This window comes from Homo sapiens, chromosome 17 (assembly GCF_000001405.40).
Source record: "Homo sapiens chromosome 17, GRCh38.p14 Primary Assembly".
NCBI classification, from domain to species: Eukaryota; Metazoa; Chordata; class Mammalia; order Primates; family Hominidae; genus Homo; species Homo sapiens.
This window is the reverse complement of record NC_000017.11, coordinates 40,727,079-40,836,573: the sequence shown is the minus strand read 5'-3', so window position 1 is coordinate 40,836,573 and position 109,495 is coordinate 40,727,079. Positions and strand designations below refer to the sequence as shown.

General features: G+C 39.3%; 5 protein-coding genes and 2 long non-coding RNA genes across 12 annotated transcripts, besides 5 other annotated features; 5 read left to right on the top strand and 2 right to left on the bottom strand.

Moving 5' to 3' along the window:
• Window positions 1-299: 299 nt before the first annotated feature.
• Window positions 300-17,429, bottom strand: KRT10-AS1 (KRT10 antisense RNA 1). 3 transcript variants are annotated; one of them, NR_160888.1, is made up of 3 exons: window positions 17,366-17,429; window positions 3,375-3,459; window positions 300-2,192 (listed from the first exon to the last, which is right to left on the bottom strand). It is a non-coding gene; the product is annotated as a KRT10 antisense RNA 1 (long non-coding RNA). The 3 variants fall into 3 exon arrangements; NR_160887.1 differs by having other exon boundaries at window positions 17,404-17,429; NR_160886.1 differs by having other exon boundaries at window positions 17,295-17,389.
• Window positions 8,209-9,408: an enhancer, noted in NCBI's record as "CDK7 strongly-dependent group 2 enhancer chr17:38983418-38984617 (GRCh37/hg19 assembly coordinates)". NCBI's record gives its function as "activates an origin of replication core promoter dependent on BRD2, BRD4, P300/CBP, MED14 and CDK7 cofactors, with strong dependence on CDK7, by STARR-seq in HCT116 cells {active_cell/tissue: HCT116}" and the evidence as "EXISTENCE:reporter gene assay evidence [ECO:0000049][PMID:35650434]".
• Window positions 8,236-8,465: a silencer, noted in NCBI's record as "fragment chr17:38984361-38984590 (GRCh37/hg19 assembly coordinates)". NCBI's record gives its function as "represses an EF-1alpha promoter that drives an FKBP-Casp9 reporter gene in an ReSE screen in K562 erythroleukemia cells {active_cell/tissue: K562}" and the evidence as "EXISTENCE:reporter gene assay evidence [ECO:0000049][PMID:32094911]".
• KRT10 (keratin 10) lies at window positions 13,960-18,457 on the top strand. 2 transcript variants are annotated; one of them, NM_000421.5, is made up of 8 exons: window positions 13,960-14,615; window positions 15,457-15,539; window positions 15,907-16,063; window positions 16,151-16,312; window positions 16,400-16,525; window positions 16,840-17,057; window positions 17,413-17,787; window positions 18,092-18,457. In NM_000421.5, exons 1-8 carry the CDS (start codon window positions 13,989-13,991, stop codon window positions 18,096-18,098), a joined length of 1,755 nt encoding a protein of 584 aa, NP_000412.4. In that variant the 5' UTR covers window positions 13,960-13,988; the 3' UTR covers window positions 18,099-18,457. The 2 variants fall into 2 exon arrangements, with proteins under 2 accessions (NP_000412.4, NP_001366295.1); NM_001379366.1 differs by having other exon boundaries at window positions 17,413-17,807.
• Window positions 15,720-16,919: an enhancer, noted in NCBI's record as "BRD4-independent group 4 enhancer chr17:38975907-38977106 (GRCh37/hg19 assembly coordinates)". NCBI's record gives its function as "activates an origin of replication core promoter dependent on BRD2, P300/CBP, MED14 and CDK7 cofactors, and independent of BRD4, by STARR-seq in HCT116 cells {active_cell/tissue: HCT116}" and the evidence as "EXISTENCE:reporter gene assay evidence [ECO:0000049][PMID:35650434]".
• LOC105371776 (uncharacterized) lies at window positions 22,446-35,240 on the bottom strand. 2 transcript variants are annotated; one of them, XR_934752.2, is made up of 6 exons: window positions 35,010-35,240; window positions 32,774-32,928; window positions 31,720-31,779; window positions 27,258-27,425; window positions 25,927-26,011; window positions 22,446-22,626 (listed from the first exon to the last, which is right to left on the bottom strand). It is a non-coding gene; the product is annotated as an uncharacterized LOC105371776 (long non-coding RNA). The 2 variants fall into 2 exon arrangements; XR_934753.2 differs by lacking the exons at window positions 31,720-31,779; window positions 32,774-32,928.
• Window positions 36,615-44,378, top strand: KRT28 (keratin 28). Its single transcript, NM_181535.3, has 8 exons — window positions 36,615-37,130; window positions 37,575-37,657; window positions 38,183-38,339; window positions 39,293-39,454; window positions 39,533-39,658; window positions 42,528-42,745; window positions 43,364-43,419; window positions 44,005-44,378. Exons 1-8 carry the CDS (start codon window positions 36,681-36,683, stop codon window positions 44,145-44,147), a joined length of 1,395 nt encoding a protein of 464 aa, NP_853513.2. The 5' UTR covers window positions 36,615-36,680; the 3' UTR covers window positions 44,148-44,378.
• Window positions 37,437-38,636: an enhancer, noted in NCBI's record as "BRD4-independent group 4 enhancer chr17:38954190-38955389 (GRCh37/hg19 assembly coordinates)". NCBI's record gives its function as "activates an origin of replication core promoter dependent on BRD2, P300/CBP, MED14 and CDK7 cofactors, and independent of BRD4, by STARR-seq in HCT116 cells {active_cell/tissue: HCT116}" and the evidence as "EXISTENCE:reporter gene assay evidence [ECO:0000049][PMID:35650434]".
• On the top strand, window positions 54,024-59,766 carry KRT27 (keratin 27). The gene is made up of 8 exons (NM_181537.4): window positions 54,024-54,524; window positions 55,304-55,386; window positions 56,118-56,274; window positions 56,713-56,874; window positions 56,947-57,072; window positions 58,842-59,059; window positions 59,272-59,321; window positions 59,436-59,766. The coding sequence occupies exons 1-8, from the start codon at window positions 54,081-54,083 to the stop codon at window positions 59,573-59,575; spliced, it is 1,380 nt and encodes a 459-aa protein (NP_853515.2). The 5' UTR covers window positions 54,024-54,080; the 3' UTR covers window positions 59,576-59,766.
• Window positions 56,763-57,057: a silencer, noted in NCBI's record as "tiled region #1152; K562 Repressive non-DNase unmatched - State 3:PromF". NCBI's record gives its function as "represses a minimal TATA promoter and a strong SV40 promoter by Sharpr-MPRA in K562 cells {active_cell/tissue: K562}" and the evidence as "EXISTENCE:reporter gene assay evidence [ECO:0000049][PMID:27701403]".
• On the top strand, window positions 64,373-70,336 carry KRT26 (keratin 26). The gene is made up of 8 exons (NM_181539.5): window positions 64,373-64,901; window positions 65,338-65,420; window positions 66,165-66,321; window positions 66,452-66,613; window positions 66,695-66,820; window positions 67,478-67,695; window positions 68,921-68,988; window positions 69,908-70,336. Exons 1-8 carry the CDS (start codon window positions 64,461-64,463, stop codon window positions 70,057-70,059), a joined length of 1,407 nt encoding a protein of 468 aa, NP_853517.2. The 5' UTR covers window positions 64,373-64,460; the 3' UTR covers window positions 70,060-70,336.
• KRT25 (keratin 25) lies at window positions 81,032-88,553 on the top strand. 2 transcript variants are annotated; one of them, XM_011524414.2, is made up of 9 exons: window positions 81,032-81,100; window positions 81,323-81,731; window positions 82,106-82,188; window positions 82,558-82,714; window positions 85,248-85,409; window positions 85,495-85,620; window positions 85,977-86,194; window positions 87,249-87,316; window positions 88,188-88,553. In XM_011524414.2, exons 1-9 carry the CDS (start codon window positions 81,087-81,089, stop codon window positions 88,295-88,297), a joined length of 1,347 nt encoding a protein of 448 aa, XP_011522716.1. In that variant the 5' UTR covers window positions 81,032-81,086; the 3' UTR covers window positions 88,298-88,553. The 2 variants fall into 2 exon arrangements, with proteins under 2 accessions (XP_011522716.1, NP_853512.1); NM_181534.4 differs by lacking the exon at window positions 81,032-81,100 and having other exon boundaries at window positions 81,243-81,731.

The window sequence follows — 109,495 nt, the reverse complement described above, 5'->3', positions numbered from 1 at the left end:
CAGTGGCTCACGCCTGTAATCCCAGCACTTTGGGAGGCTGAGGCAGGTGGATCACTTGAGGTCAGGAGTTTGACACCAGCCTGGCCAACATGAAACACTGTCTCTACTAAAAATACAAAAATTAGTCAGGCATGGTGATGCACACTTGTAATCCCAGCTACGTGGGAGGCTGAGGTGGGAGAATCGCTTGAACCTGGGAGGCGGAGATTACAGTGAACCAAGATCACGCCACTGTACTCCAGCCTGGGTGACAGAGCAAGACTAGGTCTCAAAAAAAAAAAAAAAACCACACACACACAAAAAACCAATATTCCCATTTTAATGATGAGAAAACTAAGGTTCAGAGAAGTAATTTGCCCAAGGTGACAGCTGAACATGGCAGAGGTGCAATTTGAACCCATGTCTTCACATCCCAGTGCTGTGCTCTCTAAGCTCCACTATGTGGGATGTTTTATTACCACTGGATGAGGAGACCTCCATCTAAGCTGTATTGATTCTTCCAATTGGGCTCTGTTCAGATGCCAGAGTAAAGTTGTCCTTTATCACTGTGTTGAGGCTGATAGCAAGGGCCTGCGAAGTGTCTTAGATGAGTTGACTTTGAACAAGACTAACCTAGAGTTGAAAATGGAAAGCCAGACGGAGAAGCTGAATTACCTCAGAAACAATCATGAAGAGGCGGGAACTACACAAAATGAATTTAAAGTTTCAGTATGTCAATACTTGTCAAGATATGGTGGTGGTGGCTATCATTATAAGAGACAGTCTTTTCATAAAACACAGGTAAAGTAACATAGACTGTAAGGCAAAACTTAACTCTCAGGATGACAATGAAAATCAAATAAATTACTTATATTAAAATAGTTTGTAAAAATTAAAAATATTATTCCTTTATATTGATCCTAAATATTTTCATAATAAGGTTGCCAGATAAAATACAGAACTCTCAGTTTAAATTATAATTTCAGGTAAACAATGAATAATATAACAGATATGTCCCAAATATTGCATGGAATATAGTTATACCAAAAAAAGTATTCAATGTTCATTTGAAATTCAAATTTAATTGGCATTCTGTATTTTATTTGCTAAATCTAGTAACACTATTTTGTTGTCTCCTAGAAATTTTTTTGAAACCTTAAAAAAGATTTCTAAACTCTACATTTTCAGTTTTAAATTTTTAATTTCTTTAAATAATCATATTCCAGATGCAAAATCAAGTAACCTGTGGCATTTTATTTTATTTTGGATCAGGAGATGAAGGCTGACAATGATAAGGTACCTTATGTTGAGGTAAACGTAGAAAACAAACAGCCCCAGGTGTGGACCTGACTGTCCTGCTGAACCAGACTAGAGAGTAATATGAGGCTTTGCCATAACAAAGCCACAGAAAGGCTAAGGCCTGGTTTAATGTAAGGTAAGCCTATCACCGCCAAAACAAAACAAAACAAAAAAATACCCAATATTAAGCAGAAGTCATGAAAACTAGTATAAGTATTTATATTTTTATTCCACTCTAACACCTCAGAGTAAAGAACTGATGGGCAGGCATCGGCTTCTGCTGACAATTGCCAACCGGCATGAGATTGCTGAGCTGAGGTGGACTCTCCAGACACTGGAACTGGAACTCCAGGCCCAATGGCCTCTGGTAAGAATGCTGCAACGTGAGACCCTTGAGAGAGACTGACTTGTTGAAGATGAAGAGAAAACCAAGAGCCTCCAGTCCAGTTGTTGAAGAGCAACCACGAGCCAACACCAAGGAGACAAGGAAGAAGAAGTCCTTCTCTCAACCGATGACCGCAAGCACAAAGAAGAGTCCCAAGATAGCGAAGAAAGGAAAATAACTCAAGGGAGAGCCAGGAAGAAAAATGCTCCACAAAAATCCATGGCTTTAAGAATACTTGAGGAAGGGAGCAGGCCAACACCCTCTGGCCACAGTGACCAGCTGAATGAGGAACTCTAACAGAATGAGCTGCAGTTGGAGCAACAGAGGGCACATAGCTGGAACAACAGAGCGAGGGGACACAGCCGGAGCAACAGAGTGGGAGGATGCCAACCATTTCAACTCTCTCCCTGAGCAGCGAGTAATTTCAGGGCAAGCCCAGAGACTAGGATCCATCTGAGAAGTCTTCAGAGGTCTGACCCAGAGAACTCAACAACAGGATACGTCCCATGGTGATGAAAATAAAATGAATCTGTTGTAAAAGGAAAAAAAAAAAAAATTATGTGTTGCTTTGAAATCCAATGGTATATTCACACGTGACATGTCTGGTCACAGATGTCTCAAAACATTTTGTGTCTCCACAGTATAATTAGTTTGCCCTGTAAAATTTAAAGGCAATTCTTTAATTTTAAACTATAGAGGAACAGTAAATTAGGATAAGAGAGAAAGACACAATACCAGGAGTAAATATACTTACATGGTTTCTTCACAATTACAAATTAAGTTCTATGTGGTACTAGTTTATGCCATTCTGCACTCTTCTTCTACAATGTAATTTTTGATGAATCATCTTTTTACTTTTATTTTCCATTCCTTTCCTCTTTTAAATTTTTTAAAAATTTTATGGATACACAGTAGTTATACATATATATGGGGTACATGTGATATTTTGATACAAGCATACAATGTGTAATGATCAAATCAGGATAATGGGGATATTCATCATCTCAAACACTTATTTCTTTGTGTTGGGAACATTCTAATTTCACTCTAGTTATTTAAAATATATAGTGAATTTCTGTCAACTATAGTCACTCTATTGTGCTACTGAACACTAGATCTTATTCCTTCTAATTGTAAGTTTGTACCCATCAACCAACCCTCTTTATCCCCTACTTTCTCTCCCTCACCTCCCTACTATCCTCCTAGCCTCTCTGGTAACCATTATACTCCTCTTTATCTCGATGAGATCAATTTTTTTAGCTCCCACATATGAGTGAGAACATGTAATACTTGTCTTCTTTTTAATCTAGTTTGACAGAAACTGAAAGTAACTACTGTTACAATATGTTACCCCAATATAGCTTGTGGGGTCTTCATCCTTGGAGAGTTTTGAGATGGAAGGAAGGAAGCAGGGGAGGGAGGGAAGCAGGAAATTCTAACTAGACCAAATTTAGCATTTATATTCCAGATGCCAAGAAAAAAAAATAATGCAACATCTTATAGCTCTGCAAATATGCACTCATTTATATCTAAGCATTAGACTAGAAAATTCTAACTAGCTCTACATTTCAACCAAAATTATCAATATGGAAAATATTTGGAGAGACACCAAAAAGTTTAATAGCTTTTGAATGTATATAAGTTGGAAACTTTCAAAGCAACAGAACCCCTCCATGTCATAGTTTACTACTAAATTAATTCACATACACACCTTGTGTTCACCGTTGTATTCCTCACGACTTAAGTTAAAAACCTGATGAAAAGTGGTTAATCTCCATAATGGGTGTTAGCTCCATCTGAAAAAGCCAGCATTATAAAAGGATTAATGCTTCAATTATGCATGGTGGCTAATTGCTGTGATTTGTTATTTTAATGACTGGTCTGCCAAAGAGTTAGGAACCTTCATTAACCCATGCCAGACGGACCCTCAGGAAGTTAGTGCAGAGTCTCTCCTGGGAACAGACAAGGCCTACAAGTCTGATCTCTTCCAGGGCAGGATATCTTGCCTCATTAGTTCTTTTTCTTTTCAAATTAGTCTATTTTTTTCATCACAGAAGTATGATAAGGAAGGCTTGTCTAGTCTGAAAAAGAAACTAAAATCCCTTATGTTCTTGTTAATTTTCCAAGTCACATAACTGAAAAATACAATTTTAGCTCATTTCAAAAGAGTTTTAGGAGTTACTCAGTTTAAGCCAGCAACAGTGTGTTTAAAAAAAGAAAAAAGTTAATCATTGTGTTTTTAAAAAGCTCTGAAGATAGGTCTGTGTTCAAATCCCACCAAAGTCCCTTTATTGAATCGTTTTGGGCATGCTAAATTTTAACTAATTTCTTTTCTTTTTTGAGGGGTTTGTGGGAAACAGGGTCTCACTCTGTCACCCAGGCTGGAGTGCAGTGGTGCAATCACAGCTCACTGCAGCCTTGACCTTTTGGGCTCAGGTGATCCTCTCACCTCACCCTCTTGAGTAGCTGGGCCCACAGGCATGTGCCATCACACCAGGCTCTGTGTGTGTGTGTGTGTGTGTGTGTGTGTGTGTGTGTGTGTGTGTGCGTGCATGTGTTTTGTAGAGACGGGGTTTTGCCATGTTGCCCAGGCTGGTCTCAAACTCCTAGGCTCATGCGATCCTCCTGCCTTGGCCTCCCAAAGTGATGGAACTACAGGCGTGAGCCACTGCGCCTGGCCAACTAATTTTAGTTAAAATAAAATTTCTGGCCAAGGGTGGTGGCTCACGTCTGTAATCCCAGCACTTTGGAAGGCTGAGGCAGGTGGATCACCTCAGGTCAGGAGTTCGAGACCAGCCTGACCAACATGAAGAAACCTCGTCTCTACTAAAAATACAAAATTATTAGGCATGGTGGCACATGCCTGTGATCCCAGCTACTCGGGAGGCTGAGGCAGAAGAATCGCTTGAACCTGGGAGGCTGAGGTTGTGGTGAGCCAAGATTGCATCTCTGCACTCCAGCCTGGGCAACAAGAACAAAACTCCATCTCAAAATAAATAAAATAAAATAAAATTTCCCTCATAAAGTTGCCAACAGGATTTGATGAGACAAAAATGCAAGTAAAATTTAGAACAGGTCTTGGAACATAAAAAAGTCTCATCAAGCTCTATAAACTCTATCTTAGGACTGACTTTGCAAATGTTATTTGCATATTTGTTTAATGGGTTTAATACAAGAAATCAAAAGTTCTTTGGAGATTATCAGTCGTCAGCCTTGTGAAAGAAGCCACAGAATGGTTGTGGTACATTTTCTCTGTTACTATTGTGTGTTACATTTAAATAATTATTTTCTCTGCTACTATTGTGTGTTACATTTAAATAATTATTTAAATCTATTCCTCTACCATTCTTACAACCCCCTTACCAAAAAAAAAAAGTGATTCAAAGACAGAGGGTCCATTTATTATGAAATTGACTAGTTGTCTGAGTCCATAAGGTCAAGTATTTTTTAAAAACCTTTAAAATTAGGAAATTAATTTGATTCCTTAAGACTTTTTCCTTTAAATTTAAGCATGTTACATATACTGACTTAAAATCACTAGAGTGGGGGATTAAATGCTTTCACTGTAAACCTTAACCTCTGTATGTATCATTTCTAATCCAAAACTTTCTCTACTCTATTTAGATCTGTCCAGACTCTCTAAGTAAAAATTATGAAGTTATACCCAATTATAATGTTATTTTCTCTCATATCCAGCCATCCTTGAAATGACCAATTGGACAAGCAACCACAGCTGGACCTAAAGGAATTTTCTTAGATTTATGAGGGGGAGAAAACAGCCACTGAATTTTGGACAATGTTCAGTTTCAATATTTTAAAATGGGTCTGTAGAGAATTGTTTGGTACTTTCGGCTTCACTATTTTTTATGAAAACTAAAAGGGATATTACATTTCTATTTTATGTTATATGTTAATTAATTATCCTACTAATGCGCTAACTCATAGTGAGCAATTGTCTTTTACAAAATGAAATTAATTTACCTGAAAAGAAATCCCATGACATACTAATGAAATTTAAAAGCTAAGTTATATTATATTTAATCCTTAAATTACAACATACTCATAGGCTACCTAGCCAGAAACCCAACTAGAATTGTCAATTCTCCTAATATAAAAAACATTCAAAATTTTTAACTTTTTATGGGTCCATGGTAACTGTATTATTCAGAAGGAACAAGAGATATTTCAATACAGGCAACAATGCATAATAATCACACCCAGGTAAACGTGGTACCCATTACCTCAAGCATTTATCATTTCTTTGTGTTACAAATATTCCAATAATATTTTTTTAATTTAAAATGTACAATAAATTATTGTGACTATAATCACCCTGTTGTGCTATCAAATACTAGATTATATTTGTTCTATCTAATTATATTTTTGTACCCATTAACCATCCCCACTTCCCAGCCCCCTCACCCCACACTACCCTTCCCAGCCTCTGGTAACCATTTTTCTACTCTCTATCTCTATGAGTTCAATTGTTCTCATTTTTAGCTCCCACAAATGAGAACATGAGAAGTTTATCTTTCTATGCCTGGTTTATCTCACTTAACATAATGTCCTCCAGGTCCAGTCAAGTTGTTGCAATAACAGGATCTCATTCTTTTTTATGGCTGAATAGTACTCCATTGAGCATATGTACCACGTTTTCTTTATCAACCTGTCTGTTGATGTACACTTAGGTTGTTTCCACATCTTGGCTATTGTGAACACAATTGCAAAAAAAAAATGAGGGTGCAGATATCTCACTGATATACTGATTTCCATGATTTTGGGTATATATCTAGCAGTGGGACTGCTGGATCATACAGTAGTTCTATTATTAGCTTTTTGAGGAACCTCCATACTGTTCTCCATAGTGGCTGTACTAATTTACATTCCCAAGGACAGTGAACGAGGGGGTTCCCTTTTCTCCACATCCTCACTAGCATTCATTATTGCCTCTCTTTTGGATAAAAGCCATTTTAAGCGGGGTGAGTTGTACAACAAATTACTGTGACTGTAATAATTTACATTATTCATTCAACTGCAGTGAGAATCACATTCTCATTGCACAGTTTTGAGTCATTTCTCTGATGATCAATGATGTTGAGCCCCTTTTTACATACCTGTTTGCCATTATATGTTTTCTTATTTTTTTTTTTTGAGGTCACTCTGTTGCCCAGGCTGGAGTGCAGTGGCAGGAACATGGCTCACCTCAGCCTCCCAAGTAGCTGGGACTACAGACACATGCCATCACACCCAGCTAATTTATTTTTATTTTTTGTAGAGATGGGGTCTCCCTACGTTACCCAGGCTGGTCTTGAATTCCTAGGCTCAAGTAGTCCTCCCATCCCAGTCTCCCTAAGTGCTGGGATTAGAGGTGTGAGCCACCATGCCTAGCCTGTATGTCTTTTGAGATTTGTATGTCTATTCAGATCTTTTGCCCATTTTTTTTATCAGATTATTAGATTTTCTTTCCTATTGAGTTGTTTGAGCTCCTTATATATTCTGGTTATTAACCCTCTGTCAGATGGATAGTTTGCAAATATTTTCTCTCATTCCGTGGGCTGTCTCTTTACTTTGTTGATTGTTTCCTTTGCTGTGCAGAAGCTTTTTAATTTGATGTGATGTATGAAAAAAATTCAAATTTTAGAATAAAACTACAGATATATTTTAGCAGGTTACTAGTATCAAGATAATCTCAACAGATCCAAGACAAAAAAAAAGTGACCTTTAATGAAGAGGAAAAAGTGAGGGCCAAAATGTTTTCTTAATATATATAGTGTATTTCCATTCTAAGGAATATATCTTTATATACTTTAAGGTATTTTAAAATTCCTATGCAGAATCTTGGTTTTCTTATCATTCTTACATATTCTTACATCAAAAAGTATCATAATTTCCTTTAAAGCAAAATTAAATTAGTTGTCTTCAACCAGCCTTCATTTAAATTTTTAACTTGCACTATTGCCAAAACATACAGGCCAAGAGTTTGGAGAAAAAAATAAAGGCAAAGAAAGTGGGGAAAGGCACTGAGGCAATACGAAAACATTCAGAGAACAATGAGTACTGGGTGCAGCAAGAACAGAGGCACCCTCCCTTCTCTAAAGGAACTTAAATGTCGTATTGCATTGGAAACACTAATAAAGAGGCCAGAATATTATAACAAATTATAAAACACCAAGTTGTTCAACATAGGAAATGAGAAGAAAGAGACAGCCGTGAACTACAGACTAACGGTGGGAAGTCTCATGAAGGAGATGGCATTTAAGTCAGAGTCTGGAGTTGAGGTAGAATAACTTGAATAAACAGCAAAGTAGAAGATGGGCATTCTAAGCCAAGAGCAACAAACACAAGCCTTAAAATGGAACAAAGCATAGTATCTTAGCCAAGAGTAGAAAGGCCTGCTTAAAGGATTAAGTAATTAAAGGATTCTTAAAGGAGATGCTAACACACATTTTTTCACTGAATCATGGATTATTATCCATATTTTAATATTTAACATTACTATCCATATTTTATAGGGTAGTAAACTGAGACACGGAAAGCTGAGTATCTTGCCCAGGGCCACATAATTACTTTATGAAGAGAATGTAGCACTCCTTCCACTCCCCACCCTGACTCACCGCAGGGAGCATGAGGTTGGACAGACAGAGTCGGGCAAGGTTATGGAGAAGACTTAATCCATCCACAAGAGGTCCGAGTATGTTGATGAAGTGATGACAGTACTGTTTCAAGAACATCAACCCTGCCGCAGTGAACAGATCTTAATTGACAGTGCTGAGTCAAGAAAACCACTTCAGAAGCTGGTGAAGTAATCTTCGAGAAAAGTGGTGAAAGCTCAGATTAGGGCAGTTACAGTGGGGCTACACAGAAAGAAACGAATACATTAGCTATGACAAAGAGAAGGTGACAAAATTAGTGCCTTGGTGGATGTAGGAGATAAAGAAATGAAGTTTAAAGTGAAAGGAAGTGTCACTCAAAGAAAAACAGATGGCATGGTTTATCACAAAAGTTATCAAGCTGAACACCTTTTCCCCACCCTACTTTCCTCTCCAGCCATTTTCTCCTCCCTCACAAGCCATTTTCTAACTTCTCACCCTATCCTTTCATTCATTCCTATTTTGAAGGCATCCTGTGGGTTGGACAGTGGGTTAACCTATGAGAAACAGAGATCACAAAACAGTAATAGCAACAAAAATATATTCATTAAGTGCTTATTCTATGCATGCAAATCATTGTTCTAAACGCTTTATATTTATTAACTCATTTGACTCCTGCTACAACTCCACAGAGTATGAAAAATTATAATCCCTACTTTAGAGAGGAGGACATTGAGATGAAACCTCACAGTAAATGGGGGAGCCTGGATTGTAACCCCGGCAGTCTGACCCCAGAGCCCACCCACTTACCCTGCTACACTACCCTCAAAACTCAAAAGCCTTCAAGCAGTTTCCATATTTTTGTGGCTTCCATCACAGTACAGTCCCAGAAGTTTCAGAAAAATTGATATAGGAGTGTTTGTAGATTTTAAATCCCTGAATTTTAGAAGTTTACCAATGACAAGACATGAACTTTATCAATTGATATCTTAGTTGTCCAACAATTAGCTATCTGAGAAGAGGGTACCAAATCTATCAAATAATGATACAATTTTCCACTTTGTTTTGACTCTGTGGGTAGTAATCACAAAAGTATATTAAGCAATTTGCACAGTCACAGAACAGTAAAAAGAAAATGCCTGACTCTTAAACTTTGTGATAAACAACAGAAAATTCTAAATATTTAGATCAACCTTGCCATCTTGAGATATAACCTGCATTACCAGATTTGTCCTTCTGCAACTACCTAAACTATGCATTATATCTCAATTATATGTATTATATCTCAATCAGAAAAAGAAACTTGCAAATAGAATTTTCAGCTAGAAACTTCAAAAGCGGATTTTACTTGAAGCAAAATAAGGAAGAAATAAAAAGGATCCAAATCCCAACAGTGAGACAAGTCAAACTGATAACAAACTTGAATCCACAACATGCTTCTAGAGCTCCGGCCAAATTAACCCCATGCGAATAGCAACTATATCCGTCTTAACCACGACTCAAAGTTCAGAAGCAATTAAAGAAGAAATTGATAAACTGGACAACATGAAAATAAAATACCATAAGCAAAGTCATCAATTCCAATATTGGGTATGCATCATGAATTGCCCCACCACTACTCAATTAAAATTGTCCTCTGGAAGGATGCCAATGGTTCCAAATTACTTTCCTCAATCCATCTTTTCATTGACCTCTCGGATGATCACCTCACCCACGTTCTCTTCTCCCTTGGCTTCACTGATCCTCTTTCCCCCTTTCCCTGGTCCTAGATGTCCTTCTTTTCAGGATTATTCTCTAGCTCTACTTCTTCTTCCCAGCCCCTAAAGTGACTCCAAAAGTTCAGAATTAGACCTTCTGTACATTTCTCTCTAAATTCCTTCCCTTAGGGATCCTAACTACCCCCAAAATCTGCTATTCTGAATCTCTCTCCTTAACAGCAGTCCCATAATTGCTTAAAGACATGTTTACATGAATATCCTGGTATTACCTCAAATTCACGTCTTAAACCAAAACTCATCCTCAATCCCGAACTTTACTTCAATATTCTTTCATTGTGCACTCACACCACACACACACACACACACACACACACACATTCACTAGACTGTTAGACAACCTCTCTGTAATTCCTCGGAACCCTGAACATTGCTCAAATATAGCCCAGATTACCCTATATTATAATCTCTGATTCGTGGGTATGTTTGTTTGCCTCTCCAAGTAGATTGTAAACTCCTTGAAGGGTAGGAGCTGTATCTTGGTCACCTATGCCTTCCCCAGGCCATATTGCAGGTGCTCAATAAAACCTGCTGAAGGTATGAATAAATTAACATATACGGATGATCTACTCCAGCCAAACTGGTCACTCAGTGTCTCCACTTGCTTGGCATTTTCACAGTCCTGACTTCCCAGAAGTCTTCTCTCTGCTGTTGCACACATGAAAAGTCCTACTCATCCTTACAGGACTCAGCTTAAATTTCAACTGCACCATGAAACTTTGTCAATTGGCCCCATTCCAACATGACCCCTTGCTCATTAGTCTTAAGAATGCCAGTCTGGTGTCATGAAAACTAGCACCTTTGTAACTGTATCTCTTGATTCAAAACCAGGCTGTGTGTCATCACACAGACACTGCTGATATATAAATAAACAAATACATACATAATCTGGCAAATTTCTAAAACTTTTTAAGGTTTAGGTTTTTTAGCTATTAAACGAGATAATAATACCTATCTTAGAGAACCTAGGGCAGGATTAAAGAAAAGTAAACCATCTAGATCATAGAGATATTCCGGAAATGTTAACTCCTTCCCCCTACACATCCAAGCCCCACCATCATTTTCCATTTATATAGCATACAGTGCTTAAACTGATGGTATATGTCATGTCTCCTCAATTAGACTGTAACTACTGGCAAGATCCATAAGGACGGGAGGTGTATCTCATTCATTTTTCTATATTTTAAATACCTACCAATGCACTTTACATAGAGACACAATAAAAATTGAGCACAATGAAAATACAGTTACAGTGGATTATAGCAATCAAGTGTAAATGGTGCCAAGACTAGAATCATAAATGTTCATCCAATTTAGCTGTAGAATTATTATGTGGCATCTCTTAATTTTACTCATGCCAAAGGCTGATTTCAACAAATGACAGTGTGAATAAAGACAAATCAATTTCTACAGTATACAAGTTAATAAGTAATCTTTGGTAATAACAGTAAAGGTAGCTTAAATTAAATGTTATAGTATTAGAAGGCCCTCCATACCTGTATTTGTTCTTATGTACTTTTATGCAAAGATTCCCTTTCATATATTCTTTGGTTTAATATGATTGTAACAGAGCTCTCTTCATACCACTTGTTAATTAACTGAAAGGAGACTGGGATTTTTATATTTTCCACTGGGGGGAGAAATTATAGGCTAATACTAAAACAAAATTGGTAATACTAAGATCCAAAACTTGTGCTAATTACAGGTAAAATCAATCAAAATATCTTTTTAATTAAAATGTTTCTTTCCAAAAAGATTTCATTAATATCAAGGTTTCAACATGTTCTCTGAAGTTATTGGAGTTTTTTCTTTTCCTATCCTGATTTATCATAGCCTTCTTTAACTGTAGGTTATCTTCATCAAGAATCAATTCCCATGGTTGGGTTTCAGTTTTTCTTTTAACTACTGCCCCATTTGCATGTGCTAACAAGTTGGAAGAGTTGCAATCTGCTGGGTAGTAACCTCCACTTTAACAATCAACATTTGATTAATGCTCCCAACCACACTCCCTTCCCTACAGAAACTATTTCTGTAGTTTTCATAAACCAAAATGTGCAGCAATAAACTTAATTTGAAAAAACAATTACTAAAGGTAGAGTGTGTGCCAAATCATTACCCTTTGAATATTTTCATGATTCTAAGTTCTTTTTGTTTTGCTCTTTTTCCCCATTTGGAGAAGTTTACGGTGAGAATTAGAGTCATTCATCTCCATTAGACCAAATCCACTGGAGCAGATAATATATATACACATTGGTAAAGTGGAAAAGAACCAAGGAGTTAAAAGACCAAGCTTCTAATTGCAGTTCAACCACCTGTTACATATCTTCAGGAAAAAATCACAACCTCTCAACTTCAACTTCCTCTTCTATAAATTAGAAATAACAATAACCACACCTGTAACCCCAGCACTTTGGGAGGCCAAGGCAGGCAGATCAAGAGGTCAGGAGATTGAGACCATCCTGGCTAACATGATGAAACCCTGTCTCTACCAAAAAGACAAAAAATTAGCCAGGTATGGTGGCACACACCTGTAGCCCCAGCTACTCGGGAGGCTGAGGCAGGAGAATGGCGTGAACCCGGGAGGTGGAGCTTGCAGTGAGCCGAGATGGCGCCACTGCACTCCAGCCTGGGCGACAGAGCAAGCCTCCGTCTAAAAAAAAAAAAAGAAAGAAAGAAAGAAAGAAAGAAAAGAAATAATAATAACCACCATTCCTATCTCAACAGCTTGTTCTAGAAATTTTTAAAGCACAGTATCACAAACAGCACTACATAATTGTAAAACATGTATGAATATATACATCCAAACAACAGCAATGTCATAGCCTATGGGTAGATATAATCTTATACAATGTACCAAAATCCCAATTTACTTCACTAGACAAACTGTTATACCAAATTCTGTACACAGTATATCCAAGAAAATGTGTTGTTTTTATTGAGAAACTGAACCTAGCTTGGGAACACATGTGCACAGTCTAGTTCATAATATTTGGTGCAAGTATCATTCTCTAATATAGATTTACATTTTTGCAAGCAAATTTTTACTTGCAATCATAACATATCCAAATTTTCCCTTTTTACTCAATCAGAACTTAGTGTAAAGTACTACAAGTTAGTTCTTCGGATTTCATGCTAAGAAAATAATGCAGATTTTCTGCATTATTATGGTCTTCACAGAAACCTTAACTATGATGAATTTAAAAGTGCAAAATAATCCAGGATAACTTTATGATTTCAGATTTTTTAATGTTAAAAATAATGCCATCATTAATTAGAAAATTCTAAAATCATTACTTCCACTTTCTTAGGCAAAATATCAATATACTCTCATTTGCCAAATAAATTAAAAGATCTCCTACAAACACAATCTCCTAAATTGTGGTTTTATGGCTTTAATGTTTTATGTGTGGCAACTATTGATGCTAGTTAAATTTTTAGAAACTTTTTCTTTTTGATTCCCTACAGTTGTCTACAAGAACCTTATTGTAGCATGATCCTGCCAGACTTTATGCTATTTGTTGCTCCAATTAAAACTGTTTAAAACATGAATTTGAAAAATCTTATTTTAACTATAATTTTGTAGCTGAAACTTTTTTTTCTAAACTTTGCAAACATTCTATGCAACCTGAATTAGTGCTGAGAAAAATGGATCTTAACGGTTGCTCAATGTTCTTCAACAGGTGAAAAGCATAATAAAACATGCTCATCTGAACTCCACCCATTTTCAATTTCAACATAGCAAACCTCCTGTTTATTCTTAGGGCAAATTCAAAATTGTACATATTAGGATTGGTTATTACTGAAGATAATTTATGCAATCATAAGCCAAAGATGCTAAGTTGGCAAAAAGAAAACAATGTAAGTAAGCAAACTCTAACACATGTGGACACACCCTCTCAGTATATAAAGGCTTGTCACTGTCCTTGGTAGCAGGCACTCCCTGGGCTAAACAGCATCACCATGTCTGTTCGATACAGCTCAAGCAAGCACTACTCTTCCTCCCGCAGTGGAGGAGGAGGAGGAGGAGGAGGATGTGGAGGAGGAGGAGGAGTGTCATCCCTAAGAATTTCTAGCAGCAAAGGCTCCCTTGGTGGAGGATTTAGCTCAGGGGGGTTCAGTGGTGGCTCTTTTAGCCGTGGGAGCTCTGGTGGGGGCTGCTTTGGGGGCTCATCAGGTGGCTATGGAGGATTAGGAGGTTTTGGTGGAGGTAGCTTTCGTGGAAGCTATGGAAGTAGCAGCTTTGGTGGGAGTTATGGAGGCATCTTTGGAGGGGGCAGTTTCGGAGGTGGCAGCTTTGGTGGGGGCAGCTTTGGTGGAGGCGGCTTTGGTGGAGGCGGCTTTGGAGGAGGCTTTGGTGGTGGATTTGGAGGAGATGGTGGCCTTCTCTCTGGAAATGAAAAAGTAACCATGCAGAATCTGAATGACCGCCTGGCTTCCTACTTGGACAAAGTTCGGGCTCTGGAAGAATCAAACTATGAGCTGGAAGGCAAAATCAAGGAGTGGTATGAAAAGCATGGCAACTCACATCAGGGGGAGCCTCGTGACTACAGCAAATACTACAAAACCATCGATGACCTTAAAAATCAGGTAAGAGGTATTTTTAAATCCAGCTTTAAGTATCTTGTCCATGTAATCCAGACAGATGAATCTTAAATTAAGCACAATGTGGCTGTTCACTATGCTTACCCATGTTACTTTCTTCCTTCAAAAATAACCCAGTCTCATCAAAGATAAACATCTGTGAAACTATGGTCATGGCAATCTTCATCCAGCAAGTGTGCTACTTGTCTTAAGAGGATGGGAGATTTACTAAGCACTTTTGAGGTTTTAATGAGCATACAATGAGTCCACAGTTAAAATATGCTAGGCTATTTACAAATGTAGAAACTGAAAAAAAAAATCATGATATGAATCAGAACAAAATGTTATTCAGACTGATAACAAGCCATATTCAGTACCAACATGGCAAGAAAAATAAATTTTCCAGTATGAAAATGGGACACTGCTTGCCTCTAAGGAATTTCTGAATTGTACCTATTGTGTACCAGTTCAGAGTGTATTTATTTATTAGTATTTATCATGAGTTAAACAAATGCAGGTGTGAGTCAGCCAAAGCATGGCTGAAATACATGGAAATCACATAGTCTAAAAGAGGAGGGCACACTTACAGGAATACATCTATATAATTCCAGTTAGTTTTCAGAAAGGAATAATTCGTGTACAGAAATACAAGACTGGAGAAATTCCAAGAGAACAAATAATTCAAAGTTAAGTATATGGGTAAGCCTGCAATATTTCATATTTAAAATAAAAAATTTTCCCAAGATTTTGTAAGAGAACAACATAAAAGTGCAGAGTGCATCTATGTCACTACAAAAGCCATATCTGCATCTGACCTCTTCTCAAATAACTGTGCCTCTCCCTCCAGATTCTCAACCTAACAACTGATAATGCCAACATCCTGCTTCAGATCGACAATGCCAGGCTGGCAGCTGATGACTTCAGGCTGAAGTAAGTTAAGTGATCGTTGTATAATACTATCACAACGAATACATCAGTGGTTTTTAACAATGACTTGGGATGCCCTCAATAACATTTACATTTTTCTGAATTCACCCAAAGTTAAATAGTATTGGAGTTATCTGAGAAATTTTCCATGTCAGTGTTACCTTTTTGGCAATATTAAAGGAAGAAAATGCATTTTAAAGTAACTGCTAAGGTTTTTTCCATTAAACCACTATTACTTCTAAGAGAACTGTACATGACAAATATTGCCATTACATGAGATCAACTATGTAGCTGCTTTTTAAATAGTCTCTGCCCAGATACATCTCCCCTATATAAGTTATAACCAGTATTGATATCATGCTTGTTTCAGGTATGAGAATGAGGTAGCTCTGCGCCAGAGCGTGGAGGCTGACATCAACGGCCTGCGTAGGGTGCTGGATGAGCTGACCCTGACCAAGGCTGACCTGGAGATGCAAATTGAGAGCCTGACTGAAGAGCTGGCCTATCTGAAGAAGAACCACGAGGAGGTGACACAAAAGTTATACTTTTCCCAGCCAAAAGAGAGTTCATTATGGTCCTCGTGTAGCCAATAAATCTTTCTGTTCCTCAAACAGGAAATGAAAGACCTTCGAAATGTGTCCACTGGTGATGTGAATGTGGAAATGAATGCTGCCCCGGGTGTTGATCTGACTCAACTTCTGAATAACATGAGAAGCCAATATGAACAACTTGCTGAACAAAACCGCAAAGATGCTGAAGCCTGGTTCAATGAAAAGGTAAAGTAATCTTCCTTATAGTGAAACTCATGGAGGTTTTATCATTTCAGAATTTCCTCACCCTTTTCCTTGTTTTTAATACTCTAGAGCAAGGAACTGACTACAGAAATTGATAATAACATTGAACAGATATCCAGCTATAAATCTGAGATTACTGAATTGAGACGTAATGTACAAGCTCTGGAGATAGAACTACAGTCCCAACTGGCCTTGGTATGTTAACTCTCATGAAATGACTTCAACTTTATCATACAAAGTTTCATGCTCACCTAAGAATATGCAATGCAACAAAAAAATGCAGAGTTGGAGGTAAGAAAGAGAAAACAAAGTGAAGCTCATGTTAATGGAGGAAAAGTACTACTAGTGTTGATCTAAAAGTGCTGAAACTGAAATGGTGCCATTAAACATACAACAAATTCTGTTCATTTTCTTATTCTTCTATATAATGCCTTACTAAATAATCAAATAAGCGTCACCATACTCAACTGAACAAGGAAGTCACTAAGCCACAAAAAAATCCGTTTCAGAAACAATCCCTGGAAGCCTCCTTGGCAGAAACAGAAGGTCGCTACTGTGTGCAGCTCTCACAGATTCAGGCCCAGATATCCGCTCTGGAAGAACAGTTGCAACAGATTCGAGCTGAAACCGAGTGCCAGAATACTGAATACCAACAACTCCTGGATATTAAGATCCGACTGGAGAATGAAATTCAAACCTACCGCAGCCTGCTAGAAGGAGAGGGAAGGTAAATTTTAAAATGAAAAGTTATCCCAGTTTCTTTTATTCAATATTCCAGATAGCAAGGCTTATCTAAACCCCAAGAAGATGCCAGAGAATGAGAGGAAGGGAGGAGAGAGGGTAGAGTACAGAAAAAGGAGTACGCAACCGCAATCTCACTTTCTCATGAATTTGGCCCAAAATGATTCTTAAGAGTTCTGTGAACTTAACATTGTTTTCAAAGGATGGGTTTTAAAATATATACCTGGCAGGGTTTTATTTTTTCAACACGTTTTGCTTATTTTCTAAATTAACGGCAACTGGAAAGCTACCCACCGTTTTCCAACGTTAGAGATAACCGAATGTGACCTCACCCCGTTTAGTTCCGGAGGCGGCGGACGCGGCGGCGGAAGTTTCGGCGGCGGCTACGGCGGCGGAAGCTCCGGCGGCGGAAGCTCCGGCGGCGGCCACGGCGGCGGCCACGGCGGCAGTTCCGGCGGCGGCTACGGAGGCGGAAGCTCCGGCGGCGGAAGCTCCGGCGGCGGCTACGGGGGCGGAAGCTCCAGCGGCGGCCACGGCGGCAGTTCCAGCGGCGGCTACGGTGGTGGCAGTTCCGGCGGCGGCGGCGGCGGCTACGGGGGCGGCAGCTCCGGCGGCGGCAGCAGCTCCGGCGGCGGATACGGCGGCGGCAGCTCCAGCGGAGGCCACAAGTCCTCCTCTTCCGGGTCCGTGGGCGAGTCTTCATCTAAGGGACCAAGGTCAGCAGAAACTAGCTGGGGTAATCAGAATTAGTTTTAACTTCCTGTGATGGTTTTTTTGCGCTTTAAGCTCTAGAGTTGTTTTAAAAAATTAAAAATCTTAGAGACGGTTCCGTTTGCATTTGTTCACAAACTACTCTTAACACCAGCCGTGAAAAATGGCATGATCAAAATGTCATACCTTAAGCATTTTTTTGGGCTTAACAATGTAAAGTTGAAATTTCCTTCTTTTTACAATATTTGCTTGTTAATTACTAAGGATCCCTACAGACTGTTTAAAATTTTTTTTCCATCATTCACACAGATACTAACAAAACCAGAGTAATCAAGACAATTATTGAAGAGGTGGCGCCCGACGGTAGAGTTCTTTCATCTATGGTTGAATCAGAAACCAAGAAACACTACTATTAAACTGCATCAAGAGGAAAGAGTCTCCCTTCACACAGACCATTATTTACAGATGCATGGAAAACAAAGTCTCCAAGAAAACACTTCTGTCTTGATGGTCTATGGAAATAGACCTTGAAAATAAGGTGTCTACAAGGTGTTTTGTGGTTTCTGTATTTCTTCTTTTCACTTTACCAGAAAGTGTTCTTTAATGGAAAGAAAAACAACTTTCTGTTCTCATTTACTAATGAATTTCAATAAACTTTCTTACTGATGCAAACTATCCCAATTTGTCAGAATTTATCTTTACTTAAGTACATAATACTCTTTAAAATTAAAGATTAGTAACCCATAGCAGTTGAAGGTTGATGTATCCAGAAATTCGGAAGACAGAACTATTGTCATGCCTTTTCTAAGTTTTTTAATCATGTATGTTCAGACCACCGTCAGTAAATTCACTGAGTAAAGTCTGTAAATCCCCAATATTACTCTTTAAGATACACAATATGTGGAAGGCTCCCAGCTCTCTGGCTTTAAATTATTTCAATCCTGGAAATTCTGGAATATCTCAAATAAAACCCCCAAAATAATAATAATTGGAAATTTTATATTTTCTAATTACCTGACTTCTCACCTTTGCCTTTTCTTACTTTCTTCCAGTTACTATATTACTTCTTCCCAATTGTTATATAGCTTGACATATCTTCTGACACCACCCAAGTAAAATCATATCACCCCCAACAAAATTATTTGATGTCCATCAGATGAACGTGAGAAACGCTGTCAGGAAGTAGTGATGCCAGTGTAACCAAAAGGACACCACTAGGTCTCTGCCTTCCCCAACTGTGCCCAGTGATCAGGACTAAAGACCTTGTACTTTCATAGCCCAGTCACATCCCTCAGCCAATAAGAACCCAACCAACATTACTTAGTACTCTACTGGGGATCCTATGAAGGGAATAAGCTGGCGTGTCCCTTAGACTACCTTGTGTCCTCTGATGAGTTCTTGGATTACTCATGTCCACCAAGTAGCAGCTTTCCTCAGTATCCTTGATTTGAGCTCCAGATCTGAGCCCTGATCCCCATGCCATTTGTTGGCACTCCACTCTGTAGACACTACCCTCTGTACCCCAAATTGATGACAGGAGCCTTGTTTCAATGGGATGGATTTCCCTATAGTCAAGGCTTCATAACCTGCTTAGCACCAAATATTAGCACAGCCCAGAGGCTCTCCATTTTCGTTCCTGTGCCTCTAAATGCCTAAATGTCTAAATGCTCACATGCCTCTGGATATTTGTACCAGCTAACCTTGGGAGCCAGTCTTCTCAGATCCACTATTGAAGTCCCAACACGCCTCACTGCGTAGAGCCCTGAAACACTGTGAAGTCCTTACGTCGCTGTATAAGGACTCTGAACTCCTACTGTGTAAATAGTGCTATACTGCCTGCTGTTCAGAAACACCATCTTTTAAAATATGTATTATAAGGTTAACCAAATCCCCGGGACCTATTGTACTTATAATCTGAGGTTACCATTCACCTTATTCTGAAGAAATAGATTTTTTATATTCAATACCACTGATACGAGGCAAGTACACATATGTTACTATGAGATAGCAGTGCTTGCTGTTAAGTTTGTCTCTTCTACCCATTCTGCCCTCCTCCCCCAGGCCACAATCTTAGCAGTCAGAGTCCTCTATGTGGTTGGATGGTGACCCAAACTTTCATTCCTGAAAAGTCTGCATACATCGTGGTCCTGTCTTCTTACCATTTCAATCTTGCAATACCTCCTTAAACAATTATTTATATTCTCTCTGATAAAGTAAATACTTTATCTCAGATAAACAGCTGCTTTCTTGATTGGACTTGGATAACTATGGTTTGTTTTTGCTTTTTTTTTTTTTTTTTTAATGAGACAAAGTCTCACTGTGTTGCCCATGCTAGTCTTGAACTGGGCTCAAGCAATCCTCCCACCTCAGTCTCTGAGTAGCTGGGATTATAGGCACATGCCGCAGTGCCCAACACTATGGTTTAATAAAGATAATCTGTCTAAATAAGCCACTTGTCTTTAATAAGGACATTGGTATTTATAGTAAAAAAAATTACAGAATTATTTTTAAAAATTATTAAATAGCACAGGGCACTATTTTTACCAAATAAATTTGCATGTACCTATTAATCAAAAAATTCTGTATGCATTCTTACAGATTCTAAAGTCATTACAGAATCCTGCTATTTAAGCAGGGTAGTGCCTAATTAGATTGGCAGAGCCAATTCGGCACCCATGTCAAAAAATATTACACGATAAAATCCTGTTTCCCCAAAGATGTTCTCTTATGATGCTAAAGGCCTAAAAGCTTTGCACCCTAATCTTGGTGCCCATGATGGCTTGATATTTTGCTTGGGAGTGAAGAAATAGCTTTGTTAGGGTCATCTTTATCAGGGAAGTAACTCGATTAAGGTTAAATAGGATGCATCTAATATTTCTCATCTATATTGCATTTTGAGAATGGGAATTAGGGAAAGAGCTTATTCATGGTTTATGAGCATGCAACTGAAACACAGTGATCCCTGGACTTCCTATCCTGGCACTGGCATTTACAAATTATGTACCTTTGGACAAGTTACTTCAACCCTTCTGAGTCTGTTTACTTACCTATACAATAAGGGATAGCTACCTTATATGAGGTAGTTGTGGTTAAACTAAGCTTGACAATGAAAATAATGATAATAATAGCCTTTAAATCACACCGGGCATTGTTCTGAGTAAATGATGGATGGATAGATAGGTAGGTAGGTGGGTAAATGTGTGGATGGATAGATAGATAGATTAGATAGATAGATAGATAGATAGATAGATAGATAGATACAGATAGGTAGGTAGACTCAGTACATATAACATGTATATGAACTCATTTAAGCTTAGCTACTACCCTACAGTTTATTTTCAACACAGAACCATAGTTATCCTTTTAAAATGTAAGTCTAATATATTAGATCAAATTGTAAGTCTAATTATATTTGATCAAAATTCTTTGATGTCTCTCCATTTCTCTTTTGATGTTACCTTGGTTAATATTCTTTAACAAGATGGTCTTCCTTACCTCCTTCAAGCCTTTGCACAGTTGTCACTTTTTCTTTGAGACCCACTCTGATTTTCCGCTTAAAATTTTACCTGCCAATCTCCCAACTCCCCTATCTGCTCCACTTTTTTTATTATTATTATACTTTAAGTTCTAGGGTACATGTGCAGAATGTGCAGGTTTGTTACGTAGTTATACGTGTGCCATGTTGGTTGGCTGCGCCCATTAACTCGTCATTTACATTAGGTATTTCCCCTAATTCTATCCCTCCCCCAGCCCTCTACCCCACAACAGGTGTGTGATGTTCCCCACCCTGTGTCCATGTGTTCTCATTGTTCAACTCCCACCTATGAGTGAGAACATGTGGTATTTGGTTTTATGTCCTCGTGATAGTTTGCTCAGAATGATGGTTTCCAGCTTCATCCATATCCCTGAAAAGGACATGAACTCATCCTTTTTTATGGCTGCATAGTATTCCCTGGTGTATATGTGCCACAGTTTCTTAATCCAGTCTATCATTGCTGGACATTTAGGTTGGTTCCAAGACTTTGCTATTGTGAATAGTGCCACAATAAACATACGTGTGCATATGTCTTTATAGTAGCATCATTTATAATCCTTTGGATGTATACCCAGTAAAGGGATCGCTGGGTCAAATGGTATTTCTAGTTCTAGATCCTTGAGGAATTGCCACACTGTCTTCCACAATGGTTGAACTAATTTACACTCCCACCAACAGTGTAAAAGCGTTCCTATTTCTCCACATCCTCTCCAGCATTTGTTGTTTCCTGACTTTTTAATGACCGCCATTCTAACTGGTGTGAGATGGTATCTCATTGTGGTTTTGATTTGCATTTCTCTGATGACCAGTGATGTTGAGCATTTTTTCATATGTCTGTTGGCTGCATAAACGTCTTCTTTTGAGAAGTCTGTTCATTTCCTTTGTCCACTTTTTGATGGGGTTGTTTTTTTCTTGTAAATTTGTTTAAGTTCTTTGTAGATTCTGGATATTAGCCCTTTGTCAGATGGGTAGATTGCAAAAATTTTCTCCCTTTCTGTAGGTTGCCTGTTCACCATGATGATAGTTTCTTTTGCTGTGCAGAAGCTCTTTAGTTTAATTAGATCCCATTTGTCAATTTTGGCTTTTGTTGCCATTGCTTTTGGTTTTTCAGTCATGAAGTCTTTGCCCATGCCTGTGTCCTGAATGGTATTGCCTAGGTTTTCCACTTTTTCTTTTTTTCACAGCACTGTTTCCAACTTACTATACAATGTATTCATTATTAGTCATCCTTTTCCCCTGCTAGACGGTACACTCCAGAAAGACAACGCTTGATCTTCGTCTACTTTATCCATTCATGTATCCTGAGGCACTAGAACAGTGACTAACACAGGTTAGGTACCAAAAATATCGTTTTTGAAGGAATGAACTCTATGACATATATACTATTATTATCTCCATTTTACAGATGAAGAAACTGAAGCACAATTTAATTCATCACTGGAACTAAGAGTGTAGGAAATGATTATATATAAATGGACATTAGTGTATGATAAAGGAAGAATCTAAACCCTAAGAAAGTAAGGTTTATTCAGTAAATGATAAACTATTAAACCCATAACAAACATACTAGAAATAATCCAAATGAGTGTCTTAAACATCCATATAAGTAGTAAAAAAAAAGCAGAAAAAAATGTGTAATCACATTTTTTAAATTTTGAAATAATTATAGACTCGTTGGAAATTGCAAAAATAGTAGAGTCCAGTGTACTCCTGACTCACCTTCCCCAAATAGAGACATCTTCTATAGGCTAGGGTATAATATCTAAAATTTAAAAATTGGCATTGGTACATCACTGTTTAACTACAGAGCTTACTCAGTTTTTGTTTTTCCTAACCTGCATGTGTATTCACAAAATACAAATCTTATAAAGGACTGGCATATAGAATATAAATATAAAAAACTATAACTCAATAACAAGAAAAAACCACAAACCAAAAAAAAATTGTGTGTCTGTGCAATTGTACCCCATGTATAGGTACAATTTTTGTACCACCACCCAAATCAAGATACAGAACCATTTCATAACCACAAAAGAACTCCTTCATGCTACCTTTTTGTATTCACATGTGTACCTCAACACTCCCTTCCCAGTTCCTGGCCCCTGGCAACTACTAATCTCCATCTCTATAGTTTTACCATTTAGAGAATGCTATATAAGTGTAATCACACAGTATGTAACCTTTTGAGACTGAACATTTGTGTACACGTTTTGGTGTGAACATACATTTTCATTTCTCTGGGTTATATGTCCAAGCATATAATTGCTAGGTCATATGGTAGGTGCATGTTCAGTTTTGTAAGAAACCGCCAAACTGTTGTCCAGAGAAGCTGTACCATTTTATATTGCCACCAGCAATAAATGGGAGAGCAAATTTTTCTGCATCCTCATCAGTATTTGGCATTATCAGTATTTTTCTAATAGGTATGTACTTATAGCTCACTGAAGTTTAATTTGCATTTCCCTAATGGAAAATATGCTGAATAGCTTTTCTTTTTATTTTCTTTTTTTTCTCTCTCTTTTTTCTTGTTTTGAGACAGAGACTTTCTCTGGCGCCCAGGCTGGAGTGCAGTGGAGCAATCTCAGCTCACCGCAACCTCTGCCTCCCAAGTTCAAGTGATTTTCCTACCTCAGCCTCCTGAGTAGCTGGGATTACAGGCATGCGCCACCATGCCCAGCTAATTTTTGTATTTTTAGTAGAGATGAGGTCTCACCATGTCAGCCAGGCTGGTCTCAAACTCCTGACCTCAGGTGATCCACCCACTTCAGCCTCCCAAAGTGTTGGGATTACAGGCGTGAGCCACTGTGTCTGGCCTGAACAGCTTTTCATGTGGCTATTTGCCATCCGTATCTCCTCTTTGGTGAAACATCTGCTCATGTATTTTGATCATTATATAGCCCATTTGTATTTCATTGTGTTCTTTTCACTTAGGATTACTTTGGCTATTCATGATCTTCATCGGTCCCATATGAATGTTAGAATAGTTTCTTCTAGTTCTGTGAAAAATTACATTGGTGATTTGATAGGAATAGCATTGAACCTGTAGTTCGTTTTGGGCAGTATGGTCATTTTAACAATATTGACCCAATATCATTATTCACCCAATCCATGAGCATATGATGTTTTTCCATTTGTTTGTGTCATCTATTGAAAGTCACCGTCAAAATAATTTTAAAAAGCCAAAGACTGGGAGAAAATAGTCACAAAAATACAAATCTTATAAAGGACTGGCATATAGAATATAAATATAAAAAACTACAACTCAATAACAAGAAAAAAACCACAAACCAATTAAAAAATGGACAAAAGATTTGAACTGATACTTTATCAAAGAAGAGATACAAATGGCAAATAAGCACACAAAGAAGATGCTTGACATCATTAGACATTAGGGAAATACAAATTCTAAACATACCACTATACAACTATTAGAATGACTCAAAAAAAATTTTTTGATGGACAATACCAAGTGCAAGTAGGGATTCTGAGCAACTGGAACCCTCATATATTGCTAGTGGGAATGCAAAATTATAGTTTGGCAGTTTGTCATCGTGTTAAACATAGACTTAACATACAATCTAGCAATCTCACTCATAGACATTTATCCAACTGAAATAAAAATATCTACATAAAGACCTATGAGGAAAATTTAGAGCAGCTTTATTCATAATCATGAAATCTGAAAATAGCCCAAATGCCCATAAACTAGTGAATGGAAAAAAATATGGTACACCCATATATGAAATGCTACAAAAGAAACAGACCACATTACATCTTGAAATTCAAAAGCATTATGCTAAGTGAAAGATGCTAGACTCAGAAGGCTATATGTTATAGCTCATTGATATGAAATTCAAGGAAAAGTCAAACTAGAGAGCTAAAAACAGATCAGAGATTGTCAGAGGGTAAAGGGAGTGTGTTTACCACAAAGAGGTACAAGAGGATTTTTTGGAATGATGGAAGTATTCTCATATTCTCTGTTTTGTTTATGGTGGCCATTGTACAACTGAATTTGTTTGTCAAAATTAATTGAACTATACACCAAAAAAAGGTAAATTTTACTTTATGCACATTAAACCTCAATAAACCTGACTTTTAAAAAAAAATGAAAATTAAAAACAGCAATTGAACATTTAGCTTTTTATTTTTCTAGTGTGGTCAGTTTCTGCTGTATTTTCAGCTCCAAAAAAAGCTTGTACTCTGAGGACTAAAGAGCATGAAAATTTCTTTATAGCAAAAAAAAAAAATAGCACAGGTAAATAATTTCCTTATAATGGATTTTTTAATGAACAAACTTTGTGAATCATATTCTTAATCTATAGAACCAACGGATTAATTAAAGTTGAACCATAGCCTGCCTGTAATCACACGTTTATATTTGTGCAGCCTGTTATTAGAAAGAAAAGATGGAGGTGTCATAACGCACAACCTTTAAAACTCCTGCTTCTCCTGGAATGTTGTTTTGGTAGTTGGTTTGGGAATGTGAATGAGTAATGTTTGGACAACTGGGTTACTTATGGTGGGAAGAGTTAAAAGGAGTTGGTATGTAATCGCTACTTGATGCCAAGCCAAAAGAAATATAGAAACTCACGGCAATGTCTCCTCTCACCTAGGTGTATCCTCACCCTTCTACGCTCCATGGTGATCTTCCTGCCAAGATTTTTCTCCAATCAAAAGTCCATCTTCCACTTTCTCTTTGGAAAAAGAATGCGTAACAGTCTCACTACTGCCCATCACCTATTCCCTTTCACTGACATCTCCCCAAGCCCAACTATCATTTTCTGCCTTTAAAAAATAACTGGAATTTATATAAATCAATCCAACGCCTATCATAGACCTTGGTTCACAGTATGCATTAAAATATGTATTGGTTGATCATTCCTTCTGCAGTGTCAAGCACTGTGCCAGGCAACAGTGATTAAAAATAATGAATGAAACCCAGTCCTTGCCTTCAAAGAACTCAGAAGTAGAAATAGATGTACAACTACACAGACATGGTAGAAAGCACTACACAGAAGTAAGCCCAGGTTGCCATGGGAGCTTGACAATGCAATAGTCCTCCCTGTACAATTGAGATGACCTCTAGCAACCTATGCCTTCCAAAATGTCTACAGGTAATCTACATACACATTCAAATTAAACTTTCTATTATTTCACTGTTTTTTCATCTGCCCTGTCAGTAGAGCTGATTACCTTCTGCAAAAATGGGGACAAAGACTAAGATATCACATCTTGGCAGGAACACCATGCTTTACAGTATTTATTTGTGGAAACTGTGTTAAGAGGGGAAAAATGAAATAAGCACACTGGAATTTCCACTCTGTTCTAATTATGGAAAGCCATTTAAACAGTGATAAGACTCTATTGTTCATAAACACTACTTAGAATTATAATTATCTCCATGTGCGGGATACTGTGTTATGCGGTCAGGACATACCAAAGTATGTCAAGAAGTAGTATAGAAGAACAGTGTAACACTGTGTGTGTGCACAGATCTTTGCAATTCTCAATATACTTACACCTCTATGTAGAAATCATCTTCAGAACAACCTGGGGACATATGCAGGGTTCAGAAATATGTAATGATTTCCCCAAGGTCTCATGGATAGCAGCTGGCAGACCTAGGTCTTATATGTGGGATTTCTGATTTCAAGCCTAGAGCTCCTTCCTCTAGAGCAGTGATTACTAGACATTTCTTATTACAGTAAAAACATTTGAGTATGCACCCCCAAGATGTCCATATTTATTTTAAAATTATATAAAATATATGTATGTGTATATATACTATCAGATAGCTCAATGCACAACATGTATTTAGCATAAAGACTGTAGACCCAAATCCTTATTTTAAATAATCTTTTTGAGAACTCCAAATTTTATCAGCTGATTTCTTGTGGAATATAATACCACCATTATGATGATTATTGTATTATATTTTACCCAATAATGTGGCTGGCAAAGAACTCTTAACAGAAGTGGAAGTGTCAGCTGTCCCATTTTTTTGTTCTTCAATCATGCTTTCATGATTCTGTTATCTTCCAGTTGCTGTTTCTTTGCTGTTTCTGGTGGGGAGGGGGGATTCGCTCCATTAAAAGCAGCAATACAATCCTGAAATACAATGGACATAAACTGCAATGTCACAGTGCATTGCAAGCAAATGAAGATGTCACTATCCACTTCTCTACATTGTGGGGTGAACATTCTTTTCTCAGAATATCTTTTGAGCTGATTGAGAAGAGAGATTGACATAAAGATAAAATCAGAATGCCAATGTCATTCTTATATTAAATATGAGTTTAGTTTAATTCTTACTTTCTAATACAAAAACTTAAATAGAAGTTCTGACACCCTCTTCCTCCCACCCAGTGGGTTGCCTGCATCTCCTAAAAGTACATACTTTACTTGGAGACCAGTGCTCTGTAGTGCTTAGCCCTGCTCCTTCCTATATTTTGCCAGTAGTTCTGACTTACATTCCTTTTTTATAGCAAATATTTTGATTCACCCCCTTTACTATTGAGAAATGAAATTCATAGGTAATATATCCTTCCAACACACAGTTTATCCTAGTATACGGAGGAGGAGCAGGGGTGGGTACTATAAATATCACATGTACAAAACATATACTTATCACTTCTGTGTTTCATATATACATTTTTATATATCATATATAGAAACTGGCCGGGCATGGTGGCTCACACCTGTAATCCCAGCACTTTGGGAGGCTGAGGCGGGCAGACCATGAGGTCAGGAGTTTGAGACCAGCCTGGCCAACATGGTGAAACCCCATCTCCACCAAAAATATAAAAATTAGCCAGGTGTGGTGGCACATGCCTGTAATCCCAGCTACTCAGGAGGCTGAGGCAGGAGAATTGCTTGAACCCGGGAGGCGGAGGTTTCACTGAGCTGAGAGCACACCATTGCACTCCAGTCTGGGCAACAAGAGCAAGACTCCGTCTCAAAGAAAAAAAAAGAAAAGAAGATAAAGAAACTATGCATGGGAAGTTTATATTATCTATGATTATAATCTATAGTGTGTAGAAAGGTTAATGATAGATGTAAAAGAAAAACAGAAGGAAAGATAACTTGTAATAAAATTATTTGCATTTCAATATGGAAATGTTCGAGTATGATTGTACCAGAAGATGTAATGAAGTAGTCAAATGATTGCATCTATATGCAAAACCAGCGAGAATGCAAAAAGGTACAAATGAAGAGAGACTGATAAACGTGGGCACATCACTGACTTAAATACAATGAGCAGCAATGTTGTTGGTGATGGGATTTTTTAAACAACCCTTGATCAAATTCTGGGCAAAATAAGCTTAAGTACAATCTTCCTTGATTTATACAGCAATTACATTCCTAAAAAAATTCAGTTACAACTTTGCACACACACAAAAAAAAACTTTGTGTTTTTACATAACTTAGAACTCGTTTCCAGATTCAGGTAATTATAAACAGGTTTTTCACTTTCATGAATAGCTCATGGTTCAAAAGTCATGTGGAACACAGGACAATTCCTTGATGTCCAGGACTGTATCATGCATTTCATTATGTCTGGCATCCCTCCCCGACCCCAAATGCCAGCAACAACCCCTATCATTATGATGACCACATGTGTACACATTCACACATAGACACACACACTTCCAAAATATGCCCTCAGCAGCAGTACCCCTTGCACAGAGATTGAGGACTAGGCTTTCATTCCTGGTGTATCAAGAATCTCTACAGCGGCCAGATACAGTGGCTCACGCCTGTAATCCCAGCACTTTGGGAGGCCAAGGTGAGCAGATCACATGAGGGGAGGAGTTCAAGACCAGCCTGGGCAACATGGTGAAACCCCATCTCTACTAAAAAACACAAAATTTAGCCAGGCGTGGTGGCATGTGCCTGTAACCCCAACTACTCAGGAGGATGAGGCATGAGAATCCCTTGAACCTAGGAGGTGGAGGTTGCAGTCAGCCGAGATTGTGCCACTGTACCCTAGCCTGGACGACAGAGCGTAGGAAAAAATCTTGTCAGCATGTCCCTGGTAACACCTTGGGTAGTCCTTTTGTAAATTAGATTTTAATCTCAGCAAGGTTAGGTCTGTCTGCCTTACTCATAGGTAGCTGTAAACCCACACCTAGCACAATTCTCAACACACAAGCTGAGGCTCAATAAATATTGGTTAAGCCAGTGACAAAATCAGTGAGTCACCTACAAGTGAGTCCATGGACTACAAGACCTCCCAAGGCAAATCCAGGGATGCTGGGGTTTAAAAAAATGGAAAAAATAATTCATGCCATCCAGGCTCTCCCAAGTGCTAGGAACTTTTCTAGCTCTCCATCTTCATGACTTTCTTCATGGTAAACACCTAAACTCCGTTAAAGACTGCCCCCAATAATAGCAACTTCCCCCACAGCGGGTAATTTAGGGGCTTGAGACACTGGATCATAACCAGTGACGACACTTCTAGGTGCAAATCTGGGTAGTGTCACTCAAATGCTTTCCAATTCACTCACTGGTGCTATTTGTTCCCCTCTTTCTCAGGAACCAAGAGAAGGGCTGAAATAAACAGTTACCTATGGGAGCTTCATAAAAGCTGCAAATGCTGGTGCAAAAAAAACCCCTCACCACCATGAACAGAGCAGAGGAATGGTGTAGCAGAAACAGCTGTGTCCGACAACGGATGAAGCTGCTGAACTACATCAAGGGCTTGGTGCACCAGCTCTTTTCAGAACAATCATCCCCAGCACCTTGCCAGGAGGAGGGTAGGGATTTGGAGTCCCTGAGACTTTAATTCAGTGGGTGGGATACATTCATTCATTCATTCAACAAATATCATTGAGGCAGGCAATGTGCTAGGCCATGGAGATAATAAGTTAAGACATAGCCATTCCCTGTGATACATGCCATAGAAAATGTACATGTCGGGGGCTAAGGACCATGGACAAGGCACCGTGACATCCAAATCAGAATGGAATGTCAGGGAAGGTTTGCTAGAAGATGTGGCTCTTGAACTGAGCCTTGGTGGATGGTAGAAATTAAATATTTCAAAAGGTTGGGAAGAGCATTATAGAACAACTGGGGGCGTAGTTACAAATACTACACTGAGGTACCCAACTTCAAAACTGTGATCCATGTGATATCTCTACAGAATCTTTATTTCTTTGTTGTTGTTGCTGTTATTTGTTTTTGAGGTAAAGTCTCACTCTGTTGCCACAGCTCACTGCAGCCTCTACCTGCTGGGCTCGAGAAATCCTCCTATCTCATCTCCCGAATAGCTGACACCACAGATGCATGCCACCATGCCTCGCTAATTTTTTTTTTGAGATGATAGTCTCACTCTGTTACCCAGGCTGGAGTGCAGTGGCATGATCTTGGCACACTACAACCTCCAAATCCGGGGTTCAAGTGATTTTCACAACTCAGCCTCTTGAGTAGCTGGGATTACAGGTACACGTGGCCACCCCCAGCTAATTTTTGTATTTTTGGTAAAGACAGCGTTTTGCCATGTTGGCCAGGCTGGTCTCAAATTCCTGACCTCAAGTGATCCACTCACCTCAGCCTCCCAAAGTGCTGGGATTACAGGCATGAGCCACAGCACCCAGCCCAGAATCTTTATTTCTGATCAACATCGGTAGTAGGGTATTGATAGTTGGTGACATAATCCCAGAAGACAGCACAACACAGTAGAAACAACCATAGCTGCAAATGCTAGCACCATCACTCACCATTTGGAAACAATCAATTTCTTTGCCTTTTCTAGCTTCTAGAAGCCACATGCATGTCTTGGCTCATGGCCCCATCCTTCATCTTCAAAGACAGCAGCATAGCATCTTCCAATCTCCGTCTCTGCTTCCACTATCCCATTGCCTTTTCTGACTCTGACACTCCTTCCTCCTTCTAAGGACCCTTATGATTATATTGGGTCCACCCAGATAATCCAGGATAATCTCCCCATCTTAATATCTTTAATTTAATCACATCTGTAACGTTTCTTTTGCCATGGAAGGTAATGTATTCACAGGTTCTGGGGGTTAGGACGTGGACACCTTTGGTAGGGCCATTATTTTGCCTATCTCAAGAATCATCTTTAATTCTTCTCTATTCCTGTCCTCCCCATCCTTACCACAGCTATGTATTACCAGGTGCAATAAAGACATTCTCCAAAATTATCCCAATTCCATCCACTTCTATCTTAACTACCCTGGCTCATCTGAATTACTGCAACTGGCTTTGTAATGGTTTCCCCCGACACACTCTCACTCCCCTCCCATCCATTCTCCATCACTCATCTACTTAAACTTCTCAATGGCTTCCCTTTATGCTTGGGTTCAAATTCAAAATCCCTAGCCTGGTCCAATAAATCTCTTCATGGGCAGCCCTCTGCAGTCCTCTCTCCCTGCACACTCACCACCAGCAATAATGGTTTTCTTCCAGTTCCTTGAAGGCACCATACCCTTCTCTTCTCAAGCTAAAAGAAAAAAACTTTATTTTATTTATATTTTCTTCCCCTCCCAAAATGCCTCTTCGCCCACCCCCTTGCCTAGCAATCTCTTTCTCATCTTTCCAGTGTCTGCTTAATGTCATTTCTTCAAAAGGATTGCTTTAATCTAAATTAGGTCCTCCCCTAATAGTTCCATATTCCTTCCTTCCCTAATTTTTACAGCAATTTGTAATTTTATGCTTATTTGCTTAAGGCTCAACTCCCCAATAAACAATAAGTTCCATGAGAGTTGAGAAGGCCTCTATTTTCTTCCCCTTGGTACCACCTGCCACTAATGCAATGCCTGGCACATAATAGGTGTTCACTAGATCAAAAAAAAAAAAGTACTGGTCACTAGGCTTAGTACTTGGATGACAAAATAATCTGCACAGCAAATCCCCATGATATGAGTTTACCTGTATAACAAACCTGCACATGTATCCCTGAACCTAAAATAAACGTTTTAAAAAAATAGGTGATCACTAAATATTTCTTGACTGAACAAATGAGTGAATGAATGAATGACACCTGATAGCAGAACTGTAGCCAAAAATTTTATTTTGCTATTAATTCGAAATTCTGCAAAGAATTTGTAAGAAGACAAATTAAAGACATTAAAGACAGATTTTTGCATTGTTTGGTTTTCATTTCTCTACCTGACCTTAAGATAATTATGAACTGAAAGGACCACCTCACTGAGACACAAGGCGCGTTCTGGGCCTTGTCCATCCCGTTTCACACTGTGTATCCTTGAATGGTTCCTCTGTTTCCTTATCTTTAAAACAGGGAAAGAAAACCTCTCTCTTCCTAATTCCCACCTTCATTATAAGGTTCAAATGAGATCATATACAAGAAATCCCTTTGGAAGCTGTAAAGCAGCATATCAATGTAAGGCCATCGTGTCTTTGTACTTATCACACTCTGTAACTTCACAAAATTAAATGCTGAAGCTGCTTGTTTGCAGAGGTTTAATCATTTCCACCTGAGGACAGCAGGGACCCAGGCTGGAGAGGAGGTTCCGCCCCTGGCATCTGCGCGGCGAAATCCATATGTAAACGAGCCCTGCCCCCTGGTGGAAGGAGAAGGGTGAGCGTGCCCGGCAACTGGGATGGTCAGGATCCTAATGACAGACGCTGGCTGAAAAGGAGAATCCGCTTATTTAAGCATATACTTTTTAAAGAAATAGTTTGTCATTTTTTCTTTTTGTTGTTTTCATGTGTTTTTTAAATTAACAAATTATAATTGTGTATATTTATGTTGTACAACATGATGCTTTAAAATATATGTACTTTTTAAAGAAAACAAAAAAAAACCCAGGGTGATGTTTTAAAATATGTATACATTTTTAAAGGAAAAAAACCCAGTTTTCTTTTGATTAAGAAAAGTTAAAAAAAAGACAAAAAGAAAATACGTGTACATTGTGGAATGGCTCAGTCAAAGTAATTAACCCACACATCACCCCATATCTGTATCATCTTTTGTGGTGAAAACACTTAAATTCTACTCTCTTAGCAATTTTCAAGTATGCAATGCATTGTTGTTTCTTTTCTTGTTGTAAAATGGCCTTTTGGAAACATTTTACTTACTTATAAAGGATACAGACACGTTACACCAATGAGTTGTCTAATTATTATTTGGAGTTTAGTAATAAATGAGAGATTTGCAATTCTTTATACATTTTCATATTCTAATTCCTTATAGCTAAATCTCAGCAATTCAATTAGAATCATTTTACAACTCACGCGTGTTAAGACTATGGATGGTGTATGCTAGAAAATTTCAGCTTATATATTTCCCTATGTGTTACATGCGTTTTATTTAACTTTGTTATACTGTGTATATTGTGTACATACTGGACAAGTGAGTCCTAATTTTATAATATCTAGTCTCTAGATATTAAAGAGGTTGCCAATGTTTAAAAAAAGACTACAAATGGCAACATATAAAGTATTTGTATGAGCATGCATCATAGAGTAATTACTTATGTCTAAATATATTCACGGTGCCAGAATACCAAGGTCAACTTGAACATATGCCACGTTTTCACCTGGCCTATCCCTCACAGCTCTGAGCAAATTGTTCAACATTTCTGAGTCTCAGTTGCCCTGAACTGCCAAATAAGGGGCTAAATTAGGTGATGTCTAAGGCTCTTTGCAACTCTAAAAATATCCTACAACTTTGTCCAGAAAATGCATCTTAGAGGCCACACGCGAGCCACCCTCAGCACCAGCTAATCAGGCTCCAGACTGTTTAGGCCAAGGCAATTCCAGGAGACCACCCCTGACTATTCTGGTGGCAAAACAATTTTATACTTGTCATCACTCCCTGAACCCAGTCAAATCCAACCAAGTGGACTCAAAACCAGTCACGTCCAACCAAGTGTCTCCTGTCCCTTGTCCCTCCTTTTTCCTGCCCTGCCAACCCTCTTCATCCCCACCCTCCACAGCCATGGCCTCAAGAGGAAGGAGGCTTCTCCTTGGTCACCTCTCCTTCCCTTCCAGCCTGATGTCCCAGCCCTCCACACTCACACACCCAGTTAGGAACAACACCAATAGTAATAATAATGGCTTCCATTCATTGACAGTTTTCCATTTGCCAGGCACCGCACTAAGCATGATCTCATTTAGTTTTTCAACAAGCTTATGAGGTGGAAACTCTTTTTACCCACACTTTGACAATTACATGAACCTTTTCTGCAGACCTCTCTGCAAAATAGTTCAACTGAAATGATTCTTTAATAGCATTAACCACTTTCTGCTGAATTGTCCTAACAACTTTTTCTATCAGAAACTTATCCTTCATCCTCGATCTCCATTCCCATCTCTCTCCCCTTTCCTCTCATTTTCTCCCACATCTTTTCCTCTCATTTTCTCCCACATCTTTTCTTGTCATCTCCTCTCCATCCTCCTTCTTCACTTCCATCTCCTCTTCTGCTCCCACTTCCACACACCTAACATAAGGACTTCAAGGCAGAGTCTGTGTTCTCTAGATCCCCAATGCCACATCTAGCTTTGTGCCACTTAATTCTTATGCTAAGACTCCTCTTTTGAGGCAAATGCCATCCAATGGCCCCTCACCACATACACTCCCCTCTGCCTCATCATCCAAAAACCTTGACAATGGCTCACAGCCCACTTCCCTCCTGTCTCCTGCCATCATGAGAAACTTCACGCCTTTATAGATGGTACATTTAATGTCACAGACAGATAGTTCCTGACCTCCTACTCTCTTGCCTTTCAGGTCCAATCCACTTCTGACTTCTTGTTCCAGTGACTGTTGGTCCACTCCCATGACTACTCTGTGGACTTTGGTGACACCTGGAGTTGTGCCTACTTTAAAATTCTAAATTCTGGTTTCCACTATCCAATTTTAGCCTGTCATCCTTCACCTTTATCAATCTCCTCCTCACACTCCGCCTGCTCCATGACCTCATAAGGATACCCAATGACTCACCCTCTGCCCTTTTCTTCAGTCCATCTGTCCCTCTGGTTTTACTTTCTTCTTGCTATATGATCATACAGTCAATCGCCTCAATTGTTTTCTCAAGAACACCAGAAATTTCTTTGCCACTATTTCCTTCTTCTGGACCTGTCTTCAAATCCCAAAACCCACATCAATCTGATCATCATCCTTTCTATTCCTGCACCAGGATTACTTCCAAATATGCAGTTGAACATCATTATAAATGAGAGCTGGACCCTCCAATTTTCTTTTACTCATTGCTAGTCAAGTATTTTTCCAGTTCAGTATACATATTCTAAACAGTCATTCTTGCTATCAGTCACCTTCATCTGGAACATTCTGGCAACCCCTCAAATCCAGTTGGTCCAAACCTAAACTCAGTGTCTTCCTCCTCCTCTATTCCCCATCTCAGTGAATATTATGAGTTCCCAGAATCTAAAATTAATTACCTAAGAGTTATCCCCAATTCTGCCTTATTCCCTACTCTCCAAATTCAATCATATTACCATATGCTCTCAAAGCCATCTTCTCTGCATCCCCACTGCCTTCATCCTTCTCACCTGGACCATTATTCCAACCTTGTAATTGACCACCTTGTTTCATTTCAACCTGATCATTTTGCCCTCTGCTTTTTACTTAGGATTCATTACAAACTCTTTAGACCAGCACAGAAAGCTAACCATGATCCAGCCCCTGTCTGGACCTGACAATAGATTTCTTAAAGATTGTAATCACGCATTTTTCACTTCTGCATTTAGTTAACACTATGTCTTTCATTTTAGCACTTAGCATAGAGCACCAAACATCATAACCATGCTATTTTAAACAAAATAATAGGTCAATATTTGTGTCATTGTCCAAGATAATAAATAGATGTTATAATCATGGTAAGAACAGAGATGTCACTAGCCTCTGTTTTCTAAATAACACATTTTTTTCTGGTGGGATAAAATATCTGTTTCTGTAATTAGCAGTCCTTTATACCCCTCCATGGTAATTGAGACCCTACTGTACCTCACAGAACTCTATCATAATCTTACTTAACTTTATAAAAAATTTGATAATACCTGGCGCCAGATAATGACAGTATATGCCTAGGGTCTAGATGAAAGGAAAGGATTACTCACTCAAAATTAGAAGTTAAATTAATAAACTTAATATAGAACAAACCCTATTATATTTAAGATAAGAAATAGCCCAAAGCAACACCGAGGGATGTTAGACATTAATTATTTTTAAAATCACCCAATTATACATAATTTTATGCTAATCTAAGTGATGCCATTTTGCTTTTGGCATGTATAACTCAAATAGGAACGCCCCAATAATGATATATAAAAACCCAAAGAAATTATCAGTGCATGATATTCTGTTCTCTTGGGACATTACAGTTTTGCATAGACAAGGTGAACATTTCTCAAAACACCATGTCTCTCCAATTTTCTAATGGATCCAGGCATGTTTGCTTAAGGTCTGGAGCTGGATCTGTCAGACCCCTCAATGGAGGTGCAGGCTTTGCAGGCAGCAGTGCATGTGGTGGCTCTGTTGCTGGAAGTGAATTTTCCTGTGCCTTGGGAGGGGGCTTGGGCAGTGTTCCTGGTGGGAGCCATGCTGGTGGTGCCCTTGGAAATGCTGCTTGTATTGGCTTTGCTGGAAGCGAAGGGGGACTCCTCTCTGGAAATGAGAAGGTGACCATGCAAAATCTTAATGACCGCTTGGCATCCTACCTGGATAATGTGCGAGCTCTGGAGGAGGCAAATGCTGAATTAGAGAGAAAAATCAAGGGTTGGTATGAAAAATACGGACCTGGATCTTGCCGTGGACTTGATCATGACTATAGCAGATATCACCTAACAATTGAGGATCTTAAGAATAAGGTGAGAAATCACAGATTTGGAACTAACCCAAGTATTTAAAACTAAGAAATACCTAACAAAAGACATACAATAAGAAATGCTTCATGACTGTTATAACTTGTATTTATTTATTTAGATAAACAATTCTTCCTACTATTCAAAAATGGGCCCTTTGATTCATGAATTTTAATGTAGTTAAAATGTTATTAGTTCCATTGTTTATGTTGAAGTACATTCATAGGCATATGAATAAAAAAGTATTGTAGTTCTAAATTTAGGGGAATATATGAGAATAAATAAAACCATGTCTTTAATTTTTAAAAGTTAAACTTGAAACATTTTGATTATTACATAAGGAGGTGAAATTTTTATGCAAAAACTTGAGTAACCTTTTTCATTTCCTGAAATAATGAATCACATAAAAGCATACTTACTTGTTGTGTTCTCTGTTTTGGTTTATTCTAGATTATCTCCTCCACTACTACTAATGCTAATGTCATTCTGCAGATTGATAATGCCAGACTGGCTGCTGATGATTTCAGGCTAAAGTAAGTGACAGAAGAAAATCCTGCTCTAGAAAAAAGTTTCTATTTATTTAATTTGTTAAATAAAATTTCTATTTCATCCCAAGTAGAATGAACTATCACCTAAAAGATAAAAGGAAGCAAAGGATTTGTATTATAATGTTACAATCAACTTATACATAGTTATTATATTCCTGGGACAAAATATCAATATATTTCTCTGCCTGCCTAGAATACTGCCAAGCACAAAGTAGATGCTCAGTAAATCATTAGTCAACTAAGGAAAAACGTTAACTAAAATAAAATTCCAAAATGGTGTATTTTTATTTAACTAGGTTATGCTATTGGAATTTGTGTGATGAAATAACTTCCAATTATCCTGTACAGAATTGAGTGGGGGTAATGCAGGAGCGCTTTCTTCATATATTTTTATACTATTTACAGTCCTAATTCAATTTCTAATTTTCAGTTTAAAGCAATTGGGATTGAATATTTCTGTTTCTTGGGGTAGTCTTACTGGCACTGAAATTCACTTAAATGCCCCCCAAGGTATGAAAATGAGCTCACCCTTCACCAAAACGTAGAGGCCGACATCAACGGATTACGGCGAGTCCTGGACGAGCTGACGCTCTGCAGGACCGACCAGGAGCTGCAATATGAGTCTCTGAGTGAGGAGATGACATATCTCAAAAAGAACCACGAAGAGGTAGGAGAAGCTTTACCTGTAGTCCAATCACAACTCTGTACATTTTAAATACTGGGCAGGGGTTGGGGGTTAAAATCACAATAGTAATTCAGGTTCATTGTTATAATTTGCCAACGGATACAGACAGATTAGTCTAATAATACTACCTACTACGAGGGGATGTTAAAAGGCTTCAATGAATTAATACATATCACACGCTCAGAACAGTGCCTGGCCTATAATAATCACTCAATAAATGACAGCGGTCATCCCTAGGATGAATGCCTATGAGGGCCAGGATTTCAGGATTTTTTCTACTGTTCTATTCCCATCAACCTGACATTTAGTCAGTAACTATATGTTGAGTAACTCTCCGGTCTTTAAATCCCTTTCTCATTTAAAAGAATAAATTACTTCTCTTGGGGTGCTATGACTGTTTTTGGTGGTGGTGGTAATTTTAATTAACAGGTCCCTAATTTTTTTTGTTTGTTTTCTATTGCTTTGTTTTGAGACAGAGTCTCGCTCTGTGGCCAGGCTGGAGTGCAGTGGCGCAATCTCAGCTCACTGCAACCTCCACCTCCCAGGTTCAAGCAATTCTCCTGCCTCAGCCTCTGGAGTAGCTGGGACTACAGGCGCACACCACCAAGCCTGGCTAATTTTTGTATTTTTAGTAGAGATGGGTTTTCGCCATGTTGGCCAGGCTGGTCTGGAACTCTTGGCTTCAAGTGATCCGCCCGCCTCAGCCTCCCAAAGTGCTGGGATTACAGGAGTGAGCCACCTCGCCCGGTCAACAGTTCACTAATTAAATAGATGATTGGCATGAATATGGACCGAATATGTCAATTAAAAAATTGTGTGCCATAAATTATACACCTGACCGCAAACTTTGAGACATAAAGTAACACGTTTGAGAACTTCTCAGACTGAGTGTGAACCTGCAATGCCCCTAAAGCCACACTCTTGCTTCTCTCCAGGAGATGAAGGCTCTGCAGTGCGCGGCTGGGGGCAACGTGAACGTGGAGATGAACGCGGCCCCGGGGGTAGACCTCGCGGTTTTGTTGAACAACATGCGAGCGGAGTACGAAGCCCTTGCAGAGCAGAACCGCAAGGACGCGGAGGCCTGGTTCAATGAGAAGGTGAGGTGGGCCCCGTCTCCCTGCTCACACCTCCCCGGGGGTGGGGACTCCGTGTGACCCTTTTTCCCGGCCCTACAGAGCGCCTCGCTGCAGCAACAGATCTCCCACGACTCAGGCGCAGCCACTTTCGCCCGGAGCCAGCTCACCGAGATGAGGCGCACCCTGCAGACCCTGGAGATCCAGCTGCAGTCCCTGATGGCCACGGTAGGTGACAGCGAAGGTCAGCCTGGATCCTGTGATTCTAGAAAGCCTCCGAGAAACACTTCCCTCTGCCCTTCCTTCTTTTTTCCTATTATACCTTTGCCTGCAAATACTTAGCAGAGAGAGTGGAGGAGAGCAGGAAAAAACAGATGCATAGACACTCAAAAGAGAGCTTTTTCTTCCTCCTTGACATCACTGGGAGTTTCCTTCCTGGCTGATGCTTAGTGCTCATTTCATGAAAATAGACATTTCACATAGATCCTTTCTCAGGGTAATTCAGCTTAGGTCCGCAAAACAAACAGCAGCAATATTGCTGCACCAGAAAATTAGCCACAGGTCTATGATCAGGGGTGTGGGGCTAGTGTCCCACAGGGCAGGGAGCCAGCATCACACCAGCATCTCCTGATACTGATGAAGACATATTAGAAGCCACATGTGGTTTCACCAGGCAGAGGAAGAGAGGGTACACACCTGAATGCCACATGGGCACTGTCAGGCTCTTCATCGCCACAGAGTCCAGGGCAGAGGTCAAATCCCGGAGGGCACACCTGGGAGCCAGGCCTTCAGCCACTTGGGCATACCACCAGCTCCTGGCTTACTTCAAAGGTCAGCATGGCGTCAACCCAGGATTAAAAATGGCTTCCCTTCTAGAGTGTGAGCTGGCAGTGCCCAAAAGGCTTGACTTTGAGAATTACGGCATGCACATGGCCTAAGGACTCCCTTCCCCATAAGAGGTTTCGTGCCTCCTGAGGACACCAGGTTGTAACACAAAGAAGAGAGCAGCTGTTACCCAAGTGAGTGCAGTGAGCCAAAAAGGAAAAGATGACTCAAAACAACGGGAGATTCTTTTGATTTAGCCGCCCTCTAAAGGTGTGTGCTTTCTCCCTATATCGGATTTAGATGGGAGACTTGTTTTTACACTGACTGGCCCCTAACTTAACCAGGATGGCCCTCTTCTCCTCTCCCTCATCACTGCTGCTAGCAGGTACCCGAGACACCCCTGCCACTGTGGGCTCCTGGAACCTTCCTTTCTTCTCCATTTCCCTTCTTCCCTGAACTAGATCCCTGAGGACTCTGTTCCTGCTGCAGGAGCTGTGTGAGTGAATCCTCCCTCTATTTCTGAGCTACGCTGATGGAAATACATTTTCGAGTCCCCAGACCAGAATTGTGAGCATTTTCACATAGAAACAAGGATGTTATAAAGTAGTTAGAGTCTGTGCAGCCAGTGGTACTATAATTTGGGCTCATAGGATAATCCACACATAAAAAGCCCACTTAACACAGGACATAACTGAATTCTAGAATAATGGGAGCATAGTACCTAACTTACATCCCTGAGGCCCTGTTGTCTTATGAATTCTAAGCTCAATCTCCTAGAGTTAGAACACAAGTCATTTGTAAGTTGGGAGTTGTCTAAATACACAAATGTTCACGTTTGCTTCCTGTGATGTACAAACTTTCAAGTTCATCCTGTTCTCCTCCCTCTTTGACAAGCCAGCCTTCACGGTGGAAGACTGTGAAGTAGAGACGCTGTCCTCTCTGACTTATGAGTGTATTAGCAATCATAAAAAGGAATACCCTAGGAGGACGCATTACCAGGGAAATTAAAGTTTTGAGCTGCCGAGCACACGCCTCACTGGCGTCTTGCTACCTGTTGCCTTACTCTCCGCATTACCATCCTGATCTCCTTCCACTTACCTGCTCCTGGAGAGCCCAGCACCCTCCATGTAACACGTCTGTTTGCCTAAGTCAGTAGCTCTAAGTCAGTGTTAGGTTCTCAGCCCCATTAGACCCAATGTCTGCCCGTTAAGACAAATATTGTGTAATTCCTTCTTTGCAATGCTAGAATGAAGTCACTAGGTAATAGATTTAGAAATATACAAAATTATTTTTTAAAGTATAATACCATAAATGCAATAAAAAGGCAAGTATTTTAAGATAAAATGTATTTACTAGGTAAATACTTGGGCCTAACTACCCTAGAAAATGTAATGAAAGAGGCAGAGCCTTGCATCTTCTCTTAATAAATCTTTCATTTTCAACCATGTAAGATCAGAAGTTCCTCCACACAAGAAAAGGAAAATGAAAGAGTGGAAGTTGGGGTGGACACTTGGATAATAACTAATATCAACAGAAGTAATAATTGCCCAGACATATTTATCTATAATAAGGGAAAGAGGAAAATTACCTTAATTAAAGGAGGCAGCAGGTGCCAAGACAAATTACAGACTGTAGAAGTAGCAAAGAGGAAGTATGATATTCATAAGAGTAGTGTCGAAATAATGACCTGTATTGTGTTATGAGATATAGCTCTTGCCTTGAAATCTCACATCTGTTAAGGCACTCATTCAATCTCAGGTACCTTAATAAAAGACCTTTGATAGAGGCTAGAAAATCAAGGATGGATTAGAGAAAAAAAAAGCAGTAGCACAAAAGGCCATGGAACACTAGCGGAGTGGATCTGCGGGGACAGTAGCAGAGTAAGATGGAAACAACAGGTAACCCTGAAATAAATATATAATTTCAAAATACAAGTTTTCCCATATCGATTTTTTATTCTGCTACCCTTAAAAGGTGCTTTAATATATCAGTTGGTTTTAATAGAAATATGACCTATATATCATCAATGTCCAGTGGAACATCAAAAGTCTTGTGGGAAAAGGGCCATTTATCCCGGGTCAGGATCCCACGTCCATCATGCCTGGCCCTCACTTCATAAATGCCAGCCTCCTTTCTTTCCCATTTGATTGTGACAAGCCTCACAAATTTCCACAATTGCCCAGGGAGCAATCCTGCTGATTACTGAGAAACAATGTTCTACTAGTCCTCAGAGTGTTTTCATCCCTTGCCACGGCTTCTTTGATGTCCTCAGAAACACTCCCTGGAGTGCTCCTTGACAGAGACCGAGAGCAACTACTGTACGCAGCTGGCGCAGATCCAGGCTCAGATCGGGGCCCTGGAGGAGCAGCTGCACCAGGTCAGAACCGAGACCGAGGGCCAGAAGCTGGAGTATGAGCATCTCCTCGATGTCAAGGTCCACTTGGAAAAAGAAATTGAGACCTACTGCCGCCTGATAGATGGAGATGGAAAGTAAGTAAAGCCATTTGAAAATCCAGTTTTTACCTCTTTTAAGCTACAAATGTGGGCTGCCCATTAGCCTTCCATACTTCCAAGCCTTTTCTTTTTCATTCCCACTGCAGAAAAGCATGTCCATCTCTTGTTTTTTTGGAAGAGAGTCATCTCTTCCAAATCCTGTTCATCACAGTGTTCTCCTCTGCATTAGATGACTGGAAATGTTCCTGCAGCCATTCCCATCTGTTGTCCATGTTAATCACTGTGGGTTTCAAGATTCTCTCCACCTCCCACAAGCAGGCTTTATCCTTCTTTCAGTGCATACCTAATTTCACTGCTGCCCTGAAATAAATGTACTCTGTACAAACCACCTGGATCCATATATATATGTATGTCCTTAAGTTTTAAATTCTTGGGTGTAAAAAAAAAAATCAAATGGAAACAAGATTTATTTATATTCTCTCTTTAGATAACATTTAATTACTTTCAGCTCCTACACATAAAAATCTTAAGAGTTTCCTCTATAGAAAACTAAGACCTGTTTTTGGCATACAAATTTCATTCATTGAGTCAATGAATATTTCTGAAGCGATAGTAAGCAGAAATATAAAAGAATAAACTATATTTCTTTTACAGTTCATGCTCCAAATCAAAGGGCTTTGGATCAGGAAGCCCTGGGAATTCATCTAAAGGTAATAAAATCTAGTTCTATTTCTTTTCTTTTCTTTTCTTTTTTTAAATTTTTTTGAGACAGAGTCTCGCTCTGTTGCCCAGGCTGGAATGCAATGGTGCTATCTCGGCTCACTGCAACCTCCACCTCCTGGGTTCAAGTGATTCTCCTGCCCCAGCCTCTTGAGTAGCTGGGATTACAGGCACCCACCACCATGCCCAGCTAGTTTTTATATTTTTAATAGAGACGGAGTTTCACCATGTTGGCCAGGCTGGTCTCAAACTCCTGACCTCAGGTGATCTGCCCACCTCGGCCTCCCAAAGTGCTAGGATCACAAGCATGAGCCCTCTAGTTCTATTTCTATCACAGCAATACTTTTACATTAATGGCAGTCATACACTACAACCGTAGTCAATATTTAAGTAGTTTTAGCTAAACTGTTCTGAATAGGAAGTATCAAGTGGCTAAAACTATCCCAAGCTATTATTATAAATATATACTTACTCCCTCAATCAAAAATATGCATAATATATTATATTGAACTAGCAGTGGAATTGTCATGTAATCTTTTTGGTTGAATATATGTATGCCTATGTTTTATTTCTAGATTTATCCAAAACCACACTGGTAAAGACAGTGGTTGAAGAGCTAGATCAACGTGGTAAAGTTCTTTCATCAAGGATTCACTCCATTGAAGAAAAGACATCTAAAATGACCAACGGCAAGACAGAACAAAGGGTTCCTTTCTAGCTGTCATTTTAGAGAAAAGAATAATTTGGGAAAGGATCCTGTACAATTGCATTATTCTAAATATCAGAGAGAATATACACACTTTTTACTTTTAAAGATACATTACTTAGCAAAAATACCTGTTTTCTTAGTTTTACAGGATATTGAGTGTTTGTTTCCAATAAATAAAAAAGTTGATGTGCATTCATTTCCATTCACTGATGACTAATAAATAACTATTTGTGATTTTTTTCTATGTCTCATTCATAGAGAAACACTTGTGGAATATATTTTAATTGCCTTTCACTGTTGTTTTAAATAATAGTCAATACCGCCACATGGCATTTGAATATGAAACATTCACTATGCATAATCTTTAAATCACATCGTGTCTATGTGGGCAAATAATCAAAAACTTCAGAAATTCTCCTGTGACTGAAAAGTCTCACCACTAGATGACGCATTCCTGGTATTTTACCAAGAGCCTCTCTCAAACTCTTCTTTCCACAATACCCAGGATACCATTCCTCGTCTAAACAGGATAATCTCCGGAAAAATCCACAGCAATATGGCTTGTGTTAGTGACACTTTTCCTAGAACAGGGGTCAGAAGCTTTTTTTGTGAAGACCCAGATAGTAAATATTTTAGGCATGGCAGGCCGTAAAGTCTCTATTTCAACTACAAACCTCAGCCGTAGACAATAGATGAATGAATGAACATGACTGTGTTCCAATAAAACTTAATTTATTAATGCTGAAATTTGAATTGTAAATATTTTTACCTGTCGTGGAATATTCTTCTTCTTTTAACTTTTTTTGACCATTTAAAAATGTAAAACCATTCCTAGCTCACAGTCTGTACAAAAACACATAGCAGGCCAAATTTAACCCACCAACACCTGTTCTCGAATGTGAAGCCCCATGAGGCTGATGAACATCATGATTCTTGTGATTATGACTATTTATACCTTTCTGGATCAAAATGTATGGTAGGAATTCCCAACAAATATTAAATTGCCTAAAAGGAAAGCAGCTCCTTTATTTCTCTGGTATATGGCCTGATTCCAGTGAAAATCTCCAGCAAGAGAAGGAATTCTGTCTCACAATCCTCCAGTCACATGGGATTCAGAGAAGTGGCAAAGAATGAGATATTTACAAAATCTTCAGCCAAAAGCCATCAAATGAAGCAAATACTAGAAATCCACAGAGAAATGATTTCCAAATGTACAATATTCAGGGCCAGCTACATAATTTTCAGGACCTAGCGCCAAATGAAAACATAGGATTCCTTGTTCAACAATCAGGAAAAATGTATCACCCAAAGGCACTAAAATATCAAGCTGTTTCCTTGCATCTGCATTTATGTTTTCAATTTGTCCTGGATTTTGTTGTTTTGATTTGGGGTTTTCTGTTGTTGTTGTTGTTGTTGCTGTTTTGTTTCCTTTCTTTTTTTTTCTTTTCTTTTTTTTTTTTTTTTTTTTTGCTATTTAGTTTTGTTCTAAGTAAAGTGTATTAGTCCATTCTCACACTGCTATAAAGAAACTACCTGAGACTGGGTAATTTATAAAGAAGAGGTTTAATTGACTCATAGTTCCATATGGCTGGGGAGGCCTCAGTAAACTTGTAGTCATGGCAGAAGGTGAAGGGAAGCAAAGACCTTCTTCACATAGTGGCGGGAAAGGGAGAGTGTGTGAGGGCACAGAAAAAACTACCATTTATAAAACCATCAGATCTCGTGAGAATTCACACTATCTCAGAGAACACCAGGGGGAAACCACCCCCATAATCCAATCACTTCCCTGTCTCAACACATGGGGATTACAATTCAAGGTGAGATTTGGGTGGAGGTACAGAGCCAAACCATATCATAATGAAAAATTAAAGTTCTAAATTATTGGCATACATGTTACTATGAGTTTTTATATTGTGCCATGCCAGTTTGAAATCCAAGCAAAAGAACATTTAACTTGTATACAGAATCCCCAAAATCACACAATTCATAATTTGTAGCTCATACATGCATATGTATTTTGTTCCTACCAAAACAGTGGAAACACTGCACAAAACAAACTCAATTGTTTTTATTTCACTTCTGTATATACCCACCTTCTACCAGCATTCTCTACCTTTGGTTTACCAATGAGTAAAAAGACTGAAAGGAAAAGGAACTATGGATTGTTTGATCTTTCTATGTCATCATTTTCCACTTATGCAGTTGGCAACACAGGCAAGCAGGAAAGCAGCAGAAAAAACTATATGATAGGCTGGGCGCAGTGGCTCATTCTTGTAATCCCAACACTTTGGGAGTCCAAGGCGGTTGGATCACCTGAGGTCAGGAGTTCGAGACCAGCCTGGCCAACAGGAAGAAACCCCATCTCTACTAAAAATACAAAAATTAGCTGGGCGTGGTGGCACACCCATGTAATCCCAGCTACTCAGGAGGCTGAGGCACGAGAATCACTTGAACCCGGGAGGTGGCAGTTGCAATGAGCCAAGATGGCACCACTGCACTCCAGCCTGGGTGACAGAGCAAGACTCTGTTTCAAAAAAAAAAAAGTATATGATAGGGTTCCTTGGTCATTCATATTTTTTAGAAGACCAATGTCTTCTTTTTATACTCAGAGAGCAAGTTCTGGTTTGAATGGAAAGCCTGGCTTCTTGGGTTTGACAGAGATTGGGATTACTCAGTCAAAGACACAATATACTTACCTTGTACTTGCTTTGGGTTTTGTTAGACTCCTGCACCTTGTGGATCCACCAGAATGTTGGGCACATGGGCATATGCCCCTGAGACAGTAAGGAGCACCTGCAGGCAAACATATCTGGCATACTTCTATGCTCACTTGTATGCCCCCATGGTCCCAACAGAATTCACTAACAAGAGACAGGTTAAAAGATAAAGTTCTGTTACCATCTTGAAACTAAGATTTTCAAGACAGTAACGGGAGAGCATTAATCCAAATGTGGGGCCTTTCTGAACATGAGACCTTGTGCAGCTGCACACACAGGCTTTATGCCTGTGATGCCAGACCTGCTTATCAGGTATGCTCATGACACACTGATTTTTTTTTAACTGTCTTCATGGTGGCCTGCTTTCCAAGGCAAGGCCCATTACAGCACAGAAAGTGCACACTACACTTTGTGGTGAGGGGACAGTTGACTTGAAAAGATAACTATAAATTCACCATTTCTTGCTGAAACAAATAAACCAGAATTAACTGTGTATCTATTCAGCAAAGGAATGGGAGTAAAATTAAATTCTGGATAAGTTTCCTTTAAGTTCTGTTGAGTCCACAGGATGGGAGGAAACATCTTGTCCTCAGGCTTTTGGGTCTTAAATCTGTCCTTCCTTCCTTGGCTTATAAAAACAGACTATGGCCTTCGGTTCACTGATTTTCCTTTGCTGGGCGGAATTCTAGGGCTCCTGAGTTCTTTACACATTCTGCTAATGATTGCCTGTTCTTCTCCAATCCTTGAAGCTTCATCCTGCTTTTTGCTGAATTGGGTTACTACACTGAAAGTACTTCCCAAAAATCAGTCTCCATCTGGAGAAAAAGGAATGCAACCACTGTACTCGAGTGGTTGTTAAAGCAAAAACTACACGCTGCTATTCCTTCTTTTAACAAAAACCCAAGATTTATGGGAGCTTTTTGCAAGGGAAATAAATTGCCACTTGTTACTGGGTGTAGCAAATGTTTTGACATTTCTATTTTTCTTTCGATTTTTGTCATCATATAGGAATGTATAATTCATTGTCATATTTATAAAAATTTCCATCATAGGTTCTGAGTTTTACAACTGCTGGGACCCACATTTTCTTCTAGTACTTTTAAGGTGATCATATGGTTTCTGTCATAGGACACTTTTATCTGCTACATATCATATTGAGTCATTGTCATTTCTGGTGAAAAACTTCCTTGGGATATTTTCTGCTATTTAATATATTAATGAATTGTATTTGCTAATATTTTATTTAAGATTATTTCCAGAATATGTCTTTCTTCTGGTGACTGATTTCCCCTAAATTTCTCATTTTCTGTGATTGTATCTTAGTTTAATTAGGTTTTTGTCCTTTTATTTCTAATCATTTCCTAAGGTTTGTCACCTCATTTCTAAGTTTTTTTCTAATTCTGGTTTATGGGAATTTTTTTTTCTTTTATCATTTTAGCGATTTTAAGTCACTTTGAAATGGTGGGTTGTATCTTACTCAGTTTTGTAGGCATGTCTTTCCGGTATGCTTTCATTTTCTATAGGGACACTATGCTGCTCCTCATCCTTATTATCTTGTATTAACATTTCCCGGGATTTTACTTCAATCCTTTTCTTTTGCTTGGTTTTATTGCCAATTCATGTTCCTTAACTTCTAGACTGAAGTATCATTCCAGGCCGGGCGTGGTGGCTCACGCCTGTAGTCCCAACACTTTGGAAGGCCGAAGCAGGTGGGTCATTTGAGGTCAGGAGTTCGAGACCAGCCTGGCCAACATGGTGAACTCCCTTCTCCATTAAAAATACAAAAGTAGCTGGGCGTGGTGGTGCACGCCTCTAATCCCAGCTACTCAGGAGACTGAGGCAGGAGAATGACTTGAACCTGGGAGGCAGAAGTTGCAGTGAGCCAAGATCGTGCCACTGCACTCCAGCCTGGGCAATAGAGTGAGACTCCGTCTCAAAAAATAATAATAATAAAGTATAATTCCAAATAGCTTTACTAACTTCACAGAGCTCCCTTTTCTCTTGTTTTTATCTAGGATTCAAAAATACATTGGCTTGATTTCTGAAATTTCCTGTCTTTTTTTCCCTCCTCCACTTGTATCTAGACCTTCTGTTTCCTTCCTCTCTGTGACCCTCTCCTGAATAATTTTGATTCTTCCCCTAGCAGTTTCTCCTTGTCGTGGGTTGCTCTCCCAGGAGGGAACCATGGCTGGTCAGTTTTGAGAATTCACAGGATCTAGGCCGTTCCGTTCCCTTCTGAATTCATGGAGGACCCTTAGTTTAAAGTTAGAACGATTTTCTAAGTAGTTTAACCCCTGTTTTCTCCGTATCTTTATCTCTCATGCCACTTTCTTATGCAATTAAAACTACCAAGAAATCATTTTCATCTATCCCCCTGAAGTGCTCACTTTCAGAATCTCCTGTCCTCCTATGCAACATTGGCTGTTTTTTAAGCCTGCTACCCAGCTGTCATGTGGGAACACTCACTCAGTGCGCTCACATTGGAACTCCATTTCCAGGAACCTAAGTTTTCCTTTTTCATGTTTTTCTCTCTAGTGGCTTCCTGACAAAATGTGCAAAAGAGATAATTTTTTTGAGACCTTTCATGTCGGAAAAGATTTTTATTCCACCCTCACTTGTGGTTGTTAAAGTAGAGAATTTTGGTTCTCTACATAAGTCACAATTAGAAAAAAACTTAGAAATGAGGTGACAAACCTTAGGAAAGGATTAGAAATAAAAGGTTGGATATCATTTTGCGTTCACTTTTTTTTTTTTTTTAAGAGACAGCATCTCGCTCTGTCAACCAGGCTGGAGTACAGTGGTGTGATCACAGCTCACTGCAACCTCCGCCTCATGGGTTCGAGCAATTCTCTTGCCTCAGCCTCCCAAATAGCTGGGATTACAGGCACATACCACCATGGCCCAGCTAATTTTTGTATTTTTAGTAGAGACGGGGTTTCACCATGTTGGCCAGGCTGGTCTTGAACTCCTGATCTCAAGTGATCCACCTCCCTCGGCCTCCCAGAGTGCTGGGATTACAGGCGTGAGCCACTGCGCCTGGCCTGGGTTCGTATTTTGAAAGCATTCTTCACTAGAATGATGGCTTTCCTAAAATTGAATATGTGTTGGTTTTGCTCCTGACATTTTAAGTGTTTGTTTGTCGCCCCCGCCCCCAGCCATGGTTCTCTGAAAGATCCTGTGGATGTGCCTCACTGTGGATGTTTTTCATTTATCATTCATGGTTCTTGGTGGTCTCTTTGAATTTAGAAGCTCAGTTGTTTAGTTCTGAGTAGTATTTCAGAAAATATGTTTATAAAATAATTTCTTCATGATTTCTCCCTTCTCTCTTTCCAGAAGACCTACTTGATGTTGTTCTTCTTTGACCAAGTCTCTCATTTTCTTTTTCTTTTTTTTTTTTTTTTTTTTTTTTTTTTTTTTTCTGAGATGGAGTGTTACTCTGTCGCCCAGGCTGGGGTGCAGTGGCGCGATCTCGGCTCACTGCAAGCTCCGCCTCCCGGGTTCACGCCATTCTCCTACCTCAGCCGCTGGAACTACAGGCGCCCGCCACCACCGCCGGCTAATATTTTTGTATTTTTAGTAGAGACAGGGTTTCACCGTGTTAGCCAGGATGGTCTCGATCTCCTGACCTCGTGATCCGCCCACCTCGGCCTCCCAAAGTGCTGGGATTACAGGAGTGAGCCACCGCGCCCGGCCCAAGTCTCTCATTTTCTAATATTTTCTTTTATCTGTAAACAAGTTCTCTGAGAAGGAAATTCAAGGACAGAGACTTCATTCCAGCAAACAGCTAGCAAGCTGGTGAGACACAGCCTTTGGTGTAAAATGAAAATGTGTTCCAGAGAACAAAGGAAGGGAATTTGTCTTTTAGAGAAAGTTCCCACCCAGGTTCCCACTTAGGTCTGCTTATGCAAAATGCAGGATTGAAATTTACTTAGTTCTGGTTGGTTGATGTTTGCTTAGTTAGCTCTTATTAGTCAGGGCATGCAGACTTCTGATTGATCCATGTAGGTTACAGCCTATTGTTTGGTTCAGGTGGCATAAACTGGAAGCTATGAAAGTCCCAAAGTTAAGCAGATGTGCACATTTTCTGGGAACTCAGAGTAAATATGTGACCTGTAGTCAGCAAATGGTTGCTTGGTTTTAATTTGAATTTAGGCCCAGTTAGCTGCTCAGGACTCATCTTAAGAGGCTGGTTCTTTACGCCAGGCACGGTGGCTCACACCTGTAATCCCAGCACTTTGGGAGGCCGAGGCTGGCGGATCTCTTGAGGTCAGGCATTCGAGACCAATCTGGCCAACATGGTGAAACCCCATCTCTGCTAAAAATACAAAAATTAGCCAGGCATGGTGGCATGTGCTTGTAATCCCAGCTACTTGGGAGGCTGAGGCAGGAGAATTACCTGAACCTGGGAGGTGGAGGTTGCAGTGAGCCAAGATCGCGCCAGTGCACTCGAGCCTGGGTGACAGAGCAAGACTCAGTCTCAAAAAAAAAAACAGAGAGAGAGAGAGACTGGCTCTTTCAAGGCTCACATATTTATCTTTTCATCTTTTTGTTCTAATTTTGGGGAGTTTTTTTTTAAATTTATTTTCCAATTCATCTATTGAAGTTTTCTTTTGGGACTTAGTTTTTAATTCTAAGAGGTCTTTTATGTGCTTCCTGTTCAATTTTAATGATGTTCTATCCATGTTTTAAATATACAGTATTTTTGTTACTTCTGAAAGTAATAATTATAGGTAGTTTCTTTTTTAAAGTTTTCTTCAACGTTCTTCATTATCTCTGTTTCCCCTGAGTGCTATTTTTTGTTTGTTTGAGTCTCTGTCTTTCTTGTTGGAGTGTTTTTCAATGTATCGTGATATTTTAAATTATGTTCGTTTTGAGTAAGACCTTAAACATTTGAAAGCTTTGTGTGAAGTGTCTGTGTTTCCTTCCAGAGTGGTTGTACAGTGAGCTCCCTTTTTGTGGAGAACACTCAAACAATTCTATCTGGAGGTATTTTCTCTGAGATTCTTCAGCTTCCTCAGAGAGACCCAACAATTCGGGCTGGCTACATAATTTACAAGGCCCAGTGCAAAATGAAAATGTGAGGTCTCCTGTTGAAAAGTCAGAAAAAAAGTTCAGTTAGAAATATTAAAATAGGTCCAGCGCGGTGGCTCAAGTCTATAATCCCAACACTTTGGGAGACCAAGGTGGGTGGTCTGAGGTCAGGAGTTTGAGACCAGCCTGGCCAACATGGTGAAACCCCGTCTTTACTAAAAATACAAAAATTAGCCGGGCATGGTGGCAGGCACCTGTAATCCCACCTACTTGGGAGGCTGAGGCAGGAGAATCACTTGAACTCGGGAGGCAGAGGTTGCAGTGAGCCGAGATGGCACCACTGCACTCCAGCCTGGGCGACAGAGCGAGACTCCATCTCAAAAAAAAAAAAAAAGAAATAGTAAAATATAAATCTTTTTCTTCTAAAAAGTCTTATTATTTATAACATGTAATGAGGTAACGGGTACACATATATAACAGCATAAACTACAAACAGCAAAGAAATAATGTTTTGGTGTCCTAATTTTATGTAAAACAATAAACCATAATACTTTAATAATGTATTAAATTGATTGACAAATCTTTCTGGCTTTTTTTCCGCAAGCTCATTTATTAAGTCATGAAAATTTATATTTTTGCCAACTTCATTTTCAATCTAGGTAATTGAAAGTGATGTCAATCATTCTTGGCAAATGCAAGATCTCAAATGATTTGTTATAATTTTTAGTCTGAAGAAGAAAACCAGGTGGAAAGAATAACATGAACAAAGGCAAAGAGATGGGAAAGAGGGAAGTAGTAAAACAGAACGGACAAGTCAGTGCGGGAAAATTTACATTAAGACAGTGAGGTGGCTCCTGCCTATAATCCCAGCACTTTGGGAGGCCAAGGTGGGAGGATCTGTCGAGCCCAGGCATTCAAGACCAGCCTGGACAACATGGCAAACCCCAACTCTACAAAAAAATACACAGATTAGCCAGGCATAGTGGCGTGTGCCTGTAGTCCCAGATATTTGGTAGGCTGAGGTGGGAGGATCACTTGAGCCTGGGAGGTTGAGGCTGCAGTGAGCTGTGATCATGTCACTGCACTCTGGCCTGGGTGACAAAACGAGACCCTGTCAAAAAAAAAAAAAAAAGAGAGAGAGTCGTAAATACCAAGCACAAAACTATAAGAAATGACAAAGGTAGGGCACAGGAGCTATAAGTGGAAGAGAAAAGGGGAGCAACATGAGATGTAGAAAATTTCTTAGAAAGCAACTGTCTGAAACTCGATCAGACTCATCAGACTGAGGTTGTCAGTATTGAATGTAACCAAGAGGGTATAGGGGAAAAAATAAAAGAAATGATGATTAGAGATGTGCAGTGATGTCTGAGAGGTTAATTTCAGTAAAATAGTGGGACCACAATTCAGAAATAAGAGGTGAAAAGTACAAGAAGCAATGCAGAAAAGTGCTATGGAAATGGACAGCCAATAGAAGGAATGCAGAAATATGAGCAATCTACAGACAGAAAGTGAATATAGAGACCACAGTCTAGACCCTTCACTTTACAGATGTGGAAACTGAGGCCCGAGGAGGTGACCAATTCCTTTACTTAACCTGGTTAGCAATGGAACTTAGACAGAAAACCAGTACAGATGAAATGGTAATTCAGGAAGGATAAGGATCAAAGGAACACTTTCTGTCTCCAAAGAAGATTCCCTTTAATGCCTCAGTTTTCCTTTAGGACCTCCCCTCCTTCTTCTGATACTATGATACTTCATTGCTGAAGAAAATGCAATGCTGATTTGAGCAAGGGAAAGAGAAATCTGTCTATCATACTTTTTTATTCTTATAGGTATTATGCATTCCTGAAGCCTGGAAGACAGGAAGAGTTACTCATACTAAATTTGAAATGCATCACTATAATAATCCTGATAATACTCCACCCTGTCCAACTCCAGAGATAACAAATAACCCCACAATAACTATCCACCTACAGAAATGGACACAGTATGGTAAAGCCATTCATTAAAAAAAAAAAAAAATCACCCCATTATGGATAATTCACAATGAGCTGGCAAACATCATTTGGCTATGAGCAAAGCTCATCAAGAAACACCCTAATAATGTGTATATAAAGGCAAACCAAGCTGTTTGAGTAGGCCGTTCACCATCAGAGCATCACCGCAGAAACAAAGGCTCCAGCCTCCGGACACCATGTCTGTGCGCTTTTCTTCTACCTCCAGGAGACTTGGCTCTTGCGGGGGCACTGGCTCTGTGAGGCTCTCTAGTGGGGGAGCAGGCTTTGGGGCTGGAAACACATGCGGTGTGCCAGGCATTGGAAGTGGCTTCTCTTGTGCTTTTGGGGGCAGCTCATCTGCAGGAGGCTATGGCGGAGGTCTGGGCGGGGGAAGTGCTTCCTGTGCTGCCTTCACAGGGAATGAGCACGGCCTCCTCTCTGGCAATGAGAAGGTGACCATGCAGAACCTCAACGACCGCTTGGCCTCCTACCTGGAGAATGTTCGAGCCCTAGAGGAGGCCAACGCTGACTTGGAGCAGAAGATCAAGGGGTGGTATGAGAAATTTGGACCTGGTTCTTGCCGTGGCCTTGATCATGATTACAGCAGATATTTCCCAATTATTGACGAACTTAAGAACCAGGTAAGAAACGCCATGGCGTGAGTGTTAGCACTCCTGAGAGTGTTTAGCCACTCACAGATGCACAAATGTATAAGCTATCACAATAACAGGGCTTTGCCCTCAGCTTCTAAATTTTAGGAGTTCATTTTCAATATTAAAAATAATTTCTAATAAATTCTAATATTTGAACATGGCACGTCCATCATGTAGTATTAGGTATATGCTTTTGGTAATATTAAAATATCAAAAGCTGTCCAGTGTCTCCAGTTATATATTTATAGGCTTTCCCATAGAAAGAGCTTTTTTTAATGCTTGGGGTGGGAAATACAAGAGACCATACCCAGCCAGGCACAGTGGTTCAGCCTGTAATCCCAGCACTTTGGGAGGCCAAGGCAGGTGGATCACTTGAGATTAGGGGTTCAAGACCAGCCTGGCCAACATGGTGAAACCCTGTTTCTACTAAAACTACAAAAGTTAGCCGAGCGTGGTGGCACATGCCTGTAATCCCAGCTACTTGGGAGGCTGAGGCAGGAGAATCACTTGAATCTGGGAGGTGGAGGTTGCAGTGAGCCAAGATCGTGCCACTGCACTCCAGCCTGGGCAACAGAGCGAGACTCGGTCTCAAAATAAAAGACAGAGAGAGAGACCATACTTAAATTACCCATCTTCAAAAGAATGGTCTGATTATTAGAGACAGATGCCAGAAATATTACTATAATTTCATGGGTAATTTTATTTCAAGGAACTTTGAAATGCATCTTAAATATTTCCTCAATCTTAACTAACTTTTCATTTGTCAGATAATTTCTGCAACTACCAGTAATGCCCATGTTGTCCTGCAAAATGATAATGCAAGACTAACAGCTGATGACTTCAGACTAAAGTAAGTAGAGCTGAAGATAAATGGGAAAAAAAAGTTGTCTAAGCATTTTTTCTCCTTTATTCTTCTAAGTTATTTGACGTTGTCTCAAGCCTTTGTTCTTGTTTATTCATGTATTTGTTTTAAACAAAATGCCTGTTAGAATGAGTAACTAGCTGAGCAACAAATTTTACTTGGGAAATTTCGGGACTAACAAAAACGAGTGTCAAAGTCATATGAGAAAGAATTTTGGCTATTCCCATTCTCTTGCTTCAATGAAATGTATTTATTGCATGATAGATGACCTAACTGAAATGTGTTTTTTTAATTAATTAATTTATTTATTTATTTATTTATTTTTTGGAGACGGAGTCTCGCTCTGTCGCCCAGGCTGGAGTGCAGTGGCGCAATCTCGGCTCACTGCAAGCTCCGCCTCCTAGGTTCACGCCATTCTCCCGCCTCAGCCTCCCGAGTAGCTGGGACTACAGGCGCCCACCACTGCGCCCGGCTAATTTTTTGTATTTTTTAATAGAGACGGGGTTTCACCGTGATCTCGATCTCCTGACCTCGTGATCCGCCCGCCTCTGCCTCCCAAAGTGCTGGGATTACAGGCGTGAGCCACCGCGCCCGGCCTGAAGTTTTAAGTATTATCTTAGTAGTTTTACCTCAAAGCTTAGTCTGAGTTGTATGATGATCTAAAAAGTGATGTGCCATGTCTAATGACTAATGATGAAACTTCCAAATACTTTTCTAAGGTTTGAAAACGAGCTAGCGCTTCACCAGAGCGTGGAGGCGGACATCAATGGTTTGCGAAGAGTCCTGGATGAGCTGACCTTGTGCAGAACGGACCTGGAGATCCAGCTGGAAACTCTCAGTGAGGAGCTCGCTTACCTCAAGAAGAATCATGAGGAGGTAGAAGCTCCACCCGGCTGGCTCTCACAATCGCCTCCCTACCAAATTTTAAAACTAATTTCAGATGATAAATATAATGTCTTAAATTAACATTCAAGAAGGAACCTGTCAGTTTCTCCATAAGGCTTAGATTGTTTGAGACGCTTCTATTCATTCTTCTCAAAAGAAACAAACCTCCCAAAAAGTTTCTAACCCTATAGATCTTGTCCATCTGACTCCTTTAAAAATATTCAGGCCAGAAGCGGTGGCTCATGCCTATAATCCCAACACTGTAGGAGACCCAGAATGGAGGATCGCTTGAGGCCAGGATTTCGAGGCTGCAGTGAGTCATAATTGCACCACTGCATTTCAGCCTAGGCATCAGAGCGAGACCCTAACTCAAAAAGTGCAATAAATAAAATATTCAGATCCTAATTCCGTTAAACAAATATCTTTCAGGAAATGAAAGCTCTTCAGTGCGCGGCTGGAGGCAACGTGAACGTGGAGATGAACGCGGCCCCCGGGGTAGACCTCACGGTTCTGCTGAACAATATGCGAGCTGAGTACGAAGCCCTCGCAGAGCAGAACCGCAGGGACGCGGAGGCCTGGTTCAACGAAAAGGTAAAACCACGCTTGGGTGCGCCCGGGCGCGGACTCAGCCCCAGCGCCCTAACGCGGCCCCTGCCGTTCCAGAGCGCCTCGCTGCAGCAGCAGATCTCTGACGACGCTGGCGCCACCACCTCAGCCCGGAATGAGCTTATCGAGATGAAACGCACTCTTCAAACCCTTGAGATTGAACTTCAGTCCCTCTTAGCAACGGTAAGCGAAAAGTTACAAAACAGATTTGCTTTAGAAATTGAGAAAAAAATAATCGAAGAGAATTTTCTTCCAACATAATTACATATTTTAGTTTTTAACCATTAATTACAGTGCTTGACATAAGACATATTTGCATTTTGCACATGACAATCCTCTTTGCCTACAAAGTATAGCTGGATGCCAATAATTATGAAATATTAGAAATTAGCAAATACAGTCAAGATACTGGAAAAAGAAAATCGTTTTGACTTTGAATCTTCTATCATAAGTCAAAATATCAAAAACCACTCATATGTGGAGGCTAAAAAAGTTGATCTCAGAAGTAGAGAGTGGGATAAGTGCTTACTAGAGCCTGGGAAGGGGATGGGGGGATAGGAAGAGGTTGGTTAAAGGATACAAAATTACAGAGAAATAGGGAGAATCAGTTCAAGTGTTCTATAGTACTGTAGAATGACTACAGTTAAGAATAATTTATTCTATAATTTCTAATAGTTCAAGGAGAGGATTTTGAATGTTCCCAACACACACAAAAAAGATAAATGTTTGGGACCATGGATATGCTAACTGCCCTGATTCTATCACTACACATTGTGTGTTTTGAAATATAATTATGGAACCCCATAAATATATACAATTCTTATGTGTCCATTTAAAAAAAAAGAAAAAAAATCCTACTGCTTAAAGAGAGCAAAAATACATTTGCACCACTCCTAGCTTCATCTAGCATTCCTTTTGGCCACTCAATTAAGAGCACTTACAAGTTCCTTTGTAAGTGGCATAGACAGAGGAAAAGTCGAGGCATGAAGGCTGACTATAAAACTAAACATGTGTAATGATAATCATAACTGCTTTCATTAAGGGTTTGCCCAGCACTTCCGCCCACATGTGAGTCCACAACAACCCCGGGGCATGGGCAGGGCAGACGTTATAACTCATGTCATTATTTCCAAAAGAGGACTCTGAGATTCGAAGAAGTTAAGCAATTCCCACAGTCCCACAGTTGGGTATGAAGGAATCCAGAAGTTCTCTCCAAATTTTCTAACTCCCAAGTCTATACTTTTCCCACTATGGCTAGTAAACCACCAGAGTTTATCCACAGATGAGGCTATGAATGTATATAAAATCAAGACTTTATATAAAAAATACTTGCAGGTGAAAGGATAAGACACTCTCATCTTCATTCCATGTAAAATTGCAGTGAGTGTTCCCTCTGAGTATATCTGTAAACCCATTCAGATTCACAAGCCAATGAATTGAACTACTGTATTTAAAGTCTAAGAAGGTAATTATTTTCTGTGGTTTATTCTACTCATGGAACGTTTATGCGGTTTACTGCAGGATGACTTTTTAATAGAAGAGCTACAATCCTCATAAGACAAGACTGTCACATGGCTAGAAATGAGTAGCAAAGTATAGGCGGACTTCTAGTTGTGGGTAAAGTAGCAAATTGTGCCACACTCTACAAGCACAGGCTATATTGGTGCAGGGGAGGGATCTTTCAGTCTGTGCCCTATGAAGAGACAATTTCATCTTTTTTAGCACACCTGGGCATCTGAGGGACATTCAGCACCAGCTGTGTCATTCTCAAATAGAAAAGTAGTAGGACATTTAATAAAGGCAACAATTAATATTGAAGAAGTGGAATCTTTTGGGTAAATATAATTATTTGCATGATGTAAGGATAATTCTCTTAATTATCTCTTAAATGCTTTGGCTTATTCTAAAACACCGTGACCTTTTCTATTAAACCATGTCTTACCAAACTACAGAAACACTCCCTGGAGTGCTCCTTGACAGAGACCGAGAGTAACTACTGTGCACAGCTGGCACAGATCCAGGCTCAGATCGGGGCCCTGGAGGAGCAGCTGCACCAGGTCAGAACCGAGACCGAGGGCCAGAAGCTCGAGTATGAGCAGCTCCTTGACATCAAGGTCCACCTGGAAAAAGAAATTGAGACCTACTGCCTCCTGATAGATGGAGAAGATGGGTCAGTATTGCCGCCATTGAGAAAACAATTCATTTTTAAGGTTACTAAAGATGATTTGAAATCAAGTACAAAATATCTATGATCTAGATCACGCATAGATAATACTCTTTTAGTGTTATTTCAGAATGCAGTGAATTCCCACCTTAAATCATTATTTTTCAGTTTCCTCAGTAAAACAGAATAATTAATATAAGCGCTCTATACTTTTACAGCTCCTGTTCTAAATCAAAAGGCTATGGAGGCCCAGGAAATCAAACAAAAGGTAAACAAAAGCTGTGTTAGGCATTCAGTGTTTATTTGTATGTGTTTCAAATGATGTTTTATTTCCTATTTATGAATTTGATAAATTCTAAACAGTTTATATGTGGCATTTTAGATTCATCTAAAACCACCATTGTCAAAACAGTTGTTGAAGAGATAGATCCTCGTGGCAAAGTTCTCTCATCCAGAGTTCACACTGTGGAAGAGAAATCCACCAAAGTCAACAACAAGAATGAACAGAGGGTGTCTTCCTGAACTCCAGCCTCTGAGACAGAATGGCCCCCAAATTAAAATACCAAAATGAAGCTAGTTTCCTAAATAAGGGTCCCCTTATTTTTCTGCTTTTCTTCCAATGAATTAAGACAAGTTATTTTTAGAATAGTACCATTTCTTTGGCTTTTTCTCTATGGTGGTGTTTCAATAAAAGTTCTTCCTGTTGCAAGTCATCTTCCCTGGTTCTGGCCAATCTTTGCATTTTAGATATACCCTCCCAAATGGAAGCTGAATTTTGTCTTTAATTTCTTCTGTTTAATTCAACAGTCTTCACAAGTTGGAAGTAAGTTTAATGTGAAAACTAGTTGGAGTCTTTTTGACTTCTCTGTAAAATTTTGTCTCCTTTGTCTCAGTACGAAAAGTACTTACTGAGAACACGCTATGTGCCAGATAACGAGGATAAAACAGTTAATAAGATCCAGTCCCTGAAGTCAATATGCTCATAGATGTAGAAATAAGAACCTGAAGAATCAGAAACAAACTTAAACATAAAGGAAAGGCTATAAGTAGTGATATTTGAAGGTAGAAGGGGAAAAAGAGAGCTGTGAGGACAAGGGTAAGAGGAGAATTCCAGCAGGCATCTAATTCATAATCTTGATCACTCCACCATAACGGTAGGAATTCACAAGTTCTCTCCTTCGTTTTTGCCATCCAAGACTGCAGAGCCATGTGGCTCTCAAGTCAAAGGTAACTTTTAGTGCAATAATTTCAGCACCTACCATTAATGAATCTATTTCAAGGCTGGGAGTGGGAGGAGGTTAAACTCAGCAGAAAACCCTCCAGAGGTTTATTTGTGGGTGAGAGATTTGGCTCCCCCTCACCAATCCCGTAACAGAAACAGCCTGTTTTTCTCTGGAACCAGTGTCCTATTACTGAACTCTGTAGAATTGGCTCAGCACAGTTGAAACACAGTCACTTTCAAGCTGTCTTTCCTCCTCTTTTTCCCACACGCATGTAATAATACCTAAGCGAATGTAAGGCAGATACCCTCTCACTTAACTTTTTAATTAACCAGTCCTCACATCATATACCCTCATATCAAAATTAGGAAAAGGAAACATCCTACCACGTAAGAGTTGAAAAGTTACATTCACGCAAAAACCTGTGCACAGATGTTTATAACAGCTTTATTCGTAATTGCCAAAACTTGGAAGCAACCAAGATGTCCTCTTGGTTGACGAATGGATAAATAACTGTGGTACCTCTAGACAACAAAATATTATTTAGTGCTAAAAAGCTATGAGCTATCAAGCCATGAAAAGACACAGAGGAACCTTAAATGTATATTACTAAGTGAAAGAAGCCAATCTGAAAAGGCTACATACTGTATGACCCCAACTATATGACATTCTGTACAAGGCGAAACTATGGAGATAGTAAAAAGATAATTGGCTGCCAGAAATTGGAGGTGAGGGATGCACAGGCAGAACACAGAGGATTTTTAAGGCTGTGAAAATACTCTGGATAATATCATAAGAACGGATACGTGTCATTATACATTTTCCAAACCCGTAGAATATACAACACTAAGAGTAAACGGTAATACTAAAAAGTCTTTAATTTTTTTTTTTTTTTTTTTTTTTGAGACAGTCTCGCTCTGTCGCCCAGGCTGGAGTGCAGTGGCGCCATCTTGGCTCACTGCAAGCTCCGCCTCCTGGGTTCAAGCCATTCTCCTGCCTCAGCCTCCCGAGTAGCTGGGACTACAGGCGCCTGCCATCACGCCCGTCTAATTTTTTTGTATTTTCAGTAGAGACGGGGTTTCACCGTGTTAGCCAGGATGGTCTCGATTTCCTGACCTCGTGATCCACCTGCCTCGGCCTCCCAAAGTGCTGGGATTACAGGCGTGAGCCACCGAATACTTAGCTCAGATTTCACAGTATTTGAAACGCCTGACCACCAACTCACCATAACTCAGGAAATAAATTCTTTCTGCTAAAACCAGGCCAATATTTAAAACCTTTAAATATGACTTCCAGGAAAGAGTCAATAATAGTTGATAACCAGCACTTACTAGGTGCTAGACTCTGTTCTAAGCATCATTTATTCCTCACAACAACCCTATGAGGTAGGTACTGTTATCGTCCTCGTTTTACAGATAAGGAAACGGAGGCAGAGACTGGTTGAATAATTTGCCCAAGATCACACAGTAATAACATGAAGTGCTGAAATACGTAAACCACACAGAATAGCTCAGAGTCTGGTGCTTCACCACGACATAATACCATGCTAGTGAGAACTTTATGACTCCACCTTCCCTATAACAAGAGAAGGGATAAAGAAACTACGTGCATGCTCACTCCAGTCGGTCTGAGATTAGCAGAGACATCAGTATCTCCTTCTTCCCAAAACAAACCAGGGAAGCCATTTTGTGGGCGGACTTAGTATACCAGAATCTGATTCTCAGGAAAAAAAAAAACAAAAAACAAAACCAAAAATTAGGAATCTAGTGACAAAACAAACCTCATTCAAGTTCAAGAAAAATGGTTATCTAACATAAATATAGAATGTGAATTTTAAACAACAGTGTACTTGAAACTAAACAATAAATGTATCAGGGGAAAATTAGCATATGATCATTAGAATAAGATAATGTAATGAAAAACTTTATCCTGAAATAAGGAGACAGCAACACTGCATAAAGCTTAATTCGATTCATTTTGAATATCTAAAATACGTATGCACATCATGTAATGTTCTACTATCTAGTAGATTATCAAGAAATGATCTATTATGTACATCCATTCTTGCCATGGATAAAATAATCAATCCCGGGGAAGAAATGTATAGACTGAAGTGGTCCAGAGAATGTGTTAAATCTGTCTCCACTTCCAGAAAGAACTAGAGCATACCTAAATTTTTAAAATAAGTATTAGTTTAGAGGAAAATCTATGATTAAAATAATTTAAAAGACCTACTCACGTGAGTAAATAGGCGACAACATTTCAAGAAGGAGTTAAGCATCATATATTCCAGTCCTGCTTTGATATAGAAATGCTTTGTAATCTGTGTGGCCACTTAGCTTCAGAGACAACTCATCTCCAAAATAGTCCTAATAATATGTGTTTAACTTGTTTCACAAAAGATAATTTGTATTTATAAAGTATCTAGAGATAAATAGATTATGTTAATAATACTTTGAAATCTCATAATAACTCACCTAAGAAACTCAAGCCTTATAAATCATTAAACTGACAATACTCTCTGTTTTTCTTGTTTTATTTCTGGGAAAAATTAGCAAAAGATTAAAAATTTGACCAGGTCACAACAAAATCAGTAAAAAGTCTCTAAACAGGAACTGTATCTAGGTTATCATGCACTGTTCTAAACATAAGCTGATGGTCCAGTTATAGCTCTGTATTTATTATTTATTTTTAAATATTTTTGATTTAGAAAATCCATGCAGTCCACTAAATGTTCCATACGATTTAGTGACAATAATGTTGGATGTTTTCCAAAGGATTCACTATCCACAACATTGAAAAATATCATTCGGAAGAAAATTACTGTTTCAAAACTAAACCCATAATTAGTTAACCAATCAATTTGTATCATTATAGGTGATAGAGACCCGACCCTGTCTGACATGTCCACTTTATTATAATAATTTAAATAATTAACATTTAAAAATGTTTGTGCCTTTCAAACTGTCTTATCGTCATTCATGATTGGAACTGCTCAACATTCATTTGAGACTCTTTGATGCTATTATTTTCATTTGCCCAGTAGGGAAATGATCCAAGCCTGGATAACTTCCCAAGAGCATCAAGGCAAGAGAATAAAGAGTACTTCCCTGTGACAACTTATCTTCTCTCTAGGGTACTATAAGTACTGGTTTTCTAGGTAATGATGAAAACACCTCCCTCCTTATATATTTTACTCCTTGCTAATCAATATGATGCTCACTTCTCAAAATAATTCCTAATGTCTTAAATACATACATTTAAACTAAAAGACAGTAAACACTATTTAGGGGTAGGGAAGTGAACAATTTGGAGACTGTTAGTTGAATTGATGTCCTGCTCCTGGACCAAACCAAGAAATCTCAATCGAATTAATTCTCCACCATCATCACATATTCATGAATTATATTGAAATTAACAATAAGCAGGACTGCAGGATTTCTATTACTTCAGTTTTCAATTCAAGAAATGGTAGATTTCTTTTAAAATCTCCCACTACCAAAAGATCAATAGATGCTGAGATTTTCTGGTTTTGATAAGAAGGAAAACACACACCCAGACACCCAGGGCAGTGGCTCACACCTGTAATGCTGGCCACAGGAGGCTGAGCTGGGTGCTGAGGCTGAGGATCACTGGAGGCCAGGAGTTCGAGACCAGCCTGGGAAACATAGCGAGACCACATATCTTTAAAAAAAGGAAAAAAGAAAAAGAAACGAAAGGAAGAAAGGAAGCACTCAATGAAGTGGGAATACTAGAAATACTCTATGAGCGTTAACAGGACAAAAGTAGGAGACATTTCTCATTGGAATTATTAATTCTTTGTTATATGTGGCAGGGGGAGAATCTAGATTCTATTAATATTCCAGTGGCCAAAAAGATGCACATTTAGTCATATTTAATTTTGGCCTTTGAGGCTATGATTTAGTTTTACTTCACCTGGCACCATTTTTATATATAAAAAATATCCTTGGGGCACCTTTCCACCTACAGACTGGACGCTGTTAAAAATTACCCAATTGTGAAAAACAACAATTAGGATGCAAGTAAATTTTATTACAGACTGGCATAGTCAAGACTGAAATGACCCAGTGAATACTATAAAAGGCCAAGGGAGCTAACAAGTGTGGAAGGTGAACCCTGGCTTTGCTCCTCTTTCTGGGAAGGGGTTGCCCGGCTGTGCTGCCACCATGTCTTTTCGACTTTCTGGTGGATCCAGGAGGATCTGCTCGCGAACTGGGTCTGGTAGGCTGTCCGGTGGAGGAACAGGCTTCGTGGCTGGGAATGTGTGTGTTGGATCGGGAGCAAGAAGCAGCTTTTCTTGTACTCTTGAGGGCATCTCTTCTGGAGGAAGCTTCTGCAATAGCGGTGGAGGGTTGGGAAGTGGTGCCTGTGCTGGTTTTCTTGGCAATGAGCACAGCCTCCTCTCTGGGAATGAAAAGGTGACCATGCAGAATCTCAACGACCGCCTGGCATCCTACCTGGACCATGTGCATGCTCTAGAGGAGGCCAACGCAGACCTGGAGCAGAAGATCAAGGGCTGGTACGAGAAATGTGAGCCTGGCTCTTCCCGGGAACACGATCATGACTATAGCAGATACTTCTCAGTCATAGAAGATCTTAAAAGGCAGGTAAGAAATAGGGATTTGCATACTTTTACTACAGACTTTGTGTGTTGATAATTTAAAGAAGAGAAAATATAAAATGTGCCTAACAAATTTATGTGATGTAAGATTTGTTCACTCTGTATTTCCAGTGCTAAGCACAGTACCTGGCAATAAAATCTTGTAGAATTAAATAATGAAAAAGAAATCATTTCAAAACAGATATAGTCACTTCGTTTTTCATATATTTAGCTCATACCATTTGATCAAAAGTAGTAAAAGTATCTATGTGGCTCTTAAGCTCTGGATGCTTATTATCTGAAGAAAATCCAGATTTCTTTAACATAGAAAAAAGATACTAAAACAGATGTTTGACAGATTAAGAAGATATAAAATCACACTGAAGTCTGGAGCCTCCTTTGACTTTTGGTAATTAACATTTTTCACAATCTTCCCTATTTAGATTATTTCTGCGACCATCTGCAATGCCAGCATTGTTCTACAAAATGACAATGCCAGACTGACCGCTGATGACTTCAGGCTGAAGTAGGTGAAAACAAACTGATTAATTATATTAATAAAAGTTAAAATATTACAATTGGATTAAGGAATATATATTTTGCTTTGAAAACCAAAATGTTTTTCTAAAGCCAGACTAGATCAATAAAGAAATTGAATTAAATAAGCCGTTATAAAAAGAGCTATCATGGTTGGATAGAGTAGCTCATGCCTGTAATCCCAGCACCTTGGGAGGCTGAGGCAGGCAGATCACTTGAGGTCAGGAGTTTGAGACCAGCCTGGCCAATGTGGCAAGACCCCGTCTCTACTAAAAGTACACACACAAAAAAATAGTCAGGCATGGTGGCTCACTCCTGTAATCCCAGCTACTTGGGAGGCTGAGACATGAGAATCACTTGAACCCGGAAGGTGGAGGTTGCAGTGAGCTGAGATGGGGCCACTGCACTTCAGTCTGGGTGACAGAGTGAGACTGTCTCAAAAACAAACAACAAAAAAGAGCAATCACATATTTTTTAAAATCTAAAATCTAGCAATATTTTATTTAATTGTTAAGCACATTGGATGACAAAAATCAGCTCTGAAGAAATAACATCCCCAAAATACAATTCATGAATTGTTAGGTATCTCAAACCATTTTAGCAGTTTGCCATTGCAAGAAGCTTCAGAGGTATGTACAGAACATCATATCTTTCAGCATATGAAATACCTTAAAAAGTTGTGCTTTGCACCTGCCTACGATGACAACTCTCAGGTGCCTTACTAATCTTTCAGGTATGAAAATGAGCTGGCTCTGCACCACAGTGTTGAGGCCGACACCAGTGGTCTTCGCAGAGTGTTGGATGAACTGACCCTTTGTACAACCGACCTGGAGATACAGTGTGAGACCCTCAGTGAGGAATTGACCTACCTCAAAAAAAGTCATGAGGAGGTAAGGAAGCCTGCAGAGTGGCTTCATACAGTTTCTAATTTCCTTCTTGAAGTCCACTGTTCATTTCGTAGCAGGGCATGAACATCAATCAAAATCCTCCACTGAGGATGAATACCGATCCCTTTTCTAGGAAATGGAAGTCTTGCAATATACAGCTGGGGGGAACGTGAACGTGGAGATGAATGCAACCCCAGGAGTGGACCTAACTGTCCTGTTGAACAACATGAGGGCTGAGTATGAGGACTTGGCTGAGCAGAACCGCAAAGATGCTGAAGCCTGGTTCAACGAGAGGGTAGGTCTATGGCAAATTACAAAGGGCTTGCTCAGGAGACAATCAGGCCAGTCACTAACCCTTTCGACAATTACACTTCAGAGTGCAACGCTGCAACAACAGATTTCCGATCATGAGGGAGCAGCCACAGCAGCCAGAAATGAGCTGACCGAATTAAAACGCAATCTGCAAACCCTGGAAATAGAACTTCAGTCCCTCATGGCTGTGGTACGTAGGAATCGCCATTGAATTGAATATATGTGTGAATATGTATAAGTCAATACAGATATAAAAATACATATAACACCAAGTACGTATAACCATTTACATATGACTAAAAGTATAAAATATATTAAATATCAAGAATTCTGTCCCTAAACTCACCAATTCCAAAACTTGAAAAATGCCTTTTTACAATAGAGGAATTTTTTTAAATCTTGCAAATGTTGATTTTCAATTGAAAATATTCAGACCTTATACAAATAATTATTTCTACCTTGAGAATATTTAAAATATGACCATGCCGGCCAAGCACAGTGGCTCACACCTGTAATCCCAGCACTTTGGGAGGCCACGGCAGGTGGATAACTTGAGGTCAGAAATTCAAGACCAGCCAGGCCAACATGGTGAAACCCCATCTCTACTAAAAATATAAAAATTAGCTGGGTGTGGTGGCATGTACCTGTAATCCCACATACTCAGGAGGCTGAGGCAGGAGAATCACTTGAACACAGGAAGAGAGGCTGCAGTGAGCCAAGATCATGCCACTGCACTCAGCCTGGGTGACAGAGCAAGACACAGTCTCAAAAAAATAAATAAAATAATATAAGATGACCATGCCATTTCTCTTTTACACATTCAAGCTTCACTTTGCTTTTCTTTCAGAAACATTCCTATGAATGCTCCTTGGCTGAGACTGAAGGAAATTACTGCAATCAACTCCAGCAAATTCAGGATCAGATAGGGGTGATGGAGGAACAACTGCAACAGATTCGAACAGAAACAGAAGGCCAGAAGCTGGAGTATGAACAGCTTCTTGATGTAAAAATATTTTTAGAAAAAGAAATTGACATTTATTGCAACTTACTAGATGGAGAAGAAAGGTAAAGATTAACTTGCAAAAAAAAAAAAAAACCTCACATTAACTAGGTTTTCCCACAGTATAGGTATGCCAATATTGCATCCTAGAATTTCCTACTCTGGAGATCATACATATTTATCCTCAGGAATGTATATTATTGCAGCCAAGTGAAATTAAAACATGCAGAAATTTGAAAATCAAATTTCTAAGTATGCAAAATATTTGTATGTATAATATATAAAGGACATTTAAATATAGAATATTTAACAATTCCAGTACTCCAATTCAAGGGGAAAATTGCTTTCTGTGATTTAGTGTGTAAGCACATTTCTTATAAATAACTCATTCTCTTTTCTTATCACTTCACTAGTTACCCCACATGTACCTTGTATTAAAGATGAGCAATGAAGATATAGGAAGAATTAATTGGAGAGGCACCATAGTTTCTTAGTCAATAGCAACAGCCCTGGAATTGCAGCCCTGGCTGTGAATCAAATACTGGGTGAATTATGAGCACATTGTTTAACCTTTTCAAATGCAGTTTCCTCGTTGATGAAATTGTGATAAAGCCAAAACCATACTTGTAACAAGTCTTAACTATAATGTCTCACTACATAGGTAAAGAGCTCATGACAGTGGCATACACAGAAAAGGTATTTGGTAATCACTGCCTATTACTAAATGCTTGCCCATGGCCGCATAGTGAGGAGGTAACGTCTTGCACCCTCCAAGGCCCATCAGCCCTCTGCAGCCTATTCTCACAGGAACCCAACAGTGATTGCTCCCTCCTCAGAACAAAGCACTCATTACACCACTCACTTTTCACTTAATTTACAGCACTTTTCATGTTATAGGTAACTTTTTGCATGTGTATACTTTATTTCCAACTGTAAAAACTGTGTCTTGGTTCTATATCTTCTGCAGCACCTAGCCCAGCAACACCTTTTTCATGGTAGGCACTCCAAACACATTCACTGGCCAGTTGATTGAAAAGTCAGAGTGAGAAATATTGCTAGATGAAAGAGGTAATTTCTGGTCATGAGAAAATTTCTATTCATAAACATCCATTTAATCTCTTCTTTCACTATGTTGAAGTCATGAAAAGCTTATTAATGTCCTTTAAATATATAAGGAATTTGAATCTTATTGAAACTAGAATTCCAAAACTCTTATTTCCAATTTAGAGGTATTTATAAGCTCACTAAGGAAAGAAAAAAAAATGCAATAATTTACTCTTCTCTTCACAGAAAAAGCAAATCCACATGTTACAAATCAAAAGGATACAGGCCTGTGAATTCTGGAAATCAAGCCAAAGGTATAGATAGATTTTTTTTACCTGGTGTAACTCCTTAAACTCCATCAATTGTGTTAACTAAGTTACTTATTTTTTAACTAAATAAAATTTGTTTTTAAGTTTACTTCTGGTGAATAAAGGGATGAGGGGTCATTATGATAGTTCTTAATATTTGTATTTTATATTCCCGTAGATCAACAGATGTGGTCAAATTATGAAATTATTGAAATGAGGAATTAATCCCACAACATGTTTCTTACCTGGAATGTATTATCTTTCATAGTTTCAATACTTTGATAAAAGAGCTACTTTATCTTAAACCACAAAAATCGGGCAAGTTGGTATTTAAAAGAAGACAACATTACTTGCAGCCAGCCTTTACTGCCTGATACTTAGATTGTTTTAATCCATGTTTCATTTATGTTTTCAAATGCCCATTGCTCTAAAAGCAGTGGCAAATATAAGAGAGATAGTCCAGGATCTTGCTAAACACTGACTTCAAACACAGTATTATATATCGATTTACTGCAAACTTGCAAAAAACATTTTTAAAAAGCAAACATTTTTTAAAAGGTGCAGTGGCTCATGCTTGTAATCCCAGCACTTTGGGAGGCCAAGGCAGGTGGATCACTTGAGGTCAGGAGTTCGAGACCAGCCTGGTCAACATGGTGAAACTCCATCTCTACTAAGAATACAAAAATTAGCCAGGCATTGTAGCAGGCATCTGTAATCCCAGCTACTCGGGAGACTGAGGCAGAAGAATCTCTTGAACCCGGGAGGCAGAGGCTGCAGTGAGCCGAGATCATGCCACTGCACTCCAGCCTGGGTGACAGAGCGAGACTCCTTCTCAAAAAAACAAACAAACAAAAAGCATACCTATTATGGCTACTTTTCAACCTGTTAAAAAATGACCACTAATGTTTTATTTATTTTATTTTAGACTCAACAGAAGAAACTATTGTTAAAACAGTGGTTGAGGAACTGGATCAAATTGGCAATCTCCTTTCACTGAGAGTCCACTCAGTTGAAGAAAAGTCCTCTAAAATAAGCAACATTACAGTAGAGCAACGAGTACCTTCTAAAGCACCATAATGAGGAAAAAGTTATTTGGAAAGAAAGAAAGAAAGAGAGAGAGAGAGAAAGAAAGAAAGAAAGGCTGCCTTTGCAAAAATCCTACTGGTCAAATAACCTAAGGAAATTATTCATTTCTGTTCTTAAAAGGGCTAGAATTTGTTCTCCTTCTCTTCCTTTTCTCATGTTCTATGCATGTAATCCTTTTCCAGAGTAGAAAAATCCTGCTCTGTCCCTAATTTTTGTTTTTATTTTGGGGGCCTTTTTTGACATTTCATTAAAAATTCTTCTATTGCAAGTTATTTTTTTTAATATCTGATTCTTTTTAATTGCTAAAGTTGATCCCAATGTGGCAATACTAAGGACCTGCTAATAAAATAATGTGTTTCATTTCATAGTCACAGTTACCTCAATTAATAACAGAATAAGGTGGAAAGAGCACTAGCTCTAATGTCTGGTCCCAAATCTGTCCCTGATTGACTACGTAAATAAGTTGATCTTCTTGGGTTTGAGTGTCTATGGACATAAAAGAAGAAGATAATACCCACTGATCACTAGGATTTGTTTACCCTTACAATGCCTAGCCTGGGTGATCAGCAAATGTTTGTTGTAAAATCTGAACCTGGAAAGCCGTTTTTCCATTTTCCAGCACATGCATCTCTCTGCCTCTACCATGGTAATGACTAAGCAAATTTAGAACTAAAGCCTAGGGGTGGTTCTAAATCTTGCTCATATTCTCCTGCACACAAAATTCTGCCTGACATCCTTACTAAATTATTTTGGAAAGTGCAGCTGGGATTGGAAAGCAGCAAAGTTCTAGGCTAAAGAGGTTTTTTTCATTTGGAGTGGAATGAGGCAGTGACCTCTATAATCACCTGGATTTCCAACTTGCATGGCAAGAACAACATTGAAAGGTTTTAATCAACTGGCATATAGACAATGCAGGATTCAAAATGGCCCATGAAGACTGAACTGCACCATTTCAGGGTGCTAAACCCTCTGAGGTTGCATTTTACAAGTCTCAAATATAGGCTTGGTCACCATTATTTCCTGCTTCCATATAAGGTAGTTGACCTTAGCCTGATGACACTTTCTGGAGATGTAGATACAGCTGAAAATTCCTTTTGTCAGGGTCTTCCTGTGATGAATGGTCCCAACCATGATGACAAAGGCCATATTTCAATGGTATGGAGTTAGATTAAGTCTGGTTAGAAGCACTTTCAATTGCAGAACTATAGTGACAATATCTTACATTTACTGAGTGTGTTTTAACTCACTTTATATACATTATCCAATTTAATTTTCATAAATGCTTATGAGGTAGGTGTTTTATCATCTTTATTTTGTATATGAGGAAAACAGATACTCAGAGATTAAGGAATTTCTCCAGGGCTACACAGCTGATGTGTAGCGGGTCTTAGATGCAAATCCAGCTCTCCTCTGCCATGGTGATTTGAGTTCCATTGAACAGAACAAAAATAAGCATAGGAATTCACTATTTTCACACTAAGTTTCCATTACCACCCAAGAGGGACCACAATCAGGCAGACTTTTATGTGCTTGACTATCAATGATACAATGAAAGCCAGGAGTATGGCTTTCAGTGCAGTGGCCTGCTTGTAACATAAAACAAGCATGCTTGTAGCATGACTACAAATCTCTCAAGTATGTATGCCTACAGTATGCCTACTGCATTCTACAGTGTATAGCATGCCTACAGTATGCCTACAGTATGCTGAAAGATGTCTACATTATGCCTACAGTATATCTACATTATGCCTACAGATACCTACAGCATCCCTACAGAAAGCCTACAGCATGCCTGCAGTATGTGTAGTCTTTTCCTATCTGCTAGTTACCCATCTCCAGCTCCTCTCCCAGCACCTCCCTTTTCTGCCTCCATATTTATTAAGTCCTGGTTACCAGATGCCCCCTCACTTCTGCTACAGTTTCCATCACTATGCTTCATTACTCTCTCATTCTGACAGGTAGGGTCTCTCAGAGGCTCGATACCCCAAGAATTAAAAGAGTAAAACTACATTATCAGCTCTCCAAAGACACTTGCTTAACTCACCACCTTAGAAACACAATGTTGACCCTCTTTCTCTTGTGCCACCAGTACTATTCACTCTTTCTTATTCCCAACAGAGGTCCTATTCTTTCCAAGAACAATTGGGCCAACTTCCATTTTTCTATATCCACTCTTTCTACTTAAATAGATTTCCCTATCTAGATAAGACTGATTTGCACTTAATACAAGCATAACCCATGACTCCAAAATACATGCTGTTGATGAATCAACCATACTTCTTGAAATGAAGGCTGGAAAGTTTACGTACTCAGCTTTGTTTCCAAAAAGTTAGTATTAGCAAAAAAATGAAAAAAGTGAAAGACTGTCACCAACACTTGACAAATCCCAAAAACTTTTATGGGACATCCTTAATTGTGAGCTACCAATTGTGAAACTAAAGACAAGATAAAAAGAAATCCACATGTAGAAAAATCATAGTAAAACCACAAAATAACAAACAAAAGACCTTAAAAATCAGCCATATAGGAAAATAATGATTACTTTCAAATGAGTAACAGTGAGATACACAGTGACTTCTCAACAGCAACAATGGAAGGCAGGAGACAATAGAACAATATCTTCAATATGCTGACGGAAATTCCAAATTGTCATTAAATTTCTAAAAAGTGCTCAACCCCATAGTAACCAGAAAAATAACAAATTAAAACCACATGAAATACTATCACACACCAACCAGATTGGCAGCACTTTTAAAATATTTGCCACAATGTTATGCATTCTATTCTGGAATGGTTTCCAGTTTGAAACTATTATGAATACTACTACTATAAATATCCCTTACATGTTACCTAGTACATGACTGCATGAGTTTCTCTAGGACACAACCCAACAATATGCTATCTACAAGAAATTCACTTCAAACATAGTGACACAGGTAGGTTGAAAGTAAAAGGACAGAAAAAGCTATATCATGCAAACATTAATTTAAAAAATCAGGAGTGGCTGAATTAATACCAAAGTAAACTTTGAAGCAAAGAATGTTACTAGAGACAAAGAGTGATATTATGTAATAATAAAAAGGTCCCTAAGAAGATACAGCAACTCTAAATACACTAAACCACTAAGCTTTCAAATACATGAGGCAAAAACTAACGGAGTAGAAAGGAGAAAGAGACAAATCCAAAATTATAGCTGAAAAATTCAATGCCCAATTCTCAGCAATTGATAGAACTACTGGACAGAAAATTAGTGATGATGAATAGAAGAACTGAACACCATCAAACCACAGAATTTAATTGACATTTATAGAACACTGCACTCAATAAGAGCAGAAAACACATTCTTCTCATGCACCAGTGGAACATAGACCATATCTTAGGTCATATAATAAACCTTGTAAAATTTATAAGAATTGAAATTATACTGAATATGTTCTCTGATCATAATGGAATCAAACCAGAAATTAATAATACAAAGTCAAAAGAAAAATCTCTCAACACTTGGAAATTAAATGACATACTTCTAAATGATCCATGGATCTACATATTTAAAAGATTCATGAAACAGAAAAGACATTAGCAAGATGGTGGAATAGGAGATCCCCCACTCATATCCCCCAAAGGAACAATAATTTCATAATAGTCATCAACAGGCAAAAGTGCCTTTGTAGGAGCCTTGGGATTCAGGTAGGAGTTTATAAAGCTCTGGTAGAGCCCAAGACCTAGGAGTTTCATTTTTACAGGACAGACCCACACCCAGTTGGCACTTACTGATCATGGTCCCATCCCCAGACCTAGAAACTGCCCCATATCCTTGCAAGCTTGGCTACAACCCCATTTTCTCTTGGTCCTGCTACCAAAAACATTTGTCAAAGAGGAATTATGCACACTAGTACATCAGAAGACAGGCCCACCAACCTCTGTCTCAGCTATGCATCCTAAAAATATCCTCTAACTCATCCCCTGCCCCTGTCAGCTACAGCATGAGATTAGTCCTGCTTCCACAGGGACCCAGAGGGAGACATGTCCATCTGAGTCTTCAGGGCAGGCTTGCCAATCTTGGTCCCACAACAGATCCCTAAATAGCTCTAAATTTCAACCCCAGCCCCTCTCAGCTGCAGACTAAGCACTTCTGCCTCGTCAGGGATCTGCTGGGAGACACACCATTCTGTGTCCCCAGGGCAGGCTTGCCAATCTCAATTTTACAGCATCCCTAAAACAAACCTGAATCTGGGCCCTAGCCCTTCTCAGCTGTGGTCAGAGAGAAGTTCTAACTGCCCAGGAATCCAGAGGGAGGCACTCTCATCTGAGCTCCACAGGCAGCCCAGCTGACCTGGGTCCCACAGAAGATCCTGAAATGGCCCTGAAAAGCAGTCCCAGCCCCTCTCAGCTGAGGCTTGAGAGTAGTGCTGCGCACACAAGACCTGGAGACAGACATGCTCATCAGTGCTCCTATAGCCTGACCCACTGATCTTGGTCCTGCTGTGGATCTTGAAATGGCCCTGTAATTCAGCACCAGCCTCTATCAACTGTGGTCTGAGAGCAAGCCTGCCTGCCCGGGGACCCACCAGAAAACATACCCTTCTGTGACCCCAAAGACAGGTCTGAAGAGCTCAGTCTCAGTTACAGGCTCTAAAGCAGCCCCAAAACTCAGTTCTAACTTGTCTCAGCCATGGACTTGAGCAGCACTACATACCCAGGGTCTCACTTAGTGATCCACTGGGAGACTTTCCAGAGACACAGAAGAAGCCACACCCACTCACACACCTGGTAATGGCCCATCATCTACAGATCTTGAAATGGACTCTCATCCCAGTGCCAGCTCTATGGACCAAGGTTCTACAGACAGTCCAGTCAACCCAGAGACTACACAGAATCCACAGCTACTACAGCCCCTGGTAACAGACCTATCAACTATAGACCCCACTGTGGACTCAGCAATAGCCATGTGATCCAGCTCCAACCTCATTTGACCACAATCCCATCACCACAGGAACCTAATAGAAGAAGGCCTTAAACTGCCAAAAGCAGTCTATAAAGATTTAAAGAGGGCCAGGTGTGGTGGCTTTCACCTGTAATCCCAGCACTTTGGGAGGCTGAGGCGGGTGGATGGCTTGAGCTCAGGAGTTCAAGACCAGCCTGGGCAATATGGCAAAACCCCATCTCCACAAAACATATAAAAATTAGCTGAGTATGGTGGCATATGCCTGTCATTCCAGTTACTCAGGAGGCTGAGGTGGAAGGATCACTTGAGCCTGGGAGCCAGAGATTGCAGTGAGCTGAGATCACGCCACTGCACTCCAGCCTGGGTGACAGAGTAAGATCCTGTCTCAAAAAAAAAAAATGAAGGAGGTATTTGTGCCTTCAAATGCACAGATACCAATGCAAGACTACATGAATAATGAAGAATAAGGCAAGCATGACACCACCAAAGGAAACTAATAAGGCTCCAGTAACTGACCCCAAAGAAAGGGAGATCTACAAATTGCCTGAAAGAAAATTCAAAATAATCATCTTAAAGAAGCTCAATAAGATGCAAAAAGACATAGATAAATAACTAAATGAAATTAGGAAAACAATGCATAAACAAGATGAGAAGCTTAATTTTTAAAATAGAAACCATAAAAATAAAACCAGAAATCCTAGACCTGAAGAATACAATGACAAAACTGAAAAATTCAATAGAAAGCTTCAACAGCAGACTCTATCATGCAGAAGAAAGAATTAGCAAACTCAAAGAAAGGGCATTTTAAATTACTGAATTAGAGGAACAAAAATGTTTAAATAATAAAAAAGAGTAAAGAAGGCATACAGGATCTAGTCTATCCCACCAAGCATACAAATATATACATTATGAGGATTTCAGAAGGAGGAAAGAGAGAAAAGGAAAGAAAGCTTATGTAAAGAAATACATCCCAAATCTTGAGAGGGATATGGACATACAGATTCACGAAATTCAAAGGATCCCAAGCAAGATCAACCCAAAGACAAACACTCTGAGGCACATTAATGCATGTGGGGCTTAAAACCTAGATGGCAGGTTGATAGGTGCAGCAAACCACCATGGCACATATATACCTATGTAACAAACCTGCACATTCTGCACATGTATCCCAGAACTTAAAGTAAAATTTTTTAAAAATTGCCAAAAGACAGAGAGAATCTTGAAAGCAGCAAAAGATAAGAGACTGATTACATACAAGGGAACCCCCATGAGGCTATCAACAGACTTCTCAACAGAAACCTTGCAAGTCAGGACAGTAGGATAATATATTCAAAGTGCTGAAAGAAAAAAACCTGCCAACCAAGAATATCATACCCAGAAAAGTCTGGGCTTCATAAATTAAGGAGATATCCCCAAACAAAAGCTGAGGGAGTTCATTGCCTCCCTTACAAGAAATGATAAAGATAGGTCAATTAGTTGAAACAAAGGAACTCTAATTAGCAACATGAAAACATATGAAAGTTAAAAAAACTCACTGTTAAAGGTAAATATACAAATTCAGAATATACTACTGTAATGGTGGTGTACACATCACTTATATCTGGTATAAAGGTTAAAAGACCAAACTATTAAAACTAATTATAAGTACAATAATTTGTTAAGGAATACACAATATAAAGAGATATAAATTGTGACATCAAAAAAATAGATGGAGGGGTAGTAAAACTGTAAAGTTTTTGAATGCAGTTGAAGTTATCAGCCTAAAATAACCTGTTCTAACATGTTCAGTGTAAGTCTCATGATAACCACAAAGCAAAATTCTATAGTAGATACACAAAAGAGAAAGAGAAAGGAATCAAAGCATGCCACTAGAGAAAGTTGTCAAATCACAAAGGCAGACAGCAAGAAAGGAAAAAAGAAACAAAGGATCTACGAAACAACTGGAAAACAACAAAATGGCAGTAGTAAGTCCTTACCTATCAATAATTACCTTGAATATAAATGGATTACATTCTCCAATCAAATGACACAGAATAGCTAAGGGTACTAAAAAGGCAAACACACACACACACATACACAAAATCTGTATGCTGTCTACAAGAGACTCACTTCAGCTTTAAGGACACACATAGACTAAAAGTGAAGGGATGGAAAAAGATATTCCATGCAAATAGAAACAAAAAAGAGCAAAGGTAGCTATATTTATATCAGAGAAAAGTAGACTTTAAGTCAAAAACTATAAAAAGAAAGAAAGTCATTATGTAATGATAAAGAAGACAATTCATCAAGAGGATATAACAATTGTAAATATATATGCACCCAACATCAGAGCACCTAAATATATAAAGCAAACATTAACAGGTATGAAGGGAGCAATAGACAACAATGCAACAATAGTAGGGGACTTCAGTACAACAGTTTCAACAATGGATCAATCATCCAGACAGAAAATTAGTAAGGAAAGATTAGACTTAAACTACACTTTAGACCAAGTGGACCTAACAGATGTATATAGAACATTATATCAAACAAGAGCAGAATACACATTCTTCTCAAGCACACACAGAACAGTCTCCATGATAGATTATATGTTAGGTCACAAACAAGTCTTAACAAACTTCAGATTAAAATTATATCAAGTATTTTTTATCCACAATAGTATGAAATTAGAAATCAATAACAGGAGGAAATTTGGAAAGTTCACAAATATGTGAAAATTAAACAATATGTTCCTGAACAACCAATGGGGCAAAGAAGAAATCGAAAGGGAAATCAAAAAATATCTAGAGACAAATGAAGATGGAAACATATGACAAAATTTATGGGATGTAGCAGAAGCAGTTTTAAGAGAGAAGTTTATAACAATAAATGCCTACATTTAAAAAAAGAAATAACCTACCATTACACATGAAGGAACTAGAAAAAAAGAAGAACAACCTAAGCCCAAAGTTGGTAGAAGGAGAAAATACCAAGGATCAGAAGAGAAATAAGTGAAACTATAAAACATTGATGAAATAAGTTGATGAAGACAAAAATAAATGGAAACATATGCCATGTTCATGGATTGGAAGAATTAATATTGTTAAAATGTTTATATTACCCAAAGTGATATACAGATTCAGTGTGATTCCAATCAAAATTCCAATGACATTTTCACAAAAAGAGAAAAAAACATGAATTCTAAAATTCATATAGAACCACAAAAGATCCTGAATAGACAAAGCAATCTTGAGCAAAAAGAACAGTTGAAGCATCACACTATCTGATCTCAAAATCTACTACAAATCTATAGTAATCAAAACATCACAACACTGGCACAAAAAGTGACATATAGACCAATGACACAGAATAAAGAGCCCAAAAATAAATCTATGCATTTACAGCCAAATGATTTTCAAACAAAGGTGCCAAGAACACAAAATGGGGAAAGAACAGTATTTTTAGTAAATGGTGTTGGGGAAACTATATTTCAGAAAAATGAAATTGGACCTTTATCTCACCCTATATACAAGAATCCACTCAAAATATATTAAACAGGTAAGCATAATACGTGAAACTGTAAAACTACTAGAAGAAAACATAGGGGAAAAACTTCTTGACATTAGTCTGGGCAAAGATTTTTTTATATGACCCCATATACACAGGCAACAAAAGAAAAAATACATAAATGAGATTACATTAAACTAAAAAGCTTCTACATAGCAAATGAAATAATTAACAGAATGAAGAGATAACTCACAGATTGGGAGAAAATATTGTGAAGCACACTTGTGACACAGGACTAATACCCAAAATATATAAGAAACTCAAGCAACTCAACAAAAATAACAAAAACAAATAACCCATTTTAAAAGATATTTCTTAAAAGAAGACATACCAATGGCCAACAGGTATATGGGAAAAAATGCTCAACACTACTAATCATGAATGAAATGCAAATGAAAAACACAATGAGATATCACCTCACACCTGCTAGAATGGCTATTATGAAAATGACAAGAAATAACAAGTGTTAGTAAGAAAGTGGAGAAAGAAAATCCTTGTACACTGTTTGTGTAAATTTAAATTAATACAGCCATTATGGAAAGCAGTATAGTGATTCCTCAAAAAATTAAAAGTAGAACTACCATGTGACCCAACAATCCCACTACTGAGTATTGAAAGGAAACGAAATCAGTATGTCAAGGAGATATCTGCATTCCATGCACATTGTAGCATGATTCACAATAGCCAAGAAAGGGATTCAACCTAAGCATCCATCAACAAATGAAGTAATAAAGAAAATATAGTATATATACCCAATGGGATACTATTCAGCCTTTAAAAAGGGAAATTCTGTCATTTGTGACAACATGGATGAACCTGTTGGATGAAATGCTATGAACCATACATCTGATCAAGGCTTAATATCCAAAATATATAAGTAATTCAAACAACTCAATAACAAGAAAAGAATGTGATTAAAAAGACATTTGTCAGCCAGGGACAGTGGTTCACGCCTGTAATCCCAGCACTTTGGGAGGCCGAGGTGGGAGGATCACGAGGTCAGGAGATCGAGACCATCCTGGCTAACACAGTGAAACCCCATCTCTACTAAAAATACAAAAAGAAATTAGCCGGGTGTGGTGGCGGATGCCTGTAGTCCCAGCTACTCAGGAGGCTGAGGCAGGAGAATGGCTTGAACCCAGGAGGCGGAGCTTGCAGTGGGCCCAGATCGCACCACTGCACTCCAGCCTTGGCGACAGAGTGAGGCTCCGTCTCAAACAAAAAAAAAAAAGACATTTCTCAAAAGACATACAAATAGCCAATAGGTTTATGAAAAGGTGCTCAACATCACTAATCATCAGGGAAGTGCACTAGGGAAATTTTGGTCAAAGAATACAAAATTTCATTTAGGTGGGAAGAATAAGTTCAGGATAACTATTGTACAATATGGTGACTATAGTTAATAACAATAAGAAAGTAGATTTTAAATGTTCTTACCACAAAATAGGTATGTGAGGTAATAGATATGTTAATTAGCTTGATTTGGTCATTACACAATATATTCATATATCAAAAAATCATGTCGTGCACCATAAATATATACAATTTTTATTTCTCATTTTTTTTTTTTTGAGGCAGAGTCTCATTCTGTCACTCTGGCTGGAGTGCAGTGACACAATCTTAGCTCACTGTAACCTCTGCCTCCCAGGTTCAATTGATTCTCTTGCCTCAGCCTCCCGAGTAGCTGGGATTACAGGCACCTCGCCATGATGCCTGGCTAATTTTTGTATTTTTAGTAGAGATGGGGTTTCACCATGTTGGTGAGGCTGGTCTCAAATGCCTGACCTCAAGTGATCCACCTGCCTCAGCCTCCCAAAGTGCTAGGATTACAGGCGTAAGCCACTGTGCCTGGCCTTATTTGTCAATTTTTTATATTTCCATAATAGGTAGAGTTTTCAGTAAATATATGTGAATTCCCACCGACTAAATACCTTACTGATGACTTTCATCTGAGCTAAACCACAATAAATTAAGACAGAAAAAATAGTTCCTACCAGGTTTGCTTCAGATTTTGCAGGGTCAGGAAATAAGTTAATGTCTTTCCAAACTCCCACAAAACATAACACCAATTAGGGGTGTGCTCCTAATTACCAAAATGGATAAGGTAAGACAACTCTCCTCAGTCATAAGTGTCAACAGAATATGATGCTCATGTCAGCCAGAATGGAAGTTAACTTCCCATGGGAAAGAGTGGCAAGAGGAATTTAAAAATAAAAACAAAAACCTATTGGTTGAAGAACCAGGTTGGGGAAATGATTACAGTTCTATTCTCTACTTATGTGGAAAAACTTGTGAAAATAAAAGCAGAAAAAGCCTCAGAAACATCACAATCTGCCTTGGCATAATAGCCCAAAACCATGATGCTAAATTTCTATCCTGTAATGAGCTGATGAGGTTTACTTCCAAGGATGGAAGTGAAGAATGACTCACTCAGCATTTAAAAACGTAATAATGAACCTGACATTGCTCCACCCAGACCCATTTCTCAGATAACCACCAACCTGAGGGCAACTGCCCTCCTACAGGAATGAGCCCAGCAAAGTGAGTTACTAATTAGAAAAAATCACCCAATTATGCCAACTTGCTGAGACTGGCAAGCCATGTTTTACTCTGTGTAGGCAGAATTTCATTCAGAACACACTTGGGACTTGCCTATAAAAAGGCAAACCAAACCTTTTAGACAAGAAGGCACTCCATTCTGGCTTTCACAAATACAGCTCTGCAACGCGTTTGCCCTGATACCATGTCTCTTCGACTTTCCAGTGCATCCAGGAGGTCCTGTCCTCGTCCCACCACTGGATCACTCAGACTCTATGGTGGGGGAACCAGCTTTGGTACTGGAAATTCTTGTGGCATTTCAGGGATTGGAAGTGGCTTCTCTAGTGCCTTCGGAGGCAGCTCATCGGGAGGAAACACAGGGGGAGGTAATCCCTGTGCTGGCTTCACTGTGAATGAGCGGGGGCTCCTTTCTGGCAATGAGAAGGTGACCATGCAGAACCTCAATGACCGCCTGGCATCCTACCTGGACAGTGTGCATGCTCTGGAGGAGGCCAACGCTGACCTGGAGCAGAAGATCAAGGGCTGGTATGAGAAATTTGGGCCTGGCTCTTGCCGTGGTCTTGATCATGACTATAGCAGATATTTCCCAATAATTGATGACCTTAAAAATCAGGTAAGAAATCATACTGCACAATCATTTTCATGTACCTTTATTTCTAAATTTTGTTTTCCTTTCTTTATTAAATTCTAAAAACATTTATCATTCCTACTTGTGATTTTTTTTTTTTTTTTTTTTTGAGAAGGAGTTTTGCTCTTGTTGCCCAGGCTGGAGTGCAACCGTGGGATCTTGGCTCACTGCAACCTCCACCTCCTGGGTTCAAGAGATTCTCCTGCCTCAGCCTCCCAAGTAGCTGGGATTACAGGTGCCTGCCACCATGCCCTCCTACTTGTGATTTCTTAAAGAGAATTCCAATTTAGCATTAGAAATAAGCATTAAGTAGATTCAGTTGGTTTACTTCATGATAAAAGTCAAATTCCCATTTCTAGATCATCGCATCCACCACCAGCAATGCTAATGCTGTTCTGCAGATCGATAATGCCAGGCTTACAGCTGATGATTTCAGACTCAAGTAAGTAGACTGCCAGAGTGAAATGAATTCATGGCAATTCATGCAACGCATTACATCAAATTTAGCAACTCTTATTCCAAAATTATAAAACACTTGAATTTCACATAAACAGGATGTTATTACTTTTTTATGCTTTGACTATTAAATACAAAGCATGAACTGCTATTAAAACTAGCGCCCAATACCCTAGTTCTTTTTCTGTCAAATACTGCAAAGTAGAAACAATAATTATTATACAACAAGCTTTGAAAATGCCTCTTGTGGCCAAATCTTCAAAATTCCAGAATGCTAGCATTTGTCATTGATCAGTGACTAGTGACTATGTCTCCAACCATGTGACAAATTAGGAAATCATTAACACTCTTTAAGGTATGAAAATGAGCTGGCTCTTCACCAGAGTGTAGAGGCTGATGTCAATGGGTTACGAAGAGTTTTGGATGAAATAACCCTGTGCAGAACAGATCTGGAGATTCAGTATGAAACCCTGAGTGAGGAGATGACTTACCTCAAAAAGAACCATAAAGAGGTAAGAGCTGGTCGTCTACATTTTGCTATCCCTCCGCAGACACTGTGCACCTGACAGGAGATAATGTACATAACCTCTCATATAAAAAGTTGGTGCTGAAGACACATTGTCAGACAGACATGAGGGCTGAGCTGTCTTTTTTTTTTTTTTTTTTTTTTTTTTTTTTTTTTTTTTTTGAGACGGAGTCTCGCTCTGCCGTCCAGGCTGAAGTGCAATGGTGCGATCTTGGCTCACTGCAAGCTCCGCCTCCTGGGTTCACGGCATTCTCCTGCCTCAGCCTCCCGAGTAGCTGGGACTACAGGCGCCCGGCTAATTTTATGTATTTTTAGTAGAGACGGGGTTTCACTGTGTAAGCCAGGATGGTCTCGATCTCCTGACCTCGTGATCCACCTGCCTCAGCCTCCCAAAGTGCTGGGATTACAGGCGTGAGCCACCGCACCCGGCCTGAGCTGTCTTTTTAAGTGTCAGATTCTTTGTACAGATTCACCCTTGCTCTCTCATCAAGTTTCCTATGGGGAAAAAAAAAAACGAATCATGTTTTCCAGACCAATCAGGGTTATAAGAGCAGTGTTTGGCTGTGTAATTATAACTAAGTTAAAATGATCCGCTTTGGACATTAAGTCTAATTAGATAAAATAAATATAAAATAAATATACTTTAAGGCCATCCTTAAACTAGAAAACTAGATCTCAATTTCTAAATGACAGTGGCAGATTTAAAACACTAAAACATTTACTTCATACACACATTAAGTATACATACTTAACGCTAGTACATATTCTTAATAGGTCTGGCTGTAAAAATAATGAGCATGAAGTTAAACTATTATACCAGAATTTACACTTAATCATAAACTTCCAAAGTGGTCACTGTTGGAAGCTAAGTTCCAAATTTTATATTGCAGCAATTACATCTTTAGGATTGCTTTCAGAGGCACTGTTTTCCAAAAGGGAAAAATCTTTATCCTTTGAAAATAAATTTGATATTTTAAATAGCCAAAAGACTTCTATGGTCAAGCCAAATGCTTAAAACAGAAGATCAAGCTAAGAATCCTACTTGATTAGTCATGAGGCTGTCTTATAAATATAACTACTTGAATAACATTGATTTGACTACGTGGATTCAAATATAGTTACAGCCCATGGTGTTTAATCAATTTTTGATGAATCAAAAGCAATTGATTTTTGTAATGCCTCATTTACAGGCAACCCTAGATATAGATATAGATATAGATATATAGATATAGATGATATACATATATCTTTTTTTATCTTTTTCTTTTTATGCTTGAACCAGGAAGTTTTCACTAAATCCTCAGAAGTAAAAGCCACATCTGTAGATCAGGAAGACATAGTTTCAACCAGGAGGAAAGAAGGCTGGAATGGCTGAGGGGCTCGCTGCAGGGAGGAATGAAAGCCTTAGTTACCATCATTAAGACCAATTCATGAATGGGGAGGAGAGTTTCTGCAGCAGACATAAGCTGATGGGTGGTATTCCAATATACACAGTCTTCGCAGCGATGCCTACCATTCACAATCTTAGAACTGACTCACACATTCTAACAGCTTGCAGTTCAGACAGGGTAACATGTAGACTTTGACTGCAAAATAAATTCCAGCTTCCATGATGATAATAATCATAATAACCAGCATTCATTTAGCATTTATGTGCAAGGCAGTATCACGGAGTCTTATTATTATTATTAGTTCTTTGACTTCTTTTAACAACTCAGAGAAGGGTTTTTAATTATCCTCAATTTTCAGATAAGCAAATAGAAACGTAAAAAGGTTAAGCAACTTTCCCAAACTCACTAGCCACTATAGGGCAGAACCAAAATTCAGAGAGATCTGCGTGACTCCAAAGTCCAACATGATACTGTAATGTCCCTGTATAGACTTAATAGACAGCTGGGATTCTTTAGGGGATGATGTTCTTCCCTGAGGGGTACACACACACACACACACACACACACACACGCACGCACACACACACACACACACATACATTTATTTATTTATCATCATTTCAATTGTTCAGAATTATTCATACTCAACCCTTCAACCATGTTCATGGCTGTGCTCAGGGTGTAGCTGAGTTAACACTGCACCAAAGCTGGCCTCTAGTGGAAGGAAGACCAGTCCACAAAGGCCGAGAATAGAATAAGCGATGGAGGACCATTCATTTTAAATGTTTAAAACTTTCATATGGAAAAGGAATTAAGATGCATTCTGAGTAGTAGAACTGAAACTGATGAGTTTAAGTTATAAGAGCAGGAGTTTGGCTCACTATAATAAAGAACTCTGGAACAATTAAAACTCTCCCAGAATGAAACAGGCTACTTCATAAGGTAGTGAGTTCACCGTCTTTGAGAATTAGGTCAACGGGACAGGAAGTATCAAATGTGGTGGGAGGGGGTCAATGCACAGCCTGGGAGGGGAAAACCAGACGAACTCTAAGTGCCCTTCCAAAGCTAAGCTTCTAGACTTTCCATGAGATTCCTGCAGAGCTGAGCAGAACACTTTTCTGCCTCTAGGAAATGCAAGTTCTGCAGTGCGCAGCTGGAGGCAACGTGAACGTGGAGATGAACGCAGCCCCCGGGGTGGACCTCACAGTTCTGCTGAACAACATGCGAGCTGAGTACGAAGCCCTTGCAGAGCAGAACCGCAGGGACGCGGAGGCCTGGTTCAACGAGAAGGTGACTCTCCTCCAGAAAACGGTCCCTTTGCATGTTACTGGTATTCACAAAACTAAGATTTGCTCCTTCACTTATGTCATTTCAGAGCGCCTCCCTGCAGCAGCAGATCTCTGAGGATGTCGGAGCCACAACCTCAGCCCGGAATGAGCTGACTGAAATGAAGCGCACTCTTCAAACCCTGGAAATTGAACTTCAGTCTCTCCTAGCCACGGTATGAAAAGAACAATTTTTTTTCACCATCTCCCAGGTCATCATGTTAGATACTTGCCAGCTGGTTTTAAAAACCTTAACAATATTGAAATATATTTGTTTATAATTGTCTCAAAACATAAGGAAAGAATAGGATTGTATAGCTGACACCTAAAACTACACGAATGTCTTTAGGTTTATTCTACTAAAAAGAAGGATTTGCTCATTTTCAAGCAGTATCACAGAGTCTTAACTATGTGTCCATGTGAAATCTGAAACAATTATATGTAAAGTTAACAGCAGGAGAAAATCATGTATCAAAGAAATCCCTGCATATCTGCATATCCATTTCAAGTTCTCTTTATTGCTTCCTGACAGAAACACTCCCTGGAGTGCTCCTTGACAGAGACCGAGAGCAACTACTGTGCGCAGCTGGCGCAGATCCAGGCTCAGATCGGGGCCCTGGAGGAGCAGCTGCACCAGGTCAGAACCGAGACCGAGGGCCAGAAGCTGGAGTATGAGCAGCTCCTGGACATCAAGCTCCACCTGGAAAAAGAAATTGAGACCTACTGTCTCCTTATAGGAGGAGATGATGGGTAGGTAAAATAATCTGCATAGATGGCGTAATATACTGAAATCTGCTTGCAACTTAGATCCCACTTTCCACTGGAAAGCGGACATAATTTGGCTGCATGCATTTATTATCATGAATACTAAATATTAAATATAATACATACTCAACTGCCAAAATACAAATTAATATCTTAAACCAATATGCAGCAGGCACCGAGTTCAAGATATGAACATTGAAAATATCACTTCTAGAGTGAAAAGAACAAACGGGAGGCTAAATGGAGTTTCAATATGTGGACCAGGATTCTGACTCTGGAAATGGTTTCTGGAGCTCAGCACTCACAGAATCCTGTCTTCATAGCACTGATAAAGTCCCATGGCCACAAGTCTGGATGTCTAGAGCTCAGGGTTGTTAGGAGCAGGAAGCTTCCTGAATTCACAATGAAGATCATTTTCATCACCCCAGAAAGTTCTTCTGTGCCCCACTTCCCTTGGCAGTTATTATTTTATCCATTCTTGATGTTAATATAAAAGGAATCATACAGAAAAAAAAATCACTTCTTAATGCTGAAGCAGAACAAAAACATTACAGTCTCAGAGAAAACCCCACTTAGGAAAAGTATCTTGTAATTGCCTAACTGCTGAAGCGATCTACACCACTCTTCCCCACCTATCATCAAACCCTCCCTCATTGACTAGAGTGATGCTTCCAAATGTAAATCCTTACACAGCTATATAAATTTGTCACAATTCATAAACCTGCAAAACTTAAAAGGGTGAATTTCAACCTAAGTTGTATAAATACACCCAGTGGCATGCTAGAACTGCTGTTACCATCTCATGACAGCCTCTTCTGCCTATCTCTTCTCTTCCTAACCCCTCACTTAGTGATGTCACTTGGTGACTTGATATCAGCAATGGAGAAGGTATTCATACCTCTACAGAAATCAGCAAACACTATAAATCAAATACTGGGTTACACAGTTGAAACTACCAAAGAGCTAAAGAAAACCATATGGTGATCCTAGAATTGATGGGGTTCTCTCTAAATCACCCTCTTTTGCGATGTTTTCACAGAGCCTGTAAGTCTGGGGGTTACAAGTCTAAAGATTATGGATCTGGAAATGTGGGAAGTCAAGTCAAAGGTAATTAAAATGAAATCTGTTGTGCAATGCTAATTTTTTATTTTTTAACTTTTAATTTAGGTTTGGGGGTACATTGGAAGGTTTGTTACATAGGTAAACACGTGTCACGGAGGTTTGTTGTGCATATTATTTGATCATCCAGGAATTAAGCCCGGTACCCAATAGTTATCTTCTCTGCTCTTCTTCCTCCTCCCACCCTTCCCCCTCAAGTAGAACCCAGTATCTGTTGTTTCCTTCTTTGTGTTCATAAGTCCTTATCATTTATCTCCCACTTATAAGTGAGAACATGTGGTGTTTGGTTTTCTGTTCCTGCGTTAGCTTGCTAAGGATGATAGCCTCCAGCTCCATCCATGTTCCTGTAAAAGACATGATCTTGTTCTTTTTCATGGCTGCATAATATTCCATGGTGTTTATGGCTTTATCCAGTCTGTCACTGATGGGCATTTAGGTTGATTTCTTGTTCTTGCTATTGTGAATAATGCTGCAATGAACATTCACATGCATGTGTCTTTATGGTAGAATGTTTTCTATTCCTCTGGGTATATATACCCAACTACTTCATTTTTAATGCATAGCTTGATTGTTCTTATATTACCATGGCTTGGTAAGAATACATACAATAAAGATTTGTAGTAGATATCCATATGTGCTAGATGTCTAATATTAGTGATTTGTGCTAATTTTAAACAAAATAACATGTCACCATGTTTTTTCTAACCAAATAATCAAAATTATTCACCAAAAATGAGTCTAAGTATTTGTGCTTAGTGCAAAGTTCATTCTGTATGCAAATCCTATTATTCCTTTAAATGATATAATTTTTATTCTTTTTTTAACTACATAAAATCTCCTTTTAATTTTTAATGCTCAGACCCAGCCAAAGCCATAGTGGTTAAGAAAGTTCTTGAGGAGGTAGACCAACGCAGCAAAATACTTACCACCAGGCTCCACTCCCTGGAAGAGAAATCTCAAAGCAATTAATTTGAGATGCAACAGAGAACGTATGCCACATAGCCCCTGCGAAGAAAAGGCATTATGTATCTGTCCAGAAAAATGTGCATGTCTAAGAAAAATGTCTAACCTGTTGTCTTTCTGTTACTTTCTTTCTGGGCAATCAATGACAGCATCTCCCCATTCATCTAGAAGAATGCCACACACAAATATGACTCATTTGATTATCCTACAGAAATCTGTTGTCAATTCTTTGTATTCAATAAACCTCTTCTTTAGCAAGTTATCATTGGTGATACTGTCTTTAGAATGTTTATGTGTGCAATATAAATATGTGAACATCTAACAGCTTTTATTATATAAAAACTCTTTCAAAATAATAGATTTCCTCATAGGTTTTCATAAGGCTTACCCTATAATTCAAACTGAAACAAATTCAGAAAGAATAAAAGTACTTTTATTTAAATCCCCAATCTGCCATATTTTGACATACTAAGAAGCCTATTCCCTTTAGTAATAACTAAAGTATATACATTTCAGGTTCTTCATCTGTAAATGGGGATAATAAAAGTAGTTCTTTCAAATGGTTATTGTAAAGATTAAAGAAATAACTTAATGCAAAGTGCACTTATGGGATAAGCATTCAACAGATGCTAATACTTATTTTTAATACTCAATATTTATAATGATTAATTCTCAACCTCATTTTCCTTTTGGATATATATTTTAAACAATATTCCAAATGTAATAGAGGTTATAGCAAAAGTTTTAGTTTAGAATCCAAGTTACAGGAATAGAGCCATCCACTTCTACTACAAAGTTGTAGCTGATGTTTATAACTCTCTTGACCAATAGATTTCTCTCTACTAAAGGGAAATAAATTAGATTAATTAAAAACATAATTTCCTCAGATCAGATATTACCTCTAGATATTTAGTTGACCCTCTATCCTGTATGGATGGATTATCCATATTATAATCTATTCAAAAAAAATGGTTTCTGCCTCTAAGTGAAAATATAAAGCAGAAAAAGAGTCTTTTAAGTGTGTTGTAATTATCCCTGAATTGTTTTTATTGCCTGCTTCTGATACAATCTTAGCCACAGGCCTAATTATGTTCCCCATTAGATTATGTGAAACAAAAATATTACAATCTCAGAGAAAAATTCCACTTAGAAAAAAAATCTTGTAATTGTCTAAGTGCTGAAGCAATTTACACCACTTTTCCCCGCCTATCATCAAATCCTCCCTCATTGATATAGTTTGGCTCTGTGTCGCCACCCAAATCTCATTTTGAATTGTACTCCCATAATTCCTACATGTTGTGGGAGGGACCCAGTGGGAGACAACTGGAATCATGGGGGCAGTTTCCCCCATACTGTTCTCATGGTAGTGAATAAGTCTCACAAGATCTGATGGTTTTATCAGGGATTTCCGCTTTTGCATATTCCTCATTTTCTCTTGCCATGTAAGAAGTGCCTTTCGCCTCCTGCCATGATTTGAGGCCTCCCAGTTATGTGGAACTGTAAGTCCAGTTAAACCTCTTTTACTTCCCAGTCTTCATCAGCAGCGTGAAAATGGACTAATACACTTATTGACTAGAGTGATGATTCCATATGTAAATCCTTACACAGCTATATATGTCACGATTCATAGACATGAACAACTTAAAAAGTGAGTTTTAATATGTTTGTAATACACCCAGTCATGTGCTAGAACTGTTACCATCTCATGACAGCCTCTTCTGCACGTCTCTTCCTGACCCCTCACTTAGTGATATCACTTGGTAGCTTGATGTCAGCATGGAGAAGGTATTTACACTTTTGCAGAAATTAGCAAACCCCACAAATCAGAAATTCTTCCTCCTCTGAAACCTGGTTATTACACATTTACCAGCACATCATGATTGTACTCCAACAAAGATGACTTTAAACACACACACACACACAATGGTTAATCTCTTTATATACACAGACAGAGAGAAAGATGAATACATCACTACCTTTCTTAAAATCCTGCAGTGGGATTGCTTGAGCCCAGGAGGTTGAAGCTGCAGAGAGCAGTGATTGCACCTTAGCCTGGGTGACAGAGTGAGACCGTGTTTTAAAAAAAAAAAAAATCCTCCAGTGGATTCCTGATGTACCTAGGACTAAATTTAAATATTTTTCTATGGCCTCCAGAGCCTGATGTGACCTGGTTCTGCTTATCTCTCTATTCATATCTTATGCCCTCACCTCCCCCAAAGCCCTAACAATATTGCCCTCCTCTTATTCCTTGGATGCAGCAAGCTCATTCCTGCCTCAGAGCCTCTGCGCTAGCTGTGCCCCCTGCCTGAAATGCTCTTCCCCAGATCTTCCCATGGCTAATTCCTTTTGATCCTTCTCATCAGAAGAGCTGTCCCTGACCACTCTAGCAGAAGTCATTAGTACATCACACTGCCTTACTTTCTTCGGAAACTTCATAAGCACCTGAATTTATCTTGTTTATTTATTTTATTTATTTGTTGTTCCTTCCCCTGCACCAGAATGTAAGCTTTCTAAGGCAGGGATATGGCCCATTTTGTTCAACATCATATCCCCAGTAACCAGACAGTGTCTGGCATATGGTAGGTACACATTAAATATTTGTTCAATAAATGAATAAATATACACATCAAAACCAGAAGAAGTATTTTATATTGGAAACATGTAAGACTAAAGTTGGTAATTAAAACTATAAAAGGTCACAGCTGTGATGAGTCAGGTGTCTCCCTCTCCCTAACTAGTCTGTAAGCTTTTAAAAGAAGGAGAGCTTACGCTACACATCCTTGACCAGCTTCTCATCATACAGCAAAGCCTGTGCCTTGCACCAACTTGGTCCCCAGTGATTGTTCCAATTATGAGTTTTTGAAGAGTGAAAGTCTTGGCCTGAATGAAGAGACTCTAGGCCCCTGAGTGACCTTTCGTATTTCTCCAATGGCAGAGGAGAAAAGTAGAGAGACATGGACAGGTCCCTGAAGAGAAAGGGAACATAATAGGCTCGCTGGGAAGGCTAAAGCCCTGTGTTCCTGTGTCCTCCAAGGTGAGGGGCCTGGGATGTCTCACCAGAAGCCAGTCTTCATATGGGATGAACTACCAGTTATCTCCATTAGAGAGTAGAGAGTCGGTAAGTTTTACTGAAGGAAAAATTATATTAAAGAGAATGAATGTGATAAATGTACATATGTAAAATAAAAAAGAAGTGGGGTCATGTTCTAAAATGGGAATATCAACAGTTAAGCAATAGGTAGAGGAATGAAAATCTATGAAGAACAATCAACAGGAACAGTCACAGGGGTAAAAAGGAGAATCAAGAGATGATACAGGAGACTTGGTTTCAACTGGTTCTCCTACTGGAAGCAACTAAAAATGCTGGATAAAATCCTCTTAAAATCTTTTTAAAAGCATTAATTGGCCAGGCACAGTGGCTCACACCTGTAATCCCAACGCTTTGGGAGGCTAAGATGTGTGGATCACCTGAGGTCAGGAGATCGAGACCAGCCTGGCCAACATGGCAAAACCCCGTCTCTACTAAAAATACAAAAATTAGCTGGGCATGGTGGTGCATGCCTATAATCCCAGCTACTCAGGAGGCTGAGGCAGGAGAATCGCTTGAACCTAAGAGACTCTGTCTCAAATTTTAAAAAAAGCATTAATTGATGCAAGGGAGCAACAAGGGGGCCGGTGGCACAGGGGTAAAAGAATTTACTAAGAGAGTAGTAGATAAAGAAAGGCAGACTTGGCTGGGCAAGATGACTCAAGCCCTTAATCTCTCCCCTGGGAGCCGAGGCAGATGGATTACTTGAGGTCAGGAGTTCGAGACCACCCTGGCCTACATGGCAGAACCCCGTCTCTACTAAAAATATAAAAATTAGCTGGGCATGGTGGCATGTGCCTGTAGTCCCTGCTACTCAGGAGGCTGAGGCAGAAGAATCACTTGAACTGAGAGGTGGAGGTTTCAGTGAGCCAAGATCATACCATTACACTCCACCACGGACGACAGAGCAAGACTTTGTCTCAAAAAAATCTCAAAAAAAAAAAAGGTAGATTTATTAGAGAAAGTAGGAAATACATTGCGAGGAGGCAACAAGCAGGATCAGAAGAAGAGAAGCTGACTGCAAAGAAAGGCTTGCTGGAGATTTTATAGGATGGTGTTTATGCTGTCTGCTGAAGAGGGCTTTGTTTAGTATTGATAATGCAAAGCTTGTAGTGAGCTAACTTGCAGGTGTCTGGTGATAGTTGGGTGCAGGAAGATTGTGAATTATTTGCGCAGGAGGGCTGTGTGTCCTGGACCATGAAGAAAGGCAGACTTGTAGCTTATTTGCTTTATCTTTTTGCTTTTTCCTGCCTCCACCAGCCTGACTCCCTTTCCCTAATTAGGACTTCAAATTAATGAGCTGTAATAACAAGGAAAACCCTGACCAAACACTACGTGAAGGAAGGAACTCAGAGAGAAAAGGAGAAATCTGAAGATGGCTTGCACTTTGAGGCATTTGCTGAAGCTGTGAACTTGGACTTCAGTGTTTATGACCCCACAGAGTATGAAGGACATGAGATAAAACGTAGCACCTGCCTAAGATGGGGAGTATAAACAGAGACCCTTCCTTATAAGTGTTAGCCCCAAAAAGCCATACATGCAATACAAGCATGACCTAGAAATACTCTCACCTCCCTGCCAGAGAACTGCAAAAAAAGTTCCCTGTCTCAACCACTGGCATAAAGAGAAGAGGGAAAATTAACTCTGAGAATATACGGTTACAAGCTAAACTTTGGATAGGGTTATGGCCAAAATCCACACTATCTTGCTGCATGAAAATAACTTTAAGCTGGGAATTTACTTTAAGAGGGTTCCCAACCACTGGTACCTCCCTGGGGGCCGAACAGAAGCAAATGCAAATTCTCTTTAGATAGACCCACTATCATCCCAGGCCTCAAATGATTCTCATAAATAAAATTTTAAGGAAAATTAGCTGTTGGTAATCAGAAATTGCTAAACAAGTTACTATGAGCAAGAGCCAATAGAAACAATTTTAAAATATAGAGCATAAAAAATGATCAATATACTTTTAAAACTAAAACTTTGAAAATATAAGCAGAATCCAAAACACTATGAAGAATGACTAAGGATATTTGAAAAGAACCAAATATAAACTTCTAGATATAGGTAAGAAATAACATTTAAAATATCAATGTTTAGATCCAATAGTAGATTAGACACAGTGGGAGAAAGAATTAGTAAACTGAAAAGTAGAATGAGGGAATTATCCAGACTTCAGCACAGAGAGAAAAAATTAGGTAGGTAAGTAGGTAAGTAGATAGATGGATAGACACATAGATAAGCTTAAGAGAAGCATAAAAGAGGATAAAGGATAAAAAGAGACAGCCCTATTAAAAATGGCACAAAAATTTGAACAAGCTCCTCACTGAAGAGGAAATCCATACATTCAATAAACATGAAATATACTCAATCTTATTAGTAACCAGAGAAATGCACATTAAAAATCACAGTTAGCTTCCATTTCACACTTCCCAACTTGTCAAGTATCAAAAAGTCTTCCTGTATCAAATATATATGAGTATGTGGAGCAACAGAAACTCATACTTTTGTGAGGTTGTAACTCTGAACTTCGAAAATTCGGTTTCACCTAATCAACTTGGATATATGCATATTCTATGCAGTGGGTTGAATATTTACAATCTTCCAAAATTTCTATGTGGAAGCCTAGGTGATGGTATGAGGAGGTGGGGTCTTTGGGAAGTGATTAGGTCATAAGGGTGGAGGCCTCATGATTGAGAATGGTACCCTTAATAAAGAGACCCAGAGAACTCCCTTGCCCTTCCACCTTGTGAGGACACAGTGTTACATGGCACAGAAGGTGACATCTATGAACAAGGAAGTGGACTCTGATCAGACATCAAAGTGGCCAGCACTTTGATCTTGAACTTCCCAACCCCCAGAACTGTGGGAAATAAATCTCTGTTGTTTATAAGCCACCTAGTGTATGGCATTTTGTTACAGTAGACCAAACAGATTAAGGAGGTCTAAAACTTGGAAAGACCCTTACACAGGTGCACCAGGAGACATGTCCAAGAATGTTCATGCAACATTGTTCATAGTAGTTAAAAACTAGGAACAATCCAAATACTAGCCATCAATGGTAGGATGGATAAATAAAGTGAAGTCTATAACAAAAAATGCTATCCAACAGTGGAAAATAATGGACTATAAACCCCTGTGGTGATGCTGTGATCCCACTGGCTACCCAGATCCAGCAGGCTTCCAATGGAGAGCTTTTCATCCCAGCTGCATAGGTATTGGCAGCAGGCAGTCCTCAGCCATCAGCCCCTCAGGGGTTGCTTCAGCTGCAGTGTCACCTCACCTGAGTTCACACCCTACATCCAATGAATAATTGATACAGAAGTATAAAGGCTTGGCCATCTTGGCCCCACTCAGGACAATACTGAGCTCCAGAGCTCCTCATGGAAGCTCACTTTCTACCTGTGCCCAATCCTGCTTTCTTCTCCCCTTCCACAGGTATTGATCCCAGGGCAATCTTTAATAAGCACCCTGCACACTGAACTCAGCTCTGACTCTGCTTCCCAGAGAATCAACCTACAACTGCCGCACACATCAACAATGATGAGTTACAGAATCATAAAGCCAAATGAAGGAAGCAAGTCCCAGCAGAGTGCATAAGGCGGATTCCATTGTATAAAGTTCCAAATAGAAAAACTAAACAAGATATTGTTTAGAGGTGCATATGTAGATAGCAAAACCTTTTTTAAAGGCAGGTGAAAGGTTTTCTTCCCTTCTGACACCAACTCAGTGTCCTACAATTCAATTCAATTCTAACACTAACACCCTGGAGTTAGTGTCAGACTCCACGTGTCTAAAGGCTCAGTCCCACAAGACTGTCCTCACATCAGATACCAGCCACAAGTATCAGGCCCGCAGGTTACCCACACTTCTGTCTGACATGGCTACAAATTCAGGGTTCTCACAACCTCCCCCTCCGCAAAGTTCAATAATTCTCTAGAATGACTCACAGAACTCAGGTAAGTGCTTTACTTATTATTGTGGGTTTACTATAAAGGATACAACTCAGCAACAGCTGAATACAAGAGATGCCCGGGGCAAGGTCAGGGGCGAGGAACACGGAGCTTCCATGCCCTGTCCGGGTGGGCCACCTCCCAGCACCTTGATGTGTTCACCAATCCAGAAACTCTCTGAACCCCCTCATTTAGAAGCTTTTATTGAGGTTTCATCATGTAAGCATGATCGATTATTAACTCAGTCTCCAGCCTCTGTCCCCTCTCTGGAGGGTGGGGAAGGGTTAGGGCTGAAATGTCTAGGCTTCTCATCAAGGTTTGGTCTTTCTGGCAGCCAGCCCCCATCCTAAAGCTACTTAGCGGCCCACCAAGAGTCACCTCATTAGAACCAAAGATGCTCCTATCACACAAGAAATTTCAAAGGATTTAGGAGCTCTGGGTCAGGACAAGAAAAGATGCTTCTATCACTGAGGAAATTACAAGGATTTTAGAAGCTGTGTGCCAGGAAATAGAGACAAAGGCCAACTATATATTTCTTATTATTTCACAGCAAGTAATAAAGAAAACTCAGGATAGTGATGACACCTGAGCAGTAATAGGGGAGATATCACTGGGGAGAAACAGCAGGGTCTCTAAGATACAGGTATGTTTTACTATTATTTATTATTTAAACTACACAATTTCTAAATTTTTTGTATGCAGGAAATTATACAATGAAAAATTTTTAAGCAGATGACAAAAATAATACCAATATTTTAAGTAAAGAAAGTGACTAATGACTAGAAAATAACGATGCTATTGAGAGATGCAGCAAACTGAAAAGGGATTCAGTGGAATGGAAAGGTGGCGAGTTTAGCTTAGAACACAAGCACGAAGGTGAGAACAATCAATCAATTTTCTAAGAGAAAGAATTGGAGCAGGAGGGGAGGTTTTGGATTGCATAGGAGAGAGGTAACCACTGATACCTTGAAAGTCGATCAGAAAGAAGAACTCTGCAGACAATGAAGACCCGAGGTCAGGAACACATTGAGCAGTGGATGAGGATGCAGATAGACATGAATTAGAAAATAGGGTTAGGACGGAAGCGGTGGCTTACACCTGTAATCCCAGCACTTTGAGAGGCTGAGGGAGGAGGATGGCTTGAAGTAAGGAGTTCTAGACAAGCCTGGGTCACATAGCAAGACCTCATCTCTACTTTAAAAAAAAAAAAAAAATTAGCCGGGCATTGTGTGGAGTGCCTGTAGTCCCAGCTACTCGGGAGGGTGGGGTGGGAGGGCCACTTGAGCCCCAGAGATGGAGGCTGCAGTGAGATATGATCACACCACTGCACTCCAGCTTGGGCAGTAGAGCAAGACCCTGTCTCAAAACAAAAAAAAAAGGGTCGGAGGAACCCAGGAGGGAGGAGAGTTAAGGTAAGTCAGGAGACTTTGTTTGCATTGTTTGTCTTGAGTTCCCAGAGCAAACAATGCAGCCCCAACAAATGTGTGCATAAAAGACATTCCCCGCCAAATAGAAAACACTTTGTTGGTTTTATGCCCCTTGGGTTCTGTGCCACTGTTCCCATCCATTTAATAACAATAATCAAGAATGTTCTCAAAAATAAGACTCTTATTCAGTAATAGAACTACTTCATTTGGAAAGTGATTTTTGAAATAGAATAATTACTATGTTGCAGAAAGAAAACAACTTTCTGGAGATGTTTCCAGAGCTTCCACTAACACAGTGTAGCCAGTGTGTCTTCATGGCTCCCTAGCAAAGCTGTTTCTCTTCCATCTGCCACTGTGGCTTCTGTCATTGCTAATTCTTGGTTCATAGCAATTATGAGATTTTCAGGTATTTACATTAATGTCTTACTAGATAAAGTCTTACTTCATAGGGAAACCAAATCTTATAATATTGCATCTGTCCTTACTTAAGCTTAAAGTTATATCCGCATAGACCTGCACAGGTAATAAAACTGCCCAAATGGTGGATGTATATTCAGTTAGGGATAATCTAAGAGAAGGTGGAAGATAGCATTGAAATTGATATTTCATAGTCACCACCTTTATTCTGCAAACATTTCTGATTTGTTCTTTTAAAACACCTATCACTCTGCCCCTTGGAGAATGCTTACAAATATTAACTAAAAACTGTGTATTCATAGTTTTTGTGTGAAATAATTCCAACTCGGTTCCATTTCTCCTTTAATCTTTGTAGAAAAATGTGGATACATCAGTTTGAGCAAAGGATGACTGATGTCTGTTATCCATTAGTTTGGTCAACAGATATCAATACAGTGCCCACTTCAATCCTATGGGAGTGTGAATCTAGGGGAATCCAGACAAACTGGCCCCTGCTTTCATGGAGCTTGTGTATTAAGATGATACCTGGGATTTAATTTACAGGCACAACTGAGTGACAATACAGAGGGGACAGTGCCACTAAAGATTTGTATTACTTACGTTTCCCAGAGAAGGAAGCATGTCATTCTGTGCAAGACCACGTGGGGAGCACCGATGTGGGCCAGGAGGCAGAAAGGAATGAGGAGAAAGAGCCTAGACCAGAGCCTTTATTGGGGTTTCCACGGGAGAGCCAAGGCAGGGTAGGGTAGGCAGCTTAAGACAGACTGGTTTGAATTAATTCCAGTGTGCTTTGGTCTATAAGGTGCCTGGTACCTGGCCCTGGGGTGATGTAAGGCAGGGGAAATATGGCTTGGTGTGTGAATTAGATAAGGAGGTGGTTGGAGCTCTAGACTCAGGATTAACTGGTTTGTGGAAGAAAGACGTGCTCCTGGCTGAGCCCTTTGCTACCTCTAAAAATTGGCTAGCACAGGGAGGGGCGTTCTCTCCCCAGCCAGCAAGTTTTGGAGGTATTGAAATATCATAAAATATAGAAAATTAAAAACATGACCAATACAGGAGTGGGGTGGCTCCTTTGAAAAGGGTGGTCACTGAAGACTTCTCAGAGGGGTGACGTTTGAGTTGAGGCCCAAATGATGTGAAGGAATCAATCACAAGAAGCTCTGCAGGCAGCTTGCGCACAGATCCCAGCATGGCAGGAAAAAGGCTGGCATGTCCCACAAATAGAAGCATGGCCAGAGTGGCCGGAGCAGAGCGAGCAAAGAAGAGGGAGGATCAGATGAGGCCATGGAGGAATCTGGACTTCATTCAAAGTTCAGCGGGAAGCCATGGGTATGTTCAGACCCCAGAGTGCCATGATTCTGGAAAAATCACTCCACTTGCAGTGCGGAGAATGCAGGAAGGCTGAAGTGGATGCAGGGGACTCTTGCAGTAACCTACACATGATATGGTGGAAGCATGGGCTGTTTGTGAAGGTTTCTACTCATTCTCCTGTGGGGGTCCTCCCAGAACACCCATCCTATAGCACCTTTGGACCGTATCTTCACTCTGTGTTGGAATTGCCAGTTTATCCATTCATCTCATGATTTGGCCCAGTGTAAGCTGTTGCAAACAGGGGCTGTTTCAATCATCTTCAAATCCTTACCACCTAGCACAGTACTAGACTCAGAGCTGAATTAATGAATGATATGACTCAAGTTGTATCAAAACTAATTCGAAGCAGCACCTAAGGCCTAAAAGGAATTTAATTTTTGTTTTGTTTTGTCTTAAAACCTTTTATTTTGAAATAATTTTAGATTTACATAACAGTTGCAAAGACAGTAGAGAGTTACTACATATTCTTTATCCAATATCTTCTAGTATTAATATCTTATGTAACTACAGTACATTTGTCAAAACTAAGAATTAACACTAGTACAGTACTATCAACTAAACTAAAGACTTTATTCAGATTCACCCTAAAAGGAATTTAAATAATTAATTATTGAAGCTCTTCAGTACCAAAATAAACTAGGATTACTCTACCCTGTACCATACTTAGCTTCATAAATATCCAAAGGCATCTATTAAAGACAATCAGATAATCAATCAGGGAAAAGGGACAGATTATACAGTAGTTTTCCTGAGATAATGTAGGCAAAAATTTGGGCCATAATCTGTATCATAACTAGAAACCATTCTGTAGTAACGTAGCCAAACTGCAAAGAATGACCATTGCTGATCATGTTATAAAGCAGCTCAGCTGAATGTATGTCCCTTTGGGGTAAATGTGGAAACAGCATCCCAGCCCTACTAGAAGTTCTGATATGCACTTCCCTTTCCACTCTCAACAGAGAATATTTATTACAAAGGTCTCCTATGAGGTTTGGCAGGTTACTCCCTGCACTAAGGTGCCCAGCCCACACTCCATGTTCCAAGCTGAGGGCCCAGGAAAGGAGGCATATTCTTCTAATTTGTACAAAGTTACAGCAAGGGCCACAAAGGTGCCGGCACAAGTCATTAAAATGCCAAAATTGGCCGGTCACAGTGGCTCACGCCTGTGATCCTAGCACTTTGGGAGACCAAGGCAGGCATATTGCTTATGCTCAAGATTTTGAGATCAACCTGGGCAATATGGCAAAACCCCGTCTCTACAAAAAATACAGAAAATAAGCCAGGACTGGTGGTGCGCTCCTGTCGTCCCAGCTACTTGAGGGGCTGCGGCAGGAGGTTTGCTTGAACCTGTGAGGTCGAGGTTGCAGTGAGCACAGCACTCCAGCCTGGGCGACAGATTGAAACCCTGTCTCTAAATAAATAAATAATATAATAAAATACCAAAATAGCTCATAGGGCTGATAAGTAGCCACTGCCCAGAGGCCCTCTGAATGGCCTCAACGATGGCCGCAGGGCTTGCCCATGACCCCCTGTACACCATCAGTAACCAAACATGCTAGGCACAGCAGGGGGGGGGGTCCAGGACCCCAGTCCAGACTTACCAGCTGCTAGTATTCATTCTGACTCATCCATGTCCATGCCATATAATTGTTAACTATTTTGGATATCACACCTGGTTTTATTCATTTTCCCTTGCTTTTTTCTTATTCACGTCTTAGAAAATATTTCAGAAACCATTTGTAGCCTCAGGAATGGCCTAGTGGTTGTACATAGAACTATTTCCACAATTCCAGGTGATCAATTTCCAGGGCATGAGAATGTGATCAGGAGCGGTAGTCCTATGAGGATTCAGACTACAGCTGAGTGGTTCCAGCCTCAGTGAGCAGGTCAGAGCACCATGGCTTGGACCTTTTCCTCTAATTCATTTTATTAATGCATCAAAGGAATATATCAAGCTAAAGAAAATGTAGTCCCTTACTTGTCAGAGAAGGCAACACTGAAGAGTGGTTAAGGGAACAAGCCTCGAATTTTCTGGATTTAAAACTATTTCTACCCCTTTCTAGCTGTGTTTTCTTGGGCAAGTTATCTGATTACCTTGTCTCTCAATTTCCTCACCTGTAAAATGGTGATAATAATATTAACACCTATTCAGAGAGTTGGTGTGATGATTAAATATCTAATCTATGCGCTTTGGAGAGTGTCTGGTTCATATTAAACCCTCAATCAATGTAGCTACTACGGTGAAAAGGAAATAAAAATTTAAAAATTAATTGTATGTTATCAGAGAAGTTTAAAGATAAAAGAGAGCTTAGAGACTAGTCCGTGTCATTTCCCCTTGAGGAAACTAATGCCCCATGAGAAGTGGTTGATTCAGAGGCATTTCTAGTAAGAAGAATGAGAGATTTCATCTTATCAATTCTCTTACTTATTTATTTATTTTTGTAGAGATGGGGTCTCCCTATGTTGCCTTGTCTAGTCTCAAATCTCTGGGCTCAAGCAATCCTCCCTCCTTAACCTCCCAAAGTGCTGGGACAGGCATGAGCCACCACGCCCAGCCTTATCAATCCTCTTAAAGGTGAATGACAATTCTCCCTACTTTACCATAAGACTCAGACAATGAGTTGAATAAATTAGCCAATTAAAACAAAAATATTCAGGAGAAAATGACCTAGTTCCAATGACTGTGTTGCCAAAATGGCAAGTCTACAAAGAACATACAGAGAGCACTGTTCCTAATCCTGTCCTCTGTGATACTTATACCTGCAGGAACACGGCACTCATTGCAGCCTAAACCTTCCTGCTCAGATGGGAGGTTCTATGTGGCAAGGTGGTTAACATGCCTGAACTAGTGTCAAAGGTAGGAAGTAATTGAAAGCTTTCCAAAAAGGGAAGAAAAATGTAACCACATTGGTTCTTGAGGGCATTCTGCTTAATATGGAAAGAGGTATATTTATATACCTAAGAGAGCATGGCTATAATTTGTAAATTACCTAGAGGATTTAGTAACTGAAACATAACCAGAAGTCCTCACTCTCCACCAGTTTACAGGGATCCATGAAGTCTTCTTAACATTGATGCACTAATTTAATTTTTCTAGTTATTTAGTTGCCACCTATAAAAAACTACATACAAAACCTCTGGCTACCAGTCTTTTCCACTATAATTTAATGCTCTGCACTAGGCCACTGATACTCTCAAGTCTCATGATATGCTACAATTACTTGGAAGTTTCTATCCAAAAAGGGAGAAAAGAAACACCCTTCTACTTTTTCTGAGCTCCATTCTATAGGGGTATGTTGGGGCCCCCAAGACCATCCTCAATTTCAATGGTTCACTAGAAGGACTCACAGATCTCAGAAAAATGTTATACTCATGGTTATGGTTTATTACAGTAAAAGGATACACATTAAAATCAGCAAAGGCAAAAGGCACATAGGGCCATGTCCAGGAGAGACGAGGCATAAGCTTCCAATTGTTCTTTCACATGGAGTCACAAAAAACAGCACTTAATTCTCCCAGAAATGATGTGTGACAATGCATACATAGTAATGTCAACCAGAGAAGCTTGCCCAAACCTTGGTGTCCAGAGTTTTTATTGGGGGTCAGTCACTTAGGTATGGGACGCCCACATGGTTCACCTCAGTTACTCAGTCTGCAGCCCCTCCAGAAGTCAAACTGATACAGCGTAGCCCAAGAACGCCACTATAAGTCACACTGTTAGCATAAACTCTCTGCCGTGGCCTAAAGCCCCAGGTATACAAAGACACTCCTATCAGGCAGAATATTCCAAAGCTGAGAGCTTTTTCCCCAAGAGCTGGGTAAGGGCTACGCCTTTCTTTGGTATGTGCAAGATCTAAACACCCCAAGCCTGCTGAGTTAACCCTTTCCTGCAGAAGAGGTCTCCTGTGCAGAGCCCCAAGATAGTACGGAGTTTCACTTCAGCACATTCATCCCCTACAAGTCCTACCCCCAACTGCCAGCATGCATGAGCACCCCACACTCAAGCCCTCCATACCCTTGGACATCTAGGCTCTGTCGTCACATACAGCTCATAATGGAGTCCATCCTTCCTTAAAATGAGTTCTCTTGGGCTGGGCATGGTGGCTCATGCCTGTAATTCCAGCACTTTGGGAGGCTGAGGCAGGCAGATCACCTGAAGTCAGGAGTTCGAGACCAGCCTGGCAAGCATAGTGAAAACCCATCTCCACTAAAAATACAAAAATTAGTTGGCGCAGTGGCAGGCACCTGTAATCCCAGCTACTCAGGAGGCTGAGGCAGGAGAAATGGCTGAACCCAGGAGACAGAGGTTGCAGTGAGCCGAGATCATGCCACTGCACTCCAGCCTGGGTAACAGAGCAGGACCCAGTCAAAAAAAAAAAAAAAAAAAAAAAAAAAGCTGCACACAGTGGCTCATGCCGGTAATCCCACCACTTTGGGAGGCCGAGGAGGGCAGATCACGAGGTCAGGAGTTCAAGACCAGCCTGGCCAACACAGTGAAACCCCGTCTCTACTGAAAATACAAAAATTAGCTGGGCCTTGTGGTGGGCACCTATAATCCCAGCTACTGGGGAGACTGAGGCAGGAGAATCGCTTGAACCCAGGAGGCGGAGGCTGCAGTGAGCCAAGATTGCGCCACCGTACTCCAGCCTGGGTGACAGAGCAAGACTCCATCTCAAAAAAAAAAGAGTTCTCTGTTAGAGACCGTCTTTAATATTTAGCATCTGCTGAGTTCCTGCCAATCTTCGGCACATGCATGTATGCAAAGCCTAATTGCAGAAAAGACTTGAGATCTTTCTACAGAAGTCACCTCAGCAGAAAATAAAGACAATTACCCCTGAGAGTACCTAAATCTCCACTCAGGCTCAGAGGGATCTAACAGTGTTCGGAATCTTTGACTATAGAAGAGGGATGAAGTTTTTGTGTGAGAAATAATTGAATCAGGGCAAGCTTAAGAAAAACTTACATTCACTGAAACCATTTTCCAGGTGATTAAAGCAAAAGTGGGAAATTCAAGCAATGCAAATAGGCATGTTTCAAACATATCAGAAAGTAGTATTTTCAATCTATTGCCACAATTAAGTTTCTAGACCCAGAAATGCAAGACAAAATTACAAATGGGTACTGCCTTAAATCTAACATAAAAATTTATCTTCCAAGACATAAAACCCACTCTTCCCTTCCTCTTCACCTACAATATAGATTTTTCTTAACGTCTAGAGACAGAACTTAAGAAAACAAACACTGGCAATTAATTTAATAGTGATTATACTTTACGTTTATATATTAGTTTAGGATTTTAATATACAGACAAAAAGTAAAAGTTGATCTTCACAAAACCCTTACAAGAAGTGTGATGATCATTTATAGATCAAGATCCAGATTAGAGATGTTACTTGTTTTGTCCTGGGTCACAAGCAATTTAGTGAAAGTACAGAATTTGAACCCAGGTCTACAAATTATTAGTCCAGTGTTCTTCCCACTCAACACACTACCCCAGGAATTTGGCAAGGATTTCAAAAAACTCAACCCCTTGAAAGTTATTCCACAAAAAGCAATTTTATAGAAAATGATTTCAAAACTTATGGGCAGGCATAGCAACAAACTATCAGATGTCACGTCTTTTCTGCAACGCAAACCAAAAATGTTTAATTTTATGCCACTGGTTAATGCCAATGAAGAGAAAATAAAATATATTCACTTCACTAAGGAGAATTCACCAAGACAAAGACAGAATGCCTCTCGGTTATTGAAACAAGTATGATTCTCAGAATCATAGGAAAATTGGTAGATTTCATGGGAAGTTTTGTTTAATTATAATGTTCACCAAACTTGTCTCACAAGGAAGATCTGAAAGCAAAGTTGGTGAAATTAGAGTAAAAGGTAAGAAAATATTACTCATTAAAAAGGATTAAAATTTTAATGTTATAAAACCGCATTACTGTATCTGCCTGTGTCACAGTTAAAACACAAATATACACAAAGATGTTCTTTCTTTCCCCCAAAAAATAAAATATTATGAAACATAAAATATGTGGTGATAATTTTTAAATCACTACAAAGGGACAGAACTTATGGAGGAACACTGAATTTCATGTGTAAGGAATCATAAAAACTGGGAGAACCATGTTTTTTACCCATAAACTTCATCTCTGCAGGCGTGTACACCTTTCAGCCTAGCACCTCCTCAAGGTAAATGGATGGTCAGTGACACACCCTCAGAGACTATCAGCGAAGGTGGCAACCATAAGCCCTGTACCTCAGGGGACTTTAGGTAGGAAAATGAGTGTTGGGTGGGAATCAAGAGACTCAGATTCTAATCCTGATTCTTGCAGTAACAGATTGTATTGCATAGAGGAAAACATAACTTTTGAGCCTCAGTTTTCTTCTCTGTAAAATGCCCTCATTGCCTCTCACAGCTCTAGTAAGTATTCACTTACAATGACACATACAAATGTAGCTGAAAACTGCAAAAGTGATGTGGAAATGCAAAAGCATCGATAGCAGAAGAGGTTAGACAAGAAAATGATGTCTTATTTAAAGGAGCCAAACGTGTTTAATCTGATAAATCATTAGGACATATTTTTGAAAAGTGGCACTTGAGGCAGATTAGGGATAGCGGTGTAGGTGGTGTAGCTTTCCATGATGATGAACAGACCTGCAGTTTAGGTAGTGTCGAGATGTAAAGGCCAACTTCTACAACAGTGGGCTTTTCCCACATGAAGAACAGATGGTCTGGGAAACCCTCAGTTACCAGGGTACAGTATTAAACAAGCTGCTCACTCAACAAAGTCAGCAGGGATTTGGTCCAGCCAAAAATTACAACAAGTATTATCCACTAATTGAAGAATTGATGAGTCAAGCAAAAAAACCTACACTCTTCAACCTCTTTATTAGATGTAATTGTTAGGAGGGGCTTTTAAAATAAAAAAAAATAATGCATTGCAACATAATCTTGCTTTCTATTTTTGAAGTTAACAGCTGCTAGTCATTAAAATCTTATAGATAGCCATAATGGTTATTGATTACATCCATTTGTCATTAAAAACAAAAGCAGTTCTCAATCATCCAAAAGAAGGTTGTATTCCAAGAGTTGTTAATAAATGTTTTTATTTAATAATATATTTCACACATCCTGTATGCCAGGAATTACTCCTGGTCCTTTACAAACATATCTTATTTAATCCTTGTGATAATTTTATGAAGCAGGAGCTATTGTCTTCAACTTACAGATGAGAAAATGAAGGCACAGAGATGTTATGTCACGTGCTGAAGGTCACACATCTAGTAAATAGCCAAATAATCAGTGGGGAGCTGGAAGTACAAAAATGTGGCTCCAGGATTTTTTAGCTGCCATGCCATGCTGACCTTTCAGAACTTGATGTAATTCTCCACAGAAGCAATGGTATAAATAGTTATAAAATTCCACAATACCCTATTTAAACCACATGTAGCTGAAATTCTATTGATCTATCAAAGTGCTATCCCTGGCTCCCAGCTCAGTACTTACCACAGAGGAAGTGCTCAATAGCGTTGTTGAATTTAAGATGGAATAGGTGCCCCACTTATGATGTTAACACTCTAGAACACTGGAGCAGTCAATGGCAGAGACATAGACGTGCTCCCCTACAGCGTCTCCTACACTGGTCTCGACGGTTTGGTGGTGGAAAGGAATTTGGGTGATTGGACCTTATGGAGATGGCACAACTTTTTAGCAGCAGATGACAGATGGGGTTTTGGTTTTAGCAGCAAAGCAGCAGCACAAAACTTCAGCAAACTGGGGAGAGAATCTGGGTTCTACTGGGCAGCAGGACATGGTTGCAAGTCTGTGGCAGAAGGTGGACTGGAAGTAGGTAGTGGGATGGCAAAGTGAGCTTCTGGTACCAAGAAACATGGAAACTGGGTCTGTAACTAGGGCAGCTATTTGCCAACAAGGGAAGATGATAAATCAGCCATCTGCAGCCCAGAGTCTTCCTCTAGGTCAACACTTGGACAATTAATAATATCTCCCTACTGTTTCTCAGCAGGCGAAAAAAAAATGCAAATTATTTTTCGGACACTTACTGAACATGGTGAAGAATATGTAAGAGAAGACTTGCTGTGATTATATAAAATACAACAAAAATTATACATGAAGGGTTTCTCCCCACTGCCCCACCCCCACCCCCCTGCCTCTGTCTCCCAGGCTAGAATGCAGTGGCACAATCCTATCTCACCCTAACCTCAAACTCCTGGACTCAAGTGATCCTCCCGCCTCAGCCTCCTGAGTAGCCAGGACTACAGGTATGCACTACTATGCCCAGCTAACTTTTTAATTTCTTTTTGTAGAGACAAGTTCTCGATATATTGACCAGGCTTATATATGAAATTCTTTAAGAGCAGGGACTATTACTTGTTAGTTTTATTCCCAAGGTTTAGCAGAATGTTTTTGCAAGATGCTCAATAAATATTAAATAATTGATAAAAGTTGACTTACTACTGATAATGTAAAATAGAAGATAAATAACCAGCCTGGGCAACATGATGAAACCCCGTCTCTACAAAAAACACAAGAATTAGCCAGGTGTGGTGGTGCATGCAGCTACTAGGGAGGACAAAGGGGGAGGATCTCTTGAGCCCAGGAGGCAGAGGTTGCAGTAAACCAAGATCGCTCCCCAACACTTTAGCCTGGGTAACAGAGCCAGACCCTGTCTCAAATATATATATATACAATTTACATTTATATATTATATATATTTATTTATATATTATATATAAGATGTATAATATATAACAATAATAAAATAGCTAAATAGAATAATTGATAAATGAATAGAATAATAAATTGAATAATAAAAGAATAATAAATAAGCAGAATAATGGAGTGATAGAAAAATTGTAAATGAATGAAGCAATAGCACCAACTTTTAACTGCTATGTTCATCATAAACAGCACAGTGAGTTTGAAATATTCATATTACCTTGTTATACAATATACAATATGAGCAACATGGGCATTACATGTATCCTTGTCCAAAATAAATTATTCTGAAGCTATCAACATTTCCATCTTTAATCTTTAAAATCTGTATCTTATAGCAGGAAGATGTGGTTCCAGTTTTTTCAGATATTTTAATACAATTTCCTCTTTGGATACAACACCAAAATCTACAAAGCCATGTAAGGAAGAATAATCTTCATCTTGTCAGTAAACAAATAAAAGTGCAGGTGTCTTGGATCTTTGTTCAAGCACTATCACTAACTCATTCGAGATCTTAAAGAAACCACTACTCTGAGTTAAGACTTTTTAAAATTAAGATTTTTGAATTTTAAAAGGAAGGAGGCCGGGCACGGTGGCTCATGCCTGTAATCCCAGCACTTTAGGAGGTCGAGGCGGGTGGATCACGAGGTCAGGAGATCGAGACCATCCTGGTTAACACGGTGAAACCCCGTCTCTACTAAACAAAATACAAAAAATTAGCCAGGCGTGGTGGCGGGCGCCTGTAGTCCCAGCTACTCGGGAGGCTGAGGCAGGAGAATGGCGTGAACCTGGGAGACGGACCTTGCAGTGAGCCGAGATCGCGCCACTGCACTCCAGCCTGGGCGACAGAGAGAGACTCCGTCTCAAAAAAAAAAAAAAAAAAAAAAAAAGGAAGGAATTCATCTGCCTTCCTTTAAGTTCTTCATCCCTTTCTAGATGGTAGAGAATTTCACTAAATTTGCCTGAAGTTACTGGACTTGATATCAGGGGGAAAAAAAATACACGTAATTTAATAGAAAACATTTGGGAAAATATTTTTATTTGAAACAATTTTAACCACTTTTCCAAAACACCAGCATCAAAACTGGGTTTATGTAGAGTGCAAAATGGAGGTCAACGACACAGGCAATGCCCTGAAAACTTTCACAACTGCTGGCCTGGAAATGAATATGAAACCAAACTGAAGAAAGTGACTCACCACAGAAGGGAATCACGCCTCAATGCTTTTCCACCTCTCCTCCAAAACAATCATTTTCTTCAGGGTTTGTTTTAGGAAAAAAAAAAAATCAGAGAAAATAGAAGTATAGATTTTTCCTGTTTTAATGTAATCTTTTCTGTTCCTTTTGATTAGGCAATGAGATTGCGGAATAGTCTAGTAGTCATATAATTACTGTAAGGAATGCTGCCCCAGCTGCCGACCGGTCTTAATATTTGAATGTTGATAAACGTAACGCAACATTTTTGTCAAGCAAAACTATTAAGAAGCTAAAGAACAATTCAATTAATAGAGTAGCTAGTCAAATATATAAGTATAAATAAAATAGGGGTATATTTCAGAGCTCTGTTTTGCCAAGATGTTATAGCTCAGAGTAAGTCATGGCCAGCTCAGTTCTCCACTGAAGCAGCAAGATATGAGATCATGAAACTGAAAAACGTATTCTTCACACCCATGACACTGAGCTACAATCCCTAATAGCTAAGGTATGTGAGAGCAGCTGAATACAACCTCAAACTTAAATCAGAAAGAATCCATAGATAGGGTCTACATCTTTTTTTGTAAATAATTATATATAAAAATTTCAAAGATAAGCCCCTTAGAAAAGACATCAAATGGAACACCAAATGTACATAGAAAAATGGTGAGGACTATGACGGACCTTTCAATAGATGAAGTTAGGCTGACCTCCCGGTTTAGAAACATATGGTCTTATGGAATAACTAATACAGTACAAATGCAAGAAAACAGCAATAAAAATGATCAAACCTTATGCTTGAATATGGAATTACAATTTACAGAGTGCTCTGCGCTCTCCATTTGATGTGATAATCCTATGCCATGTGTAGGGCAGGAACTATTATCCTTAATTTTACAGGTGAAAAAACTATGGCTCAAGAAATCGAAGTTTCTAGATGAAGTTAAGGCTTCTTGGTAACTAGTAGAGTTCTACCACTAGAGGACTCTACTAGTTCTGACCCTAAATCCAGGCAGAC

Bases quoted from the DNA above. Each gene is read 5' to 3' on its own strand.
- KRT10 (NM_001379366.1), top strand. From the start codon at position 13,989: ATGTCTGTTCGATACAGCTCAAGCAAGCACTACTCTTCCTCCCGCAGT. The intron at 16,526-16,839 runs GTATGTTAACTC...AATCCGTTTCAG, and splicing joins TACAGTCCCAACTGGCCTTG to AAACAATCCCTGGAAGCCTC. The intron at 17,808-18,091 runs GTAATCAGAATT...TCATTCACACAG, and splicing joins GTCAGCAGAAACTAGCTGGG to ATACTAACAAAACCAGAGTA.
- KRT28 (NM_181535.3), top strand. From the start codon at position 36,681: ATGTCTCTCCAATTTTCTAATGGATCCAGGCATGTTTGCTTAAGGTCT. The intron at 37,658-38,182 runs GTAAGTGACAGA...ATGCCCCCCAAG, and splicing joins GCTGATGATTTCAGGCTAAA to GTATGAAAATGAGCTCACCC. The intron at 38,340-39,292 runs GTAGGAGAAGCT...GCTTCTCTCCAG, and splicing joins TCAAAAAGAACCACGAAGAG to GAGATGAAGGCTCTGCAGTG.
- KRT27 (NM_181537.4), top strand. From the start codon at position 54,081: ATGTCTGTGCGCTTTTCTTCTACCTCCAGGAGACTTGGCTCTTGCGGG. The intron at 59,060-59,271 runs GTCAGTATTGCC...ATACTTTTACAG, and splicing joins CTGATAGATGGAGAAGATGG to CTCCTGTTCTAAATCAAAAG. The intron at 59,322-59,435 runs GTAAACAAAAGC...GTGGCATTTTAG, and splicing joins CCCAGGAAATCAAACAAAAG to ATTCATCTAAAACCACCATT.
- KRT26 (NM_181539.5), top strand. From the start codon at position 64,461: ATGTCTTTTCGACTTTCTGGTGGATCCAGGAGGATCTGCTCGCGAACT. The intron at 65,421-66,164 runs GTAGGTGAAAAC...CTAATCTTTCAG, and splicing joins GCTGATGACTTCAGGCTGAA to GTATGAAAATGAGCTGGCTC. The intron at 67,696-68,920 runs GTAAAGATTAAC...TTCTCTTCACAG, and splicing joins TTACTAGATGGAGAAGAAAG to AAAAAGCAAATCCACATGTT.
- KRT25 (NM_181534.4), top strand. From the start codon at position 81,303: ATGTCTCTTCGACTTTCCAGTGCATCCAGGAGGTCCTGTCCTCGTCCC. The intron at 82,715-85,247 runs GTAAGAGCTGGT...TTCTGCCTCTAG, and splicing joins TCAAAAAGAACCATAAAGAG to GAAATGCAAGTTCTGCAGTG. The intron at 85,410-85,494 runs GTGACTCTCCTC...ATGTCATTTCAG, and splicing joins AGGCCTGGTTCAACGAGAAG to AGCGCCTCCCTGCAGCAGCA.